The 120,366-nt window shown below is 42.3% G+C and overlaps 3 protein-coding genes and 1 long non-coding RNA gene across 4 annotated transcripts in view; 3 read left to right on the top strand and 1 right to left on the bottom strand.

The window, feature by feature from the left end:
* Nucleotides 1-10,608: 10,608 nt before the first annotated feature.
* On the bottom strand, nt 10,609-19,096 carry cyldl (cylindromatosis (turban tumor syndrome), like). Its single transcript, XM_051377223.1, has 15 exons — nt 18,800-19,096; nt 18,062-18,511; nt 17,198-17,470; nt 16,868-16,946; nt 16,604-16,785; nt 16,239-16,404; nt 14,978-15,119; nt 14,336-14,446; nt 14,150-14,241; nt 14,002-14,065; nt 13,778-13,910; nt 12,951-13,059; nt 12,743-12,861; nt 11,813-12,026; nt 10,609-11,730 (listed from the first exon to the last, which is right to left on the bottom strand). The coding sequence occupies exons 2-15, from the start codon at nt 18,479-18,481 to the stop codon at nt 11,546-11,548; spliced, it is 2,289 nt and encodes a 762-aa protein (XP_051233183.1). The 5' UTR covers nt 18,482-18,511; nt 18,800-19,096; the 3' UTR covers nt 10,609-11,545.
* Nucleotides 19,097-20,698: 1,602 nt separating this feature from the next.
* zc3h3 (zinc finger CCCH-type containing 3) lies at nt 20,699-83,735 on the top strand. Its single transcript, XM_051377222.1, has 12 exons — nt 20,699-20,811; nt 21,784-23,293; nt 23,542-23,714; nt 54,221-54,374; nt 64,403-64,575; nt 67,738-67,816; nt 68,172-68,327; nt 69,253-69,322; nt 71,871-72,002; nt 79,018-79,181; nt 79,277-79,434; nt 83,466-83,735. The coding sequence occupies exons 1-12, from the start codon at nt 20,766-20,768 to the stop codon at nt 83,495-83,497; spliced, it is 2,847 nt and encodes a 948-aa protein (XP_051233182.1). The 5' UTR covers nt 20,699-20,765; the 3' UTR covers nt 83,498-83,735.
* Nucleotides 83,736-90,485: 6,750 nt separating this feature from the next.
* On the top strand, nt 90,486-94,509 carry mafaa (v-maf avian musculoaponeurotic fibrosarcoma oncogene homolog Aa). Its single transcript, XM_051377234.1, has one exon. It carries the CDS (start codon nt 91,500-91,502, stop codon nt 92,433-92,435), a length of 936 nt encoding a protein of 311 aa, XP_051233194.1. The 5' UTR covers nt 90,486-91,499; the 3' UTR covers nt 92,436-94,509.
* A 19,043-nt stretch (nt 94,510-113,552) lies between these two features.
* Nucleotides 113,553-120,366, top strand: part of LOC127350529 (uncharacterized) — a 9,994-nt gene continuing 3,180 nt past the window's right edge. Inside the window, exons 1-2 of the long non-coding RNA XR_007880600.1 lie at nt 113,553-113,902; nt 117,093-117,166. This is a non-coding gene — a long non-coding RNA (uncharacterized LOC127350529). The remainder of the gene's footprint in view (nt 113,903-117,092; nt 117,167-120,366) is intronic.

Raw genomic sequence — 120,366 nt, 5'->3', positions numbered from 1 at the left:
TGAAAAGCCTGTTTTCTCCTCTCTCATTAATCCTGACCGAGGTCAAGAATCAGGACGAATACTGAAAACAGACGAGCAGGTAAACAGAATCAAATACAAAGAGGTTTGCGGTTCCCACTAACCTGTACATAAGGCTCACAGCTTTCTGGTTTCACCAATTTTGCCATCACAATCATTGACTATCAAAAAATGTTTTCACAGTTTCAACATTGCTTCCAGTAAAAATGTCAAAGGCCAACTGCTGTCTTCAACAGCAAGGTGTATTTAGCTCACTGCATAGATATGCACCGACACACATACTGAGGGCAGATGAGCTATTTTAAACTTATGTTTGTATTTATTTCCAAATAGATGATGGCACTTCAATTGAGCTTTCTTCATACATTTTTTTTGTAAGCCTTTGGAAATGGCCGTACTCCAGCAAATTTCTGCTTTCCTGTGTTCCCAGTGTGTGTGTGTGTGTGTGTGTGTGTGTGTGTGTGTGTGTGTGTTGCCGTGGGACCTGGTCTCCCTTTCTCATCCTCCTGGCTACCGGCTCTGCTCATCCTGTACAACTGCCTCCCATCTATCTATCCCGGCTCTTCATTCATTCATTTGCCAGAGAGTTGTTTCAGGTCAAGTCAAGATTTGACCTGATTTGATTTATGTACAATCTGTGTAACATTCAACACCTTCTATCCTTAAGTCTTTTAAGAGGGACAAAATGGAGCCAGAGAGGAGGGATCTTTCTCCCAGATGTTGAGTGTGTGAATGTTGATCCCACTCCATCCTGGAGACCTCTCCTTGTTTCAACTCTTAGTTGTTTGTATAATTATGTATAATAACTTGTGTGCTGCTAGCTGCTTCCTAGTTTCCAAGCTGACCCCTCCATGGTCCTATTCCCTGCCATCATCCCCTTATATCAGTAAACTCTCTCAGTAAACCTCATTCTTACTGTACCATCCCTCCGTCCATGTCCTGCGTTTGGGTCCTTCCTCAGTTCTTCACAGACTCTTGTTGCTGTGAATCTTGTATCTTTGTCACTCCTGTGTTACAGCACAGTAAGCCTACAGCCTCCCTTTGTTCTGACTTGTGAGCAGGGTTTAATGAGGATATCAGGTTGGAGACAGCTGGCTCCTAATTATAACCTCATTCAAAGCTTGACTCTTGTGCCTTTTAGAGAGGTCCATTGATCTCCTCTGTTTACATGTTGTTTCTCTAAAGAATTAAGCTTTCTGTATGGGGACGGTTGCTATAGAGTTTCAGAGTTCTCAGTCTAATCAGATGAACGAGCCGAACCATGCACATTTCCTCCCTTTCTGATGATGTCCTGTAATTGAACATTCGAAGCCTCGCATTAATCACCATTATCTCCAAACACTGTTCACATTCTTTCCATTAGGGTGGCTGCCACTCATTAAGGTGATTTGTTATTTAAGGTGCAGCATCAGATTCAAGAGCATGTCACAATATGTTGATGTGCGTGAGAGCTCACAGCCTCACAACAGTACTGTGTACACTTGCAATGCTTCGTTTCCAGGTAGTGTCACCCCCACCACCTCTCCCAGGGAAGAAGAAGAAAAAACAATTTGGTTACAGAAACTTTTAGAACTTAGAGTTTTACCTCTACAGCACTCAAAACTATTGTTTGCCCAAAAAAGGTCAGATCAGGTCAAAAGGTTAAGATACAGTGTGTCACACTTATATTCCCTTTAGTGTTCATTGTTGTTTATCTTTTGAACCTGATAATCAGACTGAATTGCCATTTTGTTCTACTTCATTTATTAATTCACTGAATTGTTGAGTTGTGCATCTCAGATGTTTCCAACAATGTTCAAACCCATGATCCTACTCTACTTTACAACATCTCCAAACTTTGTTTTTTGTCATTGTTTTGATGTGACAGACCCCTTAGTGGCAGAAATTACATATTGTACGTTTAAACAACTAGCACAGCAAAGTCTGAGGTGAATGTGATTAATTTTGCAGTCTCAAGTACAAGTACCTGCAAAACTTTGACCTGATGGTGGTGTTCCAAAGAATTTATCTTGTAGGGATGTTGAATATCTGTATTAAACTTTATGGCCTTCCTTATAGTTGTCAATCTTATAATAGCGCAAGACGAACAGTCAGGGGAAGTCGATATGATTCATCTTCTGGGGAACACGAATGTCTAAATTTCATGGTGATCCATTGTACAGCTTTTGAAATATTTCAGCCAAGACCAAAGTGGTTTACCGTCAACATTGCTATCCATAAAGCCACAATGCTAGTGTGGTTAAAAACATTCTATCACAATAATAACACATTTAAATCATTCTGCAGTCTTGTCAGAGGTTCGTTCTACATGTGAAGCTGACATTTGGCAGGTGATCAGTCATGAGTTGTTTTGCATTCAGCACTGCATGGAAGGGATTTAAAGATATGTTTGTGAGTGCTATAGAGACATGACTAGAGCTTTAGGGAGGTGAATGCTTGTCCATCAAGATGACAATATTAATGTTGCAAATATGTGAGTACAGCATCCATATATTACATAAAGTAGGACAGTGATTCCCAACCAGGGGCACTGGGGGTACCCCAGGGGTCATTCTTCTGTTGCCAGAGTGTACATACGGAGAGACTGTAGAGTAGGTCAACTAATTAAGCTAAAACAATTCATTTAGGTGTTATTGCAATTAAGAGTGTGTGAAAGCTAGATAGCACGCTAGCAGAACAGATAAAACAGTTGGCTTAAAGAAATGGATTCATAATTGAAATGATTTGCTAAAAGTTATAGATAGATTACTAAAAGTAATGCAGAAATGGTTGGAACATCTAGCTTTTGCCACTCCGTGTGGTTGTAGTGCAAATGTTACTGTAGAATCCATGATTATATCCACTTTTATAAGATTAATAGTTAAATAACATCCTGTTTGGGATGAACTCAAAGGACATTTGGAAAATAAATGGTGGTGTTGATGAAGGGGTACTTGGGTACATCGGGTGGGGCTGCAGGGTTATAAACTTGTGAGGCAGTTGGACTTGTGAGATCACAGAATCACACGAGGATCCATCTTGCCAGGCTTCAATCTATGCGCTTGTGGCCAAACTACAGAGGCACCGGACCAATCAGCATCCTTTGAGGAACTGACAGCTACGAGGGGTTTATTAAACAATAATGGCAGCTCCCATTGAGGTTCGCGTAGATGCTGCTAGCATCAGTTATATCAGAACTGGAGAGGGTTTCTTTATTGAAAGAAGAGCAAAGAACAGCATTGAAGGCTTTTTTCAGTGGAAAAGATGTTTTTGTGGCCAACTGGCTTCGGTAAGAGTTTGACTGTTATATGGTTCATTGATCAACTTGGTTGAAGTTTGTCTGTGATGGATGGTGATAGACAGATGGTTCATCCAATCACCTGCTGTCAACAGTTTCCAATGACAACTTCTCAGATGGTTCTTTGTAAGAAATCATTTAGCACAGTCAGGTTAGTGTGGCTATGTCTACAAAAAAAAAAAGGCTGGGAACCACTGTAGGAGCTTAACAGAAGGCCATCAGTGGCATGGAGGTCCTGCAGCCTGTGGTGGATCGATCAGTGGTTTCTCACTAAAGGCCATGTCTAATGGTCCCATTCTGGGTAAGCTCATCTCGTTTTATTGTGATGGATATATCAGCTGCAGTTCCATGGGTAGCTTTTCTTTGAGCACCACAGCGCCTGATATTTGATCATGCAGCCAACTTCTTTCACCACTTGTTAATTTTTCAATCACATACTTCCACATTCATGTGTCAACTTCACTCCCGTCACATGTCCCAGCTGTCTTGGCTGAAGTATAAAGGAGAACATGGAAATATAAACCACATTGGGAGAAATGGTTTTGAAGCTGCAAATGAGACGGCGTTAACCTTTCCGGTGCTAAATTATGCAGATGTAACATTGGCCAGCCGTCCCCTTTGTGAATACATCCCATGACAGTCAGAGAGTAATATGCTCATCATGATGGATGTAGATCAGGGTCCCACAGGTGCTGATGACATACCGATCTCAAATAATATCCAAAGATCACCACATCCACACCGCTGCAAATTAATTTCAGACTCTAGAGACGTCAGCCACACAAACCCCTATAAAGACAACTGTATTAGGCCAGCATGTGTGCTTTAATGACACATTTATGAGCACTAATGTTGATAAGAAATTGAAAGAACATATGGCTATGAAAATTATAATTCTCACAGAGTGGAGAGGGGGGCAATAAAAGCCTTTCTTCTCATGGGAGAAGAGGAACTATTATATAAATCTGAATTGATTAAAAGTGGACTTGGTGTGTGACCTTTAATGCAAATGGTTTATTAAAAGGAAAGCGGTGGATGAAGAAAAAGATGATCCATTCAGAAATGTGAATTCAGGTCAGAATGAATAAATTCACAATAAAAACAAATGATAAATAAATCACAATGACATAAATCCCTTGATTCCATAAAACAGAATGAGAGAGTTGTCTTGTGAGCTTGTGGATCGACCAATAAAACTTACTTTGCTGTCCACAGAAACAGATGCTTAACTGAACAACACAGCATTTCTTTTTGCAATCCTACTCGGACTTGGATTGATTTATCAGAATCTGTGCTGATGACAGGCTCAGCAGAAAGACGTCACCATGACTTCCAGTCTATCGAGGCTGATAGTGTTTGTTCCCCTTCCTGTTGGAAGCTTCCTGACAGGACACAGCGAAGATGAATGTCTTCAGATCTGAAATGGATAACGAGGACACAGTAAATTACAGAGCAATATTTTCCATTTCGAGGGATCAGCAGGGTAGAGTGTTAGTTGTTGCTGTGTATTTGTAACCATATATATATTCTTGGTATTTTGTTGGTCCGTTTTCTTTGTCTTACTCGTTTTTCTTACTGTTTTAAAGGTCCAGTGCGTAACCTTTAGGAGGATCTATTTTCAGAAATAGAATATAATGAATATAATAAAGATATGCTTTCATTAATGTATACTCACCTGAATTTAAGGATCATTGTATTTTTTGTTACCTTTCAATTAACTTTCTTTATCTATAGAGGGTGGGTCTTCTTTTATGGAGTCTGCCATGTTGAATCACCATGTTTCTACAGTAACCCAGAACAGGCACACCAAACACTGGCTCTAGATAGGACCTTTCCTGTTTTACGCCACTGTAGTTTCTCCTACACCCATGGAAGGTCAGTGTAATTGCTGGTTTAAATAAGTGGGATATAAATACATTTATAGTTCTCATCGTGTAATCTACAGCAAGATCGTGCTGGGGCTGGGTCGTTGCTGCGGTGGCCATGGGTTCGGGTCCGACCTGTGGCCCTTTGCTGCATGTTGTTCCCTCTCTCTCTCTCTCTCTCTCTCTCTCTCTCTCTCTCTCTCTCTCTCCCTCCCTTTCCTGTCAATCTTCAGGTGTCCTATGTAATAAAACTAAAAATCCCCTAAATATATATGTAAAAACGAATTATTATCTACAACAAAATATGTGTATCACTGTATCAGAGACAGCATAGCTCCAGACTGTCTGCACATTCAGTGAAAAGGATCTGTTTCTTTAGAGTAGCGAGACCAGAAATGTCATGTTGACTTTGACTGCTGCTTTGGGCTCTGTGTATTTTATTATGCAGACATTATCTTCTTTCAACAAACCCCAGAGTAGTTCAACTATACTGCTCAGACAAGCACAACTCTCCCCTTATGTAAACACACATACAGGATCTGTACTTTTTTTTTTTGCATAATGATGAATATGTTTGAAAATGCTGAGCGTGTTGGATTAAAGGGATGCTGCTTTGTTGAGTTGCAGGGCCGTATAATAAGACAAGGCTGCTCTGCTCGCTGTAGCCGGTTGTGCCCTCTGGGATATAAAAGAACCCAACTCATCACAGAGCAGAGCAGAGCAGAGCAGAGGAGAGCAGAGCACTCCTAACTAGCGTAGAGGTCATTCACAGAGCTGATCACAGCAAGACGAAGGGGAAACACGGTGGACAGCCGGATCAAAAGCATCCGGAATGAAGACAAATATCCACCGAGGCATCGTTTGAAAAAAAGATGAGACAGGAGCAGTGAGGAGACTTATGCTTTAATGTAAAAATCCTTGATGTGTATTCAGATCACATGAAGTTGTGGCGCATGCAATGTTGAACCGATCATGATGAGGTTGGCGTGACACCGGAGCACACTTCAAAGCCGACAAAGCAGCGTTTTGTTGAACTGTAAGTGGAACAGAAGTTTGGGATCCCCAGCAAGGTTGTGAATCTGACTGTATACCTTTTGAAGTGTGCTCAACAGTTTGTTTCCTGCTGAAATGTGTATTTGCATTGAGTGAAAAAGTCAGAACCGACAGTGGTGAACCCACAGACTGTTCTAAAGTGTGTGGCAGTAGATCTGAGGACACCAGGGATGAGAAGTTTATTGATTGTGTGAGAGTAATCCTAGTAGCCTAGAAGAGAGCACAAATTGGCATTTTGGCCATAGTGTGAAATTATAATCAGCATAAAATTCCCACCAGATGGAGTCCAGTTCACTTCAGGGACCTGGAAGTTCTGTCCACTAATTATATACTGTCAGTGGCTCAGACACTGTTAAGACTGAGCACAAAACAGCATCACTGCATGCAGTTTTACCTGGAATGGCATAAACTGAGGTGAAGACACATCCAAGGCTGTATTTCATGTACAGATTCTAAGGAAAACGGTAAAAGACCGAAAGGCTTCTGAGCTGCCACACACACACACACACACACACACACACACACACACACACACACACACACTTATGCACACATGCATACGTCGCTAACTAACAACTGTAACATCTGGTGGTTTAGTTTAATGACGGGCCGGCCTTCGTACCGCCCTTCCTGTGGACCGGCCGTGTGGTTCGGGGGCGACACCCTACACTCAGGTGGCTTAGACATCCCTTGATAAGTTATGTTGGCTGATGGTGTCCTGACCATCCCTTGTTTGTGCTATGGCCTGACTTGGGGATTTCCCTGGTGCTGGCACCCGCCTTGCCCTTATGCATGTTCTACCCCCCGTTGCGGTTGGATCCTGGTGGGCCGCTGGCCTTCCGTTTCTGTGCACCTGTCTGTCTGTCTGTCGCTCTCTCTCTCTCTCTCTCTCTCTCTCTCTCTCTCTCTCTCTCTCTCTCTCCCCCCCCCCCACCCACACCCACCCCCCCCAACCCCCCTAGGAGGGTCCTTCCTTTTCTTGCTTTTTTTTTTTTTTCCTTTTTCCCTTCCCCTCCTTTTAAGGAGTTGGTTTTGTTTGGTGTTTTTTTTTTTTATAATAAATATTAAAAAAAAAATATTTTAAATTTTAAAGTGTCCTGGATAACTTCTGTTATGAATTGGCGCTATACAAATAAAATTGAATTGATTGAATTGAATTCAGTTGGCTGTTAGGGGCGATAAACACAGACTTCAAAAAACAATCCAGCAGTTTAATACTCATGAATTTTTTCTCAAGGCTAAAATTAACTTCAGGTTCACTCTGAACACACTGTGAGACTAGAGGTGTTGTGGTGTGCCTGTATTGATGATAGCTGTGATATTTAAAAAAAGAATATGATATCATGTTAATACACATATTATAATATTGTGTAAATAATCCAGCGCTTCTTAAATAATTTCCTTTTCTTTCCATTCTGGCTTTGTGGTTCACAAATGGTTCTTTTTGGGTGCTTTTGTAGAGTTACGGTCACAGATTCTATATATCTATATATCGCAATTATATTGTTATTGTGAATTCTTTTGGACATGATAATTGTGTAGTGAAAATCTTTCATTTCGACACTGACAGGCCTATGTGAGATGATATTAATGAGAAAAACGGCAGCACTGGTTATTATTTCCACGGGCGTTTCCAGAGGCGGGGGTCCTGGGGTGCCACTGACCACTCCTGAAATTTGATTGGCCACCCCACATGCCACCTCATTAATCTTACCTCTTCCACTCCACACTGTCTTTCAAAGGCTGTAGTGGGCTTTGTTTGGAAGCTAAACTGTAATGCGATAAGTTAATTTAACTCAAAGACATGCTGAAATGGATTACATTGAAATTTTTAAGTAAAGCAAACTAAATTTTAGAATCAAAAACTTAAAAAATACTCTTGATTAAGCAGCTTTTTGTAAGCTACAGAAACATTCCTGATTAAGTACTTTTTACTAGGTATTTTTGTTTGCACAGTACAAATAAAAATGACAAAATTAAGTCAGTGTCACTTAAAATTACTGAAGCTACTTGAGCAAGAATGTTTGAACTTACAAAATTAGGTTAGTTTTACTTAAAATGTTTGATGTAATCAGTTTCAAATTAACTTTAATAATTAACTAACCAGGATTAACTTAAAAGGTATTGACCTCTGACCTCTAGATATCTGAATCCTCTTTCCGGTCCTTCCCACTTTATACTAATCACATGTAGTTTTGTGGAAAAAACATGCAGTATTTTGCATGTGGTATAAATGTTTTCTTCGCCTAGTGTGTTTGAATATTTCTGCAGACTGGGGTCCATAAACAGTGTTGTAATTGCATAAACTGGGAATGACCGGAAAGCTGAGACACCTACTCCATGCCCCCCCTACATAAGTCAGCCCCCCCCAAATGCTAAATTACTAGTTTTCTTTCTTGTGGTCATTATGTATGAATTATCATTTTATAAGGTGCACAGACAGACAAACAATTTTATTTTTTAGATTAGAGAAATTGTCTTGTAGAAAATGCTGTAGATATGACCTCTGGTGACAAAAGTAACCTTTGGACACCTCTGGAGCTTCATCTGAAAGGTTTCGCCTCCTGTTCATTCGAGTCTTCTCACCTGCCACTGAAGGGCTATTTATAGAGGGCGTCAGTATGTGCAGAGATTCATGAGATTACCCCCATAATCATGCAAGTAACCCTGGTGATACTAGTGTGATCCCTCACTGGCTTCCCACCTAGAACTACTTGGAATTGTGTTTTTTGGAATATATATGACCAGGAGGTATGTATCTATTTAGGATTATTCACTCTTAAAAAAAGATTCCTTCACAAGAGGAAACAGGACTTTAAATTGTATTCTGGCTAATGATGGCTATTGTCCAACATGGACGTAATTCATCAGGAGACTGGGCTTATAGTTTGTCTCTAAAGTGTATTTACATTTATTTAAATTATTTCATAATTAGTTTCGAGCAACAGCCAGAGAATTGTAATTGCTCTGCTTATCACGGTGTTCACAGTGAAGGTTTCATTAAGGTTTCAGCAGCATCACAAGTTAACAAAAGCCACCATCTTGTTTGTTTGGGAGCTCACTGCTGAATTATTCCAAGAAAATACACCTCACTCTTGGTGGCTACCCCTCACACACACACAGATGCACACACTTGTCACCTGCTGCCACAGAGTCCCTTCACTCAGCCGTTAAACCAACATGACATTTCCCTGTCTGGCCAAGCTCACACTCACATTGATCTTTTATTCATGAATACCATTTATTTCAACCTTTTTAAAATGATTGTGTTAAATGTCTTGATGTTTCGTGTTCCCATCACTTTAGATTTTTTTTTTTCTGTGCTTTGATCTGACCTTCTTTCCTATAAATATCACTTCTATGCTAGAACTACGATCATATCTTTGTTTTAAACTTTATTTGATATCTTTATATGTGATTGGTTGGCTAAGAACATGAAAAATAAAAGCAGCAACCTTTAATTTAACCCTTTGAACAACCAGAAAGCTTGTGCCTCATGGCCTGGCTCATACTGTATCTGACCAGCCAGATATAGGGGATATGACGCCATTGACAGGTGACAGGTGACAGGTGAAATGCAGCATTACCTGAATAAAATGACAGATTTTTAATGAGTTTAAACATTGTTGGAAACATCTGAGATATTGTAAGTACAAAACTCACCAAAATACATTTAATTTAACGCAGAAATGTTACATATTATAGATTTAAGTAAACCAGTGAGGGGGAGTTTGGAGAGGAATTCAGGAATCAAGTCTAGTCACAAATACTAAAACCAAAAGTTTGTGACCTGTGTTGTACTTTCCAGAAGCAAAGGTGCTAAATGAGAACATATTTCCTGCTGCTGAGGCACCAATAAAAAGAATCTCTGAGTTGTGGGAAACTGTGAGACATCCAGTTTATTTATGTCTTTAATAAACTCATCTATTGATTTAACAGGTTTATCAGGTTTTCAGGGGACAGGAATGTATACAGCTGAGTGTCATCAGCATATTTAATGGTGAAACAGTGTGTCCTAATGCGACACACAGGAAGAGTGCACAAACTGAACAACAGGGGACCAAAAATGTATCCCTGGCGAATACCACATAAAGTGAACCTTTATAAAACTGCACAGGACTCACACTCAGGCAAATTAAGGGCTTCCTCACAGATATTTCACTTCATTATTTCACTTTCATCAATGCAAATTTTACACTCTGAATAGGACAGCAAAGAGTATGTAATGTTGTAAGGAACCTTTTGAATGCAATAATTCAATAGCTGTATGCTGAGGGAATTGACTAAACTACTGCCTAAATTAAACAAAACTGACACAGACAGATATAAACTGAAAGAGTTCCTACATGAAGTTGTCACCAAAAATAGTAATAACAGTAACAGTAACAAGACGAGTCAAAGTAAAAAGAAGTCTTTATTCATTGTACTCTTTATCAGAGCCAGTACAATTAACAATAAACATGCAGTATATTGTCAATGGAAATGACTATTAGCCAGGACCCATACGCAGCCATTTAAGTGCAGTTTTCCCAACCTTGTAATTCACCGTACTGTTGTCCCAAACATCAATTAGGATAATGAAAGATGCAAAAGTGCATTTCATACCAAAAAGCAACATATAATCTCTCCTGAGGTGAAATTCTAATTTCAAATATACAATATTCCAAAGAATCTAAACAAATTTTATATATATATATATATATATATATATATATATAAAGTAGCTGGTCCAGGCACAACCATTAAGATACAATGGCAAACCTATTAAGCAAATTAACACTGTATTTACAAAAGCCCTGTATAGTGGCTTTTAAATTACAACAGTCCACTCAGAAATCATTATTATGTTGTCTGCTTTAGTGGATTATTTTGTCCATATAAAAACTGTAAATATAACCCTTAAAGATAATTATCAGAAAACAAAAGGAAACCGTAAACTACAAAATCCTTATATTACAGTGCAACATGTCATTTATCTTTGCCAACACATGCCAACGCATGTCAGTGATTGTTGATTTTCTTTATAGTGCAAAATTACTGAGCAAGCGATGTCAGGTTGTACTTTTTCTTCATACGTTATAGAAATAAAACAATATTATAAATTATTAAAGCCTCATAATACTTTCCCTGCACCACCAAGGCTGAAAATGATATATATCTGTAGTATACATTTAAGAAGAACATTTAAAAACGTATATATATATACACGATTTAAATGTTAATGCATTTACTTCCACACATTAATGAAAGAATAACAAACAGAAAAATGGAAGCAACAATCATTTTCTTCTATTGACACACAAGCTGTGGGGTTTTCCAGTGCAGTGAAGAGTCAGCGATAGAGACACATGTTGGTGCTCTGATACAGGTACATGTAGGCGTCGCAAAAGAGACGCTTAGCCACACCTTTCATGTCTCGAGGCACCTGATTGGCCAGCTCTGCGGGAGACATTTCCATGTACATGCCGACCTCAGGGCAGTGGTGAACCTCCGGGATGTTGAAGCCGTCTTTCTCTCCTGAACACAATGCACAACTGAGTCAAAGAGTGCACGTACAAATGGTGCACGTAATGAGATGAAGCATAAAACAACCACTCACCCTGTCTGTCTGCCATGCTGTCAAAGAAGATCCAGTCTTGGCTGTTTGGTCCGTGTTTGATGAAGGACACGTAGTGGCTGGTCTCGATGCAGAGCACGGCGAACAGCTCCAGTTTGTCTCTGGTCAGAGTGTGAGGTGTCCCGTGACCCAAGTAACCCTTGGGGATGTCCAGGGGAGCTCGCTGATGGGAGCGACGCAGAGGATGAGAGTGAACCTGGAAAAAAAACCACAAAGAAATATTATGTTCTACTTTATTATTAAATTACTCAAACATTCAAGTGAAAAGTTGTTGATTAGTTTTCTGTCAGTTTCCAGGGTTTCAGTTCTACATAATCTATCAGTACATGCAAGTAACACTTTCTGACAAAGAGGTTTAGCCACAGCCATAATACATCCTTTTTTTTTTTTTTTTACATACTTTCTAGTGTTTTTTGGAATGAAATGTAATATAATTGTTGAATCACAAGCCCCCACCCCACCTGCATGACTGCACTGGTGCCACTCTCACTAGACCACTCCCCCAGGATTATACATCTCTCACGTTCAGACCAGATTTCCCTCTTTTCCCTCCAAACCATCCCAGGCAGAGAGAGAGCAGGAGAGAACTGACTGTGCATTTAAAATGGACTTTTAAGCCGACCCTTGAATTATATAAATTGTGCATTAAATGTGTACACCACACAATAGCTTCTTCAACAATCCAAATATATTTATATATGTATATATCTCTGTCAGGGAAGCATATTATTCGGAGCACCTGTGATTTCTGATCAGGATCAGAACACTGTAACACAGCTTTACACCTCAACAGCAGCCAGAGCTGGTGAAGAGGTGAGCTCTATCACGTGGAAAAGTGGCGTTAATAGCCTTTCATTAATACTAAAGGCAGATACAATGATTTGTGTGTCCAGACAGTGATGCAAACAGCACCTGAGATGAACAAGTGTTGCAGAAGATTTTGAATCCCGTCTGGCTGAAGAGGGGATCCTTAAAACAGTCGGTGCACTCTTCCTGCGCCAAGTTTCCACACAGCATGCACTGCTGAGGACCTGAAACACACACACACACACACACCATGTTGTATTCACTACGTCCATTTGTGTTACATCATGTTCATCCATCCGGTGTTTAGCAGAACCTTCAGAGAGGAGGTCGGTGATGTCTAGCTCCAGAGAGGGAATGATCTTGTCAAACATCTTGAATTTCTTCCCAAAGCGAGGCATCTGGAGGATGAGGCAGGAAGGGACCTGCAGTTATGAGACAGTGAAGTAAGATGATCAGACAGAATACACACAACTTAACTCATTCCAGGAGGTGGGAACTGTCCAACAGAGCCATCTGCTGGAGAACCAACCTCAGGAAGGGATCGTTGGATAAATACATTTCCAGAGCAAAAAGATAACAAGTTTTATATTAGTTGCACAGATCATCACCAGCCATTACACCTCGGAGTATGTACAAATACAAAATATATGCTTATTACAGATTAAAATTGGAAAGATATGGGGGTTTTATTTTAATATCACTACAATTCATCATAGCATTATTCAAGGAGATCATGCTTACACACACACACATATATATATTATTGCCTTTAATTGATAGTGACAGCTGAAGAGTGATATATTTGGGGGGGCGGAGAGAGAGAGAGTGAGAGTGAGAGAGGAGATGACACGCAGCAAAGGGCCACAGGTTGGATTCGAACTCCAGGCCGCTGCAGCTAGGACGCAGCCTCGGTACATGGCTCTACTAGGTGAGCTATCCAGGCGCCCTACTGCAACTCTTTTGTAAGATTTCATTTTCCCCGATGAAGTGTCTCAGGGTTTTTCCAGCTAGGTGGTCAGCTTTTAGGGGACACGTGTTAGACTGGTTCACTGTTTTTTCTGCTGCAGTCTCCGGTGAATTTACTACAATTTACTACAGTTTTCGTCTAAGAAGAAAAACAAAAACTCCATGTGTTCTCACCTCAGCCAGCTTGAGTCCTTCACTATGGAAAGAATGTTCCAGCAGCTGCTGGACTGTAGGCAGCACCAGGCTGTGGTTCTGGTCCAAGAAGACCTGATAGCAGTAACTCTCGAGCACTTTCCCACCCTTGGAGCTAAAATGAGAGAGAGCTGATTGTAACTTCCTTCAAAAGTTCATTGTATTCAAGCTGTGTAGTTGGAAATAGCAATTAGCCGTGACTGTACAGTTTGAGTAGAGGATCGAGTGCAAGAATGTGCTGCATGATGACAGTGAGGAACTCCTCTGGATCTGAAAGACATCGACCACAACAACAGTCACTTTAAACCAAAAAAAAACAAATCAGCTGTCTTAAAGCTTCTGTATCAAACGGACCCTTCTCATCTGTGGTGAAGGAGTGGCTGTAGCCGTGTTTCTGCAGCTGCTGCCGCAGCTTCATGATGTGTCGCCCTTCCACGAAGCCCTTACTGCAAAGAACATACAGATATATATTATATGTGATTAAAATGACCAGAAAAACTATTACATGTCTTGCAAAGTACATACTGTTCAAGCACACACCTGCGGAGGGGGTTGACAATGTTATGGAGCAGTGTGCTCTGAATTGGGGCATCTTGAGGTTCTGTTGATTTAAACAGCATGGAGTCCAACACAGAGGAACAGGAAAACAAGCTGGAAGCACAGACAGCAACAAGAGTTAAGACATGAAAACCCACAACATTACAGCATAAATGCAAGTTTTTAATTTGGCTTCTTACACCACGTGCAGCCACTTTTGATTCCTCTCAGTTAAAAATATACTTGCAGAGATGTGAAACTAGTCAACAATACTGTACATGGGAGCAATTTTCAAAGCTTTTAGTTATGTTTAACTAATTTGAGAAACACTGCCTTCATGAGTGTGTGTGAAAAAAACATATTCAGAAGATTAAAAAGCAAACACAGACAGTAAAATAGATGAAGTGAATTTGATTGTTTCTTGTATTTAACATGGTTAAGTTGGAAATGGTCCTTGCTGATTATAGTACAAATATCGTTTACAGAGATAATTGTGCAGAAATGAACAGCCGTCTGGAAGGTAGGAGATCATCCTATAAAATACTGATGTTTTTGGGACAATGGTCTTCAATAAACATGAACATAAACTTCCTCTGAAGACCTTGATGCATATTATTTATTGTCCTACGTTCAGATCATCCTGACCTGAAGAGGGCAGCGTCCATGTAGCAGGAGTTGCAGTGGCCTTGGATCCCCCTCATTCGTCCAATCAGCATCTGGTTAACCTGCTCCGTGCTTATAGGAGGTACAGTCTCCGGCTTCCCTGTGCTGTGCTCCGTCTCTCTCTCTATAGTACACACACACACACACACACACACACACACACACACACACACACACATCATTATGGATGACACGTGGTGTGATTTGCATGTCCAGCTGGTTAGATAACGAGAATGAGTTTAAAAGGCAGCATTCTGCTCTTGATTGGCCATTTGTGTACACTTATTAGACAATCAGTGAGCATAAAATATGTGCATTCTGTACCATACATACTTGAATATATATTTTGGTATGTTTTTCATGCTTTGTGTCAACAGTTTTAGTTTCCAGGAGTTTTTATGGACAATACAGGACAGCACTTGCTCCCAAATGGTCATATAATTTATTGGTAAACCTAGCATTGACTTCTGCTGCAGGCTCTGGTGAACTGACTACAGTTCACTACAGTTAACATTATGGCAACAGGCCAGAAAAAACAGTTCAAATCCAGAAGAATTTATCTTGTTTTACAGAAAATTTCTGAATGTGAATGAGGAACTAAAATACAATATCCACATTCGGGGCAACCACTGCTTAAAAGTGTCCTCTATAACAGTGGACCCCTTTTCTATCATTGAGCAAACTGACTCCTCGCTAAATGACATATTTTATGGATATTTCATATTATATTGAATGCATAACTAAACTGTAAACAGTAAACACAATAACTGCAGGAAGTTTGTCTAAAACAAGTGATTTGGATGAATTTTGAGCAGATTATTTACTGTGAATATTGCATCAGAGATGAGATTCCTGATATTTTTAGGAACATTTTAAATGATTTTCTAGTATTTACTTAGTTTTTAACAATCATACATACTTAGTAAGTTTCTTTTTAGCCAAATTCAGTGTTTTCTTCTCCCTGATGCTTGTTTTAGGTCTTTGGTTGTTATAACTGCGTCCTTTTATAATGCAGGACCAGAAGATATAGGCCTACCGTGTATATTTTTATGGTTTTCCCCATGCCTTAAAATCAAGAAGGCTTTGCAACCCTTTTTTAAGCTTTGGCGACCCTTAGTGGGGCTCCTGAACCCTAGGTTGGGAACCACTGCTCTATAACAACACATGGATTTTCAGCAGACAAAAAAGTGCCACAATTGGGAACAAAAAGTTACTCAGAGATAATTATTAATCTTGTCCTCACCTCCGTTGTCCTCTTTTGGCATCATCTCGCTGTGTTTGGCCGATGTGCTCTGGAATCGTGAGTCAGGACGGCAGGAGATAAGCTTCACAAACAGAGCTCGCTTCGGGGGACAAGCGAAGAGACGCTCCTTTTTAAAGGTACCGTCACTCACTCCTGTGTCTTCCTCCTGGAAACGGATATATGCAGAAGAATAATGTCATTACACCAAAGATTCAGTCAAATGACTAAATAGGCACTGATTTGAAAGAAAGTGAACCTAGGAGACTTTTTTTTCCCATATAAGATGATGTGTTCCCATAAATGTACATATTGCATGTTTCAATTAGACCTTAATCTGCACGCTAACACGTCAACGTAAAGATTACCAGCTCTAGTCCAGCCATGGTATCCTGTCGATCAGGTAGCTTGCCGATCCAGCGGATGATTCCATATGCGTTGCCTTTACCCAGAGTCACCTCTACCAGGGAGTTCACACTCAGAAGATCCCCGTACAGATCATCAGGGTTCGGGTCAAACAGGGGTGCATCGACGTCCATGCGCTCTGGCTCTACAGTGAGGAAACGTGTGGGTCATATTTGTGGTCAAGATTTATAACAAATGTGGGAAATCATGTGAAGAGTTGTTCAGACCTGCAGGCACCTCTCCCTTAAAAACCGAAGAAAGTGGAACTTCAACTGTGCCCCCCGTCTTTCCATTCTCATCTTTGTCCTGGAAACAGAAACAGAGAAAATGTATAAATGTCCTGTAAAGTGAGAACCTTATACTGAAGGAAGTGATGAATTTAATTTGAAATCAGAAGGTTTGGTTGTTTCATAGAACTCGAGGATGAGCAGGAGCACACAGACTGTGGCAGCAAATACAGAAAATAAGATCAATCATTGCAAATCTGCATTTTAAAACATAATTCAAAAGGAGCAAAACACTATCATTTAAACTAAAACAAGTGAAATATTACTTACTGTGGAGATCACAACAATATCTTGTCCGTTCTCTACTCGCACATTCAACACCATCCCATGGAGACATTTATCATCGATGAAGTAGGTGACTCTCTCGCCTGGTTCCAGCTCCTCCGGCTGTGAGGAGGGCGCAGGGATGGAGGGCGACAGGGAGCTGGGAACGAGAGGCCTGACTCGGGAGAATGGGGCAAAAATGCCAGAATATTCTGAGCAGGAGAAGAAGGTTTGATGTTGGTACTTCCCATCTGTGCTCCCCTTCCCCCTGTCTTCTCCCTGGGGGGGGAGAGAACCATAACAGCGCCGCTGAATTAATGTCACTTACGCTCTCGGTTCAATACCTCTATCAATAAATCTGTTCATTTTACTGTTAATGATAGAAAAGCATACAGCAAAATGTATTTCTCAAATATAAACACACGACATAACACAGCTTATCTAGCAAATGTTGTTGTTGTTGTTGTTGTTGTTGTTATGTAACATAGACAGTGTTGGTGAGTTTTATTATGTTTCTGTCCACAAAGTTACAAAGTTACGATGATCTGCGAGGTAAAATGGCCGGTTCTTTCTATGGAGTCTGGTGGAGAGTGATAGCTATGTAACAGCTCAAACAAAAGGTCTCTCTCTGTAGGGATCCTTTCATAAGGTTGTCAGACACTGAGAATAACAGTCTGAGTCTGTCAGTGGCAAAAACAAGCACTTTTAGTGGAAGAATTGAACTTAATTAAGGGTTCATTTTGGTTTTGTCCAGTTTGAAGTGTGTTTAATGATTATCTGCCGGGTTAAAATTGCTGGTTTTGTCAATGGAGTTTGGTGGGTTGGTGCTGTAGTAGCTGTGAATTTGACATATATAACGTTTAGTCTCACCTGCAGTTCAATGCCAAAGAAAGTTCCTGATAAGGGATGGGAATGCGTCAGGTTTCCGATGTAGCGAATGATGCCTCTGAGCTTCTCTCCTCCTTCGTCCACAATCACTACAGCACCCTCAGTGAGTCCCAGCGCTGTTCGAAGAGCTTTCCTCTCTCTGAACCACTGCAGCCTCTCTGCATCGTCAGCCAGAGCCTGCAGCAGCCCGGCTTCCTCTGGACTCAACTCCTCCATGCTCTTCACCTCTATGTTGTAATCCAATGACAACTGGGAGCCCAGGAAGCAGACAGACAACTTAGGGGAAGAGTTAGCTGTTCTGTACTTATAATGATAGCTGTAACATATTGAACCCGCGTTGATGTGTCCTGGGTGTTCAGGTTTTCTTGTTATGATGAAGTAGTGGTAGTCTGTTGACGACATGTTGCTGAGGCCAGGAGAAGCAGCAGGAAACTGTACAGAAAACACACACACACACACACACACACACACACACACACACACACACACACACACACAGGTGTTAGTACAACAACAACAAACCTTTTTCTGAATGTTGAAGACAACTGTGAAGCTCGTTTAGAACACAGGAGCTGTCCGTTAATGGAAACCGTCAGACAGACAGAAACAACACGTCAAACGTCCCGTTAACGGAACCGTTTTAATCCAAAACAACGTTACAATTACTGCTTTTAAGTTACTTTCTCGACGGTTTTTGTAGTCAGCGTTAGTCAGCGTTACCTCGACTTGTTGAGCAGCTTTTGTCTTTCTGTTGTTAAAGTTTAGTTTCACTTCCCCTTTCGTTTCATTTCAGGACGGCGTCGGCCTTTCTCTCGCTCCTCCGCTGGAAAAAGGACAGTCTCAGTTTGTCAAACCTCGCAGACTCTTTATGTGAGCACTAATGTTTAACGTTAATCCCTCGAAACTGTTCGAAACTGTTCGTTTAAAGTTGGGAAGAGCAAACAGGAATAATTTGTGACGCTGTTCAAATCCGTTGACTGTAAACAGCGAGGAGGGAGGTTCGGGCCCTCGGCGCGGTCTTACAGGCAACACACTTTAAATAAAAGGTTTGAACGAATAATACTATGTTTAAATAAAGTTACATTTATTTATATATTCTTTATTGAACAAATGTAGATTACATACCAAACAGTACATTTTAACATTGTTGACAGCATGACAAAATGTGAGGAATTGGAGAACAATAACAACAACAGACTAGAGACACATTATTTCATCTTTATGGATGATAATAGATTTTAAATGTATTTTTAATTAAATGTAATAATATAGACTGTATAATTTAAACAAGTGACTATCTTCCTCTTTGCAACCTTTGCAGTAGATACATTATTGTCTACCTGGCTGGCTTAAAGGGTCAGTTCACCCAAATTCTGAAAAGATGTGTGAGCTTTCTCACATAGCCCTCGTGGTATCTATCCACGCAGATGGGTTTTAGTTCTGTGGATTTCAGATGTCGTTCCCTGTGATTTCTACAGGACCTCAACACAGTGGAGGTGAATAATTGTTGCATGTGTTAAAAAATGACACAATAGCAACTTGACTTCTCAGAAAACCAGATTTTTACTGGAACTACTTTCTGACAAAGAAGCAGTCTCTATAAAAACTGCAGACAGCGTTTATGTGTATTATCCTTTCCAGGGCACTGTTTCTGGAAAGATCCTTGACTCTTAAGCACTCAAACATAGGCTGTAGATTACGGTGGCCCTGAGGTGCAAATCAGAATCAGAATCAGAATTTGTTTATTGCCAAGTAGGTTTTTATGCCTACGAGGAATGTGACCTGGTGCAGTTGGTGCATAAAAATATATATATATACAAATACAAATATACAAATATACAATTATTCAAATTCAAATCACACAGAAATCACACAGAAAAATAAAGTACTTTCAAAAAATAAATAGATAAAGATAAGAAGAGACAGAGAAAGCTGTGCAGAAGAACATGGGTGCATTAATGTGATGCATACTTTATATACAGGGTGGGTATAAGAGTCAATGACAGTGGGTAATCCGGGCCTTGTTAAGGAGGCCAGCTGCCGACGGGAAGAAACTGTTTTTATGGCGAGACAACAGCAAACAGCAACAGCAAATCAGAAAACACATAGATATGGACTATTGGAACCCCTGTTTCTACCTCTCTTAGGTATCCCACATTAACATGCACGTATGAATACAATATTTTCCTTATTTAGTGGTTTGAATTTTCAGATTTGGCAACTTGAACGCATAGGTCTGTCGGTGTTGTGTTTCCGGTTTGGTTAATGTCGTTGTGTTTTCTGATTTGTTGTTGTGTTTTCTCTTTTTGTGTTGTGTTTTCTCTTTTTGTGTTGTTTTTTTCTGATTTGCCGTTGTGATTTGCACCTCAGGGCCACCGTAGTAGATAAGAGAAGACCAAGAAAGAACCAAACTAAATGTGTTTTTAATTTATACTGCATTTTATTGTATTTATGTAACTAATATTGACTCTGAGTCCCAATAACACTGTCAAATAAAATCAAAGACAACTTTTACTGCGTGTGCGACCTGACACCTGTCTTTCAAAATAAAACGCAAGCCTGCAAGACACAACTGAGGGCTTTCTCAACCTCCTCCGCGCTCTGTGATTGGACAATACACATCACATCATCCGCAGCGGCCTACTTTTCGTCGCTGTGAGATGACGGAGCGGGTCGGCGTGTAAACATGGAGGAGAGAGAAGCGCTGAAGAGACAGATTGAACTTCTACAAAGTAAAAAAACCTTCTTTATTCACCGTCGACAGGTTGTTCGGTGGCGGGCGGGTCGGAGGGGCGGTGTTTGACGGCTCCGAGCTGTCAGGTGACCGTCGGCTCGTTAACCGTTAGCCTCCAGCTCACATTAAAACGACACGTTGTTTTATTTAATGTTCATTTATTTATCTCCCTCTCTCTCTCTCTCTCTCTCTCTCTCTCTTTAAAGTGTGAAGCTGACACTCTTTATACTCTAGTTAAACACCGTACAGCTGCTGTTAGTGGCACCACTGCTGCTCTCTTCTGTCTTTTAGTAATCTGACTGAAGTCACACATTTTATGTTTGTTTCATATTATATTCAAAACTATACACTTGAAGCCTGTTTCTGAACTCAATGACTGCAAGAACTCTGTGTAAAGTTAGTGATTTGAATGAAGTTTGAGATTCCTGTTTAATGTTTTCTGTGTTATGTATTTTTTAAAATACTAGGCTGCTTTTTTTTTTTTTTTTTGGGGGATAAATTCAGTGTTTTCTTAGACAATTTACTAATAACGCATTAATCACAACTTAATGATAATGTGATAAACTTAGACACTGCTGTTTAACTGCGAGGCGTAACGGTAAATGGTTGATTGTGATGGTGATATATGTATTTATGATGTCTCCCACACAGTAGAGTGGAGCTTTAATGCTCCACAGGGGCCGTTAGTGAATGATAAAAAGTTACAGGATGAATTAAAAACATCTGATTAAGAGATCTCTCCTGTTACTGCTGTCTTCAGTCCCAATAAAAAAGGCACGTTGACTGCATGTGCAGAATATCCAGAGTAACATTGGTTCTGAAAAGATGCCGTAGAGGTTTTTATTGAACCTGAACTATCTACATCTACATTATTTTGTAGTGTTCTACTTTTGAATGGTTTCTGTTATTATCGCTCATCAGTCTGGAAGTGATTGTACAACTAAACAACTCCTTATTTCCAAATTCCCAGATCTCATCAACAGACATAAGAGCGTCCATGGCGACACCCCATCCACAAGAGTTGAGCAGAGGCAGCAGCCAGAAGCTCCGACATCAGCCAGAGGTCACAGCGCATCTGTCATCCAGCCTGACAGCTCCAGAGGGAGGCCATATGCTCCTCAGAGCCACGGAAGTTGGAGGGAAACGTACTCGCTGAAAAACAAGAACCCCCAGTCCTCTGTTGGCCATCCCTCGGCTTCTACCTCCTCCTCCTCCTCCGTTCATCAGTCTAGTTCTCACAGTATCTCTCACAGCACCTCACTGCCCAGCCACAGCAGAGGGGACGAGGGCGATGGAGTCAAAACTGCCACTTTACCTTCAGGGCTCCGTCATCAGAAGAGAGAAGGACATGTAAAGAGCATCACAGGGATTAGAGGAGTTGCAACAGAGATAAAAAACACAGACACTCTCAGTAAAACAGCGGCGGCTGTGTCTCCGCACGGAGATGGAAAAGGAGTTTCGACAGGCGCTACCATGCAACATGAAATGCTTCACAGACAGACTCAAGAACTTCAGCAGAGTTCGGCTGAGAGCAGGCACGTAGTCCTGCCACAAAAGAAACCCAGCAGATCTTCAGAAGTGCCCTCAGCCAACACCTCGACCAGTTTGCAGAGCAGCCCTCAAGCAAAGACTAAACCTTCCCCAACAAGCAAAACCAGCACGGAGACTAAACGTTCTATTACTGCGACAACTCCAGCTATTCTCCCGACTAAGAATACCGCACCACCCCCCTCTGCGCTGCCTAAAGCATCAACACAACCTTCCATTAACCCCACGTCTCACACCAGCCGGGGCCAAGTCGGTGCATCCTTTTTGAAAAAATCCAAGTTCACTTGGGTGAAGAGCCAGAACGTGGGAGGAGTGGAGCCTAAACAAGCTAGTTCGATCTCCTCCCCCACAGGCAAAGCTGTCACTAGTTCCCCAACGTCAGTGTCAAAGGCTGGAGTTGCCACTGGAAGCCCCCCCTTAATCCCAGTCAGTAAGAGAACCCCTGCCAAGAAGTTACCTCGAAAGCTGAGTCCCGTCACTGTAGCCCCCAAGACCTCCAAGTACAAATGGGTCTCCTCCTCTGCAGGAGCACAAGCTAAAATATCTCGAAAATCACTATCGCCCCGAACCCTGGCTCCTCCCCAGAGAGCTCTGGAGAAGGGAGAGGCCACCAGGAGACTCAGAGCACCCTCCGCTCCCTCCGGCAAGATTAAAAAGGGGATTGCGGGTTCCTCTAGCAGCTCGTCGCCGAGTAGCCGTTACCGCTGGAAGGCTGGAGGTCAGAGCACCTCGGCAGCAGCGACAGGAGGGGCAACGGCGGCCCGTCGTAGATCTGCTTTCCACTGGACGTCAGAAAAAGGCAACAAGGGAGTGAAAGGAGGGCTTCTTGCTTCCCCAGCTGTAAACCAACGTACCTCCCTTACGCCCTCCTCCTCCCCCGCTGGGTTCAAGCTCCGCAGCAGGATGAAAATCATTAGGAAGTCTGCTAATAGGTAAGTAATGGAAACACGCACACAATCTGTGTGTTTACTCACCTCAAGGTCTATATCTGCTCAGAGATCTTCTCGAATTATGTTCTTTTCAATTTGTTTTGTGTAACTGTCTTTTGCCAGAAGGTGGCAGCAAAGCACTATTGTTTGTATACACGTGAATTAACTCGGTTTTTGTCTATATGATATGCTTAAAAGTAGCCGTTAGTCTATTACTGATTACACTTCTGCCCTTTATCCTGTGACCACAGTGGAGGTGGATCAGAGAGGGGGACCAGCCCATCAGCAATAAAGTTCTCCCCACGGGGCCGCATGCAGAGCTCCACCAGGAGTCCCATAGGAGTTAGGAGGACACCCTCCAGGGAGCTTGTGTCTTTTGGGAGACACAAGTTGAGGCGGCTCCCCACCACCTTCTCAAGGACAGGTAAGAAGCACACACTACAGACTAAAAGTACAAATATATTGTTGTGAAGTGCTACATACAATTTCATTAAGATCATTTATTCTACAGTTTTCTGTCATTAGTTGACTCACTGCTCGAATGAGACTCACTCATACTCACCCGCTACGTAGTCAATAAGAATTACACCCCACAGCCATATGGTGCTGCTATGACAACTTGTTTGGACCAATAACTCACCAACTGTCCATCAAGCATTCAACAATCCTAAGTCCCCAAAGAGTTCTCCAGTCCTGCAGGATCTCCTGACGTTCCCACCAAACTGGGACCAAATTGTTCACAATAAGTCTAGTGAATAGAATATTACTAATGTGTATTAGCAACTGTAAATATTATTTTAAAGGTCCAGTGTGTAACATTGAGGAGGCTCTATTGGCAGAAATGGAATATAATATGCATAATCATTTGACTATAGGTAATTTATATGCTTCAATTACGGTAGAATGAGCCTTTTATATCTACAGACACCATGGGTCGCCCTCTGTAGTGTCTGACGCCATGTTTCTCCTTTGTGCTTGGAAGGGGAGGGTAAATGAGGGAGTTGTGATCTTCAATAACACTACACTATATCCTACACACTGGTCCTTTTTAAAAAAACCGAAAGATACACAGACCCACTGATCAGTTTTCGCACACATAGAAGCTCAAGCTTACCCTCAGAGGGCCCAGTCCTTCTATCTAGCCTCTCCAGATGGCAGGATCATATGCATGACTCGATATGATACAACCCCTCACCCCAAAACATCACCACGTCTCACTGGGTTTTATGCGTCAACGTCAGCACAGCAGATTTCTAACATGTGGTTAGTGGTTAATGTGCCATCAGAGAGATCTTTGAGTCTCTATCATTATAGCACACAAGACTGTATATACTAACATAAAAACTAAAACTAAAATAAATCAAAATATACAGTTATTTATGTACATATATACATTTATATATAATCTATGTGTATATATATATATACATACATACACATATTCACCCAGGATAATAATATAATAATTCAGCCGTGCTTCTGTGCATTTTTTAGCAATACATTCGTCTCGATTGGGTTCCACTGCTGGTACCGTCCTCTCAAAGGAGGACCACTTCAATGTTCAGTTACTATAAGAAAATGTAATATCTGAAACTTAATAACAGCATACATCATATCATCTTTGTTGTTCTCGGCCAAACAACAAATAACTAAAGTTATTGAAAAATAAACTTTTCACGTATTTGCAGGCCCCTTTGACCTTTTGACATTTTTTAAAATTAGAATTATGTTGTAACTGTAAATGAAGGGGTAGTTTAAATTGACATGAAACAACTAGAAAAACAATTCTAACGAATAATAATCTTGTGTAATTTATAAGTACGCTGGCAGTTTGAGAAGTTAGTTTATTAAATTTTGTTGACTTTTATTTCTTTGTACTTTGACGCCATGTCTCCCTTCAGTTCTTGTGTCAGTTCTGCGCCACCTGTGCTCCAGTGTGTTCTCGACTACTGCCAACTGCATACCAGTAGAGTACAGTATGTACTACTGTATATACTAATTGTCGTCATGCGTTGTTTAAGTAGTTTGTTTCAATCAAGCAATTCACAAAGAGAAAGCAACGTTTCTTTTATAGTTTTAAGGCTTATTTTTGGTTTTCCAAGATCTTCCTGAGGCTGATTTTACTTTAATCTGCGATTCATTTTAGCCTCTCCGTTTCCCTTTGTGGGATAATAGTGTATATGAACAGCGCACCCCAAAAACAAAAACATATTTCTTCCTACATACTGTATTGTTCCAATGTTTCCTGTGTTGAACACATTAAATACTGTAAACCTACTTATAATTGGTATGTAGTATGGAATGGGACAAAGCTCACGAGTAATTGGCCCTTCACTGTTGGCTCTGACAGCAGCTGTTACAGCCATCTCCAGTAGAGGGCAGCAGCTCACATCCTTGTAGCCCTTGTAGGGGCTTTGTGTTGCTGGCTGTCACTAGAGAGGCTTACAGGGAGACTATAAGAGGAGGAGGGGGGAGGTTAATTGATTGCCCAATTCAGCCGTGATGGCGAACAAGTGCCGATAGCGGGTAATTTGCAGAGGTGGAGGCAGGCAGCGCCACTGCTATCAAGCCCTGGCACCGCTCTCCCTCCAGTAGATAAAAAGGAGCTAATGCATAATTATCCTTTTGCAAATTGGATTGTTTTAACGAACTGTAGAATATAGGCCTAACCTGATGGAAAGCAATCATTGTTTTTACAGCTCCCTCCCTCCCTCTCTCCCCTCCCCTCCCTCCTCTTGCCCCTCCAACCCTCCGGTCATTCTGCGTGTACCCTACACGCCTCATGCCCATCTTGGTGTAATCTCCCATACTCAATGGAGTCAGAAGACATTAGAAAAGCCATCACTATTAACATTAGGCTTTATTCGTCCCTGTGGCTCTGCGTCTATCAGTCTGCTTCTCTTTTTCTGATTCTTTAACTTTATGTGTCCTTTGTCACACCTCCTACATCGTCTCACCCCTCCTCTTCCTCTTCATCATTTCTCCGTACATTGTATGTCATGTTGGGAACCTGAATGGCCTTACAGCAGGAACACATGCACCTCTAATTAAAGACGGGGATTCAGACCCAGAGATGCAGGAAAGGTGGAGCAGGGGTGAGCGCAGAGGAAGATGGAGTGAGGAAAGCTGCTCGTAGCCGTCTGTGCCTCCGATAAGAGCCGCTAATAAAGAGCAAATTGAATTACTAATGACGGGAAGCAGAGTCCCTATAGATGAGCCCGTTAAAAACCAACCTTATGACCACTCACACATGCATGATAATACACTCACAAACAATGTGTCTTAATTTCCTCCCCAATGGCCGGCTTTAGCCTCTGCCTCCCTACGTTAGGTGGCGGGTGTTTTTTTTGAGGTGCACGGTTATCTGTGGTTTAATTTAAAGAGGGCATAAACCTAAGTAAGCAGTTAAGGGCTGGAATGAATCGAGGTGTGTGTGTGTGTGTGTGTGTGTGTGTGTGTGTGTGTGTGTGTGTGTGTGTGTGTGTGTGTGTGTGTGTGTGTGTGTGTGTGTGTGTGTGTGTGTGTGTGTGTGTGTGTGTGTGTGTGTGTGTGTGTGTGTGTGGCCGGAGACAGCCATGTAGCCCAGATAATCTAATAAAGCAGATAAATGTCAGGAATGGACAGAACACAGAGAGGAAGAGTGCTGAGCCGTGCGGCTTCGAGCCCCATGTGACAGGCTTCTGGAGCGTTTTAGGTCTCCATCTCACTCCGGTTTTCTTTCCTCCCTCGCCATCTCTCATCCAGTCTCGCTCAGTCTTTTTCCTCTCTGTAGCTGTCTCCGCCGCTCTGCTAATATGCCTTGCGACTCTTTTAAGCCCCGCGCTGTATATCAGTTTGCAGACTGCAGGCATTTTTCTGTATAATCTTATTCTAGGTGTGAACTGAATGTCATGTGAGTTCATCTGAATTTATAAATTACTTCCTGGAAGATAAAATTTAAAAGAGCTAATTTAAAATAAACAGCAGAACAACATATTGAAATAAGTTTTAATATATAACACACACACACACACACACACACACACATTCTGATGTTCGTCTTGGGGCAGTTTGGGGTTCTTGGCCAAGGACACTTTAACATTGTATTAATTTTCTCACATCTGTAGCAACATGCAGTCCTTCACTTTAACTACAGCATAACTATCTCTTATTACTCTGAGATATTTACAAGTAGATGTATCCATTGGCTCCTCCGGTTTTACTTCTCAGCTGGTCCTTGGCCCTGTTTATGTAAATCATAAAACACGCACACACACACACACACACACACACACACACACACACACACACACACACACACAGAGGTCAGATTGTTTGTGTGTTGTAGTAGGAGTGTCTCTCTTACAGTCACCTTTGCCACCTTTGCACTCTCAGCATCAACTTACCAACATGCTGCACTCCCCCCCTCTACCTCCCGCTCCCCCCTAATACCATGGAACCCATTACTACCACAAAGGATTCCTGCCCCCCCCACACCTCCAGGGATCCTGTTACCGTGCCTACAGTGATCCCATTTATTTCACCCATAAATCATATGTTGCTGCTCTGCATCGAGGCCATGCTCTCACTGACATTTTCCACTTTCTCCGCTGGTATGTATGTACGCACTACTGTATGCACACACTGCTGTATGTTCTCGCTAATGTATGTACGGACACATGCAAACACAGATGGGATACCATCAACAAACAGCCGTGCTCTGTGATAATTTGAGGAATGCAGGAAGCAAGTATCAGCTTCTTCATCAAGTGTATCGGCCTATGATTAATGAACTGATTTATTTATACATATCATTCAACCACACAACAGTAACAGCACCTTCTGACTAATCTGTTTCTAGTAGAATAAACGTATTTTAATTTGGTTTTGTCTATTTTATTAGTAATTAATGTGTTCATCCATCACTAATAAAATAGACAGACACATTACTATTTTATTTTGTTTTTCTCCTGCTCGTGTGGTGCCCCCAATCCTTGTTAATGCCTGTTTGCTTACCACTGTTTTAAAATACCATTAGAAAGTTGACACTAAATGTCGATTTGTCTGCTTTAAAACAGACCGTATCATTTGCTGATTGCAGCTTCTCTAGTGATGTGTTACACCAAAGTCAAGAGCAACACACACCGGTTTTCAGTGTAAAGGCATTCATACACCGATCACGTGACAAACAAACAACAAGAAAATGCGTAATACGGAGCGGGACAGGGACAGGCGGAAAAACTGCTGCAGCTTGCAGAGGTCCCGGGGTTCTCGGGGGTCACACTGCTGAACCGGACGGACGCGGATAGATAGGTCGTGTTCACCGTCATCATATACAGTCTGTTAAGACGTCAAAGTCACACAAACAAACTAATTAAAGCAGTGGTAGACCAGCAACTAACCAGTGTTCTGTGAGGTAAAATGAAGATGAAGGCTGTGAAGAGAGCATCGATGGATATAACGACTTCAGTTCCTCATCGGTAAATCCCACATAGCAGTCTGCAGAGGAAGCAGCCGCCAGTATCAGTCACTTTGGTCGCATTGTCTTTATAATTTTTGTGTCTTTTGTCAGATAATACAGGGTGATGAGGAACAATCAACAGGTCCACCATGAGTTGTGTGCTCCACACAGTGTGATTGGTTGATGCCTTTATTTACTGTGCGAAAGCTCAGAGAAATCAACTTTACTGCATAAAATTTGCGTTGTGAGTTCTCATTAAAAAAAAACGTCAATATATTGATGTGCAAATGAAACGGCCCCAGTGTGCAAAGGCCTTAAGCCTGCATCGTTGCTGTTTTTTACCCGTCCACTCCTCCCGATATACAGTACCACTGCTGTATTTCCTAACATCCATGCGCTGTAGTTTCCCCTTTGCACTTGGAAGGGGAGGGTAAAGCGACCTGTAACTACCTTTTAAATGTAGGAAGTTTACTATCACCTGAAAATAAGATTTGTTGTGTTTTCGGTACCTTAGAATGAGCCGGCTCTAGACTGGCTCTAGATAGGTCCTTTCATAGGTCCTTTCAAGTTTCACGGCCACCATAGTTTTCTCACACTGGACATCTTTGATTGGTTTAAGAAATTCAGACGAGTAAAACATTATCAAACATCGAGGAGGGACTTTTTTTAAAATCAGATAACAAAATACATTTAAAATGTACAAATACATTTAAATTAAACAGTAAATTTAGAGAGAGAACTTGTTTTAGCACGCCCACTCAGACCAATCCGTTTACATCCAACTCTGCTGTTACATCAGTTGTGTATTGTCAGTTGTCTCGAAGCTTTCTTTCACTTCTGTCTTCTGTCAGTCAGCTAAAACACGGCTAATCTGGTTCTTAGACTATTTATACATTTATATGAGTCAATTTCCTAAACCTTACCCACCTGTTTGTTAGTGGGTGAAAACCTCGTATGTCCTTGTTATTGTCCTGGAAGATCTTTTGGCATAAAGACATGATGTTTTTTGTATGAAACATAACTGCAAGCGAGTTTGTCTTTGGGCCGCGCTCCAGAGCCCAGCCTGTCCTTTTATGACTTCAACTTGGCACAGCACACTTTTGTTTATTTTTGTTTGTTTATTTGCATCACTCTCTGGTTCACACTTGCTCCAGTTTCTCCCACTTTTCCTTCTCACTGCAGCCACTTGTCCTTCTGTCTCCTCTCACTGACTCACCTCCCTCCCGTCCCCTCCCACATGTGTGTACACACACACACACACACACACACACACACACTCAGAGGCATCTTATAGAGGACATTAACTCTCTGTTTGTTTGGTTATCGCAGCACACAGCTGGTGTTGCTATGTGCGTACTAGAAGCGTCACTCTATATCTGATGTATGTGTATGCTGATCTTTCTCCGAACTTTTTATTGACCAAATGATTTTAATAGTTTGTTAATGATGTGTGTGTGTGTGCATTGGTGTGTATGATTCTCCCATCAGCTGCTTTCTACATACCGTTCTCTGAATGCCACACACACACACACACACACACACACACACACACACACACACACACACACACACACACACACACACACACACACACAGAGGCATTCTGCTCATACCTCTGCACTTTCTCAGGCTCTCTGTGTCAAACAGGTGGACCTCTGTCTTCTCTTTCTGTCTGTGTCTCTGTCTGTGGGTTTTTCTTTCTCCCTTTCTTTTTATATCTGTCACCATTTGTCACACACACACACCACACACACACACACACACACACACACACACACACACGTGCCCTACAAAACATGTGCCACACACATGCAAACACAGTTACGCCTCCAGAATTGTTGCATTGCCTTAATGATTTAGGCAGAACCTTGCAGACAGAGAAGGAAAGGCGGCAGGGTTTTCTGTGTATGTTTTAGCATTTAGAAGGAATAAGTAGCTTGAACCTCTGGATGCATTTATCTTTGTGCCTACATATAAACAGTATGGCTATTCGGTTGCGTGAATGATTCAGTTTCTCCTGTAAGATGGTGTGTTGTGCAGGACGGGCTCAGTATAGCTCTCTGCGGCGGTGCACAGTAACATTTGGCATTTTAATGAACCTCTCAGGACCAAGGGAACCGTGCATGCAAGTGATCAGACCTGTACCAACAGTGTGTCCACATGAGTTACTCCTCTCAACTGTATTGTAAGGCCCCTCTGCCGTCCACCGAGTCTCATCAAACTGTCAACTGCCCATAATTAAAGTCCTGGCTCATTTGATATCATAATGCAGATGTACCTAGCTGGTCTGTTGGACGCGCAAAGACTTGTGAAGACTTGCAGCGCTTTGCTTAACCTGGTCAAATGACAGGATAACGGATGCTGAAAAAGTTTCAGATTAATCAACAAGTTTTATATTTTCTTTTCTTAAAAAATATTCCAGAAGTTCCAACAGTCCAAAGTGTTTTTGACTGAACTTCCAAGATAAACTCACAGTGCTGTTTGCTCTCATGAGGGGCTGCTATTATCGTACGTATCTGCGAGGGGGGATGTGTTGTAATGTGTAATCAATACTATTGAGTCCAGAAACTTTAGCCTGAGTAGACTGTGACCCCTTCCCAGTTAAGGAGGTAAATGTTTTCTTGGTATCCAGAGGAGTGGCCCATGTGCCAGGCTGTCTGAATAAATCAGAAACCTAACAGGACTCAGGCAGAGCCCTACTAATTATTTGAGAACACATGGCGGGCGATGCCGGTGTCATTTATTGGTAAATGGCTTGGCTTGGGTAGGACATGTTGCCAACTTTAGCTATAGGGGTATGAAGGCTGACGATAACGTGACTTTCCACTATTTCAATCATGTTCAAGTCCTCATGATGTTGTCTTCTGACTGCAGTCTGTGGTGTGTAATTTATTCAGTTCAAGTAATGATTTATTCCACTGACAAACTGTTGACTTTTTTAGGGACTTTTTCAGGATTGTACCAGTATTTTGCAAAAACTAAATCAAAAATTATTTATGCTTTAGATTGGAAATTTGTCTATACAGCTGCACTGTGGTGCTGAGATACTAATAACACTAACAAGCACACATTTTTCAATACCTAAAATTCTCCATGGATTGGATTGATCCTGAGCCAATCCATGGAGAATTTGGGGTATTGAAAAATGTGCAAGACAATGAAAAAGTATAGCCAGGTTCCACCAAACACTTTTACCCCTGAAACCCGTACCTAACCCCTACCTACACTTACCTAAAATCTAGAACTGTTCTGCGTTTCCACCACAGGCAGTACTCTTAAATGTAGACAGGGTTGTTACTAGGGCTTCAGGGCTAACCCCCTTCACTTTGCCAGCAGCTGGGAAACAACAAAGAGAGTTTTCTTGGTCTTGAGAAGCTGCAGCATTTATAACCTCCACTGTACATTTACTGCTAGATTGACAACCTGCTGCTGACCTTTTCTCGTGCTCGGCTCACATTCACCGTCACTTCTCTGCCGCCGTTTCTCCGGCTGACTCACTCCTCGCTATGCACACATGGTATGTGGTTGTTTATTAGCCTACAACAAGGACACAAACTTTGTTAGAGAAAAGGCTGCCGCCAGCAAGACATAAGCCTGCTGACAAAAACAGGAGAGTTTGGGAAATTCTACATCAGAGTACAGATGGCGAGACAAATCTGTGATCTGCGGTGTTTCTAGATCCACGTCACTGTCGTGGTTCAGTGTACCAGGTACCTCAACAGAAGGGTAACGAGAGAAAACACTATGGAATATATTGGTTCCATCGGTATCATCCACAATATTTGACAGTAGAAGTGCAAAACTAACCGTTTTAATGTGTAACAAACTGAACTAAACTGAAACTGGACTGGTAGGTGGAAACAGACATTTTGGTTTTGGTGCCCAAACTTTGCCGGTGAAAGTGTGTTTTTTAGACAACCAAAAAAAACTCAATGTAAATGTGTTTCAATGTAAAGCTTTATGTCAGAAAATGGAATAATTTCTTTATGTAACAGGGTAGGCTGGGTAAAGTCAAAATGGGCCAACCTGTAAAATCTCTTGAATATCTTCACAGTTTTTGATAATGTTGAGTGTAAATACACTAAACAGGAAAATTGTTGGCGGTGTTAGGAGCTACTCCATAAATCTTCACCTTTTGTCAGCTGGAGAGCTTGCTGGTATACCCCCCGCCCCCCCCGTACCTCCAAACCCTCTGACTGTAACCCTATCTACCCCAGCTCTCCTCCATATGTCTGCACACACTGACGTGTTACCATAATAATCATTGGGGGTTTGCCGTTTACGTGGGAAGAGGAGCAAAGAGTCTGAGGAGCGCTCGGCATGTTAATTATGTCCCACACACACAGGCATGGACACATGGTAGAGCAGGGATTGTGTGACGGGGGGGGGGGTTGGACACTGGTTGGTCATTATGGCCAGGGCAGGATTATCTGGGCACTGTGCATGGCTGTTGACATGGGGGGTTGGTTTATGACTGGTCTTGTTCGGGATTTCTAAGAGGTTTATAAATTGTCCTGTACAGTTTCATCACATTATGCAATCTTCTTAGAGTTGACTTTGGGACCTCCATATTGGCTTTACTGTGGACTGTTGAACTGTGGATTAAATTCCAGATCCTTTGGTTCCTTTATGGTGGTTTAGACACATGGTCGATAACTTGGATTCTTACTCTGGGTGACGTGTTGAGTTTTGTTGTTGACTGTTTCTGTCCTTGCTTTTCTCACTGCTTTGACGTAGGCAGACCTTAGTAAGGAAAGAAGTGATGTCACTTTTGTTTCTGTACAGCACAAACAAGTTGAGCAACATCTGAATCAGAAACACATTAGTTGTGTTGTTGGCTCTTGTTGCTGCTGTCAATTAAGTTGTGGTCCAGTATGCAAAAGTGTGACGCAGTTGAGTTGAGTTGAAGCCACCAGTGCACTGTGTGAAATGGACTTTACAGTGAAGTAGGAGACAGCTTGTGTCCACCAGGAAAAACAAAAATTTGCGTATTCATGTCTTGTGGAATTTTTAATAAGGTAAGAGGTGTATTTAAATGTGGAAATAATACTTTCGAGTTGTGCTTTCTCTGCCAAAACTGCATCTAGTGTGATAGTCCTCCTACTCCAAATTCTGTGATCAGTGCTTTAAAGAGGTCAAGGCATTAGATAGATGTTATTGTGACATCGCTGCAGAGGTCACACTGACCACACAGTGCACCCACAGTGCACAAGTGATTTTCAGTACATTTCTCTCTACACTATTCCTCTTTTTGGTCTTCTATCTGCAGTCCCATTGTGTGATTGCTCAACCGCACCATCACTCTATTCCTCTACCTCCCTCCCTGTCCACAGGGATTAAACGTATTCCCCTAATTAATGTCTTGGCTGCAAGACTCAGTGGGTTGGTGGAGCCAAGTATCGGGCCAAGACCCATATTCCTGTAATGTTAGTGAATTCTGTATGGCTCCTATCTTTTTCTTTTTTTATTCTGTCTTTCTGTATGTCTCCATCTTTCTGTCCCCCTTTCAGTCTTACTGCCCTCCCCATCCTGCCTGCTCCACCTGGCTCTTCATCCTAACCCCGGGCTCCAGGTCGAGGCCCCAGGCTGGGGAGAAACCTGACCCCTTATCATCTTGACGTTTTTTTTTTTTGACCATTGCAACTTTCCATTTCAGTCATACCGGCCTGGACATCCGAACCCCCAAAGTCTATTCTGGTCTTGATGAGTTATTCAGTGACCCTCTACTATCTCCCCCACTCCCTACTACTCCCCTTCCTCCTGTCTGAGTACCCCCTTTCCTCACTCAGTCACCACTCATCCCCTCCTTTCCTTTCTCTCCTTTGCGTCTTTGTCCCTCCCATGGGGAAAGTTTTGTCCGCTCTCTCGGGCCCCTTGGGTATTTGACTGTGTCCCTCCAACCATGATTGGCATGCAAACCTCTGAGCTCACTGCCCCAACTTTCCTTTACGTCCCTGACCTCCCTGCTTGCAGGCAGAGGGTAGGCCTCTTAAGCCCATGACCTCCCTACAGGTGTCCCCCAGATTTAACCATTAGGAATAATGTTCTCTGTAATGGGAACAAATGCGCAGAATATTTCCACAGAGACATGATGGACAGGTGTAAAGTGAATGATAGATTGGATCTGTCAACCACTTTCCTTCCTCTCTTTAAAAGATAATTCTGGTTTATTACAATTTGGGGCTCAAGTTTAGTTTGTAGTCAGCAACATGAAAATTAGTGTTTGGTTGCACACAAATAAATGATTTTGTTACAAAACAGACATAATGCAGTAATTCATGTATTTTATGAAGAAGTCAAACTGCAGGATTCATTTTATCTTTGGTCAAATACTCTGAGGGGAAACTGTAATAGGTTCATGTTCATGTATAAAACTGAACTATACTGAGTTAACAGATGAACTGATCAGAATGAGGAGATGGAGCCAGGTAGACCAACAGAACCAATGTAGGGGCACTTGTTATTATTTGGGATGAATACGAGAAGTTTAATTTCTTATGGTTATTATTATTATTATTATTATTATTATTTTATTTTATAAACTGATTATTTGTTTGGTCTGTAAAATATGTAGTAGTGAAAAATTCCCATAAAAAAATACCATAAAGCCAACGGTTGCATCAGATTACTTGGTTTGTCTGACTAACAGTCCAAATCCAAAAGATGTTCAGTTTAGTATCACATAAGCCAAAGAACAAATCCTCACAACTGAGAAGTTAGAACCCAATTAATGTTTGGCATTTTTTCAAACTATTAATTGATCATCAGGAAAGTTGCAGATAATTAATGTTAATTGGTAATTAATTGCGATATTCATTGCAATAGTCACACCTTCATAATCCCTTTGTTAAAGAATGGAGAACTTCTCTGCAGTCAGCAATTATTTATATATTCATTTGGAAAAATGGCCTCATCAGAAGAGTTTGTCATGCAGTGAGGGATTATCACCCACACTTTTAGTGTGTTTACTGTGAATTTTGCCTCCAAATAAAGTTGTTTAGATGATAGATAACAAACCCTGACTGTAGGCCACTCATTACTATTAACTAATACTATTAATATAATAATAATACTGGACTTCGATGAGTATGACTCAAATAAATGACAGCCAAAACGAGTTGTAATTAAGTGGCATCATCCTTTAATTCCATCTTTCTTCATTTCATTTATCTGTTTCTCCCGGTCCCTCAATCTCACCCGACTCCCCTCCATTCAGGCTCCCAACCCCTCCCCCTCCCCCCACCACCACACCACTCATACCCTCAGTGTTTTCACATGTCCCCCCCCTCCGCAGGGCCTCGGTTGTGTTTTGGTATTTAATAATGGATGATTGTTTGTGTTTGTCAGTCAGCACGCTCTTGTTAAAGGGCTTTAAGATAACTGCTAATTCCAGCAGGGCTGTATTGATTAGCTGCGCTGGGTGTGGATTGTTTTATTGCCCGAGAAGTACGCTGCGCCCCCCATCACCCCCTTCCCATGCTCCGTCAGTACCCTCTCCCTCACCAGCCCCCTCGTCAAGGGTCTCTCTCACTGGTTGAATAATTAATGCTTAACCTATTTAATTAGTGAGATTTGCTCTGAACAGAAGCAGAGTAATTGAGTCCTCAACTGTGTGTGTGTGGGTGGGGGGGAGGTGTGTTTGTGTTTATCTGTGTGTCTGCGTGTATCCGTCACACGTAACCGTGATCGCAGCATTAAGTGGATCGCTTCCTCCTGCACTCCCAGTTGAAACGGATTGTATGATTTACAGTAACACTGTGGCCTTCGGCGTGACTGTCAGTAAGTTGGCATTAGCGTTGTTGGCATTTGCGGTAGCGGAGGTGTAACCGTTTTGGTATGGCAACTCCGGCGCTGGAAGCTGTGGTGGTTTCCAGCATGCCAGCAGCGTTGGCATGGAGGGCAGAGGGGGGGTTCGCAGCGATCGGTGGGGAGCTCAAACTATTAGCTGTGGGTGTGATATTAATAACTGGTATTACGGGCCAAAACAATGATGACGTATTTGTCATCATCACATCATCTTTGGTGTTGTAATTGAGGCTCAACACTTTGACCCTGCATACTGATCGAATGGATTGAATGTTCCAGGAGTCACAGTGCTGTGTTGGGACATGCTGCTGCTGTGATGTACATTTATTTTGTGAGACACTGATATTTTCAATTCACAGCAATATTTCCGTTTTTGCCTCTGTAAAGCGTTTTATTTAAACTGCAACAAACACCACTGCGGGCACCAAACTGTCAATCAATTGTTTGACCTGTAGATTTTCAGATTTTCAATGTGTTTAGATAGCTGTAGGGCCAGTCCACTCACTTTTAATGTTTAGTCTTTAAAATGAAAGAAAATTGTTAAAAATGCTCTCACGATTTTCCCAGTATCCAAGTCTTCAGATTACTTGTTTTTTGTTTGTCCGTCCGGCCGTCCAAAACCCAAAGATATAGAATTTACAGTGACAAAATCAGAGAGAAGAGAAGTAGCGTAGCATAGATGTAAAATGCTTTTAACAGTTTACTATGTTATTGGAGTTGTTGGTGATTATCATTTCAGATTTTCTGAGCCGCTTTAATAAACGGATCATTTCAACACTACGTAGCTGAACAAAAATATGAATTAACATCAGTAAATATAATAATTTGATGATGCCTTGATGATTAGTTGGTCTGTTCCTAATTTAAAGTCTGGCTGGTGGTTGGTTATCAGCAGTGGTCTGCTGGCAGCGATAATGGTTTGACTGTGATCCAACATTGGCCGCCAGTAAACTGCAGCAAGCAGCCGCACAGAGAAGGCCGCCGGTCTCGATTCCATCACCTCTTCTCGGGCCAGCAGAGACTTGGCAGGAAAACCCAGAACCGGGGCTCAGTACTATTTATACTCACCTGTGAGTGGGTCAGGGTGTACAGCCAGATTGAGGACTCACACAAACACCCACACACTTAAACACACGCCTGCACATGTACGCATACGTGCATGTGCATCAGCAGATCCTACTGCTGCATTCCTGCCAGTGAGCTGCAGAGGGGGCTCTGCACATGTTCCCTGCTGGCTCAGCAACCTGAGCAATTGGTGAACTCCTGGCCCAGTTCACATCAGAGCTACAACAAACTGTCACTCAAAATTCAGACCGGGGTTTATTTGAGTCATATGTACACATATTTACACAGATTAGCGTTGTCTGCATCTAAAACAAAAAACTTTTTTTTCAGTGTGACACTTATTAATTTTTGGAAGATGATGACCAAGGAACATTATTTCAAGGAAATGTAAATGTGGAATCTTTGCCAGCAGTTACAGCTGATGCATTCCTGCCATTCTCCTGTTCTGTTTCCAGCAGTAATGTTTCAGTTACTGATGTAACTCACTGCCTTCTCAAAACAACTTTTGGGGGGGGGATTTGATCAGAAAAGTGATTTACTACAAATAAACATCCTACCTTTTTTTTTATTTAGTGTCCTGGCCTCGAGCAGCAGCACAAGTAACATGGTTGCAGACATAAGACAAACTAACAAAATGAACAAAATACTTTTAATATGAGAACAAATTACAGATTTAAGAGATATCAGAAAATGTTTCCACATTCAAAACTTCTACAGCCAGATGGATCTGCTTCCAAGTCAGTCAGAGGTTAAACCAATGATAAAGGGCAAATACAAGAGACAGCATACACATAATTTCCATAGAGCAAACAGAGGAAAGCAGCACACAAGATCAATCAACATCTTATGCAACATATAAGCTTGACAGTATTACATATATAACCGGTACATTTAAAATAATCAGTGGACGGAACAAGAATTAGATATTCAGTATTATCTGTGTGGTGGAGCAGCACTTGTGTAGAACTACAGGATCATCATTTCTCCTGTGTTAAAGTCAGACACTGCTTCCTAGAGATGTCTCTGTACAGTAGCTGGGGGCTGCAGTGTTTTTATATTTCTATGCTTCTGTGGGTGGATCTTTTTATTTGTGGGCATGTTGCTCCAGGTAAATTGGTTTATTCATGGAAGCAGGGGTATTGAGTGCAGTGTATTAACGCTGCATGCAAGCAGGTTGACCTTAACCAGAGTATGACAAATAGCCAGTCTGCAGCATGAATGCAAACATACAGGGACCGTCTTATACGGCCTACCTGGATCTTCATCAGTCTCACTTGTGGTCTGAAATACTATCAATTATCACTTTGTATGTTAATGCATGCAAACACAGCCATTCTTATTTCTCTTTTTTTGACTCCAGTCTAAAAGTGTCTTTTTCCGGGGGCAGAATTTGCTGTGTATCTGTGCAGGAGAGCAGAGAGTGACTGTGAGAGAGAGTACAGTATTGATCTGGGGCAGTTCATTTTCTGCTGTCCCTGGTGAGTTGCTCTGGGGGAAATAGCTAGTTTGTCTCCTGTCATTGTAGCTTCAGAGTTAAAGAGGAGTAAAAAAAAAAAAAAAGAAGAGAGAGGTGGGGGTAGAAGGCCACTTGTCTATCTGGGACAAGAGCATCACGACCACAAAGACTTTCTCAGTCACACAGGAACAACATGCTCAAACTGTCCTCTTCTGGGCCTAAAATATGTTGATCTACTGTCCCCTGGACACATGTTTGTGTGTGTTTTGTGTTTGCACACGCACTTGTGTTGAATGTATCTGCGTGTGGGGCTAATATTGTGTGGGCGCTCCCGAAGAAAGCGATATTGATCATTTGCCGTTTACTGTCCCCTGCTCCCTTGTGAATTGCTCTGTGGGAAGTGGTTAATTTGTCTCCTGTCCAGGGGGCTTCTCTGTATGTGTGTGTGTGTGTGTGTGTGTGTGTGTGTGTGTGTGCCTGTGGTGTGTGTGTGTGTGTGGTTAATTTGTGTCCTGTCTTTGGGGGGGCTTAGCCGTTAAATACTTCACTCTGTCTCCGTGGAGACACATACTGATATCATTGACCGTCTCGTTCGATGACAGTAATGCTGGGCTGATTGCCAAATGGCTGCCATTAACAATATAAACTCTAATATAAATACAGGAAATTAATAGTGATAACCTAGTGAAAGTGAGGAAAACCACAAGTTAATGTGTTTTTTTTTTCTTTTCCTTTTCAGCCTCAAAATGATTATCAGTGTTAACCTGTCCTCTATTAGACAACACATAGCCCACCCTTTAAAGGTCCAGTGTGTAACATTTAGGAGGGTCTGTTGGCAGAAATGGCACATAATATTCATAGGTATATTCATTACTGTATAATCACCTGAATATAGGAATGGTTTGTGTTTTTGTTACCTTAGAATGAGCTGTTTTTATCTACAGATGCCGTGCGTCGCAGGAGACTGCTGTTCATGTCCCATGCGAAACTGAAAGTAAATGATTTCTTAGTATAGTACATAAGTTAACATACATAACGTTATGTAATTTGCATTTTCTTCATGTACTTAAGTTACATCAGGTATATAATAATGATCTTTTCCGAAACCTAACCAAGTAGTTTTTGTAACTAACTTGACCGCAGAGCCCTGTGTGTCCACAAATCATGTGAAGTGGTCACCGACAGTGTGATATATTGAACTGGAGGCCACTGACTTGGCGGCAGTATTTGTTTGGAAGGAGAACGTGTTGCAGTAGTAGTATATGCCATAGAAAGACATACCACAGAACACGTGTAACTAACACGTGTACAAGTCTGTAGATCTAAAAAATGTATAGAAAAGTGAGTAAGGACTTTATATTTTGCCATCTTAAACAGAAATCATCTGATAAGGTCTTAAAAAGAAAATTACATTTTCGCCAATTTAATGAAGAAAATCATGTTTTATGAGAGAAAGATGGAGGCATTGTGCAGGTAAGCAAAATTCTATAACCTGCTATAAGTAACACAGAAGCTATCAAGTCTCATGTCTTTATGTCAGGTTTATATTCCATCACATAATACTGTGATTAAACTAAAAGGTCAGGTCACATACTTCCATCCTGTTTCTGTCTCCTTTTCTTGCACAGAAACTTTAGATCACTGCCTCCTGCTAACACCTCCTTTTTACAGCAGCCCATCCTATGCCTGCATGTCTGCATCCGTACATGTGATACTTTATAGCATGTCTCCTCTCTTACAGTTTAGCTTGTGTACTTGAGGTTCATGACCCCTGGTCTATTTTCGAGAGGATTACCATACTGCTATTTCCTCACTTATCTCTCTCACATTGAGGGTTGTCTTTCAGTGCATTCTTGCTTTAATGAGTTTGTACATATAAATTACCAGTTTGAAGCGACATGTGTTGAATTACCACAATAATGGGGATTGTGTAGCTAATGCACCGGCTCTGACTCATGACTCAACAGAAATACATTTCCATGATTTTACCACAATTTAATTCCAAATTTTCAATTATTTTTTACATTATCTGTTCTAAAACTTTGAAGCTTCAGTTATACTTCCAGGTCCACATTATTGGATCCATCCACCAAGTCACAATGTGCAACTTAGTTGTAATTGAAGGATAAGAAAGACATACAATTTTACTATAACTTATAAGATAACTTACTTAATAGTATACCAATAATGAACCAAGCTGGCATGACAGTCACAGTTATGCATTTATGCCGTCTTTGGGAATCCTGTAGTTCGATTTGATTCCGATTCTTGGTGTCACGATTCGATGCAGAATTGATTGTCAATTCGAAACCTGATTCTCAATTGAATAAACAGGGAGGGGTGCACCATTTTCAGGCTCTAAAACACAGGTCTTTTACAATGAAACAAACTGTATATTGAGTTATTTTTGTCACCCGACCAGAGTTAGCTGTTGTTTTGTGAGTCTGTCAGCTCAACAAGATACTTCACTTTCCTAATGCAAATGTAATTATTGAGTTTGGAAAATGCACCAAATGCTTGCCTTTTTAGAAGATTTATTTCCAAGTTGCAATTCTTATGCTAACTGGCAGCACCATAAATGTAGTCTTGCCGTAACTTCATGTAGAGAATGACTTGACTGTTGTTAGTCTAATCTTAACGTTATTGAACTGAGGCTTTAGCTGTTATGCCAAGATCTGTAGTGACTTTGAAGGACCTTTATTAGTACATATGCTTCTGCGTATGTGTTTGTGAGTGGACTGTGCCAGCGGTTCAGCAGCGGTGTCCGCTCCGAGCAGATGCCCACTCCTCCTGGTTGTGATCAGCATTTTAACGGGGCTGCCAGCTCTTCCCTGGCCCAAAGGGACCAATTAGGCCCTGGCAGCTGCACCCAGAATGCCACCACGGAATGAGGGGGCTGTGGGTGGGTGAGGATGCTGCACAAGAGAAGGGCAGATAGAGCTAAGGACACGCATATAGACACGAAGAGTAACAACTCTGAGTGATTACAGAAAGGGCCCACGACTTCAAAGAAAGGAAAGTTTGGTGTGAGCAAAATATGACCAATTACTGGTGAGCAGTTGATGAGGAAGAGAAAGGAAAGTAGTTGGAGGGGACGTTTGTTTATTTGGAGCCTGTTGTCTACAGAGCACCTGCTGGTCTTCTAAAGGATCAGAAAGGGTGGAATGGAAGCCTCTTGGCCCCCTGCCCTTACCAAATTAGCGCCCAAGCCGACAAGAGACTTGACTGTCCCTCATCATGCCATCGTGCTCCTTTCTCCCTACTGACCTTTAGCCCCTGAACCCTCACTTTTCACCCCAGCAAATGCAGTACCATGTCAATAGCCAGGCCCCCCTGTTACTTTTTTGACCATGGCCTGGGGCCAGTGTGAACCTTCAGACACAAGTTGTGTAGTTATTCCAGCAGGCCCTCTTAATTACAACGAGACTCAAAAGGTCAAATATCAGAATCACTGCCAAGAGTCATCTGTAAATCTACACTATATATATATATATATATATATATATTATTGGACATGCAAACCTTTACAGCCACTCAAGCCTCCTTCTTATTCTAATGCTGTCGTCAAATGCTGTCATATATATATGGCACTCTCAGATGGAAGGCTGTCAGAGTCCGTACAAGTAACAAAAACATAGGGGTAACATATATAGAGAGTAATTTAAGTCTTCATGATCAGCATGATACTTTTTTTTTTTTAAGTAAAATGTATTATATATAAGGATGAATCCCTTTTAGAATGATGATCCAGGGCGGCCCTTTAAAAACACACAAACATTAAAAACAGAAAAACATAATACAAACCACAGTAGCACAATGCTGCCAGTAAGAATAGAGCAACCAGCAAACAACACAAAATCAATCAAACTGCAAAACAAACAACTAAGACTAAACAATTACAATCACAGGAGAGCCAAGAAGCACAAGAAATAAAAGTGATCATGCAATAACGAGACCACAATCAATTTGGGTTTTAGATAAGAAAACAAAGACTTCTTAAATAAACCAAATGAGGACAACAATCGACTGTGCAGATAAATTATTCCAATCAAAAGAAACCGTAAACATAAAAGCTCTTTTTTCCAATTTCTTTATAGGCTATAGGGTCCAATAAAAAGGAGCTGATCAGAGCTCCTCAGTGAGTAATGAAGTATGCAATACAGACATCTAAAATGCAACCCTATCGATACACTGCAAGAGTATGTGGACACACGGACATTACACTCCTATGTGATTATTTAACATTTCATTCCCAAGTCACAGACATTCATCTGCTGTTGTAACAGCTCTTAATACTCTTTTACTTTAAGATTTCCCCAAGATTTTGGAACCTGTCTGCTGGGGTTTCCTCACATTCAGCCATTAGCGAGATCCAACACTGATGTTGGAGCGATAAGGCCTGGCTCCCAGTCGGTGTCCCAGTTCATCCTGAAGTTGTTGGACGGGGTTTAGTCAGGGCTCGGTGCTGGTCAGTCAAGTTCTTCCACATCAAAGTGGGGAAACCATTTCTTTATTGAGCAGACTTTGCGCACAGGGACACTGTCATGTTGAAACTGGTTAAAAAACACACTATTGTCTAAAATACCATAAACTGCCCTGAAAGAACCAGTTTGTAGAATGGAATGGCATCTGGCGGTGTAGTTGCTGATTGCAACATCCTTACCTCACCTTCCCGTTTGAAGTGTGTAGGTAGGATAAACCGTGATGGCCACAAAACCAGCGAAAAACACGATCTAGAGTCTGTTTGGTTTGTCCGTTGTGGGCCACTGTAGAAACATGGCAGGATATGTAGAAGAGGACCCGCTCCCTCTGTAGATAAAAATGACTCATTCTGTGGTAACAAAAACAGGTTATTACACACTAATGAAAACATACCTATAAATACTATTTTGTATTTCTGCTAATAGATTCTCCAAAATGTTACACACTGGACCTTTTTGAATCTAATGAATTTCATTGTATTTTCTCTCTTTGCAGAATCCACATGGATTAAAGTAGAGCTGTAACTATCTGCTGAATTATTTTCTGTATTAATCGTCATTTGGTTGTCAAACATCAGGAAATGCTGAAAAAAAAGAGTCAAAGATTTTCCATAATTGACTTAAACGATTAAATGACGTTGATGGCCTGGTGGTGTAGGAGATTAGTGGCGAGCTGTCTATGCCTATGTTTTCATTCCCTGACCTTGAAAGGTGTGCAGCTGTATCTTAGCCTGACCTTTATCCCCTGAAAGATGTGCCACTGCGTACATTCCAGTTTAAAGATCACCTGAAACCTCCTTGTGAGCAGCGCTTCTCTTTTCGACACCCTCGTCCCTGCTCTCCTAGACCATGCTCGACCCCCCTTTTCTCTTAACACGCTGACACATTTGCGATGCTTGGGTGTCTCCCGGTGGGCTTGTACATCACCCCCTTGTCTCTCACACAGTGGCTGAAACTGAAGTTGAGGCCCGGTGTCCGACCGGCTGACTAGGGTCCATCACTCACTGGCCCAAAAGAATCAGCAGCATGATGGATGTGCACCACTCTGGCATCTGCAACCAGAACCTTAGTTCTGGTTTAAATCTACACCACTGAGCCACCTCTGCTCCCTGTGCGTGTGTGTGTGTGGTGACTGACAAACAGTACTGCAGGGTCCTGCATGTGTCTTCAACCCATCACTCAGTATGATGAAACAAAGTCAACTAACATGCTGTAGGTTCACACACCAGCTCTTGTTTCTCAATATTACTTTATTCCAGTGCAAGAATGTTGTCAGCCAAGACATCCAAGTCTCATACTATTTCTGGGTGCAATAACAACACTTCTCAACAAAACTGTAACACAGTTCAGAGTAGGACAAGTCTGAAGGCAGATGGGACCAGAAGACACACTAGAACCAAACTGGATGTTTAAGACTGATAGAAAATTAAGAATTACTGGTAAAAAAACAGGATATTCAGATATTCATATATTAGCTGATATTGTTCTTGTTCGTCTCTTATATAAGCTAAAACCAAATGGTAATATTGTCAAAGCTCTAGATACTGAAATAGCTAATTAAAAAACTGAATAAATTAAGCTAAAATTATCAAATGTTGAGATGAGTTGAGTAGAGTTGAGTAGACTCAAGCAGATTTAAAAAATAAGTACAAATATGTGTACAGATAAAAAAAGTAAATACAAAAGAATGTCTTTCTGCTGCCCCACCCCCGCCCTCTTGCTTGGGGGTCTTGACGTGTGTCTTTCGGGGGCAGAGGTTCACATCCCTTATGGAATCTTGTGTTGCCCTTTAGGGATGCACTCACTTAACCTTCAAGTGCCCCAGTCACACTTGGAAAAGGTTTTATGAGACACGCTTACCACCCAAGCTTTTCACTCTCTCACAAACACACACACACCTACACCCTCTATACTCACAAACAGATGCACATACGTATGTAATAATGGCAATCCTTAAGTGGGCAAAGCCCCAGGCTCTTCCTCTTGATGCTTCTAATGGGATCTGCTGATTGACAGCCATAGTCATCCTTTTGACCAAGCACGACGCTGTGTGTATGTGTGACACACACGTCATGGGTGAATTGCAACCTGACGGAGTCCTGATCGCCATGAAAGATTTTGTCAGCTATCGGGTTTGGGGTCAGGGTCAAGGTTGAGTTCAAGTAAATGCATGTTTTCATCATGTCTTATTTACGTTATTGATGTACGTTATGGCTACAGGAGCGTATGGCTACTCTGGAAAAGCACACATAAGGGCTAATATCATTCAATTATTCATCAAGGATGTTGTCAAGTCTCCTTGCATATGATTCAACAATTGGAAAAATACTTAGACCTGGATTGTGCTCTTAACACGTGGAAATTGTTTTATTATTTGATAAAGATGATATAGTTTTTAAGAATATATAGATCCATAATCTAATTATGTAAGTTTAATGCTGAATACGCATGACAGTCAAGAAAATTTGCTTTAAATTTTGTTTTGATTAAAGCATTAGATTTGTTCAATCACGATTATAAACCATAGAAACCTTTTGTAAAGCTATATCTACCACCCCGAACCCACTGGACATTTTGAGAAATACGCCATATCACTTTCTTCCCGGGAGGTAGATGAGAAGATCGATCTCCCCCTCATGTATCTGAGTATCCCGACTGCGCCAGACCATTTGGAAAAGGACAGGCACTTGGCAGCTAATTGGAAGAACCATCTGTCTATCACCATCTATCACAGTTGAACTTCAACCAATCCAATCAACAAACTATATCATTTAGTCAAACTCTTACTGAAGCCTTCGGTGCCTTTTTTTTGCTTCTTCTTTCGATGAAGAAATATTCTAGTTTTGTATAACTGATGGTAGCAGCATCTACGAAGCAGCATCTATACTAACCTCTTTAACACCCGCCATTGTTCCTGAACAGTCACTAACCACACACGTCATCACACACACCTAGCATTAAACCATGCCCGTAGCTCATGCTGTAGCTCCCAGTTGGTTCAGACCACTGTAGTTCGGACACAGGTTCATGGCTTGAAGCCTGGCACGATGGATTCTTGTGAGATCTCATGATTTGGTGATCTTGTAAGTCCAGCTGCCTCGCAAGGTTAGTATCTGAGTTAACTTTGAAGCTAAAGCCAAGAGGTGACGAGCTTAGCTTAGCATAAAGACTGGGCACAAGGGGAAACTGCTAGCCAGCTCTATCCAGAATTCAAAATGACCACTACTAACATCTCTGAAGCTCACTGATTAACATGTTGTATCTCATTTGACTAGTACGTATGAGTTTGTGGTTAGGTGAACATCTATTTATCTTAATATTTTGGTTTTGTCTAATTTTAAGGGCTTTGGTGAATTCTGATTTTACAACAGCTATACAAATCATTTCCTATATATAGCGTAGCCATAGCAGCAACCTACCAGCATGTATTTGTGTTTGCATTTGGCAGCGTGTGAGGCTGGGTGGAAGAATTCCCCCTCCCCTGGTCAGCCTGGGGTTCTCTGGGTCAGCTGGTATATGTTACAGCTGATGGCTCCACCGTGATGATGGACGAGGCCACAAGCCAGTAGCTCCCTCCCCTTCTTTCCCCCCCCATCATCACTACCACCACCCTCCATCCCAAAACACTCTCTTCCCTTCTGAACACGCCTCTCTGTGGTGACATCACCACCACACTGGCTGACAGCTGATGGCACGCACAAGGGGCCTCCTGTGTCAGTATTTGGCCCCACACAGCCATCGGCCTGTCAGTCCGTGTCAACTCTTCATCCACATACACACCAGTGTAGCCCATGCGTACTCTCCTAAAAGAGTGTAGCAGAACAAAAATACTTTCTTAAACATAATACTGTTTATTCTCTGGCGTCTAACTTGCAGGCAAGTGTTAATTTGGTCATGACACAGTACAGAACTGAAGAGCAGTTGATTAATGTTAAGCCATCTGTCTGTCATCACACTTACAGTAACACCGCTTCTCTGAAGGCAGTTCTGTTTTTAGTCTACAGGAATGAATAAAGGTCATATGGAATATTACTTAAAGGAATCAAAGAACATGTACTGTAACTTAAAGCTCTAGTACATATTATTTTTAATCTTGAAATTAAATCAAATTACTGAGTAATGTTAAAGGTGTCCCTGGTGGCGATGAACCCACAGATAATTATCTAAAACTCTGCAGTTGTAGCTTCTTTTAGCTGAAAGGGCAATTTTAGGCTCACAAGTTGGCTATACCAACATTGTAGTTCCATAAACAAATTCACTGCATGTCTTCACTTGTTGTGGTGTTGGCAATGTGAAATGTCCTATACCCTGCACAGTGTCTTCACAACAAATGAGGCACTCAAATAAACATAAATATGATTTAAAAACGCAAGTTTTCAGTACGACAGGGACGCAGTCTATACATGGTAATCACATAACGGATCTATTAAGAAAACATACGGTATTTTTGCAGCCATATGACAAAGAGTACAATTGTGACTTGTGACATAGACAATCAACTTTTAAGGGATCTCTTTGTGTCTCTTCTTGATAGAATTGAGACTGTTATGTACTGAGCATAGTGGACGTGACATTTGGGGACATTTTACATTGAAAAATAAATTCTAACTACCTCATATCTTTGTGTTGGTTGATAAGTAACAAGAAATACGACAAAGGTCAGGGACCAAACCAATATAAGCTAAAATTAACTGTTAATATTGAATTATTATTGTTAAATGTCAGTGGCTAACAGAAACTTAACTCGGACCCCAGCTATTTTCCAGTAGTTCTGACCAAATCATCCATACTACATATCCATCAAGCCACTACATGTCACATTAAACACACATCTGGACCCTGACAGCAGGTCAGGAATTATAAATGGATCCACATCCTGCAGCAGTGAGGCGAATTACCTTGTCAACAAGGTACACTATGAGACTTTACAGACAGGCTTGCTTTTCGAGGATTGGTATATGGAGGTGTATGAACATTTTATGATCTCGTCTGTCCTCCTTAATTTTCCTGGAACATGATAAACTCGTTCACATGCAACATCTCCTGCAACGCTCACATTCTAGTCATAGCTTATGAGTCCATGATATACTCCCATGAGTTATGGGATGCAGTATTTTTAAGGCCGTGGAACGCAGTTCTCTGTTGGCAGGGTGGGACATCAAACTATGTTGACATCTCTTGGTAGTCTGTCAGAAAGTATCACTGGGTGTCAGACACGCAGAGATCATATTATCATAACCACGCTGGCTTACACTGGGTTATTAAATTGTGGTAACTCCCTTGTTAAGTCTGATGTTAGCATGGCACTGCTGTCTTCTGTAAGAGCGCTGGAGCAGTGGGAGTCAGAAGATGAGCCCCAGGGGACGGGGACATGGGATGGCAGGGGGAACAGGCACTGTCAATAATAAGATTTATTATCCATCGGGTTGTCCCAGGGAGGGGGCAAACGGAGACCGCTGTTCCCTGGAATTAGCCGTCAGGTATGGATGGGGATCACTGGGGGGATCCCTAAGAGGGTGGAGGAGGGGAGGTGCGGTGCAGTGGCCTGTCAGTAGCCCCAGTCAGAGGGCTGAGGATAGAGAGATACAGAGCATGAAAGTTATCAAAGCTCTGAAGTGGCAGACAACTTTAGTCAAAGTTTATTCCACACCGCTTAGACGAGGCTCAGTCATATTAGGGATGTGACTTTAGTTCAACACTCCCAGATCCACTTATGTGATGGTACATCTGTCGCTTTACGTTGATAAAGCAGCATCTACATTAGTGATCTGTCAAGTTTTGAGGGGATTCCTCAGTTGGACTAACAGGAGAGGATCAGACCTGTTATATCACAGAGAGGATAAATGAGGAAAACATTAACCCTGGATTTTGTTTTGAAGGGTTTGCTCACCCAAATTCCATTTAGTGGCCTCTAGCCATGCAGACTGTCATGGTTTTATTTTGTCTGGATATCTGTCTGATTTCTGCCTACACTCCTTTACAGTGGAGGTGAATGAAAAATAACATTTAAAGGATAATTACAGTATATTACAACTTGTCACTTTGTAACAACTCTAATAACATTATACTCTCCAAAGTAAGCAATGTCGCCATATTCCCTGATCTCTGCGATTAAGAGAAGACTAACGGTGCAAGAAACACAAGCAGTGAGATCATCAGAAAGGTTGTAACTATTATTTCACCCATTTCATTTGCTGGGAAAACCAAAATTCTGATATCTGCCGATCCTGAGCACCAGTGCTTTTGTTTTTAATAAATCTGTACATACCTCATTTCATGGAACTCAATTTTATGGAAGGTAACATGAAGATTGCTGTGACTGAATAAATATAACTGATTACAAAATTGGGTGTTTCTGCTAAGGAACAAAGAAACAGTGAATTGATTAGTCGACCAGCAGACAGTAATTTCTTATGTTTTAAAAATGCAACAATTCACTGATAACACTTGCACAAAATAACATTTTTGCTGGTTCAGCAATTTTCATAGTCATAATTTTATGGACCAAATGATTATTTGAATAAACAATCGGCAGATCTATCAATAATGAAAAGAATCCAAACTTGCGTCCCTGAATTAAACTATTTAATGTTGATCACACAAGTGACTGATACCCTATTTGCTTAATCAGGCGCTGATACTGATCTGGCAGATTGGAGCTGTCTCCTCTCAGCCCTATTGCATTGGGAACGGGAAACGGATATATCAAAACCTGAGCCGACAAAGCCCAAACTATCTGCATAGATAGATTCCACTAGAGTGAGAAAATATTGAACCAGCCTTTTAATGTGTGGCTAGAAAGCAGGCTAGTTGCAGAAGGGGCCACGTGTGCAGCGTGTGGCGACTAGAGTAGATTATCTGTGGATTCACAGCAGCGAGTCAGCGAGAGATGGATGGACGGCGTGCGAGCTGCATGCGTCTGCAAACGGTGTCTTCACAGCACAGGCCGCCACTCCACTCGCTCCCCCCACACTGCAAGGCGGGCCACTGTCAAAGGTCTATTAAGGGAAGATTGAGACCCCAGGTGTATATGTGTGAGTAAGTGTGTGTTTGAGTGTGTGTGTTCACATGCTCATTGGTCATGGTCCTATAGTGGAAGATTGAGACCCCATTGCTCCCAGAGCCACTCAACCAACACAACCTGCAGTGGTTTACAATCAGAGCAACACCGTCCATCCATCCCTGCTGACACACACACACAAACACACAAACACACACACTCACGCTCACACACACACACACTAAGGGATACTCCTCAACAGTACAGCTCACTATAGATGTCATTAAACAGTAGCCAAGGTGGAAAAGCTGTGTGACACCGTCATGGACACGGCGGGTGTCACAATGTTGGAACGAGGGTTTAGAGGCAGATTGAGGTGCAGGTCAGGGATGCTGGGGGGGAGGGTGTGAGAGGGGTGTACGAGGCTGCTTGGTGGGAATCGTGGCAGCACCTTTGACAAGCCCTATTTGTCATCTGCCAGGACGCCCAAATAGCTCTGACTGCAATACAGATGGATTGTGGGAGAAAAAGTGACTACAAGCCAGGCAACTAATCCTGTACAAACCCCCTCCCTACCTCCACCCATATACTCTCTCTTGCTCCCTCTCTTGTTCTGACTCTCTCTTCTTTTTTTCTTTTTACTCTGTTTCACTTTCATAACCCAACACGCCCTTTTCACCCACAGAACTAGCTATATGGTTGAAATCAGTAGCATTGTATTGGTAACTATATTTTTGATATCAAAAATCAGAATCGGAACTTATTTATTTTCTTTCCATAGTTTTGACCATCATAAAAGCTCTGAAAACATTGTACTGAAGTAATTGCTGAGATCTGGGAACGAGGTAACATTGCTAAAAGGAAGTCAAGCCGTAAGAAACATGATCAGAAAGTCTCTAAATAAGCTATCAACTCAGTTATATTATATATTTAAAGTCTGTTATTTATATATACACTTAAATGGGGGTGAAATAGAATGTGAGTGCACAGGAAATGTTGGTATTAACCCTTCATTGCACACAATGAAATATAACCAGTATGGCATATTGTAAACTAAACAAGTCAAAGTGGGCAGTGGTTTTACCTTTTGCCTTCGTTTTTTCCAGTAACGTTACACGTTGCAGAGGCATGCAGGAAAAACCTACATTTGCGCAGAGGGATGTTTTTACCACTTGCAGTCGGGTAAATGAGTCAGAAATCGTTCACTCCTTAGCTACTTCCATCATCAGCTTCTGAAAAAATATGTTTAATTCTTCAAGTGAGTTGCTAGATTTACTAGCCCGACATGGCTTTTTACTTGCCTTGGACAAGCGGGCGATCCTTGTTGACCCCTGACGTTGTTCAAAGTTTGTTTGTAGTCAATTTCACTCAAAAAAGTGCGTTTTGGTGAAAGTTATAATCAGGTAACATAGCATCACGCAGACGTGTTGTTGTGTTTCAGGTGTTGCACAGTTTTAATGGATACCAGGCAGAATGGTATAGGCATGGTATAACATAGAATTATAACCCTATAAAGAACCTTCATATGTACATGTCATGTAGTCTACAAGTGTACATGTGCAAGACACCGTGTGTATGTGTGTGTGTGTGTGTTTTTGTGTACGTGCGCGTCCTAAACATGCAGTCAGTACCCCTGCAGCCCCCCCAGCTCGCAGTGATTTGTTCAACAGTAAATGTTTGTCTGAGATGAATTCTCCAGCTGATCCAGAGCTGCATCCCGGCTGACAAATGAAACCAGCGCCTGGGGGGAGGAAGAGTGAGAGGGAGGAGTGGAGAGAGAGAGAGAGAAGCTGGAATGTGTAGAAGTGGAAATCAAATCATTTTATTGTTTGTCACCGCGGCCCTCGTGGTCACGGTTTGTTATTGGACGCTAATTAAAACGGCGACAATCCTGACAATTGGCAATTAAAGACTTGTGAAAGAGGTGATAGGAAATGAGCTCCTCACCGGGGGTATAAACTCATTTGTTATCCTTTTTTCACACCTCTCTTCACTCTGTCTTTTCTTTACTCATTAGGAAGACAGAGTGCTGTCACTGACCACCACAGTGAATGATTTGTAGGAGGGGAAGAGGTAGTGCAGATAATGACATGCAAGAGGGGTTTTTTTGGGGGGTGGAATAATTTAAATGAATACCGTGAGCAACTGATTCATGTTGCATTAAATCTCCCTATTCAGACTCTAGTAGTGGAAGGTTTTCTACCTTTTCATGAAGTACCATGCAGCTTGTGGCAAATTAATGTATACATTTTTACATATGTATTGTATGTATGTACACAAAGCTTTTATTCCATGTCCGTGGAAGCTTGGTTATAAGAATATTTGTGGTTTACTACATCTCAGATTGTATTTCTGTCAGCTTGTCCTCTACGTCTATTGGTAAATGTTGTACACATCAAGTAAATTGCTGAGATCTGGGAACATCATTAAAATAAGTCAGATACAAGCAGTCAAACCCACAGAGTAGCCAAACTTAACTCAATTACACAAGACTAATTTGATATTAGTGTGCACAATAGGAAAAGTAGGACGAGATGTGGATCTTTGGTTGAAGCTAAATTGAGTTGGAATTAACTTTCTTTCAGCTTCATTTGGAAGAGACAACAGAGGTGACGGTATAATTTTGTGATAGACCAATCAATCGGACGGTCAGTTGTGCCGATTATCTGGCATTTGGAGATAATCGCCATTGGCTGATGCCTGCGCTCACCAGGCCGATGTCTGCAGGCAGCCTCGGCAGTATGGCTGCTCTGGAGCGATGTTAGCGCTCCCCTTCGTGATTTTTTTGGAAGGTGGTAAAAGAATTGGTTTCAAGCGTTGTACTGTAACTTTCATACATCCTGCTGTAAACATATGCCTGAACTTACATCCAAACACACACCTCCTACTATGGTACTGCTCTGCTAGCTAATGCTGTTTTATATGATGGGAGGAGTTAGTTGGTTGTAACGTTTACATGAAAAGAAAATTTTGATTAACACTCTTAATTTATTTTTTTTAACGTATTTGGCATATACTAATAGATAACAGATCAATTACTGCAGGGACACAAGATTAGAACTCGGATTCACAATGTACCTACAGGGCTCCTGGCCCATGTAGTCTCTGATCTTGGTAAACTGATGTAAACAGGGACTTAGACGACCCACAATGCAAATGCTATTCTGCGTGCGAGTACGTCAGCCAGCATAGGCCATCATAAAACAACATGATGGATACACAGCCAAATAAATAAATAAATAAATAAAAACACTTAGTCCTCTTTTTTTTTCTATTCCGATCTCTCTACTCTTACGCCTCTTCTCTGATGGATCTGTAAAATGATATAACGAATGAGACTTAAAGTGAGAAGGAGGGAGGGAGACCAGGCAGGAGGGATGAAGGCAGCGAGGAAAGAGACAGAGGATATGATTTATTAGGCTCATAAAAATTCTGCCTTTGTTATTCCCTCTCATTTTTATATGTGAAGCTTATTAAAGAGCACACCTGCCAGAGTCCTCAGACAAACTTGTGTGTGTGTGTCTGTGTGTGTGTATGTGCAGTTTTGTGCTTTCAGAATGATGAGTATATGTGCGTTTGTTCACTTACCGACTGGATGTTTAACTACTGCGTCTGTTTGTGTGCGTGATCAGATTTTCATTTGCAGACTTTCATACTGATCTGTCATCCTTGCTGTCCTCAGGTCCCGCCTTCTCCTCCCACCGTAGCCCCGCCTCTTCTCAGCGGGTGTTCAGGTCGCCCTACAACTTGGTGACCCGCCCAGGCTCTGGCACCGCACACCCACTCCACTACAACCCTGCCCTCTCTTGGAGGGCCAAGAGGATCCAGACTGCCAGGTAATCCGCGTTAACAAAGACAAATACACACACACACACCTCCTGCGGGTCTGGGTTTAATGTGTCTCAGTGGCCAGAATCCTTCAGCGCAGAGCAGCGCCCTGTCTTTTATGTCACCGTCATGTGCAGCATGAGTGGACGAGGTCGGAAATTTATGGTGCTCATTTTTACACAGTAGGTAACCCAGAGAATAAACCATTTACATCACTGTGCTCCTCCCATTAATTTACTGTACACCAGCAGGGAAAGCTTCTCACCCAGGACAGATGCAGAGAGAGAGGAAGGGTGAGTGGGTCTGGTTCTCAATGTCGTTACAGTTCCCATCCCTTCTTTGTCCCCTCGTTCTTCTATCATTCTCACATGAGATTTAATCCACCAGTGAGTCTGGACCTCACAGTGAGTAAAGTATCTGCATAGGGCTGCAACTAATGATTGATTTCATTTTTGTTTTGGTTAAAATTCTTATCTCTAAATTCTTTGACAAATCTAGGCTATAAAATGTACAAGTTCAGTAGGGAAATCTGCAGATTGCTTATTTGACTGAACAAAATCCAACTAGATTTACTTTACAATGATACAAAAGAAAAAACATAATATACATATATAATATATACAATTGAAATATTATCAAAATTGCAATATGGCCCAGTGCAATATCTAAATCACAATGTTTTGATAAAGGTTAAATGTGTGACAGCATTATAAGGAAGAACTGTAGCTCTGAGAGAGCTGCTCTGGCCTTCAGATCTTGTTCTCCAGATGTAAGAAAACATGTTTGTTTGGTGTGTGGTTTGTGAATCATATCGCAATCTCCATATCTGGCCTTTTGACTTTTTACCATATATTTAGCCCTATAACATACAGAGGTGAGAAGATCTTTTTTTTGTGTGATATGAGTGGTTGTGATGGTGAGGTCATCTCTGAGGGTAGAGAGTTAATTAATGTTTATGAGGAGGTCATTATTGGGTGACAGACATTAACTTAATGGCTTATTCATGGCTTTATCACTACGGAAAAGACACACCACAATCATGTTTATTAACCAGGTGGTGTTGAGCTTTTTTCACCGGCAGTGGTCGCGTACTGTGATCGTGAAAGCGCTGAACAGGTTGTTGTGGTTGGTTTTGACGATCTGTTAATGTGTAGAGAATTAACAGGATGTTCTTTCTGGCTGAGGTATGACTAGACTCTCTCACATGCACACATACACACCAAACTACATGTGGTTCAAAGTGCCATGAGGGTACCTATGTCTATTCTAGGAGTCGTTCTGTTCACAAAAGAGATACGTATAGCTGCAACTAATGACTCATTCCACTGCCACTAAATCTGTTAAAAATTGTTTTTGGTTAATTGTTTAGTTCATAAACTATCCAAAAATTTTACATTTAAATTTTTTTTTAGTAGAATTCTTCATCTCAAGGACATATTGGTTATTTGTTTGTGTGTGTGTGTGTGTGTGTGTGTGTGTGTGTGTGTGTGTGTGTGTGTGTGTGTGTGTGTGTGTGTGTGTGTGTGTGTGTGTGTGTGTGTGTGTGTGTGTGTGTGTGTGTGTGTTTAAAAGGCCCTCTCTACAGTGCTTGGTTTGTCCGCTCTTACGTACATTTGTATCTATTCTAAATGTCCCTTGATTTCTTTTTGACCCATTATTTTTTCTCATTTTAATGCTCTTATCAACATGGAAAAGTGGATCAGCTTTTTTATTGAAAAATCATCCATTGTCGCCTGGCTTTGACGAGGGGGCGGAGAATTCTCATCAGCTGTGTGTTTGGCCATCAAGTGGTATTTCAGACTGGACGTGCTGCGATGATAGCTCAGTTCACAACAACAAAACACACAGATCCCTTTGGTCTTGTCAATGGAACCATTTGGCAACTTTTTAAAAGCAAACTTTCCATTCAGAATATTATTGGCATCCATTTCAGCGTCTCGCGCTCGCCATTCACTCAAAACGTTACATCTACTACTCTTAAACAAGTGTGTGCGGCGTGCCTGTTGTTTTGTTTCCGGTCTAGCTAGATCCGGTGTGGTGTTGTAGTTTTTCTAACGTTACTAGTTGTTGCAACAGCATGGGAAAAAAAACTACAAAGTGTGCTAGGCCAAAAAGAAAAACGTTAATCTCGTGATAGAAAAATGTACGCCGTTAAAATGGGTTTGCGTTAACGCCGTTAATAACGCGTTTAACTGACAGCACTAATATTTAGGTGATTTTTAGGTGACTAATGAAAACATTCTTATGAATATTATATTCCATTTCTCAATGGTAAAACTTGAAAAACTCTTCAGAAGTCCCTTGTTTGTGTCAAAATGCACAGACCTCACTTCCTTTAGTAGAAAGTAGTTCCAGTGAAGATTGTTTACAGTGAGGACTGTGGAACATCCAGAGTAAAATGGACTTTTAACTTATTCAAATACAAAAACTGCATACTCTCACACTCTTTTCTCTCGTTTGGTCAGTGATCATCATCAAGGCGAGTTAGCTTAACTGCCACTTTTGTTTCATATTGCGTTTAGTGCACTTGGACTGCATGGTTTGGCACACTAAGAGCCTTCACTATTTATAGAATGGAGAATGAAGATAATAAACTCCTAATGAAATCGTGACACTCCAAAAAATTAAAAACTAAATGAAATTACAGGATTCCCAAAGATTCCCAGCCCTCTCGTGAGCACCACAAACAAAACTCCCAAAATATCTGAGGCAGGTATCACAAAACCATCTTTTTTATCATGTGGGTGACCTTTAGGTTATCTTTTGGTTGAGTATGTTTGGGTATCCCTTTTTATAATTAAAGCAGTTTTGTCCTTATGTGCATTTGTGTGTGTTGGTGATGGGGGGTTCATTTGTGTAATCCAGATTTGGTGAGACAGAGCAGCCTGGACTGTGGCTGGACTCGGCCTCTGGTGACTTATTACTATTCATTTAGCTGCTGCAGTAAATATTGATTCATCAAGGGATTTTCAATTTGAGCCCCGTGACATCTTGTGAAATATCACCTAGTGTGTAGAAGTGAGGAAAGAGATAGGGAGGGAGGGGGACAGGTCAGGTCCCCAAGGATAGTGGATTACCCCCCTCACCCACCCATGCAGTCCTTTCTCATGCTTATCTATCTGTTTAACTCCAAAGACCCTCCACTTTTATCAGTTTGAGGCTATTGAGTGGAGCATGAGCTCATATTCTTTGCTCTTAACTACTGAGTGCTGCTCTTCATCTTTGGCCTATCAGACCCACTGATCCCTGTCCTCATATGTCCTCTGCTCTTATCTCTGGTGCCTGATCATAGCTGAACCCCTCACTCAGAGCCATGCATCTAAAAACAAACCCTAGACCCAGCCTTGCGTAGTGTTCAGAGGTTCCCAACGTCTTTAATCTGGATAACCTGCATGCATTCTATAAGACATTGTTACATATATAAAATAGGTCTCTAGAGTAGAAAATCAAGCTGTTCTTTTCAAATGGTCCTTATAACCCGGCTAACAGATATAATAACGTAACCGTCACAATATCAAAAACTACTCAGATGCCCCGGAGGGCATTTTTATGCTCTAATTTCTTCATTCAGTCAACTTTTATTTAGATAGTGGTCATCTCATACCAAAACAATTGGACAAAAAAACTCACCAAAACCTTCTTTGTTAGTCTTTCCACAGTCTTGTTTGGCCAAAATTAACCCTTAATTCACTTAATTAATTATTAATTTATTTAATTAATAATTAAAAAAGAGTTAGTTGTTAAAATATTTGTTAAAAAAGGCTGCCATGGACACAACTTTAAGCTAACGTTCATCCTTCAGGACAAATCCGGCCATCAAAATCCAGTACAAGTGCTTGCTTTTTCCACTGACAGGTTCAGATTGTTATTCTGTGTCTGACATTATGGAAAGGATCCCTACAGAGATAGATTGGTTTCACCAGAAACAGCCGTAATATAACTATCACTTGGCAGAAGACTCCAAAAATGACGATTTTACTTTGCACAACATTGTAAAATCGTAACTTCATTCAAAATGGACAGAAGCAAAATAAAACTCACCAAAACCGTCTTTTTACTGTTCCAACAATCACCAACTCTGATTTGGTGAAATAAATCCTTAATTCACAGATGTAGATGATAAAAACAGTTTTGGTCGCTCTACTTAGCTGCACACAGAGCAGACCGGCTATATAAACAAACCACAGAGAGGCTGCGATAGAAACACAGGCAGTCACTCTGTCAGGACACTAGTTCACTTTATCTTCACGTAGCAAATAATTGTTTGCTGCTATGTTTTAATGTTATATATATGACCTTAAGAAATGAAAACTTGCGTGGACAGAAGACACGAGAGCACCAATAAGGCACCAATAAGGCCGGTGATATTGGCTCCAACCAATATCATGATATTAATACGAATATTTTCTGTATCTACAGTATATAGTATCGCAAATGGCAAATGTTTGCAAGATTACATTTAAAAACTGTTATGCTTTACATCAGTGGAAATTCTTGCGTAGTAGTTTTTAACTAAACATCATTCATTTGGGAAATTTGGGCAAAAGATGTAAAACGATGCCACGAGAAGATAAAATGTTCTAATACTGAATTATACTTCCAGCTCTAAGCAGAGATAATACTTATTTAACACCTGCAGAGTATAAACATGAAAAAGATTTAGAACACATATAGAGGCTTTTTGAGGCAGTCTTGAGATCTTCAGTGAGCATTTTTAGACTACAGAAATCATAAGACATGCTGTTCATTTGCATCTGTCGAGAACAGATTTTACTAGGACTAATCTAGTCCTATTATATACTATACTAGTACTATATACTATACTAATCTAATAGGACTAAAAACGTTCTAATCCAAATCTTTGTAAATCCTCCTCCACTACAGATCAAGCTAAGTGGATAGAGCAAACAGAACACACATTCTTTATTTTGAGATTTACACCAGCCTGTTGTCAGTATCTGTCTGATTAGATTATTTGTATTGCACCTTTGGACACAATCAAGGCAAATCAAACTGCTGTATATAAGAAAATGCGCCAGAGCAACATCTAAAAACAAATTAATTAAAACGTTAACGAGGAAAACACAATGTGCATTTTCACACCACACTCACAAACTTCACTGCCTAAACCCTCTCAACTGGCTAGTCTCAGACCTTTCCTTCTCCCAGGCCCACAGGAAGAGAGGTCCTCCCTACCCCTACCCAGCATGTCGTGCTCTTACCTGTTTTCAGCCGTAACGAGCGTGGCGGGTGATTTACTGCTGGGCGGCAGTTTGAAGGGGCGGGGGATATCGGCTGCAGTAATTCAACCCCCGCCACCAGAAAATAGATATAATCTCAACATTAACTCCATTAATAGTAGCAGGAGTTGAATTAAGAAAGCCGTAAAGCATGCACACGGGGGGATAAATTACAGCCCAACCCTCCCTTCATCTCTCTCATAGCCCCTTATTTTTCTCTCCTCTGTCCCTTTAATTTCCTTTATCCACGTGTTTGCTATGTTGCTGTTCTTTCTTTCTGTTTTCTCTCTTTTCTATTTAATAAGATATATTTTGTCACGTCTTACATATGACTGTCTGGTTGAATTCATCCTATTCTCATGCTAATTTATTTAGCTTCTACTTGCATCTATCTTTTTCACTCTTAATTCTGACATGAATATTAAAGCAACCAACACTGCAGGACCCTCCACCCCCAAATAAGTATACTATTTTTGAAAGTATACATCTGCACACACACACACACGCACACACACACACGTTCGGTCCAGGCGCTCATCTCCTTTAGTGCTTCAGTATCGATCAGTACAGGATGTAAGAGACTGGGCAATAAAGTGAAGCAGCGCTCCCTCTTCTTCACTTCTCTCCTCCTTTTCCCGCATTCTCTCCCCCATTCATCGGCTTTTATACCCCAATTCATTCATTTACTCATTACTTATCACATTAGTCATCTACCAGTCACCTCCAGTCGTGTGTTATGATCCTCTTCTGCTGCTGTTCACACCCGTATTCTACACAAATACTCTCTGGGTTGCTTCTTAGTGTTATTTTCTACCCTAAACAAGGATTTTGTTCATTATAGTCGGCTCCCTTTAAGTTGGATTTGATGGGGTCGTGATGCGTAATGACACTGCTTTGGTTTCCTTTAAGTGCCTAAAGAAGAGCAGCAGTCCTTACTGTTGGAATTAGCCAGATGACTGTTTTTGCTGTGCTCTGTTTCAAGGGTAACTGTTTCCCAATATGAGCTTACTAATGCTTGGGTTGCAGACAAATAGACAAGGGCAGCATTATTCTGAGCAGTCGCGCGACCCTCCAAATTCTTCCCTGTCACTAAAACAAAAGTCGGATCATTCATCAACAGCTCTGGTAGTGCTGAATCGCGCTCTCCTTTATCTGTGCATCGCATGGTCGGAGCAGTGCACGTACACACACCTGCCTGTACACACACACACACACACGTACGTGCATACGTGCATACGCGTGCAGACTGGCCACAGGGGAGTTTCTGCATGCCCTTGCCCCCTCCTTCAATTCTTCCTTTTCTCGACATATTTCTTTCTTTGTTTTTGGGGAGTTAATGTTCTTTTACTGCGACCTCCAGTCATTGTCTTCTTGTTTTACAACACAACTAAATGAATGTAAAGTACTGAAACAGTTAGTTAATTGATTAGTCGACTGACAAATTTAACTGACTTTTATGGTTTAAGTTGTTCATCAAGCAAAAATTCTCTGTCTCCAGCTTCCTGAATGTGAGGACTTTCCTCTGTTCTCTTTTTTCGTGTCATCATAATTTGAATGTATTTGGGTATTTGACTTTTGTTTGGACAAAATAAGACATTTGAAGACATAACTTTGGGACTTGGGTACGTTTCGATTAACAATTTTTAGACCAAAACCACTAAATAATTCAGTAAATGTTTTTCCCACTGATTAATTGATAATGAACACAGAAATACAATCTATTACTAAAGCCATAATTATTTTTATTGTTACTTTTCTGCTCATCCTTCTAAAAAATAAAGATTCAGCAAATATAGAAAGACATTTTTTGTGGCTCTGTACTCTGCAGTCCAAACTTTGAGTGCTGACATTGAGCTGTATTTTAATAATAATAATAATGCATTTTAATAAGATGTTAACATCCATATTGAGTGACTGTATATAATGTCATTACCCTTCTGCACTTTTCACTGGTACTAGACTTTACACCCACTGTTTACATTGTATGTTCTATATGGGTGGAAACTCCCTCAAACATGTTGACTTCATAAATATTGTTTCGGTTTCTCTGAAATACAGACCCAAAGCAGTAGTAAATGTTTGGACTGCCCTGTTTATTTCCATTGACTTGTCTCTACAAGTCTGCAGTATGTTATGTGCCCTACCTCATGGTGAGCGAAGAGCGATTATCTTAGCGTTTTAGAGTGGGTTTTGCAGATCAAAAACAATAAGCGTTCTGAGACCGAACAGTAAATGTGTCTGAAAACCAGAACAAAGAGCTAAAAATGGATTTTTGCATTACGTGTTGTCGTTTTATCCATAGTAATAGAAGATATGAATTAGTTCAGCTTTATATGGTTCTGCAGTCTGTGGGCTGACTGTGTGGATGTTTCCCTCAGGCCCTGTAGCAGAAAGGAAGGCAGTACTTTATGATATCTGTGCAATGTTCAACACAAAGGGTCTCCCCCTGAAACAACGTGGTTGTCCAGCAGGGGAGGATTTGTGCATTAGATGGACCTGGAGGGTGTCTGATAACAAATATATCTCTGGAGGTCAAGGGCATCGCTGGGAACGGGCCAAGGAGAGTCTGGAGACAGAGAGAGAGAGAACCTACTCCTTTTTAAATGATGTAATCAGTTTTTTGATGGTTTGATTCTTATGTTGCTTACACTATTTGCTTCTGTTCTTCCTTCCTATCATTACAGGCAGTTTACGTTATTGCAAAGGAAATCTGCTCCTGAAGAGGCTGTTTACATTAATGGTGTTCGGCCTGAGGGTGAAACCCATTCACATGGCCGTATGTACAGTCACACAGAAGTCTGAGAACTTTATTTCTCCACAAATGAGGCTCACAGCACATAACAGATGTGTTCATGGTTGTAATAAAATCTTTTTCTACATGTTAACAGTGCTTCGAAGCTGGCAGCTTAGTCTGAATCTATTTTCAGTTCTGTTAAAGATTTAGATAGATAGATAGATAGATAGATAGATAGATAGATAGATAGATAGATAGATAGATAGATAGATAGATAGATAGATAGATATGATTATTTATCCCGAGGGAAACTCAAGTATCCAGTAGCATACAAAATACAAAACATACATTAAACATACATTAGACTAAAATTAAAATCCCTAACCTTCAGAATAGAATTAAAAATAAAATAAAAGATAAAGTATATATAAATATATATATATATTATATACTTTATATTTTATCTTTTATTTTATTTTTAATTTATTTTTAATTATTATTATTATTATTATTTTTATATATATATATATATATTGTTATACACACACACACACACACACACACACACACACACACACACACACACACACACACACACTTTCTGAACCTAATTCATGGAAACAATAATTCATGGAAACAATAATGAGAAACTGCATTTTGATGAGGACAACATTTTCTAAACATACTACAAATTAAAACAGTAGTAAACGCTAATGTGTGAGCCTTTCAGCTGGACAATCACTCTGAGGTTCGGACACAGACTAGGTGTTACACCCCCTGGTCACCCCCCTGGCTGCAGCCCTGTGTCAGGGTTAACTGCCGTCTGTGTTAACTGTTCATGTCATATCCCCATTAACCTCCATTGTGGCTCCCCAGGCCGCCCGGTCCTTGTTTAAGCCTCCCTGGGTGGCAGTCAGCACTCCAACATTAGCCTCCATTACAGCTCCCCTGGCTGCAGTTGCCCTGTGTAGGGCAGCCACTGATCTTGTATCAGTGAAACTGAGTGTCTGTGCTGCTGAGTTATGGCACGCAGTCAGGTAGACCATGTACGTGAACGCCGCTGATGGCTGATATTTGCTCAGTTTCTTTCTTATTTGCAGCAGTGCAGCAGCTCTCCGCCGGCTGCAGCGTGTTAAGCATCCGTGTCAGTTGTTTTGTGCGCGGCGTGCATTCGGGGTAACCCTCTCTTTTCTCTGTAATGGGAGGCATGAACTCTCGCTCTAAACCCATTTCCAGCCCATCTGAAATACGGCAGCAAATTACCTCCAGCGGCACCCTGCACACCAGCCCCAATCCGCCCCAAATAGAAGTGACAGGACAGCGCAATTTATCGCCATAACCCCTGCACCACCCCACCACCACCCAGCAGCCCCATACACACACATACAGTCGCTGCACACATACTCAAGCCTACTGAGTGACTTCTGAATGGTGAGCATGTGTGTGCAGAGGCCTGTGATTGTGTGTACTGTACATACTGTAGCAGGAGTGTGTTGTGATACCGTATGTGTGAGTGTGTGTGTGTGTGTGTGTGTGTGTGTGTGTGTGTGTGTGTGTGTGTGTGTGTGTGTGTGTGTGTGTGTGTGGTCTCTACGCTCCAGTGTAGGGGCCAACCTCACTGCCCTGGCCCCCTGCCCTGCCTATTATCTCATTGATTTCCTCCTCTCCTCTTTTCAATTCTCTCCATTTCCACACTGCCGTCCTTTCCATTAGAGGAGCAATTTAACAGAGTGCTGTGACATGGGAGGGAGAAAGGGGGGAGGGAGGGAGAGAGGAAGGAGGGGAGACTAGAGGATGGGAAACATAAAGTGAGGAGGGGAGATATAGTGGAAGAGCTTGAGGGAAGATAGGCAAAAGAGGGGTGTAACTGAGGGAGGGTTGAGCAGATAATATCATTCCAGCTCAGATTGACGGAGAATTTCTGAGCTGAACAGATAATTATCATCATTTAAAGTTGTAATAAAACTGAATTATCCTGTCAGGAATATATAACTTTAAGTTAAAAATCCCTTATTTCATCTGTTTGTCTCCGTTTGTCTTTTTCTTTCCTTCTTCCTCTCAGGAGTTTCCTTCAGAGCCGCCTGCGATCTCCCCACGACAGACACCCGTCATCCTCTCAGCACTGGAGAAGAAGCAAGCATGAAGGCATGTGCTGGATTCGTGGCTCCCTGTACCGGGTGTCAGCCAATAAGCTGTCCCGCACCGTGGGGTCCAACATGTCAATCAACCGAACAGGTACCGTCACTGTAATGTAAAACACAACACTCTGTCCGGATATTGTGCAATCCCACGGGTAACCTGTGGCACTTAGATCTAGTTCTTTCTCAAGCCAAGAAGACAATTACAGGACTGCGATTACTCGCAGCTAAGGTGTGGAAAACTTATTAAGAGAAAACACACCTAATGAGTTTACACATCCAAGTTTCTATGAAGCTCATGGTCTGTGTTTGCTCTGAACTGTAGACAAAGGCTGATCTGTATTATAATATTTAGTATTATATGGTAGACTGCTGCATGTTGTGACCACAGCATGAGTGGGCGCACCATCAGCTGTGGTTAGCTCAGGTGCAGCCTCTGTATCATTGGAGCTTGGTTTACACGCTAATGTTAGACTTAGACTTAGACTTAGAATAAAGAGAAGTCTAAGTCTAAGTTAGAGCTGCAGAATCATTTCAGAAATGTTCTCATCTCTCCTGCTGTCAGATAATTCATAAATAGTAGTAGAGTCTTTTATCAAATGCAAAAAACAGAAAATCAAGAAGGTTAGTTTTTGTTTTTGTTTTTTACTTTTCAGATTTTATTGTAGTAAAAGCACAGGTTTTTGGGTGGTTTGTAAGTTTGTTCATCCAAGATTTTAGGTGGGAAGAAATTTTGAAAAGTCAATAATTTCAGTCATTAGTTGAGAAGTCCCCCAAATTGTCTCGCATTGTTTCAGTCGAATCACTGCACCTTTGTTTTTTAGCTGCATCATTGTACATAGAGCAACAGCATGGCAGAGTGTAATCTTTACAAACCAAGACTCAGAATGACCCCAAACCACAATGTGATTGAAATGGAGTGATAGTTAATGGAGGGCAGCGTGACCGCACATAACAGGGCAGGGGCTACTTTGATGCTCTCTGCTCCAGTGAAGTCGGCTAAACCTCTTTTGAACCAGCTGGTGGTACAACCTCCTCTACTGCCGTCATCTGTGATTGATTCTAAGGCCGACAACGCTATCAGCAGCCCGGCAGGAGAGACGCTCTGTGGTGTGCTAAGATTTTTTATGGCTGAACTATGAGCAGGGATGCACACTTTTACTTTCTCTGACTGGGGAAATCTGGTGTTTTTCATTGCAGATGACAAAGGCATTAAAACGTGGGCTAAAACACAAGGAACAGCAGAAAGTGCTGATTTAAGAGTTTAGTGTGGTGCTGAACTGAGAAAAACAAATGGTCTGATCCTCGTATTGAATAGCCAAATACGATACGACTGGCAAAATTCTGAGTCGGGTACATCCCTATTGGCAATATGATACCTGGTCTGGCAATGTGATACTTGTTTTTCTACATAATTCTTACTTTATTTAACAAAAGTGACACAACTTCTTAAAGGTTTTCTACACACCAGCAGCTGTACAAGAACACACGCAAAATTTCCATCTAAATGAGGAACTGTCTAATCAAAGAATAAGAACCTGACCAATCATTTAATAATAACATTTCAAACTTAATAGTGTTCAATAGTCAGTGCTACGGGTATCATAAGGTTTAATTCACAGCCCTATCCAGGACATGTATTGCGAGTACAGGGCAGTGAGTCTGTGTGCACCCTGAGGTGATAAAGAAGTGTTTATTCATGTTTGTGGCTGCAGCTCCGTCCACATGCTCTCTAATAGACTTATGGGAGCTGGCTGGATTTGCCATCTGAAATAATAAAGTTGTCATCTGTCAGAGCAGCGAGGGGGAGGGTCGGGAGAACTGGACGGTGCAGATTAAAGCCCGGATCTGCCTCTACCTCCTTCACACGTCTCCCTTATACACATTCTGTAGCACCTGCAGGTGAAATTGAAGAGCCCCATTCTGTTCCACTCGTGACCGGCATCCCAACACCAACACACACATTCCTGCCTCCTCCAGAAATGCGCCTCAGGTGTCTCCCCAGGAGGAGTTCCAGTCACACATCTTACACCAGCGAGCTTCACATTTGTTCCTGGTCTGGAGCCACCGGCCTGTAATTCTGCTCTGCTTAAATCACTCCAGAGAGAACACTTGATGAGAGCCTTAACAGCCAAAAAAGTTCCAAAATTAGAGGTCTGAATGAGATCAACTGCCATCTGTAACCTCACCCTCCTTGCCTCCTTGTCTTCTTCTCCACTCCTGTCATGGCGTCCAATAGCTGCCCACATACACACACACACACACCTTTCCCTCCCGTGTTTGTGCAGTGCATTGGGTACATAGTGTTTATGATGTTTTCAGACTGAGCTGGACGTCACGTTTGGCTTTGGCACCAATGTGTCAAACCACCGCAGTATAAATAACCGGGCACATATCAGGTTGTTATTGCATCTGGCTGAACAAACACACACTCGGACAGCTTCATTTCTGTCATATCTGACGTCAATAGTCATAATAGCTTTTTTTTTAATTTTCTATTTTAAATAAAACTTAAACAATAAATAAAACAGCATCAAGACATGCAAGATACATACATCAGAAAAGATGAATAAATTAAAATAAAGACAAAAGCCGACCTCTGCTGTATCCGTGTCTTCATAACCATGCTAAAATGAATTGCTTGTAATATTGTGGTAACATTTCACAACATAAGTCAGTTAGGAGGAGTTAATGTATTGTAGGAAATTGCTCCTGAACATTGTATCATATCATCACTGGTAATACAGGCAAAGGGTGACACATTTTAAAGTGAAAAACACGAACAGCTGCAGGTCAGTTGCTTGAATATACTTTAAATACTTTATGAGTTCACTTTATACTTCCATATCGTCTGCACACACGTGCAGTCTGCAGACGCGGTGTGTTCTAGTATTTGTGTTTTCATAGTAGAGCTGCAAGGAATAGTCGATTGATCGATTAACTGTTGTTTTGAGAACATTTTCAGATTTCCTCTTCTCAGATGTGAATATTTTCTGGTTTCTTTCATCTTTTCATCTCTTTGGGTTGTGGGCAGAACAAGACATTTGAGGGCATCGCCTTGTTTTTATTGCCATTGTTTTTTTTTGTCATTTTATGACATTTTACGGACCAAACAACTAATCGATTAATCCATTACATTCAACAGATTAATCGACAATGAAAATGATTAGTTGCTGCTCTATTTCATATACTTGTATTCAAAATGAGGATTCTTAAATATCATTTAAGTTTCTCATGTCTCTGTTCTCTCCACATTTAGGAAGGTCTTTCAGCACCAGCCAGGCCTCATCCATGAGTCCTGCTTTCAACCGACCTTTCAGTACTCGTCATCTAGCCAGGTAAGCTTTTCACAACACTAACCTGTTTCATCTCTTCCCATCCTGTTTGCCGTCTTCACACAATAGCACTATCATGCAATCAAATCCAGCCAAGACTTTAGCATTTGATCCTCCTCTACCCCTACCGCCCCCTCCCACCTCTAATATTAACTGCCTTTCATCACTGTAAACTGAGGCCTGTAAAGCCCGAAGTAATCTTTAAAATTAAAATTAGCATATGGTGGATACATCTACCCAATGCTCCTCAAAGGGGTTTAACACTCCAATCATATATAATTTGTCCTCTCTAGTTACCACAAGCCGCTTGTGATTGATTTGTTGATACCTGTGGTTTGTCTGTGTTTGCTGGAACAAGCCGGGCAGTCCAACGGAGCCTCGCCATAATCCGACATGCTCGTCAGAAGAAGCAGCCGAAGCAGTACTGCATGTACTACAACCGCTTCGGCAAGTGTAACCGTGGCAACAGCTGTCCCTACATCCACGACCCAGACAAGGTGGCTGTCTGCACCAGGTAACACAAATACACAACAACGCCCCATTTTGTCATATTTGGAAGTTCAGGCTGGTGAACAGCACAGAGCGGGGAGATTAGAGTTCTGATCGCCGATCTGCAGTAAAGATGGACAATCTTTTTTCATTGCCAGTGGACCCACTGTACGCCAGATGGTTATTTCAGGTATCACGTGTGCAGGAAGTCTTGTTCATTTTCTTACGCTCTGTGACCGCAATGTCCCCTGATTAGCTGGGGATCGTTATTGCATGACATTCCTCGTCTCTCTCCTCCCTCACACTTAAACTGTTGCTTTATATTAAAGTCATAGAAATGACCCCCTAACAATGATAGAGGAACCAAAAAAAAAAAAAAAAAGGGATCCAAGTTGAATTTTAGTGACATAAAGGTCAGCGCAATAGCATCAGTAAACTCCTGTTTGTTTATTCTCCCTACATAAAGCATATTCCTTCAACTTTGTTCCTTTTTTTCACTGGGCATCGACGCCCCACCTGCAGTGACCCAATGCTCCAACAGTCCTCACAGTTTGAGAACCACTGATCTAAAACGTAATAGGAAAAAAATCTCTTTATTAAATATCAAAAACAGAAGATAAAGTAAAATATACATATGTCTTTGTACACAAAACATGTCTAGAAAGGATTTGAACTTTTTAGGACAATGTGTGTGTTAACATGCATGTGCAACAAGATCATACTTGGTACAAAGAAATACATTCACCATACCAAACTGAGGGTAAAAAATCAATGGCCATGACATTAACCTACAATTAAATTACACATGACACACTGTGTTTCTCTATTGAGGCACATTGAGTGAATCATTAAAAGAAAACTATCAAATGGTAAGTTAACAATGGACAGAAACACTTCCACACAGCACTATTAGCTGCATTCTCAGGCTTGTTTCTGTCGTTTATGTGCAGGTTTCTGCGAGGGACGTGCAAGCAGGCAGATGGTACCTGCCCATTCTCCCACAAGGTGGCAAAGGAGAAGGTACACATGCACACATGCACTCACATACACCCGGTCTATGTGTTGGACAACATAGTGTTTTATGGGTTTTCATTGCAATGGCCAGGATTGGGTACAGTGTGTGGGTATAAGATGACACACTATTGGGGACAGTCATCGTGGATCGTATTTGCGTTCTTGGCACGGCTCCTGTTTCCATGACACAGGAAAGAGTCAGGAAGACTTGACCAGATGGAGAGTTCAGGGAAGGACTTATGGGTAAAGGAGCTTGTGACTGAGGGTCACCTGTTGGATCTACTGACCGACAGGATGAATCTGTGTGTGTTGCTTTCTCTTCCCTCATCACCTCCTTCCTTGTGAATGTGTGTAACACTGCTGGAAACATTTGTTATGATTGTTTTTTTTTTTTTTTAAACGTGACAGTCCACCACAGTCTTGATCTGGTTTGCTCATACAGCAACTTCACATCACCTTAGTACATCTTCTCCTGCTTGGGAGCGACAGCTACTCAGTAATCTCTAACTTTCAGAAAACAACTGACACCAGTGGCCGTTAAGTGAGGTGCAGTCAGCGTCTTGTTTGCTCGTGCTAACACAGTTTGTAGGTGCGAGCGAGCATCACCCTGGGCATCGACCAAAAGTGACGCTGGAAAATAAATTACAATCATATTTTTAGAATAATGTTACTAACTGAAATGTTCCTATATTTTATTTGAACCATTGACTCCATGCTACTAACTACTTTGCCCTTTACAAATCACCCAACGTATCAGTTAAAGGCTGTGCAGAGAATCCTGTTATTAGCAGATTTTAGGTCTTTGTTGCTCGACCTTCAAGGAAGTTGTTCCTGCATGCAGCTTCAATAAAACTCTGCCTCCTCAATTTCAAATTGATCATTTGGACGAACTCAGTCGTGTCCCCTGGAAGCTGGGAGGATGTGACTGTGTGTGTTTGTGTGTGTGTCTTGCCCGTCTAGGGGAAAGTGTAGCGACTCAAAAAAGAAAACCTTTTTTTTTTTTCTTTGAGACAAACAACCCTACAACAGGTGCCCTGCCTCACCCTGCAAACACACACACACACACACACACACACACACACACACAATGCCCTGCACCTGTGTTGGTTGTCACACTGCTGCCTGTAAGTGCTGAGAGCCCAGCTGTCTGTTTGTAATGCCACCTCTCCAACAGCCCCCCCTCACCCCCAAACCTTTGGCCCATCCCTCCACAGGATACTCCCGCTCTTATTACATGTGGAACCCTTAAACGGGACAGTATGGGGGTCTTGGGGAGAAGTGGGGAGGGGGAGGGGGGTAATGGGGTTATACACCCAGCAGAACCTGATCCAGGCACTACTGTGGATAGGCGAGCCCCAGTCCTGAGTCCTGCCCCCCACCCTGCTGTCCCCCCACTACCACAAATACTTCGTAACGAGACACTCCCGAGCCTACACCCCTGGCATTACCCCCCAACACAACCGGGAACACCACCCTGCTTCTCCCCCCTCCCTCCACCACTGCCCTAGTCTGCGCACACATCCAGAGCACATAAACACATCATGAGAGCTGGACGAGCTACAGCCTGGATAAATATTTCTGTAGCAGTTAATTAGGTAGAACTGATCCCATCCCAACAAGGAGGAGTCCCTCTCACACTCCGCCTCCCCGCGACCTCCCCCTCTCCGTCTTTCTGAAGCCCCTCAGTGGTATATTTAGACCGGCCTCCACCAGGCTCGCCCACGCACACCCAACTGTAGATCTCTCCGCGTGCACATGCATTCGCGCACGCACACACACACACACACACACACACACACACACACACACACACACACACACACACGCTGTCAAGACACACATTCACTCTCACTCTGCCGCTGTCAACTGCAATTATGGTAATCTAGCTGCTCAGTGTGACAGATTGCTTGGCACATGGGACATGTGTGAACTGTACATGACGGTGGTGTGATTTTAGATCTGCATGTCTGTTTACAAATTTATATAATCTCATCTAATCTCATGCTCTCGTCACCCCTGCTGCCTGTATTTTCTTTATGTACATGTCAGTTATTTATTGTCTTATGGAGAACAGAAAAAATTAGTTATAATTTGTGAGGGAGAAAAAAAAAAGCAGTTCTTTACACATTAACTTTTCTTTTCTTATATATTATAATATTTGGAGGCTGCAGTTTTAACCAGGAGACTCTTTTTTTTTTGCTATCAGAAGCAAATCTTTAATAGATATCTCAAGATATTGTCTGACACTGTATGTTTTCAGGAAGACTGCCAAGAATCAAAGGTGCTCAATTCAGTCAGAGTCAGATTGATACCCAAAATCAATTCAATCTCCTTTTGGACATTTTGCCAATAATCTCTGAGTTCTGGGGCAGTCCCAGGAGCATAGAAGAAGTCTGTAACTACCCCAGCTTTAACCCTAACATAAAGTCAGAGATTTTATTCAACTTCCCACAAATTCCTGTAAGTCTATGTTCTAATTAGAATATTTTGTCAAACACTATGAACAACTTCTCAGGTTCAGATGGCTCACATATTTGTGTCTGACTCTCTCCAGATGCCGGTGTGTTCCTACTTCCTGAAGGGAATCTGTAACAACAGCGACTGTCCCTACAGTCACGTCTACGTGTCCCGCAAAGCTGAAGTGTGTGAGGACTTTGTCAAAGGCTACTGTCCAGAGGGAGAGAAGGTACCACACAGACATGCACACACACATACATTCAACCTGAGGCAGTGTGTCAGAGAGCCATTATGACTGTATTAGTGGTTTCAGCTGGGAGATGTGTGTGAATGGCAAATTTCACAAGTTTTCTTAGCTATAAATGAACTAAAAAAGGTGTTTAAACATTTTTACACCTATTTTCCACATCAAACAGAAAATACAACCCTACACCTTTTGAATTCAAGTTTCTCTTTTAACATGATTGAAGTAAGACTAGCTTAATTGCCCTGTTAACTCATCGTAAAAAACACTTCATTAAATCTCGACAGAAACAAAATAAAATGAATCAAAATAGTCTGCCTTTGCTGTTGTTGGCCTCTTTGTGCTACTGGGTTAGATCGCTGAAAAAGAGCAGTGAAATTGACAAAATAAAATGACAAAAAACCCAACCCTATACTGTAAGAGCACTCTTTTATCCGGCCGAAGCAAACAACATTAACACAGGAGCAAACCTGTCAAACCTCTCTCTCGCTCCCTCTGTTTCTTTCTCTTCTGGAAATCACTAACACTTTAAGATCCTGTCCAGACATGTATTAGGACATATACAAATAGTCTGCTTGGAACAATAATGTGTGTGTGATATGCTTTTTCCACAAAAAGAAGTATAATTTCCACATTAAAATATTAAAAAGGTATCTACTCCTTCTACCTCATTAAGACTTTCAGAATCTGAATATTTTTCCTGCTGGACAGAAGATGTCTCTCTGTCCATTCTCAGTGGATGTGCACTGGTGGCTTCAACTGTCTACATCACACTGTATAAATTGCATACTGAATCAGGATTAACTTCCAAACTGTGTGTGACGCCCCTTAAAATCAGCTTTTCAGAGAAACTTTCCACTTCTCAGCAGATGAATGTAAAAACATCCTTCTAGAGTCAAACTCTGCACAGACATTCAAACATCACTCTGTAGGAACAAGAAGAAACACTGATTTTTTGAGTGGAAGAGGCCTTTAAGCATGAAACTCTTCTGATGATGAAGTCTACCCCAAGTATAGACACCTGTTCAACAAAGGCAGGCGGCATCTGAGCAGGGTTCAGCCTGGGTCAGATGAAGGTTGTGGACACTGGTGTGAAGTGTGACACCACATTCAGATGGAAAACCTGGAAAACCAGGAAATTTAGAGACTAGTTTTCCACTCATGGAAACACCTGGAAATAGATTAAAATGACCAGATATCCTGGAAATAATCTGTGTTGACCTGTAAAACTTGAATTGTATCGCTCAGATCAGCTAGATAAACCTAGGTGTGTATTTTCTTTAGAACTTGACTGTTGGTAGGATAAGCTACACAGACACTTTAAACAAGTTTATCAGATGCAAAGCGTAACAGAAAGTTTCTCCCTTTTCATTCCGGCTACCATGTCAGACGGGAGACTTGCAGTGAACTTTTGGCATCAAGTCTAGATGCATAGAAATCGGCTGTGGTGAAAGCAGCCAAGTGCTTTGAGTGTCCCATAAACACTGACCGAATTGTCAAAAAAAAAAAAAGATCCTGGAAAATGACTTCTTTTGCGTCTACAGAGTGGGAACCCTGTAGACGCTCCACACAGCTTTAACCTGTATCACTGTGTCTGATTGGAAGAATTGAAACGAGACGTCACTGTTTTGACCGTTTTGTCTTTTGGACTTCATGTTGTTTTGATCTCACTAGATTCTTTATTTAGCGCTGCGTTGAAGCCATTACTGGACTGTTAAGTTCTTTGTCTAAGCTGTGTTCTCCATTTGAAAGTATAATTATATTGTACAACATGTATACAGTTCCACTGAAGTTAAACTGAGGCTTAGGTAAACAAGTAGTTTGGTAACCAATCCCCTCCTGCGCACACACACACACATGTACATAGTGACACACAGGCAGGAACAGCTGCAGGGGGTGGCGGTCCATAATGGCATAACTGTAGTGTCTGAGTGACACATTGTGGGCCTGATGGGTAACAGAGAGCCACCTACACATGACTCGAGACACCCGAGTCCCCCTCACACTCTGTACCCACATCCACCTCAAACACTCCACTCCCCTCTCTTCCCCCCTCTTGTTTTTGCCTCCCTTTGTCTCCCCCTCTCTCCTCCTCCCCCCTTGCTTGTTTTTGAGCGTCGAGTGTGAAACAGATGCTTTTTCACACTGTCAGACCTCATTTAAATAGTGCATGGGGAAATGAGGATATAGAAAACAAAAGGGATATTAATATTTATTCTATTAGCTGAAGTGCTTAGGTCTGTGATTTTCCCCCTGTGTGTGTGCATGAGTTTGTGTGTGTTTGTGCCTGAGTGCGTGTGTGTTTATGGAGCGCTGCGCTGTGAGGCTCTGGTGGCTCTATGATGGATAGCAGGCAGTAATTATAGATGGGAAAACTGCTGAGGATGGCACTATGGGCCAGGCAGGCAGACACTCCAGCAGCTCAGGGGTTAAGTCTGCTCCTCGCCTCCATCCTGGCTTTGTCTCACGCTCACCCTCCACCTCGTAGGATCTGTCTGTGCCTCCCTAATTGTGCCTCTCGTTTCTTTTCTCTGCAGCATCATTTTTTAGCAGTTTTTAATTACTTTCTGCATTTTCTCCCAGGTTCCTCACACGTCAGGCCGACAGTCGCCATCAGGCGTCACTGAGCGTCTGTGGCCAACTGTCAGTTGACAGGTTTGGCTATAGTAATCTCTTATCGGCTCTTATCAACGTCCATTAGGCTGATTCAGCGTGTTGAAACCATTTCAGCTGCAGACATTGACAGAGGGCTGTCTGATCGGCTGTTTAGCCTAATGAATGTGAGATTTTGCCCCTTTCTCTTTATTTCTCACTTTAAACCAGGACTTTACAATGCCGTCTACGTATATATTCTCAGTTTGTGTTCCAAGCGTATATCAGAACAGTTAAAAACAATTTCAGTGTTGTGGAAATCTTTGGCTAGTTTTCATTGTTTGTCTCTCTGCACATGGACACATGCACGTTACTACTGAGAGTTACTCCTGCTATGCAGATGTAAAACATAGAGTACGTGCATGCTGGCAGAGTTGGCTCCATTCTTTGTCGGGTGTTCAAGTTGAACTTGAGCAGAAGACAAGGCTTTTTAACAGACAGCCCTCAGTGAAAATGCATCTGACTTGCACTTTTCTGTTTTACACCCGTAGATTTCTTTAAAACACTATCAGCATCTTGACCCTTCGTCATTACAGGATAGGCCTTTATTCTTTGCCATCATTGGCATCTTCAGAAAACCAGCAAACTTGTCTGGCTACAGTTCTACTTTTTCTGCCTGTAGGACATATCCAGTGTGTTTACAGATGTCTCTCTGCAGCGGTGTCGCTGTGTGTTACACCACATTCAGGTGGTGATGGCGAAAATAACGCATTCTGCTTGCCACAACGTCAAATAAATTGTTTGAGAGAGTCACAGGTTGCTTACTTTTTTTCTGATGAGCATCATACTTGCTAGCTTACAAGCGCTGACACGGCGACGAGCTAGAAGTGGTGAAAGTGACGTTGCGAGATCTGTTTCCTTCCAGTGGTTCTCCACCGTCCCTCCATCGGGACCATCGTCAGGTCAACACATATTTGATTGCCCATTTTGCGTGGACTCAGTCCCATCCCCACTGCATTAACGCACTCATTGAAATGAATGGGGGAGGCTGCTTTTGATGGAGTGCAATTGTCTGCCTGAACGCGACCTAAGATCTAGTGACAGCGTGAACTTTCATTTTCTTAATATTACTCTCTCTGTGTTAATACCCGAGCAACCTGAGCTCATTTATTGTTCCGTTCTACTCACTGTAAGTTGCTCTAGACAAGAGTGTCGGCTTAATGCCCAAGATGTAAATGCGTGTGATGTCCTTTTTTTTATTTTACTGTCTTTTCCATCTCCTGCCCTCCCTCCCTCTCTCTTTCTTTCTTGCTTCTTTTGCTCATTCTCTCAGTCTCTTGGTAAATGTGCTGACTCCTCCTGGTTTTGGCCCAGCAGAGAGCTCTCTAATAGGCCCCAGAGACATCCCAGCATTCCTTAAATCAAGTGGAAAATTGTTAACTTGGTGTGGGATAAAGATGTTCTGTCCACTTTAGCTTTTTCCTCCCATTTCCCAGCTTGCTGTCTCTCTCTCTCTTTCTCTCTCTCTATCTTTTTATGAAAATGAGGATGTATGGAGCTGTGGGGAGTGGACTGAGCTTTTACAGTCAATTTCTCCTTCACTTTCACAGAAAGTGCATCAGCTTTGTTAACTCCTGTTGTTCCGTCACACTTGTCTCTCGACATCTGGGAGAGTTGGCGCATTTTTAGAAAATATCACATTTTTAATTTGGCACAGCCACATTAAACATTTTAGGTTTGTGCATCAGCTGTAAGTTTAGAGGTATAAGCACTTCTGATGTTACTATGAAATATATTACAATATCTGTTTAAGTTTGCAAAGTTACAATTAATACTGTGCACTTGTTACGCATCACATTGGACTGCATGTGGTCTGCATGATTATGGATATAAGGGTTATCATAAGAATTCTGCTCACTATTTAAATCACCACAACTACACATCCATCTTTGACAGGATGCAATCAAACTTTTTGTTGAACATAAAATACTTTTTTTTTTTACGTCAAATCAATGTATCAGTGTAAAATTTTCATAATAAGAACACCTCATTAACTTGCAATCTAAATAAAGGGTTTATCCTTCCATAGAAAATGGAGTAACGATTCTATATTGCCTTTGTGATAAAATGCTGAGGTCAACAGCCACAGTTATGTAATCAGAGAGTGTTTGGGCTGCAACTAATGATTATTTTTATTATCACTTAATCTGTCTATCATTTTCTCGATTAATAGATTTGTAGTTGGGCCATAAAATGTTGATCACAGTATCCCAAAGCCCAGGGTGACGTCCTGACAACCCAAACATATTCAGGTTACTGTCATAGAGCATCAGAGAAACCAGATAATATTCAGATTTGAGAAGCTGAAACCAGAGAATGTGGAAATTCTTTCTTGACTAGAAACAAAAAACAATTAAGCGTTAAGTAAAATAGTCTACGTATAATGGATTAATAGACTCATTCTTGCAGCTCGAGAGATGTCTATAATCGGTTTACTTGTTGATAAGAAAGGTTCAGTTTGATGCAACACAGTCAATGCTCCAAATGTGAAGTTGTATTAATTGTGGATCACTGTAGCGTAGATTGGAAAGAAAATAACTGAGAATAATTAAATTCATGATCATAAAATAAAAATATTAAGCGGAACCCCTAAATCATTCATTACAATTCACAACATCAGGGCAATAAATGATAAATACTAGTGTATTTCTCAGCACAACCAAGACCTGACCGTGACCCGGCTCAGCAGTGATGTCAGATACCAAATATAAAACGATGAATGATCACTGACACCAGCAGCAGACCTGATTTGTTGAGCGAAATGTGGTGTCGAAACCGCAGCCCTATAAGATGATCCAGAGAAACATTTGACAGCAAGCTGACCCTGGGCCGCCCTGGCACCCAGGGGTGCGGGAACATGGGTGTGATGGCACCAAGTCAGGTCTGCTGTACTCCAGAGAGAGTTGACCATAGTGTCCTGGAAAATCGATCTCAACATCCCTCTCCCCTCCACACAATGACACACACACACACACACACACACACACACACACACACGCACAGACACACACACACACATCCCCCTGATACACACTCTATTTCTGGACCAATCTGCTTCCCGGTCCCGCACTCCTCACCCCTATACACACACAGACACACACACTCCTCGCAGCCTGCACCCCAGAGTGAATATAATTAGCTTTTCTGACAGGTGGGAGGGATCGGATCTCGTGGAGAATGAAGCTACCAATTTACACCCGTATTACACTGTCATACACACTCAGTTGCAAACATGCATGTGAAAGCTCGCTCTCTCATGCACAATACTTCCCAGAATGACGCTGACTGTAACCCACTTGCTCAACTTGCACATTAAAGAAAAGAGTGTCTCTCAGAAGTAGCAAAAGGTATTTGGGGAAAAAAAAGACTTTTACTACTTCTGAGAGATACTCTATCCTTTCCTTATTGATTTTAACATTTTACTCACCAACTTCATTTGTGTGACTTAACGTGACCAAACATTAAAGTTTCCATACAGTGAGTTCTGTCTGTAAACACCTGTCCGCTGTAAACATCTATTCGATTTTGCAGACGTCTTACTTCAACTTTAACTCGTGGTTGTTTGCACACTCATTTTCTGCGCATTAGGGATTATTACTGACACTAAGAAGGCATTCACTTCCACTTTCACTTCCAAATAAGCACTTTAGACAGTCTGATTAAATTTGGGGGTTGTTTACAACTACAAAAGTATTAACTCACAAGAGGGTGGATGTAATAATATAACAAAATAAAGTACCTAATCATGATAAGTCCTTATTTTGCCTATTTGACACGCTGTCACAAAAGAGGGAATGAAAAACATATAAGATTTTCTACTCTAAAGCTTCCCATAAAGGTTTGAACATGTTTAGATATGTGACTTTACTGGACCTAAAAAATGCTAAACTCGTGTTGTCATGAAACCAATTTTGAATTGGTTCATTTGGAAAGGGCTACTATGATTATGAGGAAATATTGTTTAGTTGGTTTGTTGGTTAGCTGGTCCTATAAAATGGCTTCATAGCACTCAATAAACTCCTAAATATATTTGTCTGCTGGAAAACGGAAATGTTTTCCCCTCATACCCGATCATGCATCTCTGAACTAGAGTAGTTAATGAATAGCAGCCACAGTGTGAGTGAGTGTGAAGCTCATTTACTGTGTTTGAGGTGTTGAATCAGCTACATGTAATACATAAACGACTTATGCGAACTACTCTTTTTTTAAGCTGTAGTTTAAGGGTTTATTTTCAGTTTGACTTTTTCTGAATCAGCAGCATCAGCAGTTTTTCTGATTTTCTTTGTGTTAGCTGTTACAAGTGAAGCATGTGAGTTTGTGTTTGTATCTCCTTGTCTCTAACCATCAGTGTAAGAAGAAACACACTCTGGTGTGTCCAGACTTCTCTAAGACGGGATCCTGCCCTCGAGGAGCCCGCTGTAAGCTGCAGCACCGCCAACGAGCCAAACGAAGCACCAGCAGCACCTCCACCACCCCAGCCAAGAGAGCCCGAACGAAGGAGCACTCCAAGAGGTCAGGGGAGCATATTGTACCGAGCTCACTCCTAACCGACAAGAATCATCATCTGAAGCCTTTTTGACCTTTTAACATTTTTTCTTCTCTTCTAGGCCCTGCCTGTCTGTCGTCATCCCGCAGGTCTCTCAAGCAGCTCCACAGACGCCCACCGAAGGTCCCCTGGCGCTGCCATCCTTCATCTCCCTCTCCAGCTCCCCAGAGGAGGCAGACGCACCGGACACACTGCTGACTGAGACCTCACAGGTTAAAGGTACCAAAATATTATCAACACACCTAAAGCACTCAGAGTGTCCCAGTGTTTACACAAAACAAAACTCTATGACATGGAAAGACCATAAGAGACCCCCGACCAGAGAAAGTGTCCATGAAGCATTCAAAGTAATTTTTTACAAATACAAAAAACCAATGTGTTTATTTTTTTATACAGTATTTTCTGTCTCATCTAATTGCTGACTTTTTACCCACGTACGTATTATAGTTGTTCACACACTTATTTTGTGATTTTCAGGGATTATAACTGACGTTAGGAAGGCATTCAATTCCACTTTCACATCCAAATAAGCATTTAATTTATTATTTCTGCTCTTGTTGGACTCCACATATCCAGATATGGCAAGTCAAATATTTGGGAAAGACTAAGAAAATGACATTCAGGTTGTGAAACATAGGATGTATCTTAAGATCGATCAATGTATCTTAAAGTGCTGACTGTCCAGAGATGTTTTGTGGAAGGATCGTGTTAGTCATGAAAGCCACAGGATCAGGTCTGAATGAATGAGAAGGGGGGAGTGGTGGTTGGTCTGAGCCGCAGACAGATAATGATGATCAGAGCTTGGCTGTAGAGTGAGTGTGATTATGCTCTGGGGAGGAGTAATAATGCTCAGAGGACAGAGGTAATAATATTTAGGTTTTGGGCTGGACGGAGGCACAGCTGAGCTCTCTGTTGACAGACTTGACAGATAGAGGATTAGGAGAGGCTGCCTTCCCCCCTCCAACTTCCTCCCCCATCCTCCTCCTCCCACCCGGCTTGACCATCCACCTGCTCACACACACACATGCATGCTGGCTGACACTGCAAAGCAACATTCCAGTTTTACCACTCACCACATTACCTAAAATGTTCTAATTTTCTGTCTCATTTGACTGATTTTAAAACAAAATAATTACTATATTTTCACCTGATCCAATGACTAATATGATCACATGATACCACAGGTTAAAATCTGTAAAATTTTGTCTTTAATGTCCTTAAATAAATAAGGTCTGGTCCTCAGGTTTTCTCCAGGGCTCATGAAAATAGGATTGCATTTTCTCTTTGCTAAAGAGGTGGCAGAGGTTGTTTTCATTGACAAACAAAATGAAAAGGTCCCGAGAGACTGCAACTGCTGAGAGACAACAGATCTGTTACATCTGCTTCAGTGGAAAAGCTGAACATGGATCATCAAACTCATCTTGACAGCTTGATCTCTGCAGTTAGTCATTTCTCTGAGATTTGGGTCGATTTTCTTTTGTGCTGAATTCTGCCAATGAGTTGTTTCAGTCATAGCTTCAGTAATTTGAAAGACTAAATCCACTTGTAAAAAAAATACTATAATGTCCTATATTTCATTCTTGACTTAACATATCCAGGGGTTTCCCAAACCTAACCAGCTTCTAGATAAATTATAAAGAGAAAATCTAATATTGATTTGGAGGTGCTGACTCTCATCCCGACCGCTCCTGCGTGTGCTGGATGTCACGGTTGGATGAAGCCAACATAACCACATCATCATCAAAGAGCAAGGACGCAATTCTGTGGTCCTCCAACCGGACACTCTCGTCCCACCGGCTGCATCCTGAGATCCTCTCCATGAAAATCCGAAACAGAATCAGTGACGGGAGACAACCCTGGTGGAGCCAAGCACACACTGAAAACATGTTTGACTCCCTGCCGAGAATCCCGAGCTCTCATTCTGGTTACCTAAGGAATGGATGGCTCGTAGTAATATACCACTCTCCCACAGAACCCCTCACATGACTCCCCATGAGACTCAGTTGTAGGCTCAGTTCTCCAAGTCCAGACTGGATGGGCAAACTCCCATGACCCCTGTAATGAGCTGGACAACAACAGGCCGTGTTGGTTGGGTTCAGGGCTTACTCCAAGTGTTCTTTCCACTGCTCGACAATATCCCTGATACAGCCTGAGCCAAGCCTTGCCTTTTCTGAGTCATCTGACGGTTTGCCAGAACTTCCTTGAGGTCTCAATAGTCTTCCTGGACTCAGGACCCAAGTTTTTGCTTCTGGGAACGTCGCAGCCTGAAACTTCCAGAGGTGAGAGTAAAGGACCTTGTCGACACTGGTGCTCACCTCTATTGACCGAAGTCTCTTCTTCTCAGTCCGGTTTGGTTCCTTTTTCTGTAATGTGTAACATTTCCATAGTCAAACGATATAATAATGGAAACCATATATATATATATATATATATATATATATATATATATATATATATATATATACTAAAAACCAAGGTCTGTCCACTCAACCTGGATTGGGACTCACTCTGCACCTACCATTGTGGCAGTTTCATCATATTCCTGCTGGATGGTGAGAAATCTCATGAACATTGTCACTCTTACTTTTTCAGGAGTTACTTCTTCTTCTCTTTCATGGTTTATATTTAGTCTTCTCTGCTTGTAAACGAGCAGGACTTTTGACCTGACCTGTGTCATCTTGACCTCTGACCTCCCCCCCTCACATACAGTGCTCACAGCCTGCATTTCTAATAATATTGTTGCAGTAGATGTTTTTGCGTGTCCTCATGAGTTTATCTTTGTTTTGGCATTTGTTCTTAGGCCTGCTGTGTATATCCGGTAAGTATGGAAGGACAATTTGCTCACATCCAGATCCTCTAAAGTTAGGTGCAGTAGTGTCTGTCGGGTCCTTGGAAAGTTGTAGACTAACTTTCTAGGACTGCAATACACTTGAAAAAGGAGAGAAATGTCAAAACTGTTGGTGGGGTGTTAAACTTGGAAGATGTTTGCAAAAATACAAAGTACGTAAATAAGTGCATGCAGTTAAGAGCTGACACAACCAGAGGAAGTTTGAGTGGTTGTTAACCAGGAATACTATTTGAAATCAACAGCATTTGGTTTGAATATCCCAAAGAAAGTGAATTACTAATTGCACCCAAGCTCATATAAACCTTACCTTTTAGACATCTTTACTTGAGACACAACCTGACCACTGCATTTTTTATGTCAAGAAAGTGTCTCCTGTCACTGGAGCTTGGGATTGTGGGACGTTGTCCACACTGCTTTATGTCAGGACAGTTAGAAACTCTAACCTGCTGTAGTTGTGAATTCTTTTGGCCACGTACAGTGTGTCTTTGCTCTGTGATGGACTCAATCAACAGAAACTAAACAATGTTGATAATAACAGATCAGTTATTTGAGTCACATGTCAAGCACAAATGCCAAACAGTGTCTGGTTCCAGCTGTGAGGTACTTGCTGCTTTCCGGTCATTGTCTTCGTTGTAAATTGAATATCTTTGTAGTAATTTGAAGATGTCATGTTGAATTCCGGGAACTTTAGACTGACAGACTCTAGGTCAGGTCTCAACCTGGGGTCCTTGAAGGGAGTTCAATGGGGTCCCCAAAAAAAGTCTTTACATCAACGGCCTGGGTTCGATCTCTTTCTCGCCCCCCGTTTCCCATCTGTCTTCAAATAAAGGCACAGAAAAATCCTTCTCAGGCTGAATCCTCGGACTACATCTTCTCAAACGCCTGTGCCCTGAAGTGCATCAGTGACACCAATGAGGTCGAGATCCACTTCTCTTGAGACATACTCACAAACAAACAAACAAACAAACACACACAGGTGAAGCAGTGATCATTTCATCGCCCCCTCCGCCTGCTCCGTCCGGTCGGTTTGTGCTCTTAAGTATTACTAATGACGCTGCACCGCCCAGAGCCTCATTAAAGGTGGAACTCAGCCAAACAAGCTCCTCTTCACTTTGCATAAATTAGCTCAGACGCAATGTATCACTGCCAGACGGCGACCTCACACACACAGACACACACACTTCCTGTGCACACACCTTCATCCATCCCTGTTGTCCCGTTCTCTTCCTCATTTACTCATCAGTTGAGATGTCATCACTCAGCGTTTCAGCGGGATTCAACACACAGTAGATCTGAGTCAGTTACACATGAGCGCTCACACACACACACACCTTGCCTTTTTGTCATTTCATTTCTGCCAATACTCGTCTTTTCATTTAAATTCCCTGTTTTTCTTCCGCAGAGAAAAAACTGCAGATCAAGCCTCGGCTGTGAGACTACAGAATCCAGCAGCCCTGGAAGGAAAAACGCTTATCAGTTATTTCTGTGCTCCAGGTTTGTCCTGACAGGTGTGTCTGTGTCTCTTCCCTCTGCATTTTATCACTCAGGGCCTGAAAGTTTTAATTTTCTATATAAATCTGTTTACATATCAATTTGGGTGTTTGCAATACGGATTTTCTCATCAGGCTTTGTACATTTTAAAAGGACAAATAAAACATGAACTCTTACCGTGTGCCGTTTCTCAGACTCTTTTTGACATGTGAAGTCAGTGCCGTGAGAGTGTTTATAGGCTGCGAGTGTGTTTCTGTTTGGGAGCGGCCGTGTCGTCACATGACCCGAGCGTGTTTGTGAGAGTTTTCACTGGGAAGGTGTTGACAGAAGCAGCAGTGCCCCTCACTTTAAAGCCTGCAGAAGAGACACGAGTGGACTGACTTCATGCTCACCATGCTGCGAGAGTGTGTGTGTGTGTGTGTGTGTGTGTGTGTTGAGAGAATGCATGCACACAGAAATTAGTCCTTCTTTTGTTTTGTATTAAAACTACTATAGTTTTAATTCATACATTGTTAAAGTATACAGTTCATTTAAAAGCACATTATTCTCTCTTCTTTTTCTTCCATTAACAAGAAATAAAATCCTCAGTAATTCATCGTTGGACGGCCTTTTAACTACAGGATATGATCTGTAGTCGACGTGGTCATTTGGTCACTGCAGTTGGAAGACGATACCAGTACCTACCTGTAGCTGACATTACAACAGCACATTCGAGTATTGGTTCTCAAATAGGCTTAGATGTTGATGAGACATGTTTCTGTCTATCAGGTCAGCTAACGACTTCCCTAGAAAAATTCATCCAGTCTGAGACATCATTTGCCTCCCCAACACTGAAGTTTTCAGTGTGGGTGCATTTGAAAACTTTATTTTTTTCATACTATTGCAAAACAAAATTCCTTGAGGGAGGGGGGGTGGACTTAGTGGGAGCTGACTAATAAAGCAATTGTCAAATATTTACCTCCATCCTTCTTTTGTCTTTATTATTATTTATTTCTCTTCATCTCTTCGTATGTGTCTGAGAGGGACACCGGATGCTGGGACGAGAAACTCATCCACCGCTCTGCAGAGTCCAGACCTCTGCTAATACACTCTGTGTGTGTGTGTGTGTGTGTGTGTGTGTGTGTGTGTGTGTGTGTGTGTGTGTGTGTAGTGTGTGTAGTGTGTGTAAGTGAGAGTGTTATTTGTGTGAGTGCAGAGCCTCATATTAACAACATTACCACACTTTCTAACTGAGGCGTTGTGATACACAGGGGGACTGAGTGTGATATCTGTCAGTGATGTTGATTTCCCAGCCTTACGTTCACTCTAATGCATAGAAAAACATGGTTTACGTCGGTCTGATCTGGGATTGTTCAGTTTGTTTTTGTGAATTTGTTTTGGGATATTTTTTGTGAAAGGCAAAGACAATCTAAAAAGTTGAAACTTTTTCTTCCTTCTCTTTTGGTTGGCAAACAGGAGACTTTTCCATAATGGCCACCATCTGGTGTTTCTGCACATAAACTTTATGTACACAAGTTTGAAAAACGAGGACTTTTCATATTTTTGGATTTTTATGTCTTTATTTTATAGCGACAGCTGAAGATATGACAGGAAAGGGAGGGATGGCAGCAAAAGGCCACCGGCTGGAATCGAACCCGGGCCACTGCGGTCAGGACTGAGCTTTGATACGTGGAGCACATGCTCTACCAGCTGAGCTAACTCATTAACAGGAACTATTTCTTGATGAGCAGTTCGTCTACTATTGTTGCCAGATACAGTCTCCGTACAGGCACCATGGCACCAAACCTGGCAACCTCAAGAAATAGTTCCACCACTTAGCTCCCCTAAAACATTCACATTTCTGTTTGTGTAGAGTTCATTTTTGAGCTTTATTTTATTTATTTGTTGAGCGTGTTTCCTCACCTTTGTCCTCACGTCCTCTGTACTAAATGTATTTCCCCGAAATGTTCAACTCTTCCTTTAATGACACTGTTCGTCTGTGGCTACGCCTTGCTAACAGGATCAGCTGTAGTGATACAGGATGAGATCACAGAGGTTCTACAGTGTCAGTACTCGGCTAAACAGTCACATTTTTTCCCAGAAAATCTTAGTTTTCCTTATTCCCACTGCTGTATGGGACTTTAGGGAGTCTCCAGTCTCTCTAGCTTTTAGCAGAGCTCACTTTGAATATTAAAACAGCTTGTGTGTGCGTTTCTAAATGTATCGGCGTTACTGTGAACCCGACCTCAGGCGAAGGAGAGATCAGTCAGTTGATGATTGGAACTTGGAAAACTTGAGTTCATGTACAGATGGTCACATGCTGCCAGTGACACGGTGTTGAATACTTTTTGTGAGGATGGAGATATTTGAATTGTGTGTGTGCGTGTGTGTGTTTGGCTCGATTTTCTCTCAGATGTATTGACAGCGGCGAGCGGAGACGGAGAGCTCGACATGTTTCTCAGAAAAGGCAGGAGACAGGGAGCCATCACTCTTCTCTTCTCACCACACGTTTTTTTTCCCCTTCCTCCTCCTCCTCCTCACCCACGTCGCTCCTCTCCTGCGCTGAAGACGTAAGTGCCTTAGACAGATGTCTGCTGCCTCTTGTCTAAAACCCTCAACGCGAGCTGCTGAGCTCGGCAAACTCTAATTAAGATCAATATTTCAATTTTTAGTAAAAGCGCACGAGACGGAGAGAAGACGGAGGGAGAGAAATCATCTGTCCGCGGAGACTCGCACAGACAAAAAGAAAGGTCAACTGTGATTCTTCACTGTGTGTTGGAGAGTTAATAAGACCTGGATTGCGTGTGTTCGTGGTACATGTGTTGTACGAGGTTTCTCCTCTTGAGCTTTACTTCCTTTGAGGGATCTTCCAGTTTATTACCAGTTGGACCTTATTTTCATAGACTGACTTTACTAATCATCAGTGGGGAAGGTTGTTTGGAAAAGACAAACAGGTCACCACAGATCACATATTGTAAAACTTCAGTTCAAAGCCCGGTCCCATTTACAGGCAGTCATTCTTTTTACTTTTTAGAACAAATGTCCAATATTTAGCGGTTTCTTTCGTCCTCTATGACAGTAAACTGAATATCTTTGGGGTTGTGGAGAATGTCAGTCAGCTTGGGTTTTCATCAACAATGATTGCCCTTTTTCACCATTTTATGGACCAAACAACTGATGGATTAATCGATAATGAAAATAATGGTTAGCTGCAGTCCTAATGTATGCACACAGTTTGTCTTTGCAATGAGGGATTATTAGGATTTCACCTTCAGTTCGACCTCCATTAAAGTGGTTTAGATGATCTGACTGTACTGTTCGTTCACAACCTGTCTGACTGCTCACACACCTTCTGAGTGATGGGCTGATAATAGTTACGACTGATCTGACCAAGTTGTTTCAGTCTGGGTCAGTTGGTGTTGACCGTCGGGAGCTAAACTCATACAGTGTAGAAGGATTCCAGTTGTCTTCTGATCAGGGGCAGAGTGGGACTCGCTTTAAGCTCTGGAGTTAAAGAACAGCGGCCCTCTGGGAGAAATTGGGCAGTTAAGACTGCAGACAATTAAACCATCCTGTACTAGACACAATCGACTGATAAGTGAAAGACAACTAAAAGAAACTTTTCTAAAAAAATCACTGTAACTTGTAATTGGTCTCTGGTTGGTTGCAACGTCAAGACAATCCTGACAAACAACCAACAACTACAAAATGAAAGAAACATGGAGTCAAAACCGCTTTTCCTTTTTATCCTTTGTACGTTTTTAACGGTATGGACGTAAAAATAGGTCTTAAATTGCTTTAATGGTCTTAAAAAGTCTTAAATTTAACCTGAAACCTGCAGAAACTGTGGGTAGAAGTTCTCTCAGCTCAGTCCACAGGCAGATTAACTCACACCCGGAACAGTAGCGGCCCACCACGATTTTGTCCAGAACCTCCTGATCACCACAGAGTAGGGATGCACCTATACCACCTTTTGGACCAAATAATAACAAGCACTTACTTTGGGGTATTTGCTGATACTGAGTACTTAATAATATCGTTACAGTTCTGATGAAAACATGTTTTATGTTCATCAGATGTTCCTCACTTTCTGACTGTGAGAAACTAAATCTTGTTAATGTTGTAAAAGCTGCTTAAAATACCTCCGAACTGCTGACATTGCTTCTCCTCCACCTACCTGCTCAACTAAGGTTAGGCTGCTGTACAGTGGTATCGACAGTACATGAGCTACGTAGGTATGGGACCCGATGCTGGTATCGGTAGTGCATCCCTACCACAGATAAAAGAGTATTCATTTATAACACAGAGCCACAGTCAGCTGAAGTCCACCTCACTCTGCATCTTAACATATTTCTCTCCCCGTTCTGGGTTGACTGCAGTATAAATGAGAGGCTCGTTTTAATGAATGAGCTCTTGTGTTTCAGTAGTCATCGCCTACGAACCGCCCAGTGTGTTGTCTCTATGTACTCGGCTGTGTGTTCCTCTCGGACAGTCAAGACAAAAATCTGTGTATGTTGCTGGAATCATCATGTTGGGTTTGTCCAGTCTTTGACGGTTGCACATACTGTTCGCAATGTCACCCTGTTCCCAGACCTCAGCAATGACTTGGGTGAGTCCCACCGTAAGAAGTGGTAGTCAAAACGACTGCTGCTTCGAGACCAAAAACCTTTTTATCACTCTGGTGAACAAACATGATTTCTATACAAGCGGGGCCTCCTACATGTGGTGAAACTCCTGATTTCTAAAGTAAGCCTCCCTGTTAACTTCAGCGTCCGCGCACATGCGTGCGTGTCACATCCCCACACAATTAAAGCTGATTCCTCCACAGCAGCATTAGTGGCTTAACGGCGGTGACAAAAACCTCCAGGCCTCAGATAACCCTGAGCCACCTCCTGGAGCCGCTCTCTTTGGTCTGGATGCTGGCTACCTTGGCTCAAAGCTCGCCTGGCGGCCGGCTCAAAAGCCCGCCGTCGATCCTCCACCTTGCTGATGTCCGTTTTGCTTAAATCGGAAGAACTGCACTTGCAGCGAAGTCCCAATATGCAAAGGCACAATGAAAACCCTGACTTCAAAAATTTATGTCTCAAGCCCTCGGCCGCAGACACTCCCCTTCCCCTGACAATGAATGGACCACAGCAGATCTTCTTAAGTGTGCCATTTCAATGCGGACTGCTTAGCTTTGCGTTTGAGGGCCAGCTCCTGCTTATTTGATAAAAAAAAAAACCCTCTCCTAATGACTTAGCGCACCTAAACTTAAAATACCTTGATATGATTTCCGTCCCTTCATCTCATACTCTTCTTTTCATCCTCGCCAGCAGATTTGAGGGAAGGTGGGGGGGGCGTATTTCATGGCCATTTCGGACTGGAAGTTAAGCTCAGCAGCTGCGCAAGGTTTTCCGTTCACATCTGACCAAGTTAAACTTACTGCCACCTGTTTTTCCCGCAGATAGGCACTTTATCCCGCAGATAGGCACTTTATCCCGCACATATATCACTCACATATCGGGGGCTGGATGGGACTCTGGGGGGGCTGCCGCTGCTGAAAGGGCTAAACGGGTCAGGTGAGGCGGTGTCCCTGCTCACAGTCCTGCTCACATGATACTATCGACATCCTGCTCAACCGTCCTGATTTCCTTTACCCCCCCCTCTGAAAGCCTCTCCCTGCAGGAAAAAGAGACATATGCGTCCAGGATGGAGAGCCACGCGGCGGGGCTTAATTATCCGTCGATCCGCGGAGATGAGACGGGATGCAATTTGTGGTTAATTGCGAATGAAAACCCTGCAGACCACCGCCGGGACTATCCAATCATACTTAACCCGCGCGCAGCCACACGCGGCCTCCTCGCAGCCTCGCGGAAATGCGCATTGATTTTTGTGGCGGAGGGGGCGCGCGGCCTTCCATCGATCAGTATTGATAGATTGGTAGTTTGTGGTGTCAGAAGCCTCCTCGGGCTTCCTCTGAGAGTAAAGCAGATACTATAAGCTGTTTTTAATTTGGCTTATTTCTGAGAGTTACAGTTTGTATACAGTAAAAGACTTTATACTGCTCTTTCTCTCATTTTTATACATATTTAAGTCTAAAAGTATAATTGTATTAATTTGCTATAACTTTATCCTGTATTATCTGGGTTTCCTCCTCTACATGTGTTCCTCTCACTGTGTGGAAGCACACTGACAGCTACCAGTCATATTCATTTTATTCTTCAGCAGATTTGGATAAATAACTTCAGTTTAACCTCAATTGTTCTTTTTTTAGGGGCCAAAGGTGTAAATTTGATTGCAGTGGTTGGTCACAAAATATCAGCAAACATTACTGCATAAAGAACACTGTGTGTTTCTGTAACCGGCTGCTTTATTGCAGAAATGAAATATTAAATGAGTTGCAAAGACAGAAAAGTTCGTTTGAATATTGTGGCGATTAAAAGTTTAAAAACTCATTTCAGAAAAGATTAAAATGTCTTCATGATGCAGAAGATCATTACAAAGTCTCTAAGAGTCTAAACTATATTCTCCTTTAAGTCCCTATAAGGTGATAAATGTGTAAATTAACAACCTGGAAGATATTTTAATCCCATGTGAAATCCAGCCGCAGCCTGACAGCCTGATTACAGAACTGACACACAGTTTGGAAACGGTGAAAACTGTTCCTCTGTTCCGAGTAAACATTTTTTTCTCTGGGAAACCAGCGGAGCTCTCGTCTTACTCCGCTCCGCCGTGCAGTAGCACCTGCTCGGTCACTAGAGGGGGGGATCTGCTGCACCTGTTCTCCCTGCGCGCTTCGCTCGCTTCCGGCTGCGCTCGGCTCCGCTCGGCCGGAGTGGAGGGCTCTGCTGTGGGAGAATGCAAATGCACTGCTGTGATCTCCTCCCATTGGCCCGTCACACCTCTGTGTGGGAGGGTCGGGGTGGTGGGGGGGAGGCACGCTGTCTTTATAAGAGCGGATTGCCTTCCAGCGCCTCAGTGACACTGCGTGGTTGCACCGTGGAGCTCTTAGAAACAGTTAGAGGGCCTTTAGAGAGAAAAGCAACTGGAATTGATCACCTCTTGCATAATAATACACACACAGTCAACACGTAAGGTCAGCAGCGCGCCCCGGTGAGGGGGGACAGGACCGTGGGGACCGAAGCTGTCAGTAATCCGCTGCTTGCATCAAATATCTGGACTGACCACAACACCAGGGGACCAGACTCTCCTGTCCCTCCCAGCAGGAGCACTACCTGCAGCTCCAGACTAACCTCTGATGCATCTGAACTTTCAAAACTTCTGCACGTGCCATTCCATTTTGGATTCCCGGGGACCTTTTTGGCACACTTTTACGCACGCCTGCGCGTCCGCCCTGTGACTGTCACACACCGTCCGAGCTGATTGTGTGAGAAACTTTGTATCCGGGCCATGCTGCAGTGACTCCAGCCCGCTGCCTGGGACTTCATGATCAAGTTGTAAACAGCGGGAGGCGAAGAAGGATGCTTGGAAAATATTTATAACGCACCGAGAGGAGGAGACGAAACCTTTTCGTGTTACTTGATCGAGCAGAACCGAGGGGACAGTAAATCACAAGGAGGCAAGTAGGCTGCAGAGGTGAAGCGAGGACAAGACAGGTTGGTGTCTCCAAATTCACCGGGCTCGAGTTTCAGCCGCCCCGGGGGCTCCTGGTATTAAAGCGTGCATTTGACCTGGGATAAGTTGTCAACAAGAGCAGCGAGCGGAGGCGAACTGGCAGGTGTACAAGTTCATTTACATGCATACGTATATTCACGCCACTATATATAGAAGTTGTCTTAGGGACGAGCAGCCTTAAAAAGTTTCTCCACCCACCCGCCGGCCCTGCAGCAGCCCCACGCACCGGGCGTGTGCGTGTGTCTATATATACACCACACAGGCTTTTATTCCTCTCCGCAATCTGTATCCGAGAGGGCTGCCCGCCGTCGGTTTGGCTGTGAGGGCAGGAGTCGTCGCATGGACTGAAATGGCCACCGACCTCGCCATGAGCGCAGAGCTGCCCAACAGCCCTCTGGCCATCGAGTACGTCAACGACTTTGACCTGATGAAGTTTGAGGTGAAGAAGGAGCCGCCGGAGGCCGACCGCTACTGCCACCGCCTCCCGTCGGGCTCTCTGTCCTCCACCCCGATCAGCACACCCTGCTCCTCCGTGCCTTCCTCGCCGAGCTTCTGCGCCCCGAGCCCGGGCGCGCAGCCCAACCAGAGCCTCACCAGCGGGGTCAACAGCAGCGGCAGCAGCAACAACAGCAGCGGCAACAACAATCACAGCAACGCGGGCAAGCCTCAGCTGGAGGACCTGTACTGGATCCCCAGCTACCAGCACCACATCAACCCCGAGGCGCTCAACCTGACCCCGGAGGACGCGGTGGAGGCCCTCATCGGTAACGCGCACCACCATCACCACCACCACCAGGCCTACGAGGGCTTCCGCGGGCAGCAGTACGTCGGGGAGGACCTGTCCACGGCCTCGGCGGGCCACCATCACCAGGGCCATCACCACCACCATCACCACCACCACGGCCACCACGCCCGCCTGGAGGACCGCTTCTCGGACGAGCAGCTGGTCAGCATGACGGTGCGGGAGCTGAACCGGCAGCTGCGGGGCTTCAGCAAGGAGGAGGTGATCCGCCTGAAGCAGAAGAGACGCACCCTGAAGAACCGCGGCTACGCGCAGTCCTGCCGCTTCAAACGCGTGCAGCAGAGGCACATGCTGGAGACCGAGAAGTGCACCCTGCAGAGCCAGGTGGAGCAGCTGAAGCAGGACGTGGCGCGCCTCGCCAAGGAGAGGGATCTTTACAAGGAGAAGTACGAGAAGCTGGCCAGCCGGACCTACAATGCCGGCGGACCCGCGAACACGAGAGATCCGTCCGGGAAACAGGCCAACACCGAGTTCTTCATGTGAGAGACTGACTGTAGCATAGACTCTGAGTTACACCCCCCCACCCCCACCTAAACATCCTTGTTACATTAATTTATATTTTTCTGCGTTTGTGTTTTGTTTACAGTTATTCCCTCGACAGAAAGACAAGTAAACAAACAAACATTAGATGCGCTTTTTGAGTCTTAAAGATGTTTCGGCTAAACTTCTGTAAGCTCACTGCGACCTGTCAGCTGAGCACATGGGATCACTTAGCCTGGAGACTTCTCTGTGGTTGCTCAGAGGTCTTATTGAACCAATCTCACAGTTAACGTTCACTGTCTTAATTCAGAGGTGATTTTGTCTTAAACCTGGGGGGGGGGGAGTGACTGAAACAGAAGCAATACGCCGCCTCTCTCATGGCTCCAGAAAGCTCTACAGACTGTGTGTGAGAGAGTGAGGCGGTCCGGGATGCAGAGAAGAGACCTTTCAATATTGCAAGTCTATAGTTTCCCATCCCTATTTGCAACCCTGCATGCAGGACATGTATGGTAACCTCCAGTCATCTTCCCAGAATCCTTCCACATGTATGGAAAGCATGGCCCATGGTTCTCTCCTCCTCTAACGCTTCTCCTCCTCCTCCTCCTCTCTCTCCATCCTCCTCTGCCATCAGTAAAGGCCTGGGTTTGCAAAAAGCCACAAAAATGTTCTCCCACCCTCCTCCCCTTCTCCTCCACCCACCCCCAACATAAAGAGAGGTGCAAGGACTGCGGACAAAAATGCAACAATCTGCTATACTGCGAAACATGGATGCGTCTTTAACTGCTATTTTCAATCAATTTTTCTATTGTTTTAAAAGGAAAAGAAAAACGACAAAAAGAGATTAACTGAGCCAGATTTTAGACTGTATTTATTTCCACCTGTACATAATGTGTAGAGAAAAACAGTTAACTGTGTTATTTTACCTTCTCTCTTTTTAAAGAAAAACTGCTTTTGTTGCTTGGATTATTCGACATGTCTTAATACAAATGTTTGTATGTTACAGCATGCAAATCGTCTATGGTATCCTCCTCCTAACTGAACATGTGTAATGTCAAAGGCGAGCCTATACTGCACTAAGAAGAGATCAAACTGGACAAACGTTTTGTTTTCTACTAATAGGACCTTTGATCTGTTACTCTCTGAGAACCTGGATGTAAATTAGATGGGGGGTGGAAGCCTCATTCATTAGATGGACAAGGACTGCATTCGCTGCTAAAACTCTATGCACCAACCTGATGATTAAAATGATTTAGTTTAATGGGTTTATTTTTCCTTTTTTTGGTTTTTTACTTTGAATATTTGTAGACGAAATTTTCTAGGGCCTGCGGGTTTATTCTGCAGCCCGGTGTCTTAATGAGGTCTTGTGTCTGATAGGAGGATGCTTTGATTGTTTGAAAAGAGGAAGACTTTGGCCGCTGGTAGAGAGCTTACTGTTCTTGGAGTAACTCGATGCATTATTCTGTCAACAAGAAATCCCTGGTTCGTGTGTTTTCTGCTGCCTAGATATATGTGCAATATTGTGCAGAAGTGTCCCGATGCTGAGCCTACCTGTTGGGGGGTGGTGGGGAGGGGAGGGGGGGCGAGGAGTTGCAGGAAGAGAGGCTGGATTCGGATCAAACCGCCTCAGAAAAATAACAAATACATGCGAAAATAAATGTTATTTTTATTTGAATGCTCCCAAAAAAATGTGCGACCTTTTCAGCCAAAAGAACAGAAAAAGGAATATTGGAAATGAATCTCTGCAAACAATTTCCCTTCAGTAACTTTCTTTGTTTAAATTCGATTTATTTTTTGGAGGGGGGGGTTAATAAAACCTCAAATTTTCGTCATTTTTCCTGCAGCAAGTGCAGTCTAAAAAAATAAATCCTAATTCGATGTGAAAGGAGTCTGCGGTGGGGGAGAAAGGGGGGAGATAAAAAAGGAAAAGCCAACTTCTGCACAGTGCTGTAAATGTATATCTGTACATATAATTTCTATATTTATTCAATTAACGTGTCAACAAGTGAAAAACCTACAAAGTGGAACGTTGTTGAGAATCTTGTTTTCATAATGTTTAATAAAAAGTTCTGTCCCAAAACCTGTCGGACTGCTGCCGCCCTCATTGCTACAGGAACACCGCTTTTATTCTGAAAATAACTAACTAACAAACAAAAAAGGCTTCCTGCTCCTCAATAATTGAAGCTTTTGGTTTTATGTAAGAATGTCATACATTGGGATGTTGCTTCTTATTTTAGGCCAGCTGAGTCTCCTCGCTGCTGAACGAATGCAGGGAATAAAAAACAGAAGCCCGTTAAATAGATTTAAATCCATAATATTCCCAAAAGATTGATTCTAATAGAGCCAGAAAATAATGATGTTCATATTTGTGAAAGAAAGAAGAAAATCTAAAGGAGGAAGCAGTTAGAGTTTTTACGTTTTATAAAATAAAAATATGTATAAAGTGTTATAATATAATAAACTCATAAATGTGTCCAATTAATTTGATTTATTAACGATAATTGGTATTATATAATGAGCAGTAAAGACAGTACGAGAGTGTCAAAAATCACATTGAATCTCTATTATTGTTAGTACTATAATTATTATTGTTATTAGTAGTATTATTATTATTGTTGTTATTTTTATTAAAGGCAGCGCAAAAAAAAAAATTAAAATATTTTAAATACTTTATTTGAGCCTTAATTGGCGCTTTTTAATTTAATTTGGGTTTTTTATTCTCTGATATCTAACCGAGGAGCGCGCGGCTCAGAAGTTAAAGGGCAGTTTGTGGATTTGCTTTTTGTACCGGACTCATCCGGTGTGGACGCTGCTCTGATGTCCGTGAACATCACACCAGATTTCTAGTCTGTGTAAATGTGTGTGTGTGTGTGTGTGTGTGTGTGTGTGTGTGTGGGAGGCGGACACAGCCACCCTCCTCCTCAGCTCCGCCGCCCCGGCTTCGGCCGACTGTCAGCGGGCCTCAGTGCGCCCATCAGCCGGTGATGGATGGGCGAAGCCGGCCTGCTCTCCGCCTCCGCCGAACAACGACGAGCCGAACTCTTCCTCACTCACTGAACTCTTCCTCACTCGCTGTATGTTTGGGTGTTTGACGTCCATAGGGCAGCTTCACATAATGTCCACTGTGTGCGCGCGCTCCTGCACGCGCCCTAGGCTGCATTAAGTGGTCTCTCCTCCTCCTCCTCCTCCTCCTCTCAGGGTGGAAGCGGCCCGGGTTGAGACAGATGCCTCCCCGCCTTGGTGCTGATGTGACACCGCCGTCAGGTTCGGTGGGTGGCGGCTCACTTCAAACACATATCATAACTCACCGTGTGTGTGTGTGTGTGTGTGTGTGTGTGTGTGTGTGTGTGTGTGTGTGTGTGTGTGTGTGTGTGTGTGTGTGTGTGTGTGTGTGTGTGTTTGCAGCTGTGTGTAAAGTTGAGTCAACTTTAAAGTCCTTTATTTTCCCAGCAGGACGGCAGTTACAGAAATGTGTAGAGTTCAAATATAAAAATGAGTGTTTCTTCTTGCAGGCTGTGAGATGAGCTCAGTATAGAAACCACACAACTGGCACATTTAATAGTTTTATTTGTTTAAAGAGTGATTGTGTATGTGTGAGTGAAAGAAACAAACACATGTATTTTAGTTCTTTTCCTTTTTCTAATTATTGATTATTTAAATTTTCCATCTTCCATCCTTGTAACATTTCATTTTAAACACACATTTTGTCACTTCCGTTCAGCTCTTCCTTTTATACCTGTATATAACGGACCTCTGCATACGTGTGTAGATTTGTTGTTGTGCTGTCCATAGCAACACAGGACATGAACACACATCCTCTCACCGCGTGCTGTCACTATCCGTCTGTATGTTTCTGTTCACCAACCTAAAATAACTGATTCAATTACTGAGTGATGAAATCTTTTGGGGGGGAAAAAACACACAGCTCTCACCTCAGTTCAAATTTTAATTTTCTCTTAATATCCCTTTCTTTCTCTCCCCTCTTTCAGCCTCTCCATCACTCTCCTCCTCTTCCTGTTTTTGCTGACTCAGAGGAAACGTTGAGCAGTGTGACAGCCATCAGCTCACTGAGAGTCAGAGAGAGAATGTGTGTGTGTGCTTGTACACACACACACACACACACACAGATTGAGATGGTTTGCAGCTGAATGAGGGGAACAGGCATGTACTGTGTGTGTGTGTGTTTATGTGTGTGTGTGACAGAGAGAGAGAGAGAGAGAGAGATCGCCATGACTACACTGTGAGGCTTTTCTTTCCATAAATCAGGGCAGAGTCCATCCGAGCTGCATCTGAGAAACAAAACAAGTGAAGCAGTGAGAGGGATGGAGAGAGAGAGACAGAGAGAGAGAAAGAGAGAGGGAGGATAACATACAGAGAGAGAGAGGGAGATAGAGAGAGGTGCAGTGTGTCTCTGGCGTCTAGAGCTGCTGCTGCCGAGATTCAACACAGTCAGCGTCTCTTCGGCTCAGCTTACCTACAGTATACCCACCTCACACACACACACACACACACACACACACACACCATAAACAGACAGTCCAGACAAACAGTGTGGAAGCAGCTGATAAATTCACATCCTTTTAATAAGACTGATAACAACCACAGCCTCCACCTCCTTTACCTGTTGTTGTTGTTGTTGTTGTTGTTGTTGTTGTTGTTGTTGTTGTTGTTGTTGTTGTTGTTGTTGTTGTTGTTGTTGTTGTTGTCGTCAAGGTGTCACCGACCGGGTAAAGCAGGCCCCTGGACCCAGGAACTCATGGGAACCCCAAAAAGCTCAGCTCCACTTTGTGACAATTAGGGAATTTGTTCCAAGTCAGGTCTCATATTATTACCTCTGTCGTGGCCCTGGAATCTGTTCTATAATAACTATAATAATAAAGTTACATTGTGCTCACGTGATGCGTGTTCTTAAATATAGGCCAGTTGTGTTTAATCAAATCACTGCACACTGACGGACACACAGACCAGAAACCAGTGGTAAAGCATTGCAGCACAGACGTATTGGTTTGTTTCTGGGTAAATAATGAGGTGTGTTTAAAGAGTCAGTCAGTACATTATACGTACAGCCACTTTATTACACTGTCAGTTGATTCTGGTTCCAGTCTATTAGGGTCCACTGCAACTAACGTTCTTTACCTTTATCCAGAGAAAGTCACATAATGCTGCCCTGCAGATCTGAAAGGAATCTGTTTTCATTCGTTTAGGGGTCGTTGTAACTGATGATAATATTGATATTTTCTGAGATGATTATCGTACCGTAAAAACCTCATACTGTCCAGCTAGTAGTCTGCAGTCTGCAGGTGTAATTTGTAAAGATACTGAGAGATTGAGAGCACTGAGAGTAGTAGTAATAAGATAGAGGTTTATAGGATTGATGCCCGCCTGTCACTCTCCACAAGTTGGACTCTGGACCACCGTTTTGGCCGCCACTGTCACCGTTTTCCATGTGGGCTTGAATAAAAAAGAGAAACCTCAGGGATTACATAGACGGTATAGACAGTAAAATCAGAGTTTTGCTGACCGCCAGATGTAAATCTGGGCATCACAGCTGAAACGGGTCTGCTCTAATTGGACTACTCGCACTACATGCACAGACGGAGTTAGAGGTGGTCAGCAGGGGCGGATCTAGAGGAATATTCATGGGTTGTCCAGATGGTGGCAGAAATATCTACTGATTAATCACAAACACATAATACATAATATTTTTTGCCGAATGAAGATATTTGAATGGAAAAACATCATTGTGGCACATTAATAAATAATAATATGTAAATAATTGTTTTATGTCTAATTCTAAAGACATTTTTCCAAATAAAAGTCTTTTTTCATTGAACTTCTCACTGATTCTAAAATGAGGCCATAACAGATCAATAAATTAGATGTTAATTTATGTCTTTTAACACATTATTTAAAAAATGTATCTAAATTTGTTAAATTTGACAGCATCTGACACCAAACTGGGCACTTTTTAAAGATGGCCGCCACCACCACCTTTAGATCTGCCCCTAGTGGTCAATCGGGGCCCAACAGCAGATTTTTGCCCCAGGTTCCTCTAGCTGGTTAGTCCGGCCATGGATGATGTTGTTCTCACTCAGCTTTTATTCAGATGATCAAAACTGTACATTCTCATTTAACAGCAGAAGGTGGAAGCAATTGATGCTTTTATTTTGAAGAGTTGGGGCCTGGTGCCATTCAGACCTTCTCATTTAGCAGAAACCCACGCGGCTCCATACAGTGGAGGTGTTCTCGCGCTCCAGTTAGGCCCGCTCCCCTGGGACGGGTTCGGCTTCAAAAAGTTGTCACCCTGCGCAAAATGTAATCGACATTTTTGATAAATCACCCGCGTGCTGTTAACGCTCACGGGGTATTAATAATTATTACTCCTGATCTGGTGATTGAGTTAGTGACCCGGGGCCAGGAGCCCCCCTCAGAGCGGGAGAACCAGGGGGCCACCGTACCGTCCCGAGCTGGTCCACCCCCCCCCCTGCCTGACGCACCCAGGAAAGCAATTTGGCACCGGTGGCGCCGTACTGCTGCTGCGACCCCTGAGCACATGCCCTGCCTCCCCACCAGCTCCACACACACACACACACACACACACACACACACACACACACACACACACACACACTCTGACACGTCGCATGCTGAGTAGACAAATTCAAACATGCTATCACAGGAGAAAATATGCCCAAACAGCAAATCTAACCTTGTCCCGTGCTTTGAAAATACAGTAATAAACAAACCTAACCGGCAAACAAACAAATAAATGAGAGCGGCGGGATGATGTGCTGATCTCTAAACAAGGAGGAGGAGGCGGGGTGGGGGTGTGAATCACAGAAAATGGGCTATGTTTGACCTGAAAGAAGGCAAAATGTGCCATAAAGATAAAACTGCCTCCAGATATTCTCTTCAAAGTATTCGAGCAGAATAACTGTTATCAAAGTAATTAGCAATATCACAAATAACTGTGGAGTTATAATTCTGTATTTATTGTGCTGCAGATTGTTTTGGGGCTTTCTGTGTCTTCTTTATGCTCAGTAGCAGTTTTAGCTCATTATTTGTTGCCAGGAATTCACTTAAAGAGAATTTCCTTCGTGTTATTTTATTTCCTGTTGATGGCGGTCACAAGGCGATTTACTGAGTCAACCTTTTAACGAGGGGTCGAGTTCCTGCTGAATCCCTCAAACCACCACTATCACTTCCATTCATGTTTCACTTCCCTGTGTGTGTGTGTGTGTGTGTGTGTGTGTGTGTGTGTGTGTGTGTGTGTGTGTGTGTGTGTGTGTGTGTGTGTGTGTGTGTGTGTGTGTGTGTGATTCAGCATTTTGTCTGAATCAACCAGTCATTATTTCTCAAGTGTCTTTCATTCTTACTGTGTCACAGGTCACACGGGCCTTTTTGTGTTGATAATAGTCGTTGGTTTGTGGCTGCGGTTTGTGGGCAGGAGGATCTCACACACACACACACACACACACACACACACACACACACACATTTATACACACAGTGGTGAAGGTGCACACACATGCTGTTGACCAGATGAGTCTGTGCAGTAATGCAGTGGAGAGGACTGTCCTCAGTGGCAGTGGAGGGTCAATCGGCAATCAATTATTCCACTCAGCCTGGCCTGCAGCCATACCACAGACTCACTTCCTGCACCAAACACACACACACACACACACACACACACACACACACACACACACACACAAAGACACACTCACATTCCTTCAGTCTCCAGTTCACGCTTATCCCTAAAAACCCACATATCTTTATATTTTACTATGTAAAGTGTTAAAAAACCTATGTAACATTACTACAAATTTGTATTTCCATCTACTTAGTTAGTTAAGTTTGTTTGGGCCCAGGTTTTTAGAGGGTTAGGGTTTGGTTTAATTGGTAAAACAGATTGGAATTTCCCTTGAGACTGAGCTTAAATGCTGAAATAAGATCATACATTTTTACACCATGACTGAAGTTCATCTTCAAATGTTTTTTGTTGTTATTGTTGTTTCGTATTAACCTTCTGGTTGTCACTAATTCTGATTCCCATTCACATCCGTCCCAGGCATCGTTATATGGTACGACAGTGTTCTTAAGCACATAACTTCTGCATGTCGCCTCCTTAAAGACTTTCCTTGTTTTTCCACTTAACTTTAAAACGCTCTCTGGACTCTCAGATCAGTATCCATTCACTCAGTGCTATTCTCAGTCTGTCCCTTACTCTCAGCAGGACTGTATAAATGTCACACTACATGAAGCCGGACCAGATTTTAAACACAATCGTGTCACATTTGAACGCCGAAGCTGTTTTTCTCTCTGACTGAGTCCTCTTCAGTCCTGAGGGTGGATCTCTCACAGACCACGCCGCCCGCTGTCATGTCACCCTCTACACCCGCAAAATGCCGCGCAGGCACTCACGGTGGCAAAGACGGTGCAGCTGCAGAGCCGAAGTGACTGAGGTGTCACTGAGCCTGACACACACACTCAGGACCTGGACCCAGAGGCAGACACACACTGTCCGGACTGATGCACATCTAAAAGGTAGCTTCCCCCCAGACGGAGGGACAGTGTGTGTGTGTCTCTGCGTACTGTTTGTTAACTGGGTTCTGTCATGTTTGCCAGGCAGGAGGACGCTCAGGCAGGAGCGGGGACAGACTCTGGACAGACAATGAAAAAGGAACTCCTCCTTCGCATGATACTCTTTCAGAACAAGGTCTGCTGATATGTTTATAGGTAGCAGACACTTCACAGGTAGCTAGACCTGGATTAGTTGATTTGCAGGTCAGACAATATCTAGGTGAAATCAGGGTGGAACTGTTTATTGAGTTCATGTTTGCCAGGGGTCGTAATTTATAGAATCACACTTTAAATGACTTATTTTGAAGGAGACACAGTTTTCCTCATGTGGTCTGTCTATTTTAATTTTACACAATAATCAAATTAACTGGTTTCCTAAAATATTAATAATTGTTTATTCCCAGGGACCTCAGTTTGTTTATATCTTTTCATCTCTCAACCCTAATCAGAGACTGACATATCCACCCTGTAACCTGTATGACATAGTTTTCAGGCCCTGCGCTAGATATAAGGATATCTCTTCTTTTCTGTACAGCTGTGTCAATCTAATTTGTGACAACTCTTCTGTCGCCTCACGCACAGGGAATGACATTCTCATTCTTAAAGTTAGGGTCAGTCAATCTGGATAAAGAGAGTTGATTGTTCAATGCAAAGAGTCTGTATTTGACAACTTGGGAGCACGAACGCCACCGGTTGTTATTGTGTGGCTTCCCATTTACCATAACCCAAAGTGTTGGTATTTGACGACCTGGGAATGAGAACTTTCTCCAGAATGACTGGCCCACCTTTAATCCCTCCAACAAGCTCTATCATTGAGGACCTGACCTATTTGGATCGCCGAAAAAGAGATATAAACAGCAAATCAGAGATCTGGAGAGATTACTTTAACTGCTCGCTATTCAGGAAAACATAGACATGGTTTGTTTTAACCATTGAACAAATCTCCAATGCTGACGTTTTCAGGATCAGTAATAGTTCCACATGTGTTGGTAGAAGTTTGGTAACTCCAAAAAGTTTTCCTCAATTAGATTTAGAATAAGAGCGAGAAAGAGAAAGCGTCTAAATTCAATCACTGCGCGTCTGACAGACTGTCGGAGTGACAGAAAGCGACGGTACAACGTCCTCTTTCTTCTGCGATGTAACGTAAACTGGGGTACACTCAAAGCCAAAAGCATGTCCTCATTTAGCCTGTTTAATACCGAGCAGAGGAACCATTCTGCGGGAAGACGAAGACGAGGAGAAATAAACAGAATGAAGAAGTGTTTGTGGTGAAGGAGTGCAGACTCAGCGCTGCCGCCGGCGTGCGGAGGAGACGGAGACAGAGTGCTGAAACTGTCATGGCAGCCCTCGCTCGGTGACAGAGAAGTGTGAGCCGTCACAGAGTAGACGAGGAGGAGAAGAAGCAAAGGAGGTAGAAACAGAGAGAAACTAAAGGGAGTTAGGGAAAGAGAGGAGCTACTTGTCTGACATGTTGCCTTTTCATTTAGAGGTATTTTTTGTGGTGAGAGATGTTGGCAGTTTGGGGCCAGCTGTTCTATTCTTTCTGTCTCGTGGTCTTTTCTCTAACTGATAATGTTCTCTACCTTCACTGCTGCTGTTGTTGTGAGAGTTGTTGCTGTTGTTACCGACGTTATTGTTCTGTTCTGGTTTCTTAGTTAAAATCAAGAATTTAGTTAGTTCAGGTTCTTTGTCACTCTTTAGTCCAATGAATACATTTCAAATGTGAGAGCCAAATAGATTAATGGAAATATTTATTTTAGGCTCCCTTTTTAATTTCCTTAATATCTAACACACAAGGGGGAGGCAGAAATGTGTCCTTCAAGGACAACTTCACTGACATTCTCTGGACAGTTTAAGTCTGCCACGGTGTACATACAACATATCCACATCTGGGAAGTAGGTGCAACTGAACAAGGTGTGGTATGAAAATTTACTTTTCAATAGCTTCAGTACAATATTTGCCATGAAATATGTCGAGGGGAACCTTTGATATATTTCCTCATGGTGAAATACAGTCCTATAAATGCTATAGAAACCAGCTATTTCCATTGACTGTCTACGTAAGCAGTCGTGCAATGCATTCTGGGAGCACTGTGGTGCGTTTTGAGAGATGGGACTTCACGTTGGCTGCCCCTTATTTCCGTAAAGTTAAGGTCTAAGCTACTTCGAAACCTAAAATCAGGGGGGTTCGGCAGGTCAACTCGCAAAGTCGATGTGGATGTAACGTGAAGACCGTTTCGGGAACTGCATGAATTATTTCTCACCTCAAATGTTTCCAAACGAGCCACCATGTTGGTCCGGTCTGAAAGCCGGGAGCGGATTGGTCAACAAGGTAAATGGACTTATACAGTGCCTTCATAGTCTTCTCCTCTGAGTGCTTTATGTTACAATCCCCCATTCACACACTGATGGCACAGTATCAGGAGCAATTTGGGGTTAAAAGAAACTTTGACGTGCAGAGGGAGGAGTCGGGGATCAAATCACCAACACTCTGATTATTGGACAACCCACTTAACTTCCAGCCACGGCTGACTAAAGCATCTAATGCCCTTAACGTCTAATAATGCCCCTGTGGAAACTTACCATTACCCTCTTGTTCTTGAGCTTTTGCCTGTATCACAATATTATCACGAGTATGTCAAGTTTGCTCAGTTGCCATGGAAATGTAGATGTTCTTACTTGCCATGACTCCACGAGGCCTTTTCCATCAACAGGGAACCGGCTCCGTTCTGGTTCAGCCACCTGGTTTCGAACCGTTCTAAACATTTCTACTGAAAATCTTTTTTAATTGGTACTGAACCCAAAAAGTTGGTTTTCCTTTGGAACCAAAGTTGGCGTGTCAAATTCTGCAGGTGGTTGGTTGGTTGCGCAGTGCCCTTTGTTGATGGCACATCCTTCATTACAATGGTTCTGCTCCACACTGGCGGAAATGCTGGCTGGATCACTAGATAGCACCAATGGTTCATGAACCAGAGCTAATTTGGTGGAAAAACACTAAGGGTTGACTTTAAAATTGAACCTGATAGTTCATTCACTTTTCAACCAATTCAAGCCCATTTTCAATAGACACACTGGTCATTTTTCACATGGAAATCACCAGAAACTGTTTACATGGCTGGGCTGTCATCATCTGTTTTAACAGTGGTTATGTCTCTGCTGTGTGAAATCCTCGCATTGAGTCAGGAATAATTTTTTCAAGCCACACAGGAGCTAATCTCGTGTGCAGTTGTGTGCTAAGAAGTATCAATATTCTGCAGATAACTGAACGGAGAGACAGAGAGGAGGAAGTGAGCAGATAATCTCTCGGGGTATCATCTTGTGGTGTAGGAGACTTAATCTAGATACCCTCATCAGGACCTCACTGTGTCTTCATGTTGACTCGACCACCTGTATAATTCTCTGTGGTGTAGATCAGCAATCGAGCGTGGCGACATTCACACGCAATCAGGCTGATGAGCGGTTGGACACACATTACCGCCCCCCCCTGCTCCATCAGCCAGCAGGTCTCAGTCAGATAGGCCTCCATGAATAAGTCATCCCCCCACAGTCCACTCACCTGCGCCTGTTTACACGGATTAAATTTGCATGGCCTTTATTAAGATTTAAGGACGGACGCCAGGTTAACATCAAAAACAAAAACAAGCTTTTATTTTGGCGAAATCCATGGTGCGTCCGTCTGGTGTGAGTGGATTGTTTACAGGTTAGTGCTGAAGTGATGTTTCGTTGAAAAGCTCTGACGGGGCAGAACTACAGTCTGGGTGGAGTTCAGTGCTTCAAAGAAGTCACACTGCATTGTAAGTATTTGGGTAAAATGATCTGTTTTCCATTCACTTGTACACTTTCACTTCTCAGATTCTGCCTAAAGGGGAAGTCATTAAGCACATTTACTCAAACAGAAAAGAAAATAGTTCCCTCATGGCAGCGACTGTGAGAACTCTCCTGTTTTTATTGACCATCCAAAAGATGCAGCTAGATGTTTCCGATCCTTGCCAAGCCTGCGATTTGATTCATTCACTCCCAAAAAAAGTGTTCCCTGTGAAGATAATCCAACCAATGATTACATTTTTCATCACAACTTAATTGGGAAAACTGTTAAACAATCTTTCTAGGAGGTCAGTTGATGAAAAATCATGGTATTTAAATTTATAAATGAAAATATCTCGATAAGAAGAGCATTAACTACAGGCCACAGGCTGTCTATCGTTTTTCATCATTCCCTACTTTTCTTCTTTCCTTCCTTGATTACTTAATTCCTAAATTCTGACGTTCTTTCTATGCACTGTCCTTCCTTCCTTCTTTCTTTCATTCTTTAGTGCTCCAAAAGCATTAAAAAACTCCCCAATCTGGACATACTGCATGACACATACCCAACAGTGAAATCAAACTCTAAAGAATACCTTTACTTTGGATTCATGAGCACATTTTACTGCTATGACTTTTACTTTAAGCGGCTACAAGGAACTTTCATTTTGTGCTGACTGTGGCGGCCCCGTGGACAAAAGTGGTAATGTTTCTACCTTTCAAGGAGAATCCGACCCACTCCAATCCGGTGGCAGGCATAATAACATTCTCGATGATGGTCTTGTTTATTCAGGTTATCAAGAGGCATCGATATTTAATTCTGACTGTTTCATAACCAGTTAAAAGGGCTCTTACTTTTAATTTTCTGGTATTACCTCACAATGGTGTTAGTTTTTAGGAGTAAAAGATTAGAATACTTTCTCCACCACTGGATTCTGTTGACTTTGCCCACGGAGCAGAAGGACGAGTCACATCTGCAGCCTGTCAGGTTGAGCTGGGCTGAAGTTGAGGTTGAAATGTCACGTCTCTCATTAGCGAAATGTCCCAGAGTGCGTCTCCGAGTCCTCTGAACGATGGAGCAGTGGTGCGTTTGGTTAAAACCTCAGGATTTGCGTCCGGAGTAGAGGGGAAGTGGAGATTCATCAAACCTGTCAGGAGGGGAGCGGGTGGGAATCCCCCCTGGAGAGGGAGCTCACCCTGGTCCTGATGAGACAGATTCATCTTCCATATCCTGTCAGACCATCGGACCACCATGGTTTTGTACAGAGAACGAGGAATGAGTGACAGCTGTGGGAAATCTAGAGTGAAAAATGAAGGGGTGGACAGAGGGGCGGAGCGTGCAGGGCTGTGGAGAGGGCGACCAACAGAAGGGTTAACAAAGTCGCTAATTGGGAAGGGTGGGAGGACAATATTTGTAGTGGAGAATATAGTATAAAGTATACTTTAAAGCTGCAGTAGGTAACCTTTATAAAATTAACTTTTTGTCATATTTCCTGACACTTTCACTGTATTCTGACAGCGGAACATAAGACAGATCATCTGTGAAAAAATCAGGTTCCTCTGCCTCCTCCTAGTGCTCCTAATGGCAGTTGTAAGAACCTGAACGAAAACAACCAATCAGAGTTGAGAAAGATAGTTTTTTGTTGAGTCTCATATATAGGTATAGGTAGTAATATGGACTATGGAATATACTACACTACAGTATACAGCTACTGTGTTAGAAACAAACACTAATGAAATCCGTCAGCTGATTTAAATCAGTGGAACAGGCAAAATCAAACCCGTATATGTCATCTGGATCCCATCAGGCAGAGAAATGACACTCAATTATGACACTCAACATGTGAATTATGCCCATTTGTTACAATAATTAAACACATCTCTCAGTTCATGTTCATATTTCATCTTCCCACAGGAGGGACCTGTTGAAAGAGAGACAGACTGAGGGCATCCTGTTGTCTCAGTGGTCTAAATGTGTATTCAGGCTGAACACAAAATGAATTCTGGAGGTGATTCAATGGAAAGATGCTTATTTGTTTATTTGATATTTATTTGTGTTATATATATAGTAGGGATGTGTGAGGACAGTGATATGTTTCGATATTGGACATGAAAAAGTAGTATGGACCCATCCCTAAAATATATATATATATACGTATGTGTGTGATTTGTTCACACAAGAGAATATTTAAACAAATATGTACTCATACATTTATAGTGCATGTGTGTGAGGGCGTGTCTCTCCTGCACTGTCGTGGCTTAATAATCAGTCTCAGTGGGGCTCAGATGGGATGTTTCTGCACTGGTCTGATACTGCATGTCATAAGACCAGTTCTGATTAACTATTCATGAAGCATGCAGCGGCTCTTTTGTGTGTGTGTGTGTGTGTGTGTGTGTGTGTGTGTGTGTGTGTGTGTGTGTGTGTGTGTGTGTGTGTGTGTGTGTGTGTGTGTTTGGATGGGGTGGATGGGATGTGACAGGGGTGTCAGTGCACTCAGTGGGAGGTCAACTTCAGGAGAGAGAGAGGGGAAAGGTGCTGAGTTACCAAGGAGATAGTTCTCACTCCAGCCAGGCAGAGTGAAAGACAAACACACTGCGTGCACATTAATGCAGAGAGCTTGTACCCACAATGTTTTTTTAATTAATAACTCCTGTTTCAGGGAGGATCATAACGCACACGAACCACTGAACCATGTCTGGAGGAACTTTTCACACCATCACCCCAAGTCAGGATCTGCCTCCTATTCCGCCTATAAAGGTGTGTCCTATGGACACCTGAGGGCTTCGCCCCCGATTAGACAGGCTTTAAATGTACTGTACTGTTTTCCCAATCCTCTTTGGCCTCAAATAGATTAAAACTTGATGGTTTGGGTTGGTCCGTGGCACCTCATGAAGCCACAGATTTCCATATTTACCACCAGAAAGTGTGTAAAATAATAAAGATGTGTACTCAAGCTTATTTTCTGAAAGTAAAAGTGTGTTCATTTGAAACTATTTATAAAGAAGAGTTCAATATTGTAATATATATATATTATATATAATATTTTAGATATGGATCTTTAGCCATGAGGCTGTTAGGCTAGGTTAGCATACATTTCAAAAGCATGAGAAAAACTAATTTCAAGAACACTAAAGCCCTATCTGCACAGGACTTGTATTACCTGGGGACCTCTAGTATTATTTGTAGTAAATGAAGAAGTCGTCTGTGAACCCAGTCCCGTGCAAATCAGATATGTTTACGATTTGTAAAGTAAAAATTCCACCACAACTTGGCCGTATATTACCAAACACAGAGGTCATTTGATAATATTAGTCCCTATAGCCAACCGACGTGTTTCTTTATTTCGTCCTCTTTATTTCTAATCCGCTACTCCCCGAAGCATGAACACTACTTTCGGGCTCCTTCTCACCTCCTGCAGGTAATGAGTGCACCGCCTCTGGCAGGTGTGCATGTCTTTATCGCCTTCCTCTGCTTTCCCTTTCTTCTCTTTTTATGTCTTTTTAGTGTTTCTTTCACTCTTCTTTCTCCCTGTCAATCTGTTCTGTTATTCATAATTCTCAACTACATTTTCTGGTTTTATAAACAACAAAGATTTCAACTGTGGTGGTGTGATCGGCACATCGCCAGGCTTTCTCTCCTCCTGTCTCCAATTAGGGGTTTATTTCCCATGATGCTTATTGTGCTGTGACTCAAGAGTCCACAGAGACTAACCACCTATGTTTTGTGTTTGTGTGTGTGTGTGAGTGTGAGCCTTGTATGTGTGTAAAGTGAAAACTCTGATGAGGAAATGCACAGTCAGCAGGCATTATACACACAGGAGAAAGACGTGATAAGAGAGACAAGGCGGAGGAGGGAGAGAGAAAGAAAAAGACCAGAAAGTAGAAGATAGAAACTAACATAAAAGAAAGGAAGATTTGTTATAACACTTTAATGCACATTTGTATGCTCTCAGAGTGTTTATACATTTTAAATCTAATATACATCCTAATAAATCATAGTAAACCATGATTTATAACCGTCCAGTTAAATCTAGGCATTGTGTTTTGTAGCTAACTTTTTTGCTGCTATCAGCTAATTTAACTGGCAGCGGCTTCTTGGCAATGTAGTAGGTTAATTATAGAATAAGTGACTTAAATGGCATTTTGGTGGACAAAAGGACAGTCATTTGTAAGAACTGGGAAATCAAGTCTGTTCCTCCAGCTGATAAATATAAGAAAAGTAAACACTAAATACCAAATGTGCTTTACCCCCATTTTACCAACAACCTCCATTATGGTTCTATCACTGTGTTTAAAGCAACATAGGCACTGGTGAATGATGTCTGTACAGAGTTTGCCACTAGAAGGATGTTTTTACATTCATCTGCTGAGAGTGGAAAGATTCTCTGAGCTCAATGAAAATCTGATTTTAAGGGGTGGGGCCTACCAGCATGATTTGTGACATCACAAAATCCTGGTCCAGTATGCAACTTATACAAGTGTGATGTAGAAACTTGAAGCCACCAGTGCACAAGCACTGAGAATGGACAAAGTAGACGATATCTTAATTGCTTTTTTGTGATTTTAATGTGACAAGCAGACAAGTTCTATATATGTCTGAATACATGTGTCTGTATAGGGATCTTTAACACCATTTCATTTTAAAAACATCATCTGTTGGGGCTGTGAAAGACTAATAATCAATGATTAAAATGTGACTAAAACCAGTGCACTAAATGAAAGTCAGGTGCCAGATTGAACATCGGAGGACGGGGAGGGAAGTTAAAAGCAGCAGGGGCAGGAAATATGAAGAGAGTGATCAACAGAGAGATGAAATCTTGCCAGACCACGCACTGAATTATTCAGGCCTCCCTTTTCCGCACCTGTCATTCCACCTTTACTTTCCTCCCGCTCTTAATCTCCCACTTTCCCTTTGGTTTGGTGTCTCTGTGATACAACGTGAGTCACAATCAGCTGATGGACGCAGTCGTACCTGCTGTGTAAATCCTGGAACGTGGTGTGGAGTGTTTATTTGCACAGGTAGAGATGTTTTATTTTCACTTTTACCTTCACTAACGGGGAGCTACTAATTAATAGATACAGTCTGTGGATTCAAATGCGATGCCGTGTAAATGTGAGCTGCTGTGTGACAGGTTTGTGATGGACAGGTGGCTCTAATGGGGACAGCCCATTTCTAACCTCCATTTTCTTGAATTATTGAAGGCGGGGCTAAATCCAGGTACTGTGGATGAATGACAGCTAAACACTCACCTGAATGAGATCGTTCATGCATTTTCTACCTCTTACCAAGCATGTATTTCTTAAGATCCAATATAAAGTTTCTTTTAGCATAAACTTGAAGCTCATTTTCAGTTTTGACCCAAAAAATGCTGATTTTCATGAAAAAGAGCCGATCAGTTTGAATTGATTTTGATATGGACTGCATGTTCTCATTCAGCCAATAGTCCTCATTTTTACTGCTCACCAGATTAAACTGGTGGCTGGGTTCCAGTTTCCAGTTTGGATCCAGTGCCCAAATAGCAGAATACCTAAATTCACTAACACATCTTTGATTGAACTGTTTATCTCTCCACTGTCTTTTATTGGGAAAGAGCAGTGTACAAAACATTACGATGTCAGCAGGCCTCTCAGTTCCCAGTAGCTGTTGTTAGGTGTCAGATCAGCTTTAGTTAATTAATGTTAAAGATGCCTTCAAGAAATGTATTAAGATATAATATAAATCATCTGCTAGGAAGAATAAGCTGTGTTTGATATGTTTTATCTGAAAAAAAGCATCATTTCCTCATTAAAATCCTTAGAAAGGCGTCCACTCCTTCGACCCATTTCTAAAGTTTTCCTGCTGAGACATTCTCAGTGTCAGTGCACTGACGTATAAGAGGTCCTTTCACACCTGAAAGTCTGATCCGGTTTGTTGTCACATTGCAATCATAAGAGTGCACTAAAGAACTTTACATGACATACGTACATCCTGTCCTCCTCACCCTCGTGGGCTGCATCATTGCTGGTTATAAAGAGTTCGGTCTAGACCTGCTCTATCTGAAAAGTGTCCTGAGATAACTTCTGTTATGAATTGGCGCTATACAAATAAAACTGAATTGAATTGAATTGAATTACCTCCTGTAATAGGTCCAAAAGTCCGAACCATCCACCGTCACACTAGAAACGAATTGAACCATGATTCAGTTTGATCCCGGCTGAGACCACCTCTTTTTGTCGGACCAAAGTTCGGCTGTTTGATCCAGAGTGTGGTCAGAGGGAGGATTCATACCTGTGATTTTGGTTTGGATTACACCAAAACGTCAGAAAGTCCGGACCAAACAAGGTAGGTATAAAACCACCGTAAATTGCGTACTGAACCCGGATTGACTCCAAACTCATTAATTAATTATGTAAATTATATTTTTACAATTTAAAACATTCACAATTCAGAACAACATAAATATTGGACTACAAGTAGTTCATTGATGTTTGTTGTCCTTTTCCACATTCACACAAACATGCATCTCTAAGTAACCATGGTGATACCGGTACCAGGTGGGGTGGTTACGTGGTAAATGCGTGTTGAGAGTTTTCCCTCTTTTCATCACAGCTTTATTTTCCTCCTCCTCCTTCACTCCTGTTTTCTGCCCTGTGATATCACCATGACTTGTTACATAGTGTTGTGATGTTCAGGCTGAAAAGCTGCCTGACTGTCCCTCTCGTCCCTCTTGTCCCTCTCCTCTCATGTGTTAACATGCGCGGGTCATAATCAAGCCTTTCTGGAAAGGTGCATGTCAGCAATCCCGGGATCTCATCAATATTAATCAGAGCTGGTCAGAGAATGCATAAGCATTCATTAGGCCTCATAAAAACTAATCATGGGCAGCATCTAAGGTCACAGGACAAACAGGACTCATCGCAGGGGACACTCGCTACGCTCTTTATGCAGGTTTCAGGACGCCAACGCCTTCCCCTGCAAACGTGTTCCCACTCCCGACCGGTCCAATACTGCAGTTTGGTTGGTGGCCCTCCACTTCAAAATATGACGCTCTAGGTGCCCCCCTCACATCATTTTTGGAGATGCTGGGCTCCAGAGACAAGATTGCAACAATCAATGTGCAACATCCAGTTAGAGTTTTTAAAATAAAGCTTGTGTGGTTAATGTTGTTTGGTTAGGTTTAGGCCCAAGATATACTGGGTTCGCTGTAGGAAACGTAATGTACCCAACTTAAGTACGTTACGTAGGTTACACGGGACACAAAGTTGTGTGCTTTGTTTTTGTCATCCATCCACCTCACCACCAGGCCCTGACACACACCTTTAAAAAGATGGATGAATGAACTTACAGCAGGAATAGAGGGAAGACAGAATGACAGGTTTTTGAATCACTTTGTGAACCAGTTCAGTTTAGTCATCTGGATCCACATTTGTCGTATATTCGACCACATAGTGTGTCTTTACTGGCCCTCAGATTCTCAAAGTAAAATGAGAAAAAGAGCAAGTTTGACCTGGCAGCTTGTCTCTTGTGTATGTTTGCAAAAATCCAGATTCTGCCCTGATGTGTGATGTCAGTGCCGCCTGCAGCTAAAACACACACGGAGGCGATGTGTGCACGAAGGGGCTGCGCGAGAGTGTAAATGTGAGCACTTATGTCAGTGTAAACTTTGAAGAAATAGAGGAGAGTTTCAAGTTCAGCAATGCCCTCGGTGCTCGGCATCTAAACCGGACAGACCTTGTGTCAGCAGGTTGGTTTAAGAGAACTCACACACATACACACCAGCGACATGAACACGCACACACACGCGCATACGCACGCAGAGTGGCTGAGCAAACAACATCACCAGCACATAAACAGGTGTAATCAAACGCGCAAAGTGCTGAAGAGAGGGGAATCTGTGACGTGCATGATAAAAGGAGCCTTTGAGCAGCTAAAAAGCCGACGTTGAAGACCAGAGAAGAAGAACAGAGAAGAAGAGAGATGAAGAAGAGGCCTTGGCCTGAGGCTTGTTAGTTTGTGTCTCTAACAGCAGTTTGTTTGAACCTCTGCGTGGCCTGTTTTCTTATTGACAGCTTCTCCTTCATCACCCTGCCAGGCTACAGGGCCACAGAGGGAGGGGGGTTGGGGGGGTTAGGGAGCTCCCGGGCAGGGTGGGGGGAGGCGGCCCGACACCCCCCCCCCGGACGCTGCAGCTAAAGCGCTGATGGTTAGCTAGCACAGCTCCCTTTGTGCTGAAGCCCGAGCTTTAAACTGCTGCGTCTGCCTCCGACACACACGTACGTCCACACACACCTCAGCAAAAACAGACACTCGGCCCGTCGATACACACCCGTCACCTGGCGCTGGGAAACGAACGAGTGTGAGTGTGGACGACACACAAGCGGGAGCTAACACACGTGCAGCCACCGACGGCGCTGTGTGACATCACCTGGGCTCAGAGGTGCCTCCCTCAGCTCTTCCATATGCACCGTCCTGATCACACACACACACACACACACACACACACACACACACAGTGCTCACCTCTGGTCATGATGTACGCTCTCAGAGGACGCCGCCTGCCCCACCAGCACTGATGCGGTCATCAGTAGGGTCATTAATTGTGGCGTCCCTCAGGGGGCAGCACACCGAGGCAGGATGGGGAAGTGTGTGTGTGTGTGTGTGTGTGTGTGTGTGTGTGTGTGTGTGTGTGTGTGTGCGCGGTGCTTCTGTCTTTGTGAGGACCAATTTGAGTTTTACACCTTGAGAGTGAGGGTATTTGGGTGACTGGGGGGGATTTTAGTGAGTCAAGGGCACTTTTGGAAAGTGGGGACATTTTGGAAAAGTAGAAAAACATTTTAGAAACTCAGGGTAGTTCTCGAAAGTGAGGACATTTAAGGAAACTACATTTTTAGTACAATTGTAAGTACAGACCTTATTGTAGGATCTTTTGATAAATTAAGACATTTTCCGAAAGTGGAGGCTTTTTTTAAATGATGCATTTTTTTGAGGACTTTCTGAAACGTGAATTAGTTTTTTAATAATGCCGACATTTTCAGAAAGTGAGAGTAATTTTGGAAACAGTGCTGGATTGGAAAGCAGAAACATGTTCCTGACAATGAGGACATTTTTGGTGAGTGTGAACACTTTTAGAAAATAAAGATATGTTTGCAATTTTCGGAGGATGTTTTCTGGAAATTGAGAAAGTCAGGTCCTTTTGAAAAAGTAGAATTGTGAATATTTTATTGAACGTGGGTAGATTTTGCAAAGTCGGGACGTTTTGTCTGCTCTTTAGCTTTTTAAAGTTTACAAACATTTGTGGTTAGGGGCCAGGAAATGCATTATGCCAATGAGGGTCCTCTTAAGTATAGAAGTACAAAATGATTGGTGTGTGTGCACATATGTATGTGTGTGTGTGTGTGTGTGATGGGGGGGGTATGTTTGCCCCACGCCGATGCTGCATCTGGTGTGGGGCACACATTTTGCTGGTTTAGCATTTTAGCATGCTGCTGCTTGCGTTGTGTGTGCACTGTACGTACAGTAGGAACATGCACAGTGTGTGTTTCTCTGATTGTGTGTGTGTTATACGTAAGTGTGTAGTGCAGTTTTAAAAAAGCAACTTAGAAAATTACAAAGAAAATAAAAAAACTGACAAATATAAGCAGATAAAAGACATGAATCTGTTCCCAAATACTCTCACATGTATATTTCTGTGTGTTGTTATGTACACTACAAATGAGCTGGTAAACAGTACATTCACTCATCTTCGCCAACCTCTCTCTCGAAGCTTCTGTCTCTACTTTTCCCGAGTGTTTGTGTCTGTTTGTGTGTGTGAGACAGCGAAATAGTGCGCATGTGATGTGCTGTAAATCCCCTCTGTTTGTCTGGTTTCCCCCTCATTAGTGAGAGAGAGTTAACGTTAGCACAAGTGTCCTGCGCTGGACCGTGAGATTAGTAATTAACGCCGAGTCTAACGAAGGGAGAAAAAACAACACCTCGACAAAGTCCGACCATCAAGCAGCCAGACCTGCTGACAGAGACAAACTTATCCACTGACACTTCCAAACTCCGCCTGGGGTGCACAGTCACATGGGCGGGAGTGTGTATGTGTGTGTATTTAGGATATTATTATTCATTTTTGGTGATGGTTTATGGAGCAGAAAAGAAAGCAGGAACAAAGAGGGCAGAAATAAAATCTCTCTCTGTGTCTTCCTATTTCTGTCTCCAACTTCCTTTTTTTGTAATTTCACATTCAATCGCAATATCAGCTTTTCGGCCAATCACACGCTCCGGTCTCTCAATCTCGGAGCCACATCCCCCCCGACCATTCGGCCTCTCCCAGCCCTTCACCGTCTGGCTTACAGAAATCCCAGAAATCCAAGCGGATGGAAGCTCCCTGTGGTTAATGATGTCACAGGCTGATCCATTCCTGTGTCCGCTACGCTCCCACTCAAATCCTCCACAATTCCCATATGTGCTCCATGATAAGTCCCATCATGCCTTTCTGCTGACCCTCCTCGGCCCACCTTATTCATTTCGGGTCTGTCTCCTCCAGAGCTGGGATTTGGGCGGACTCGGGGCGGGTTTGGAAGGGTTAATAGGAAGCTAAGAGGTAGGAAATGATGGAAGGGGGAGGAGAGAGGAATCGTTTAGCTCACCTTGGAAGGGTGTTCAATAGAGGCATCAAAGGGGACAGGAGATGTCCTCCGTTCTACACAAAGCTGGAAATCCTTTTATTAGCCCAGCTGGCATGTAATGGGAGGAGAAGGAGGCAGGGAGCGGAGAACGTTATCCCTCAGTTATGTTGTATTTTTAAAGTCAGACTGTCCTAATATCTTGTTTTCTAAGTCTCTCGAGCTAATCAGATATTTGTTTCATCCTGTTTTTCATCTGCACTTTCATTTCCAATGTGGAGAGAGCATACAATTTGATATATAGCTCAGAGTTTTAATCCTCTAGTTTGAGTTAGTTTAATGGGGATAAATGATTGGAGAAGGTCAGAAGGTGAAAGTAAAAAGTGAGTACTGTACTTCAGCTCATACCACTGACACATAATGGACTGTACTTCTACTGTTTCTGATTGGCAGGTTTTTGTTAAAATCAAATAACAGGACCTCAGACACACAGCAGCATAACCACCAACTAACCCTCGCCGTTTATAATTAATGACAACTGAGCATCTGCTGATGAAGACCAGTAAAAACAGAAAGAAAGTGAACCTTCAGTTTAGTCAAACTACTGTTTCCAGGTTTTTTTCTTAGAAATAACCAATACGGTGAAGAAGTCCTGAGTGCTATGGGCTCCAATGTCAACAGATCCATCTCCATGACAACTGAGCAAACTCTCATCCAGTGATGCAAACTGTATAATATGTTTGAAAGCCCCTGAAAAAGCTATTAAATTGACCTTGAGTTGGGATTTTGTCAAATAAAGACACACATTTAATGTGAGGTTAAAATTATTAAAGGTTGACAGTATTATTGACGCATTGAAGGATTTACTGATCCATTGAAAGTGTATAAGTGGCTGCAGTACTGCCTGGTTTTCTGCTAGTTTTTACTATATTGTGTAACTCGAGGATACAAGGTAATTTTATTGTTATTTCACAACACAGGGTTATATAACGAAATTCAGGTTCCCTTTATCCTACTCATAAAAACAAAAGCTATATACAAACATTGTATACAGTAAAATTGATCAATTAAGTCATAAAAAAGTAAAAAAAATGTTATTGCTTACGTAATTTTGAGTTACTTTCACTCCATTACATGTATCTGACAGCTATTGCACATTGATTTTACTTCCATCAACTTAAAAATATAAAACTTTTTTACAAATTCAGTTGCCAAACACATTTATATTCACAGCTACAAAATTAAAATGCTTCTTACATGTTGTTAATGCATCCTTAATTATTATCCAGTAATACATCTAGAATAATGAATGATAAATGGGACATTCTGCCAAATAATGCCTAATTGTGCTGATAATACTCATCTAATTTTACTTTTCAACGCCGGACTGTTACATTGCAGTATTAGTATTTTTACTCATGTAAAGCATCCCAGTATTTCTTGTCCCTGTGTTCTCAGACAGTGTGTGCAGAAAGTGCTTGAAGTTTAGAGAAGTGAGGACATTTATGGAAGATTAGGATACTTTGTCTCATCCTCATTTGTTCAAAGGGCTGCTGAGGCTTTTAGTGATGTAAGCCATGCAGCTGTGATGGCTAAGGTTAGGGTTAAAGAAAGTATGATGTCAAAGAGAGTCCTCGGAAGTACAAATGCGTGCGTGAACAGAGTGTTTTTGTGTTTGTTTGTGTGCAGGCGACCAGAGCCACCGAGGAACTCATTCAGCCTTTACCTGCCACGACATTGGAGGACCCGGGAGTGTGAGAGAGGTGTGTCTGAATAATTGATAATAAGTAGATTTCAATAGGCTGAACATGTCCGTCCTGATCAGCGACCTGTCAGTCAGTCAGGACCTCCCTGCCATTGGACAGGAGGGGGGGTGTCGAGGTGATGATGGACCAGACATGGAGGGAATGGATGGAGAGAAAACAGGAAGGGGGGATAAGAGATGTAAGGTATGGAGGTTGGTAGAAATAAGGCCACTACAACCTCCGCACCCCCTCCTCTTCCTCGTCTCACCTGGAGAGACTCATGCGTAGCTTTTCTCTTTAGACCTCGGGGACGTCAAACTCAAAACGCGTCTGGAGCGGAACACAGTGAACCCGGGCCGTGACGAGGAGCTGAATTAGAGGAGGAAAGTGGCTAAAAAGCTCTGAGGAAGTTGCTGACGGAGGCAGTTGTGTGGATCAACTCTCTCAGGTGGCTGCCAGCTTCACTACGTTCCTTCCAGGCCTTCTCAACTCTGTAAACTTTGTGTGTGTGTGTGTGTGTGTGTGTGTGTGTGTGTGTGTGTGTGTGTGTGTGTGTGTGTGTGTGTGTGTGTGGAGCGAGAGGCGAGGTTGATAATGTCAGCAGCGACCGGCCATCTCTCAGACCAAATGGGCCTCAGCTGTCAGCTGTGGTAGAGCTAAACTGAGTTTAGGGGAGATTAACACAGAATGACATCCTGTTTGCTTCAGTCTAATCCTAATCTAATCTGACGGGGCTGCATGTGGGGAAATGTTGCGCTCACTTTGCCTCCCAGAAAAGCTTGTTTTACATTCTTTCATTGTGTCAGACAACACAGGGAAGTTATTTAAATTCTGGTGGGTGGATTTGTGTCCATGTTTGCCTCGTTGGAACCAAGTAACAGTGGATAGTCAGATGGATCTGTAGAGGGGTGGACAGATGAATGGATGGACCGATGGATGAATTTATAATCGCATAGAGAGAAAGATGTGTTTGTAAAGGACGTGGCTGTGGCTCAGAAGGTAGAGCAGGTTGATCGCCAATTCCAGGTTCAACCCTCGGTTCCATGTATAAAAGTGTCCTTGAGCAAGACATTGAATCCCGAGTTGCTCCCGGATGGCTCCGCCGCCATCAGTAAATGAATGTGTGAATGGGGTCGTTAAAAGTTTATATGTACACCACGAGGTGATAGTCCTATAGTAGGTAGTTTCGGCTCCGAGTCACAAAACATGAAAAAAGGACATAATTGCACACCTATTTACCTTATTAAGCGTAAAACCTTCTAAATTTCATGACCAGCTTAATTGCGTTGTTAACTCGACATAAACTAAATAAAACTCACCTTGGTTAGACTTTCCACTGTTCCGACAATCACCAACTCTACTTTGGCCGAAATAAACCTTTGATTCACTGAGTTAGATTGGAAGATATTCGGACTCTACACCCTATTTCTCCACGCTGCCTCTCTCATTCCTGACCCCCCTCTTGCTCCTCTCCTGGAGTCCCCCGGAGTCAGAGTCCTGGTTGGAGCCGCTGTAAATCACCTCAGTACTGTATGTCCTGCTGTCAAACTGGCCTCTGTCGGCCTCGGAGGCTGGGTTTCATCCCATCCGGCCGTGTTCAGTTCCATTGCTGATGGATGCATGGACAAGTGGCCTAATGGACTGATGTATAGATAAGGGATGGATGGAAAGAGGGATGGACGAATGGATAGGTTGGTAGACGTATGGAGTGAAAGATATCTGACTGGATGGAAACATATGAATGAATGGATGAGGGTTTTCTGCTTGGCCTCCCATTACAATAAACCACACAGTAAACACAACACATGCACACGACTGTTGTTGCATTACAGTAACACATGTACTTCACTCATTCAACATGTATTGACTTAAGTGCTCCTTTACTGCCCCCCCCCCACCAATCCCTGTCCCTGTCCCCCCCACCACACACACACACACACACACACACACACACATACTGGGCGTGGTGTCTCTGATATAAATTTTTCACTGTGGTGATCTCTGCTGTAAGTGGCAGACCTTCGACTCTTCTCCCAGCCGTCTCTGCTGGGAGCTTCTCCTCACATGTGAAACACTGCTAACAGCTACCCAGGGAGGAAGAGGAGGCTGTTTTTTTTTTTTTTTTGTGTGTGTGTGTGTGTGTGTATGTGTTCTCGTGTGTGTTCATGCATGTGTGTGTGAGAGTCCTTTCATTTCAGCTCCCATGGGTACAGGAGAGTGAATGAATAAATAAACTATTCTTTTCAATTCTTTTGTGATCTTTCTTTAAAAAAAAAAAAAAATGCTCTTAAACCGCTCTGTGATATTTAAAAATCTTTAAAGGAAATACGAACAAATGTGCAGATGTGTGACGAGGACACCTGCTTCTTTTTGGTCTCTGAACACATTCTTTCAGGTGAGTGGAGCTGGGTGGACCGCTGCGTGTCCTTGACAGTCCTATTGAAAAATTAAACTCCCTCTCCTCATCCGCCCCCAACCCTTCCTCCCCCTCCTCCACTTCTTCATGCACCCATTTTCCCCTGTCAACCCTCCTGAGCACTGAGAAAGGTCAAAGGTCAAGTTGCTCAGATTTCTCTGAGGCTTTAGTGAGGCACATTCTGTAAGGAAAGGTATGAAACAACAAGCATTGGTTACAGTGTGAATCTAAGACTCATCATCAGTCAGATTTTAACCACAAAATAATGTCATTTTCTAAACGGATTTTAGATTTTAAAAAGATTTGCATGATATCAAACCCCATTTTTGATGCTATTTGTTACATTTCTTTTCAGCATTAGTCATTCATATTTACCTTCTGTAATTGACTCTTTCATATTGTGATATTCCTGCACAGGATTCAAATTGCCTAACTACAGTGAAGGGATTCACAGGAAACGATGGATGTGATGCAGAAGCTATACAGCATTTCATGTCATGTGGAAGACAACATTCAACTGTGGTTCCGTGGGAACATAGCTGATTGTCTTCTTTATTAAAACAACACAACATGATGAATCCTCTCACTTTGTTTGGCTGCAGACACACACGTTGATCTTTACACATCATTGTTGTCAAAGTTCAGGCAGTGCACCTGCCAATACCAGCAGTAACCAAAGGTGTTGCCAATCAACCAGGACTTAAATCTTAAGGTTTATGTCTTTAAAACATTATTTTTCACTCAGATTTATGGTTCTTTGCACTCCAAGATGGCCCGTCATTTATTTTAAACCAGGTTGCAA

Source organism: Dicentrarchus labrax, unplaced genomic scaffold (genome assembly GCF_905237075.1).
Source record: "Dicentrarchus labrax unplaced genomic scaffold, dlabrax2021, whole genome shotgun sequence".
NCBI lineage: Eukaryota > Metazoa > Chordata > Actinopteri > Moronidae > Dicentrarchus > Dicentrarchus labrax.
This window is presented reverse-complemented; position numbering and strand designations above follow the sequence as displayed.

Excerpts from the sequence above, each read along its gene's own strand:
- cyldl (XM_051377223.1), bottom strand. The coding sequence starts at position 18,481 with ATGTCGTCAACAGACTACCACTACTTCATCATAACAAGAAAACCTGAA. Across the intron at positions 14,242-14,335 it reads ATTGTCAACCCCCTCCGCAG|TAAGGGCTTCGTGGAAGGGC; the intron begins GTGTGTGCTTGA and ends TGTTCTTTGCAG. Across the intron at positions 11,731-11,812 it reads CAGCATGGCAGACAGACAGG|GAGAGAAAGACGGCTTCAAC; the intron begins GTGAGTGGTTGT and ends CATTGTGTTCAG.
- zc3h3 (XM_051377222.1), top strand. The coding sequence starts at position 20,766 with ATGGAGGAGAGAGAAGCGCTGAAGAGACAGATTGAACTTCTACAAA. Across the intron at positions 23,294-23,541 it reads ATTAGGAAGTCTGCTAATAG|TGGAGGTGGATCAGAGAGGG; the intron begins GTAAGTAATGGA and ends CTGTGACCACAG. Across the intron at positions 79,435-83,465 it reads TGAGACCTCACAGGTTAAAG|AGAAAAAACTGCAGATCAAG; the intron begins GTACCAAAATAT and ends TTTCTTCCGCAG.
- mafaa (XM_051377234.1), top strand. The coding sequence starts at position 91,500 with ATGGCCACCGACCTCGCCATGAGCGCAGAGCTGCCCAACAGCCCTCTG.